The sequence below is a fragment of the Haliotis cracherodii genome, unplaced genomic scaffold (assembly GCF_022045235.1).
Source record: "Haliotis cracherodii isolate W230 unplaced genomic scaffold, xgHalCrac1.p SCAF_16, whole genome shotgun sequence".
Classification (NCBI taxonomy): Eukaryota; Metazoa; Mollusca; class Gastropoda; order Lepetellida; family Haliotidae; genus Haliotis; species Haliotis cracherodii.
The window spans coordinates 4,731,424-4,862,441 of record NW_027266271.1 but is presented as its reverse complement, the minus strand read 5'-3'; the positions used below and the strand labels follow the sequence as shown (position 1 = coordinate 4,862,441).

At 39.5% G+C, this 131,018-nt stretch overlaps 2 protein-coding genes and 1 long non-coding RNA gene across 5 annotated transcripts; 2 read left to right on the top strand and 1 right to left on the bottom strand.

The window, feature by feature from the left end:
* The first annotated feature begins 35,593 nt into the window (after positions 1 to 35,593).
* Positions 35,594 to 36,578, top strand: LOC139463741 (uncharacterized). The gene is made up of 3 exons (XR_011653061.1): positions 35,594 to 35,813; positions 35,986 to 36,070; positions 36,509 to 36,578. It is a non-coding gene; the product is annotated as an uncharacterized lncRNA (long non-coding RNA).
* Positions 36,579 to 36,660: 82 nt separating this feature from the next.
* Positions 36,661 to 77,582, top strand: LOC139463740 (protein Wnt-6-like). 2 transcript variants are annotated; one of them, XM_071244997.1, is made up of 4 exons: positions 36,661 to 37,278; positions 54,946 to 55,166; positions 75,108 to 75,385; positions 76,299 to 77,582. In XM_071244997.1, the coding sequence occupies exons 1-4, from the start codon at positions 37,205 to 37,207 to the stop codon at positions 76,758 to 76,760; spliced, it is 1,035 nt and encodes a 344-aa protein (XP_071101098.1). In that variant the 5' UTR covers positions 36,661 to 37,204; the 3' UTR covers positions 76,761 to 77,582. The 2 variants fall into 2 exon arrangements, with proteins under 2 accessions (XP_071101098.1, XP_071101099.1); XM_071244998.1 differs by lacking the exon at positions 36,661 to 37,278 and adding an exon at positions 41,513 to 41,532.
* Positions 77,583 to 80,053: 2,471 nt separating this feature from the next.
* LOC139463347 (protein Wnt-1-like) lies at positions 80,054 to 113,065 on the bottom strand. 2 transcript variants are annotated; one of them, XM_071244595.1, is made up of 6 exons: positions 112,558 to 113,065; positions 110,910 to 111,169; positions 96,218 to 96,486; positions 91,766 to 91,916; positions 86,249 to 86,275; positions 80,054 to 81,058 (listed from the first exon to the last, which is right to left on the bottom strand). In XM_071244595.1, the coding sequence occupies exons 1-6, from the start codon at positions 112,656 to 112,658 to the stop codon at positions 80,721 to 80,723; spliced, it is 1,146 nt and encodes a 381-aa protein (XP_071100696.1). In that variant the 5' UTR covers positions 112,659 to 113,065; the 3' UTR covers positions 80,054 to 80,720. The 2 variants fall into 2 exon arrangements, with proteins under 2 accessions (XP_071100696.1, XP_071100697.1); XM_071244596.1 differs by lacking the exon at positions 86,249 to 86,275.
* Between the last annotated feature and the right edge of the window lie 17,953 nt (positions 113,066 to 131,018).

The window sequence follows — 131,018 nt, the reverse complement described above, 5'->3', positions numbered from 1 at the left end:
GATAAAAGCCCCATAGGACAAAAGCCGACCCGGACGTTATCCACACAGGATAAAAGTCCCACCTCTCCATGGTGTCTACCTCTACTAGTTTGTGGTGAGTGTATTGTATTCTTTCAAGGGTGTCTACCTCTCCTAGTTTGTGGTGAGTATATTGTAACCTGTTGTTGCAAGAGTTCTAGAGTCATACAGCATTCCGTCAAGACAAATATTGGATTGCAATATAATGACACAATACACTCTTCAAAATTTAAAGGTTTTGAAACAAACAGCGTCACATTTCAAACGGAACAGGTTGCAACACACAATCAGACTCAAACATAGCATGTATCAACAAAGAGCTGAGGATCAAATGCTGAGATTGACCATTTTTTGTTAAAGTTCTTTTCGTCATCCTTTTTATAGCAATAAATTTCTCGAGTGAATATATGCTTTGAAGTAGTTTTAAAAGTATATCTTTTTTCGGTTTGATTCCTTTGATTCCAACTACCTGAATATGCATTTTTCCGAATATGATTGATTAGATTAGTTAGAACCAAACCAAATATGATATTCATATTTGTTTGTGAAAGATAGTTACTCAGCTAAAGTTCGAGACCATTCCAAAATTGTTTAGTCTCATCACATTCCCACATGGCAGGTATCCTCATTGTTGTCTACAATACTCATTGTTAACACTGTTACCCTTCTTTGTGTAGATATTTCTATTTAGAAATCTGTATTGAAAAATCTAAACGTGTCGAAAGTATGTGAACAAGTTTTGAAAATGCTAAAGTATTTATGACTAATTTCTCTAGTCTATTTACTTCTTGCAGTCTATTTATTTCCTCTAGCTTTCTTTTTGTATTGATTGTACAGAGTTCACTTAAGCATGGATTAAATATAATTCATAATACCGGTACTTCAAATTGCTTATTGTGCCATATGGCGACAATGGGTTACCTTGTCGAAAGTCTCTTTCAATTGTAAAACATTCCGATAGATGTCCATTTTGTTTTATGTTTGATGTACTATCGTAAGTATCCACCTTATCATTTCAGGTCCAAATCCATATTTTTGTAAAACTTTGTTTATAAATTGTTTTGATACCGTATCAAAATGTATCACTTTTCCATATATATCAGTAGAAGTAAACCTGGTATATTTTGTCTTTTTGTTTCAAAGATAATGTCGTATAACAATCTTGTGTTTTCTGAAATGAATCTTCTTGAAATAAATCCTGTTTGGTTATTATGAATGAGCAATTCTAATGTTACTTTTATACGGTTTGCAGTACAAGTACTAATTATTTTGTAGTGCATTCCAAAATGTCTCCAATTTTTTATCCATGTTCTGTTTTTATTTGATTTTGGTATACAAACTATAACTCCTCTTTTTATTGTTTTACTCCTTTTGTTATTAGTACAAATCTGTATATACCGAATTTGAGTTCTTTCCAGAAAAAAAACATAAATAATTCAATAGTAAAGCCAACGATACCAGGGTTTTTATTGTTTTTCGTGATTTTAACTACAAATGAAATTTCTTCTTCACGCTCGATTTCTCTTTTTAAAAGGTTTTTTCATTTGGTTGTCCAATGTTGGAATCACTAAATTTGTGAAATTTTTGTAACTTCTGTCATCATTGCCAGCAGATGTATTTAATTTTTATATAAAGTTTCTTAACTCACCCAATATACACTATCATCTTCAGTTATTATTTTGTTTATTAGTTTACTGACATAATTTCTATTTTAATGAAGGAAGAAAATGAAATCGTTTTCCCCTCTATGTCATCTATACATTTGATACCTAATTCACTTTGTTCGATGGTACTGTATTCTTTTTTAGTTTCGTCTATGTTACTGTCATAGCAAGATCTGTATAATCTTTATTTAATAGAGTGAAGAATGTAATTTCCAACATTCGCGTCCTATTTCATGATTTATTGTATCAGAGAATGATAATGTTATGACTGAGTGGTCACTTGTGTCCCGGTAAAATATTTGTTTCCAATGTCATATGTCTTATATCTTCAAACACTAAGTCCAGCCTAGCTTGTTGACTAGGTTTTTTCTCCCGCCATGTAAATTTCTTTACGTCTTGTTTTTAGTTCTCCCCATATATCTATCATATTTAACGATTCTATTTTTGACAATACTACCCGTCTTCCTTTAGGGTTATATATATTTTCAGAATTTTCTATATCAACACGATTAAGAATGAGGTTCCAGTCATCCACAATAACTAATAAATCATTTCGTAGTGGTCCATATAATTAAATAGATCTTTATAGAAATCGGGTCATCACTATTTGGTCCATAGAGATCAGTTAATGTTAGTCTTGTCTGGCACGACGGTCTATTTGTGAAGGGTAAATTATGGAACTTACTTTTCCATTGCTATACAAACAGCTGTGCTTTTATATCCTACAACGGAGAAAGATCTGATGAGTTTCCCATTAAACAAGGTGTTGGGCAAGGTCGAGTTATGTCAGCATGGTTCTTTCTCGTTTTCATAAATGACCTTATATGTGAACTAAGGAAAGCAAACGATTGCCTCTCTATTTATGGCATCTACATACCCTGTGTGCTATTGGCCGATGACGCAACGCTCTTGTCTACAACCCCACGGGGCTTACAGTCTTCCCTTGATTAAGTTCGTTTATCTGCCAACAAATGGAGACTCACCTATAATGCCTCCAAGAGTAAATCACAGAGTATTCTACAAAACACGCCAGCGTCATAATAAAGTAACCTACAAGTTTGGCGATGCAATAATTGACACCTCCGACTCCGTCAAATATGGCGGAATAATCATAAACAGTAATTTATCCTGTAAAGAAAGAATCATGACATGTTGCTCAAAAGCAAGAAAATGTGTTAATTCACTACGATCACTCGGCCTCAAAGATTCAGACCTCAATATATGGAAAAGAATAATTTTATCTACAAGCTTTTATGGATGTGAATTGTTACCAGCCCTATACGGTAAAGAATTTGAAATGATTAAATGTACACAACGTTACTTTGCTCGTCATATACAAGGTTTTGGTAAAAGACATCCAAACGATTCGTCTATTTCTTACTTGGGCATGTGGTCAATGAATGGCTACTTTGATAAATGTAGACTACAATTATTAGGAAGGCTCTGCAATAACGATTGTAACTCAATAACAAAAGACCTATTTTGTGCTCACATTGCTACCAACGCTATTGTCAATATTAGCCGTCCAGTAAGCATATGCAACATCCTTCTATATACTGCTAAAAAATACCATTTGGATAACTATATAAAGGGATATACTTATGGCGGTTCATTCCCAACTAAATCGGCTTGGCGAGCTCTAGTAATCAGACGTCTATCAGAGAATGAACAGTACATATTGAGAGAGAGACTAGCACAGAGACCAGATGTTTCACGATACCATAAAATTCATAAACGGTTACAAATGCATGTTTTTTTATAATGTAATGTATCTCTATCCACATTTAAGACAACCCCTGCAACTTTGTATTAACATCGGATCAAGAGCAAAAGTGTCGAAAGAATGTAACCATTGTAATAGACATTGCTATGACTATGATTGCCATATTATTTTGCACTGTGAAATGTTTATGCCGGACAGAAATAATTTCTTCTCATGCCTGATTGATAAACTTGTTGTAGATGTATGCGTGACAATAGGTATGCTTGACGATGATGATATGCTTTCATTCTTTCTCGGTGCAGATGTCCATGACTTGACTAACGAACTTGATTACGATACTTGGCAAAGCATCATAATGTCTTTCTGCCACTTCATATGGAATTTAAAGAAACACCTTATGTATATCTCTGTCTCTCCTAGCTGATGGTATGTGTAGTGTAGCCTTGTCTGTAGTATATATATCTCCTAGTTGATGGTCTATGTATTGTAGCCTTGTCTGTAGTATACATATCTCCTGGTTGATGGTCTATGTATTGTAGCCTTGTCTGTAGTATACATATCTCCTGGTTGATGGTCTATGTATTGTAACCTTGTTTGTAGTATATATCTCCTGGTTGTTGGTCTATGTATTGAAGCCTTGTCTATAGTATACATATCTCCTGGTTGATAGTCTATGTATTGTAGACCTGTCTGTAGTATATATATCTCCTAGTTGATGGTCTATGTAATTTGGCATTGACTGTAGTATATATCTCTCCTGGTTGATGGTCTATGTATTGTAGACTTGTCTGTAGTATATATCTCCTGGTTGTTGGTCTATGTATTGAAGCCTTGTCTGTAGTATACATATCTCCTGGTTGATGGTCTATGTATTGTAGCATTGTCTGTAGTATATATATCTCCTGGTTGTTGGTCTATGTATTGTAGACTTGTCTGTAGTATATATATCTCCTAGTTGATGGTCTATGTATTTTAGCATTGACTGTAGTATATATCTCTCCTGGTTGATGGTCTATGTATTGTAGACTTGTCTGTAGTATATATATCTCCTGGTTGATGGTCTATGTATTTTAGCATTGACTGTAGTATATATCTCTCCTGGTTGATGGTCTATGTATTGTAGACTTGTCTGTAGTATATATCCCTCCTAGTTGATGGTCTATGTATTGTAGCCTTGTCTGTAGTATATATATCTCCTAGTTGATGGTCTATGTATTGTAGCATTGGCTAAAGTATATCTCTCCTGGTTGATGGTATATGTATTGTAGACTTGTCTGTAGCATATATATCTCCTGGTATGGTCTATGTATTGTAGCCTTGTCTGTAGTATATATATCTCCTGGTTGGTGTTCTATGTTATATAACCTTGTCTGTAGTATATTTATCCCCAAGTTGATGGTCTGTATCTACAGTGATGGTATGTGTCTACTGTGTCTGTCTCTCCTAGTTGATGATCTGTGTAATGTAACCTTGTCTGTAGTATATTTATCCCCAAGTTGAAGGTCTTGTCTACTCTGTCTATCTGTCCTGGTTGATGGTCTATGTATTGTAACCTTGTATATAATATCAAAGTCTCCTGGTTGATGGCATGTGTATTGCAACCTTGTCAACGGTCTGCCTCCCTTAGTTTACAGCCTGTGTATTCTAACTTTGTCAATACTGTCTATCTCTCCTCGTGTATTGTCTGTGTACTGTAGCCTTGTCTACGGTGTCTATCTCAATTTTGTTTAGTCTGTTCTGCATAGCTGTGTTTTATGAACATAGATGCTTTTCTCGAGAATATACGGGAAATGTAGAACACAACATAAATACCGGGAATTCTTTTGTCTGGACTAAATCATTTGGTGAGAGATACAAATGTTTCTGTTTTGTACCATTCACTAATAGAATGACATAAGAAATGTCGCAAATACTTGTATTCCCTCTTTGTTTATGATTTACACGAGTCAACGTGTCCAGGCATGATGTGGTCTGTAAGCCAAACCAAGAAATAATATGGATTTGGGTCTGTTCTTTCACCTTTCGTACATTGCAAATGCTATGGTTGTCGTTTTCCCATTCTTGGCTGAAAAGGATAAAATCATTCATCATGAAATATTAGAAGCACGAACAGCTGTGGAATAAACTTTAATTTTTGCGTTTCCGTCTATTAAGATGGCCACGACTGCTCCTGACCCTGGCTAGAGGTGTGGGCGGAATTATGCGGTTAGGGTTTTAAGTCATGCTGAAATGTGTTTCGTCCAGTACGAACAAATGTATAGAATGGACGCATAAAAAGATATTTATATATTGCGTCACGAGGAACGCGTAATAAGTTTCATTGTACCAAAATATAAAGACACAAGACAACTAATATAAAGATACTGTAATTAAAGAATAATTATTTTTTACAGTACAGTTCACGACACCATTTGTTTACTTTACAGGACACTCTTATTTCCTGTAAGGACCCTTGGAATTAGTAATTGGGGGTCTACTGGAGTATAAGTGTCACATCACATTAGTTCGTTTCTTATCATATATGTTAATACATATGAATATGAATAAGGCGTCTTAAATAATCCTTGACGGGGAGACACAAAATGATTGACGTCGAAGTGACGTTATCCTGCATGTACCTGTTGTATAGTTTTGCTTAGAGCAATCGCATAAAGGCTGGGGACAGTGACAGCTAACTACTGACATCACCTCTAGGCTAAAAGCAGATGCGTTGCTGGTAAATATGGCAAAAATCGAGCAAAGATAGTAGATAAAGTATGACCATTCCGTGATTCACACCCGCGATCTGCACGGGATAGCACAATACATTTATGGCTACCTGCTTATACACGGAATCAGTGGCTGTCTGTTTACACTGTGGGAGCATGTGTAACGGATTGAGTTAATGTGATAAAAAACAATGAATTTGTTTGGAGATCCACACCATTTTGCGAATCCTGGAACAGGATGTGTAAGTAGCCCCTCGTCATGTCATCTAGACTGTGTGTCAAACTCCTCACTGGATAAACATAGTTCAGTAAGTACGTTTGTGAAGAAAAACACGTCGTAATAACGCGGTGCATTACTGGCAAAACATCAATTCCTGCCGATTCCCAATTACATGTCGGCTGGTCGCAATTTACGAGCGGTGCTTTACGAGGGGCTGGTAGTGTCTGCTGCACGACAGTTGTACCCCCGCCTGGCGGCACCCTGGCGGTACCGTGTCCAGACGTCCCAGGAAACTGGGCAACATCAAGATGCCATAGTATAGTCTCACCAATTGTTATGTCTCTACTTGATAACAAAATAGAACCAAGTAATATTACATCAAACACTAGGTTAAATGTACGTTGCTATTGTTACAGGAGCAAACAGTTTATCCAAACAGATGTCTACTAAGACTGCATACCGGCCCCGTGCATGGATCTACATGTTGACGCTTGTGATGTAATGCATGTAAATGCCAACCATCTCTATATGCAGACAGCAACCTCTAAATGCCTTGATTTAGCATTGATTACAGGAAGGTGGAATCTCTAACTTTTACAAACGACTACAAAAGGACAATACAATACATCGTAGGGTGATATATAACACTTTCACAGGTACATAATAATGTATGGTTCTTTCAGTAGCACAATTGACACGCGGACAGTGAAGAAATACTTCCTCCCTCGTAAGTATCGCAGACCTAGTATCTTTAGAGAGCTGCCAACCTCGCGCTTGAAACGTGTGCCAAATTCTTGTAACTTTTCTGCAAACCTGGAAACACATAAAGTGGCAAGATGTAAATAAATCGTGGTGTATAGACATGACCGTCAACGGTGTTTTTGTGATGTCTGTAGACACCCAGAGCTGTCAGTTATGTCGCCTTGTTACCCAAGTCACGTAATTAGCTGGAGAGGGAGGGGCAAGCATCCCTGCACGTACCTCCACCTTATCCTTTTATTTCTTTATTTTAATTAAATAAATAGCATTGAGAAACGATTATCTGGCTATTCTGTAACAACACTTTGTTTCAAATACAAGCTATAGTTTCGTAAGTATCGTTGCGAGTCAAAGTTAATGTTATATGTATGTCCTTTCAGGAGGATTTTATGCATTAAATCCTGGGCCACCTGCATAATGCCAGAGCTTATAACAAACATGGGCACAAACAGAACAAACCGGACCGGCGTGTATTCAATATGGTTTGCTCCCTAGGGAATATTTTCCGCTCGAGGATATTTCCTTTGCAAACTCATCCCACTATCTAAAGTCTGTGGACATATGATATATATATTTCATTTTCCTACTTGAAATTAGAGGCTACTTTTAAAGATATGTGGAGGTTATCACGCGAGTGTGTCTGGGGATGGCAACTATCCTGTATTAGGAATAAACATTGTGCTTAGAGAACCTTGGCCAGCTTAATACATAATGTTTTTCCTAATAAGGATATTTACAATCCCGAAACACACAAGTGTGATAATCTCTGTATCATATTACGTCATAAAAAATCTCTTCCCATCTCTCGCAAACATTACCAAAATATTGCAAGTTTTTTCTGGAATGTACGCATTAATATAAATTACGCTATAAGGTTAGTGATGTGTCCGTCGGACAGTGACAGCAGTCAATATAGTTCCAACTGAAACCTGTTACTTATACAGTGGCGTAACCAAATATAGGCAAAACAACAATTGCCGACACAAATTGTTTCTACTTGCCTTTCGCGGCACTCCATCGGTCTGTCCGTAGAGTAACTGCCCTCTATCAAAGGGAAGCTACTCTTACCAATGTCTTTGAGACTTCACGTTTCTTTAGAGTCTGCCTGTCCAGTCATAACGTTACGAAGTGCAGTCAGATGTACATACACCGACGAAACGAAACAAAGTAACAATTCCCACACGGGAGGTATACAAGCGAAGCTATGGAAACTGATCCCGCTAGGTTGGTGTCCTCGCTAAATTATTTCGCAATTCATATCTCCAAAGTTGCCAAAACTTGTAAAAATGCCATAGCTACGTCACAATTAGACACTGAATTTCGGTATATCAGACTATTCTTCTGATAATGACAGCAGTTATCCCAGTTGTTTCTCCAAATTCCAGATGGTTAATTCTGACTCGATCACCGAATGACAAGGACGACGCCAAGTTTGTTTGTGAACACTAAAAGTAGTCCCTACTTGATCTTTGATATTTTCATCTCTATCCGCATATGACCCCGACGGATGTCGTTTTCATCCGTTGGCTTTACCCTGCAGAGAAACGTACCCATTATGTGATAATTATCTATGTATGTTGGATGAAGTCTTTGATTGAGGTTAAACGGAACATGAACAAGTGAAACATTTTCCTGCTTTAATGTTTGTGACTGCGTTTCACTTCAACTTCTTGCCCCTTCATAGTGTGAAAGAAGTTGTTATCTATTCAACGTTTCATGTCTCTGTACATGTTTTCACCTGTGTTATTAGTCATGATTGCAAGTTCGCTATATGGCTTAAACAATGCCGATGAGACGAATTTTAACTCACTAGGATTACAAAGCAGTATCGAAATTGCAATGACGACATGCTTTCTCAATTACATTTGATGTACTGCTGTGCATTGCGACACATGACAATCTTATACCACTGTGGCTGGACAACGTGATGTTATACCACTGTGGCTGGGGACGTAATGTTATACCACTGAGACTGGCGACGCAATCTTGACCAATGTGCCTGGCGGCGCGATGTTATACCACTGTGGCTGGAGACGTGATGTTATACCACTGTGCCTGGAGACGTAGTGTTATACCACTGTGACTGGAGACGTGATGTTATACCACTCTGTCTGGCGACGTAATGTTCTACCACTGTGCCTAGAGACTTAATGTTAAACCACTGTGCCTAGCGACGCAATCTTACACCACTCTTTCTGGCGACGTAATGTTATACCACTGTGACTGGAGACGTAATGTTATACCACTGTGCCTGGCGACGCAATCTTATACCAATGTGCCTGGCAGGGCGATGTTATACCACTGGGGCTGGAGACGTGATGTTGTACCACTGAGTCTGGTGACGCGATGTTATACCACTGAGTCTGGTGACGTGATGTTATACCACTGTGGCTGGAGACGTAGAGCTGTACCACTGTGACTGGAGACGTGATTTTATACCACTGTGGCTGGAGACGTAATAATATACCACTGTGCCTGGCGACGCAATCTTATACCAATGTGACTGGCGGTGCGATGTTATACCACTGTGGCTGGAGACGCGATGTTAAACCACTGTGCCTGGCGACGCGATGTTATGGCACTGTGCCTGGTGACACGATGTTATGCCACTGCGGCTGGAGACGTAATGTTATACCACTGAGCCTTGCGACGCGATTTAAAACCACTGTGCCTGGCGACGCGATGTTATACCACTGTGCCTGGAGACGTAATGTTATACCACTGTGGCTGATGACGTAACGTTAAACCACTAAGCCTGGCGACGCGATGTTATACCACTGTGCGTGGAGACGTTATGTTATACCACTGTGTCTGGCGACACAATGTTATAACACTGTGCCTTGCGACCCAATTTTGTGCCACTTTGCCTGAAGACGCAATCTTATACCACTGTGCCTGAAGGTGGAATGTTATAACACTGTGCCTGGCAACGCAATCTTATACCACCGAGCCAGGCGACGAAATGTTATAACCCTGTGCCTGACGACGCAATCTTATACCCCTGTGGACGATGTTATGCCATTGTGCATGGCGACACATGACGATGTTATACCATTGTGCATGGCGACACATGACGATGTTATACCATTGTGCATGGCGACACATGACGATGTTATACCATTGTGCATGTTGACACATGACGATGTTATACCACTGTGCATGGCGACACATGACGATGTTATGACGATATTATGCCGTTGTGCATGGCGACACATGACGATGTTATATATACCACTGTGCATGGCGACACATGACGATGTTATACCATTGTGCATGTTGACACATGACGATGTTATACCACTGTGCATGGCGACACATGACGATGTTATGACGATATTATGCCGTTGTGCATGGCGACACATGACGATGTTATATATACCACTGTGCATGGCGACACATGACGATGTTATAACACTGTGCATGGCGACACAAGACGATGTTGTACCATTGTGCATGGTGACACATGACGATATTATACCATTGTGCATGGCGACACATGACGATGTTATACCATTGTGCATGGCGAAACATAACGATGTAATACCATTGCATATGGCAACACATGAAGATGTAATACCATTGTGCATGTTGACACATGACGATGTTATACCACTGTGCATGTTGACACATGACGATGTTATGACGATGTTATGCCGTTGTGCAATGCGAAAGATGACGATGTTATATATACCACTGTGCATGGCGACACATGACGATGTTATAACACTATGCATGGCGACACATGACGATGTTATACCATTGTGCATGGCGACACATGACGATGTTATACCATTGTGCATGGCGACACATGACGATGTTATATATACCACTGTGGATGGAGACACATGACGATATTATGCCATTGGGCATGGCGACAAATGACGATGTTATGCCATTGTGCATGGCGACACATGACGATGTTATATATACCACTGTGCATGGCGACACATGACGATGTCATGACGTTGTGCATGGCGAAACGTGACGATGTTATATATACCATTGTTCATGCCGACACATGACGATGTTATATATACCACTGTGCATGGCGACACATGACGATGTTATAACACTGTGCATGGCGACACAAGACGATGTTGTACCATTGTGCATGGCGACACATGACGATGTTAGTCCATTGTGCATGGCGACACATGACGATGTTATACCATTGTGCATGGCGAAACATAACGATGTTATACCATTGTGCATGTTGACAGATGACGATGTTATACAACTGTGCATGGCGACACATGACGATGTTATACCGTTGTGCATGGCGACACATGACGATGTTATATATACCACTGTGCATGGCGACATATGACGATGTTATAACACTGTACATGGCGATACATGACGATGTTATACCACTGTGCATGGCGACACATGACGATGTTATACCACTGCGCATGGCGACACATGACGATGGTATACCATTGTGCATGGCGACACATGACGATGTCATACCACTTTGTATGGCGACACATGACGATTTTATACCACTGTGTATGGTGACACATGGCGATGTTATACCATTATGCATGGCGACAAAAGATATGTATTTTTGTTGTTATCAATACGGCGGGATCAAAGATATAACATAGACAAGCGTGATGGTTATTTTGATACAACTTTCATGAAAACAAAATATATCATGTATGTACATATATGTATATATATATATATATATATATATATATATATATATATATATATATATATATATATATATATTGAGCATTCAATGGGATAAAAACAGGGCATTAAACGTTCAAAAAATGGTTGTTATCAATACGGCGGGATCAAAGATATAACATAGACAAGCGTGATGGTTATTTTGATACAACTTTCATGAAAACAAAATATATCATGTATGTACGTTTAATGCCCTGTTTTTATCCCTTTGAATGCTCATGCAAAAAATATAAGATTATGACTATGGTTCCAGCTCGTCAACGCTCTTACTCAGCATAATCATTTAGAATAATTGGCCAGAGATGGCAGCGAACGATCATCATCATCGTTATCGTCATAGTTAGACCATTTATCATCCCAAACTGGCCCCCACATTGTAGATATCCCTGCAGTGAAATTGCATCACAATGCTTTGTAGACCATTGTGACTTCATTGGTTACCATGACGTCACAATCAAATGACATCACTAATGGCCCTGCTCCTAAAGCTGTTAGAGTACTTTTTACATGTAAGACACTGCTTATTACTGTCCACAAACTGATAAAATAGTAAGAATGATGTTGTTTGATAAATAAAATATCACCCGAGTGTCTTTTGATATCAAATGTATCAACATTCATTGAAACATTTGATATCAAAAGACAATCGGGTGGGATTCTCTATATGTCAACTCAGACATCAATATCCAGACTACCGCACAATGCCTCCAATTGTTTATTTCTGATGGCCAGGTTAATGAGCAGGATACAGGGGCATCATTGACGATGCCATAAACAATGGCGCCATGTTGACACTCGGTGGACTCGATGTTATGCAGTCAGCTCGAACAACGCCTGTACAGCATGGACGTGTTCACCTAGACGGTATAACTGCTGCTCCTTATGACATCGAATATAACTTTTAAGAATTCCTCTCGTCGATAAAAGTTTCTTGTTTGACATTTTGTCAAGAATGATATATCAGTTCTTGACTTCTCGTGACCGTATCTGATTGGTTGGGATTACACAGCGGTACACTTACATACGTATTAATACCGATTTTTTTCTCATATGGTCTCAGGAAAATGACAACAATGCATACAACATTAAGATATGGAGATAGTGAATTAAAATTTATTCATTTTATTCAGAAAAGGGTTAAGCGAGGAACCAAAATGCCGACGTGGCAACCCTTGTGAAATTCAAAACATATTTCACTGAATGTCCATTTTTTATATAAGCTAAAAAACGAATTGATACACTCAATATTGTAAACTGTGAAACGTACTTCTGATGTTAATATTAATTTGATGATAATTGACAATGCAGCTTTACCTAATCATGTGAACGAAAACATGTTTAGGAATGCGCATTCATATATATATATAGAAAAGAAAACGGTTCGAGCGAGCAATATTAATGTACATACTTTTCTCTATTTTTCTTTGTTCTTTTGTGCCATGTAATTCATTAATTGTAAATAAGCATACATGAAGATCTATTGTATGGGACGTTCTATGTTGTGATGACTTGTGCTCGATCCTTTTCATAAGATTAAAATATGTTTCCCCTAAACAAGAGGTTCTATTTAGTAAAGTTTGTATGATATTAAAGTGGGGTGATTTTTAGATGAACTTGTTATTAGTAGTCGCCATAACGTTGACAGCTTGGCCCATTCCAGAAACAAATAGTTGTTTAAACGAATACGAATAGTTTCTATTAAACGGAACGAGGAAAATAACATCAATAAGCCTTTTTGATCAATATCTGTGTTATGTGCATTACATCGTTTTGCTGTATCCTGTTCGTATATGTAGGGTTGACTTTTACCTGGCCATGATATTATGTGTTCTGCAGTTAGGAATTCACTATGGCTCGAGGCGTCAGAGACAGGGGTGCGATCACATATCATAGATATACCTATGTGTTACCGGATGTATTTTCTGGGGTTGGATCTTTACACTGTCAAAAAATGTGCTTAGAATGTAAACACATACAAAACATGTTTAGGAAATTTTAAACGGAATACACATTTGGTGTGTTCTATCTCAACACGTTTAGCTTCTAAATGTATGAAAGGAGCTAACACCACCTTATCACAACACCATCTTATGCACATCATTGGGCTTGAAGTCAAATATTGATATGATGTATAACAATATGGCCAATATAGTGAAATTAGATGTGCAAATAAATTCATAGGCACTTGCATAGCATTTATGATTATATACCAGGACATAAAATGACCTTGGTACACTATTTACATAATAATGTATACAAGTAGAGTAACTGTGCTATATATACAGTGGTGTAAATGTTATGTTTTAAAAATAACAACATATTATTTGGTCAGGCCAAGAGAGGGTTGGTGTAACAACACAATGAACAATATCAATAGTGGGTCTGACCAACATTTGTGTTGATACAGGCGAGGAAGCGGCGGTGCATTGAAGGCACGAGGTGAATGAAAAACAGCCAGTTGTTCCAAATGTCAACAAAAGATTACTTTACTGGCTGGTTCTTTTCCTTTCACAGGCGTCGTTCCATCTCATCCCAGACTTGTTCTATGGGGGAAAGGTCTGGAGAAAGAGCCGGCCATGGCAGTATACTCATGTTATGCTGCCTCAAAAATATCTTTTACAAGTGATGAGTGCTGCCCTGCTGTAGATGACGTCTCCAAATGGAGGATATCGTGTTTCGATGAACACTAAAAGTTCTGGCAACTTCGCTTTTGGCCTTTCCTGTTTTATAGCATACTCACGGCGGGCAGACGTTGATTTTCAGCAAGCCGAGTCATTGCGTAATCGTTATTTACGGTAAAACAAAAGTGTTTTTATGAGCACATGAGGGCTAAACAATTATTGTGTGTTATTCACATTTAAAACAACACGTGTTTGAGTATCATGTTTCCATCCAGTTGTGCGCCGTGCTTTACTATGCACGTGCATATTGTGAATCAATGAATCTTCATGACTGTTTATTGAGAGACGCATTGTTTAAATTTATTTTTATTGAACTTTACATGAAGCACAGATATGTTTTACGTTAGTGTACAAACGAACCAAGCTGAGTAAATTGTGACTAGAAAAAAATGATATTTGTGACGTCAACAATCTCCTTAGCACAGTTGTTAGCGTAAAGGACTACAATTCAAGAGATTGCAGGTTCGTAGCCCAGCGAGGTTTAAACGTTTTGTGTTAACAAATGTGCCGTTGCTGTATAACTAATAGTTTTTCTATCATGCAGAAAACGGAAGCTGACAATGAAAAGTATGCGTGAGTTGCTACGATAGACCGGGAACATTTTAAGCTACCCCCCAGAGAGAGAGAGAGGACTTATAACGACCTTGTTACATGTTCTGTATTATAACTGCATCTCAATGTAAACCATAGTTGACGACAATGGGCGATATTTTGTAAACGATATTTTGTAAACACTGTTAGAAATAAATCACTTCACGTTCCCATAGTAACGCTATCCCACAGATTCAACGCCTGCCTAATGATGGCTGTAATTATATTCTCCTTAGTCTCGTCAACATTCAGTTTATGAACCTTTCAAACACAGGCAAAATTAATGACTTGTTTAAGGTTTGCCACTTAACTGTGAAGGCTGCATACTTTCACCTACGTGTCGTCCCAACGTGACACTCTCCTCCCAGTTACAGTTGGTTGTCTGGCATGTATGATGACATTATTAACCAAGTATGCGTGATGTGTTTGATAATGTGAAACAAGGCAATATCGACGGAGTTTTAGGGAACGTATTATCGGGTTGTTAACAGCTATGCATAACGTATTCCGATGGTATCAGCGTTCCACCAACACTCAAACATTTCACTTTGGTACATCTATTTCCGTAAAGGTAGCTGCCCGATTGAAAATCATTGGATCGCTGCATCATTGTTGAGGAGATGTAATCCCTAAACAGGTAGCCTAAGGCAAATACTTTAACTTCAAAAACACAGTTTATCCTCGCTTTCGTTGAGGGTGCGACAAGTCGCCAGATTGGTGGCGATAAGCAGACCCGGGTGTATGTATGCCTCCGGCCCGCACTCCCGCTGCCGCCGCTGACACCTCGGGCTCACTAACTCCGCTCACATGTGACGGGGGAGGCTTTATGGTCCGTGCTAAAAAGGAAGAGAAATATTTGCAATATACGTGAAGTATTCCGCCTTATAGAGGTGACGTGCCATGGACACCTGTCTGCCTCTCTCGCCGTGGGTGGGCCCGTCTTGCTTCTCTTCCACACAACACTCACAACACTTATTTAGCAGGCCTCATTTAAACGACTACTGTTTGACATAGTTCGTAATATGTTACACACGCGCGGGCACACATATTAATATGAGAACATGTAGTATGTCGACAGTCTCAATCTAAACCTAAACATGAATGAGGTATGGACACAGACAGCCTGTGTGCACTGTACTAAAACAGAAGCCATTATTTACAGGAGAGACTAGCAGTGAGGTTGAAATACGTCATTGGCGGTAGTCCAATTCACCTTCAGTTGTTTGTCAAGTTTACAAACTAAAAATCAATCTCATGTCATATTTTTCAAAATTCACTTTTATTCTTTTTGGAATTAATATATATAATATTAATATGTCTCCAGCCTGTATAGGGTCCTGTCTCTGTCTGTGTTTAGTGTCCTGTTTCCATGTGTGTATAGTGTCCTGTCCCCACCTGTGTATAGTGTCCTGTCCCCACCTGTGTATAGTGTCCTGTCTCCATCTGTATGGTGTCCTGTTTCCATGTGTGTATAGTGTCCTGTCCCCACCTGTGTATAGTGTCCTGTCCCCACCTGTGTATAGTGTCCTGTCTCCATCTGTATGGTGTCCTGTTTCCATGTGTGTATAGTGTCCTGTCCCCACCTGTGTATAGTGTCCTGTCCCCACCTGTGTATAGTGTCCTGTCTCCATCTGTATGGTGTCCTGTTTCCATGTGTGTATAGTGTCCTGTCCCCACCTGTGTATAGTGTCCTGTCCCCACCTGTGTATAGTGTCCTGTCTCCAGCTGTATGGTGTCCTGTCTACATCTGTGTATGGGGTCCTGTCTACATCTGTGTATAGTGTCCTGTCTCCATCTATTTATAGTGTCCTGTCTCCATCTGTATGGTGTCCTGTCTACATCTGTGTATGGGGTCCTGTCTACATCTGTGTATAGTGTCCTGTCTCCATCTATTTATAGTGTCCTGTCTCCATCTATTTATAGGGTCCTGTCTCTGTCTGTGTTTAGTGTCCTGTTTCCATGTGTGTATAGTGTCCTGTCTCCACCTGTGTATAGTGTCCTCTCTCCAGCTGTGTAAAGTGTCCTCTCCCCAGCCTGTGCAGTGTCCTGTCTCCATCTGTGTAAAGTGTCCTGTTTCCATCTGTGTATAGTGTCCTGTTTCCATCTGTGTATAGTGTCCTGTCTCCATCTGTGTATAGTGTCCTGTCTCGATCTATGTATAGTGTCCTGTCTCCATTTGTGTAGAGTATTTTGTCTACATCTGTGTAGAGTGTCCTGTCTCCAGCTGTGTATAGTGTCCTCTCCCCAGCCTGTTTAGTGTCCTGTCTCCATCTGTGTATAGTGTCCTGTCTCCATCTGTGTATAGTGTCCTGTCTCCATCTGTGTATAGTGTCCTGTCTCCATCTGTGTATAGTGTCTTGTCTCCATCTGTGTATAGTGTCCTGTCTCCATCTGTGTATAGTGTCCTGTCTCCATGTATGTATAGTGTCCTGCCTCCATCTATGTATAGTGTCCTGTCTCCATCTGTGTATAGTGTCCTGTCTCCATGTATGTATAGTGTCCTGTCTACATCTGTTGATTGTGTCTTCTATGTCTGGGTCAGCGACATGATAGCCACACCAGCTACATACCAGTCGACACCTGTCTATGTATCCACCGTATGATAGACACAGCTGGCTACATACCAGTAGACGATGATGTTTTAAGGTTCTTCTTTTGTTATAAAATGAATTCATTATAGAGGGTCTACATCATAAGTAGCTTGACATAGCTTTGGCCAAATCGCTGTTCTGGTCATTCATCTGTATCTCCTTATCATTGTTGCAGCTAGATTGCGTTCGTGTTTGGCATTTGCTTCGTTACATGACGAAGATATGCTATTAATATTATGCGTATTTGACCATAAAGCAAGTGTATTAAAACTTAATCACATACATAATCCTCAACGAAATCCGTTTTGGCCTATTGGCGTATTCTTAACGAAGTGCCTAGTATTCCGTGACCGTCAGATATCGGCAGAGGTCTTCTTGGTAGACTCTCTGTCTTGATTCACTTTAAATAATGTTATACTGACTTAATGTGTCACGTCGCTGCTCATCTATGAGATATAATCAACTATCTGCTCGAAGCTGGTGCTGTTCGATGCTATTTGTCTAACCAATTAATGGTGCGCTTAATTCCATAAAAAATATTACTCTAGATTGATACAAATACATGCTCGCCTTGGATCGGAGAAAATAAGGAATTGTGACTATCGAATGACACTACCCTCAATAAATTCGTAAATACACACACGGCAAACATACACATCTTCATATTAAGTTTCAGTCTTAGTCCTGAACGGGTGGGAGTCAAACTCTCATACATGTAGTGGTCATATGCCTGATAGTGACATTCATGCACATTATACTGGTAATCGTATACCTGAAATCTGGCGCCCGTGTACCTGGTTGAGACACTCGTATACCTGGAACCGGCCATCATGTACCTGGTAGTGACACTCGTATACCTGGAGTGAGTGAGTGAGTATGGTTTTACGCCGCTTTTAGCAATATTCCAGCAACATCACGGCGGGGGACACCAGAAATGGGCTTCACACATTGTACCCATGTCGGGAATCGAACCCGGGTCTTCGGCGTGGCGAGCGAACGCTTTAACCACTAGGTTACCCGACCGCCCGCGTATAACTGGAACCGGCCCAGGTGTACCTAGTAGTGACACTCATACACCTGGAACCGGCCATCATCTACCTGTTAGTGACACTCGTATACGTGGAACCGGCCATCATGTACCTGTTAGTGACACTCGTATACGTGGAACCGGCCATCATGTACCTGTTAGTGACACTCGTATACGTGGAACCGGCCATCATGTACCTAGTAGTGACACTCGTATAACTGGGACTGGCCCTGGTGTACTTAGTAGTGACACTCGTACACCTGGAACCGGCCATCATGTACCTGGTAGTGACACTCGTATACCTGGAGTGAGTGAGTGAGTGAGTATGGTTTTACTCCGCTTTTAGCAATATTCCAGCAATATCACGGCGGGGGACACCAGTAATGGGCTTCACACATTGTACCCATGTCGGGAATCGAACCCGGGTCTTCGGCGTGACGAGCTAACGCTTTAACCACTAGGATACCCGACCGCCCCTCGTATACCTGGAACCGGTCCAGGTGTACCTGGTAGTGACACTCGTATACCTGGAACCGGCCCTCATGTTCCTGGTAGTGACACTCATAATTGTGGTTCTATTTCTATTTCTTTCATATAAGAGTAAGGATAGGATATATGGACAAACAACTTCTTTATTGCAATTAAGAGCGACGTTTCGGTGTAGGTTCAAACACCGTTATCAAGCAGTCTACACCGAAACGTCGCTCCTTATTGTAATACAGATGTTGTTCATCCATGTATCTTATCCTTTCTTTGTCGTTTCATTTTTTCATTGTTGTTTACCGCCGCACTCAGTAATATTCCAGCTATATGGCGGCGGTCTGTAGATAATCGTGTCTGGACTAGACAATCCAGTGATTGATATCATGAGCATCGAACCACGCAATTGGGATACGATGACATGCATCAACCAAGTAAGCCAGCCTGACCACCCGATACCGTTAGTCCCCCCTTCCGACAAGCATAGTCACCTTTTACGTCAAGCATGGGTTGTTGAAGATCTAGTCTAACCCGGATCTTCACAGCCTTTCTTAGTACTCAAACTTCTAAATGCATACTCCAACTTCAAAAGAAGTTAAACGATTAAAGCCAGTAAAATTTCGTTTGACTATTTTCGTTTTACTGTGAGGATTACATGTCACCTAAAGTATGGGGGACAAACTTCTCATTGCACAGGTAAGAAAGCGTTTGGGTCACCTCATGTAATGAATGATCCAATAATGTCACGTGACTAACCTTTCGTTCAGTGAAGAAGGGGTATTGTGTGAATCTATTTGGGAGATGGTTATCAGGGATAAACACAGTACTGTAGTTATTTATTTTGGATATTTTGGATAAATGAAGGATTGTAATTCTTTTACCAGGGAACATTGAAGCAGTAAAATTGTACCAGGGAGATATGCAGCACTGTTGACGTTTTATTGGGTAGTAACATAGCAGTGTTGTCGTTTTATTGGGGAGTAACATAGCAGTGTTGTCGTTTTATTGGGGAGTACTATAGCACTGGTGTCGTTTAATTTGGGAGTACTATAGCACTGGTGTCGTTTTATTAGGGAGTAACATAGCAGTTTTGTTGTTTTATTGGGGAGTAACATAGCAGTTTTGTTGTTTTATTGGGGAGTAACATAGCAGTGTTGTCGTTTTATTGGGGAGTAGTAAAGCACTGTTGTCGTTTAATTGGAGAGTACTATGGCACTTGTGTTGTTTTATTGGGGAGTAACATAGCAGCGTTGTCGATTTATTGGGGAGTAGTAAAGCACTGTTGTCGTTTAATTGGAGAGTACTATGGCACTTGTGTTGTTTTATTGGGGAGTAACATAGCAGCATTGTCGATTTATTGGGGAGTAGTATAGCACTGTTGTCGTTTAATTGGAGAGTACTATAGCACTTGTGTTGTTTTATTGGGGAGTAACATAGCAGTGTTGTTTTATTGGGGAGTAACATAGCAGTGTTGTTTTATTGGGGAGTAACATAGCAGTGTTGTCGTTTTATTGGGGAGTAGCATAGCAGTGTTGTCGTTTTATTGGGGAGTAACATAGCAGTGTTGTTGGTTTATTGGGGAGTAACATAGCAGTGTTGTTGGTTTATTGGAGAGTAACATAGCAGTGTTGGTGGTTTATTGGGGAGTAACATAGCAGTGTTGGTGGTTTATTTGGGAGTAACATAGCAGTGTTGGTGGTTTATTGGGGAGTAACATAGCAGTGTTGGTGGTTTATTGGGGAGTAACATAGCAGTGTTGGTGGTTTATTGGGGAGTAACATAGCAGTGTTGGTGGTTTATTTGGGAGTAACATAGCAGTGTTGGTGGTTTATTGGGGAGTAACATAGCAGTGTTGGTGGTTTATTGGGGAGTAACATAGCAGTGTTGGTGGTTTATTGGGGAGTAACATAGCAGTGTTGTTGGTTTATCAAGGAGAACTTTATCACTGTAGCTGTTTTATCAGGGATACATGCATCAAAGTAGTAGCATGTTGGAAACATGGAGAAGTGTATTTGTTTTATCAGTGTAAAATGTAGCACTCTAGTTGGTTTATCAGAGTGAAAAGGAACACTTAACTATTTTATGACGGAGAAATGTAGTACTTGTGTAGTTGTATCATGGAGACATGTAACACTGCTGTAGATGTATCATGGAGACATGTAACACTGCTGTAGTTGTATCATGGAGAAATGTAACACTGCTGTAGTTGTATCATGGAGAAATGTAACACTGCTGTAGTTGTATCATGGAGACATGTAACACTGCTGTAGTTGTATCATGGAGACATGTAACACTGCTGTAGTGGTATCATGGAGAAATGTAACACTGCTGTAGTTGTATCATGGAGAAATGTAACACTGCTGTAGTTGTATCATGGAGAAATGTAACACTGCTGTAGTTGTATCATGGAGACATGTAACACTGCTGTAGTTGTATCATGGAGACATGTAACACTGCTGTAGTGGTATCATGGAGAAATGTAACACTGCTGTAGTTGTATCATGGAGAAATGTAACACTGCTGTAGTTGTATCATGGAGAAATGTAACACTGCTGTAGTTGTATCATGGAGACATGTAACACTGCTGTAGTGGTATCATGGAGACATGTAACACTGCTGTAGTTGTATCATGGAGAAATGTAACACTGCTGTAGTTGTATCATGGAGAAATGTAACACTGCTGTAGTTGTATCATGGAGAAATGTAACACTGCTGTAGTTGTATCATGGAGGGATGTAACACTGCTGTAGTTATATCATGGAGAAATGTAACACTGTGGTTGGTTTATCTTTCCTTTGTTTTCTAGACATAACTTATGTCATTGGTATCTAAAGGTGAAAGTGGAAACATGACTAGGCACTTACATACGCACGAAAATCAATTTTCTGTCTCAATGAATATTATCGTCTCACGGACTATTCTGTTAAGAGCATGTACAAAGCAGGTTTTTTTTGTATGTGTTAATGATATGGTGCAGCAAATCATTTATTTACAATGTGGCATTGACCGGTTCAAGTGTGTGATCACCACCATCGCAACAAATTAGAAGACCATTCAGTCAATTATAATCTTTGTTTTTGAAAGGTGTAAAAAGTGGCAACTTCAAAATAAAAAGTAACAATACAATAACATGTAGATTACAGTCCAAACTTTGTAAAGCCTTGTTGTAATTGTTGGAAAACATTCATATCATAAATGCTGATTAATATCTTGTAATCTGGCTCCATGAACATTTGAATTTACCTTTTACTACTATTGTCACATCTACTGGTAGAGCTCTTGATGAAATCAGTCATTGGATTGAATACATCTGGTACGGTCTGTTTTATCTTAGGGGTCAACTAAATGTGGATATGGACCTTTAGTTACTTATTGTATATAACAGCTGCACACAACTAAACTTGCTGGTTTAATCCTGAGACAGAACCAAAAAAACTTCACATGTTGCCGTCCCCTTTGAGGTTATTTGGTTATTTTCTACGAAACAGGAAACTTGGGATGTCAGATTGGGATACACCTCCATTTAAACTTGCTCTTTACAAAATCTGTAAAGCTTGATTAAATATAGTTTTGCACTTATTTCAGACATGACAATTTTCGTTAACTGATATGGTCCATATTTATTTGCGAGATGTTCTGGATATTTGAAGTTAACTGGATGCTAGTCATCCAAACCCCTGGTTCCATGTGCATTTGTGGTGGGGGTTGGATACCGGTCAAATACATGGAAATCATGTCAGAACATTTGGACTATGTGAAACTACATGAGACGTTACAGCCTATGCACGGACGACAGCGAATACCTCACCTTGAAGTATTTCAGAACAACTGCAGATGCAGTACACCTCCTCTTCAATATAACCTGATCGCTGTTCATTCCGGAAACTCCCTTACATAACCTTGTTTGTATATATTGTAACCATGTTAATTTGCGGATGAAACCATTTTTTCAACAACATGTTAATTTATTCTGGTTTGGTTGACATCTTAATCCACAATTTAGATGTGTTCAATTGACCAATTTAACAATGCTGGGCGATATGCTGTCAATGGTAATTTACTACATGAGTACTAGATATAATATACAGCTTGGTCAGATATCATTGAAAGTCCACTCATTTCGGTAAAGTTGTGAAAGCGTATAGAATTCTTATTCCTTATATATGTATAAAATTTCCTGAAATTTTATCGACAAAAGAAACGTATTTACTTACAATTAAAATACTATGCCGATTTTTATTCATGGAATATTTTATTAAAGGTGGAAGATGAGCCAAAACAGAAAGGTGAATTTACAACGCCTATGCAACTGGGGTTAATAATTCTAAGAATCTGGGAGCTTTATTTTCATCATCAGGTGGTTTCTCTGAATGCCAAAGACCCAAGGGAGAGAAGGGGGGAAGCTCTTATCTCACATTATACAGAGTAATACATTCTCACCACTACCTTGGTGTTGATTATTTCAGTCTTTAATATACCATCTTTATTATGTTACGGTTGTGAGCTGTGGATTTTCAGAGAAGCCAAGGCAATGGAGAGCGTTCAACTTTGAATTATGAAAAAAATGTTGTGTTTAATCCTCTACACCGCCAGTTCTTGTATGGTGAATTAGGAACCCCTGATCACTTTAAGACTATTATTAAATTTTAAAGTGTGATCCCAATAGAAATGTTAGTATTATTTACCACGTCCTGTTAAATACAGAATTAACCCATCCTTATGAAGAAAGCTGAGTCATTTTGGTAAGAGATGTATTAAATGAGTTCTGGTTATGTTTGGTTATCGGAATTTATCGTAAATAACGTTGGCTTTTTATCGGATTTTATACAGAGAATCCACAATATACATGTGCAATTGTGTAGGCAGTAATAATCCGATCTCAGTCATACCACACTGAGTATATTTATGAAAGATTCCCTGTGTTTTGAAATGTATCACAATAGCATTAACATTGCAAAATATAGGATAGCCCCCTCAACTGTTTATTATAAGCTCACACATGTTTATGATTGAAAGGAGTATATGGGCTGGACTGAAATTACAGATAAAACAGGGACTTTGTCCATTTTGTGAAAACGAAGAAGAAGACGAATTTCGTGTTCTACTGACCTGTCCGAAATACACTTATTTAAGAATGTTGTATCTGAAGTAGTATTCATATGCACATCCATGGGTGTTTAAATTTGTCGAGTTAATGCAAGACACACGTAGAAATAGTATGTCGCGACTGGCAAAATATATTTACTACATTATGCATAAAATTAGCACTGTAAGAGTTTGTTATGATAAATTGCTTTCGATAGACGTTTCATAACCTAAGGCCAATTTACCCAGGGATATATGGGGCATGTCCGATGTTAACGTTATCTCGCATCCGTCAATTGCGCTACTTGATCTTATGCAGTGTATTAAGTTTTGGGAATGTGTCTATGAATAAAATTTGCGAATAATATAATATAGTAATCTGTAGTACTGACAACGAAATGTAGAAAATGACATCGGTGAAGTGCGAAAAGAAAATATGCTGAACCCTTTACAACGTGTAGCAAAATACATTAAGTTAAATTATAAGCCTAATTCCAGAAAGCCTAATGCCAGAAATATTAAGTGTGAATTGTAAACATGAGTTGTTCAGTTAACTATTCCACTCCTAGTGCTGTAAGAAAATCCATGGAAATAATTTCGTTTAAATAACAACATATTTGAACATGTTTAAAATTTAAACATATTAAGAATTTGAAAATGTTTCGAATTTAAAACATGTTACGGGTTCAAATTCTAAACATGTATAAACATGTTTAGAATTAAATCCGTTTAAAACAAGTGCATCATTAGGTCAAATATGGATAAAATGTATAATATATGTATTGAAACTACATGTGCGAATCAGATCCACGGGCGCTTGCATAACACATATACCTCTAACCACCATACTTATGGAGCGGTCGGGTAGCCTAGTGGTTAAAGCGTTAGCTCGTCACGCCGAAGACCCGGGTTCGATTCCCGACATGGGTACAATGTGTGAAGCCCATTTCTGGTGTCCCCCGCCGTGATATTTCTGGAATATTGCTAAAAGCGGCTTAAAACCATACTCACTCACTCACCATACTTATAAAGAACTCGGTACAGTATTAACAAAATGTACAACTTCACCTAACTCGGTTAATGGTGACTAGCAAGCTTGACACCTTTGACGACAACAATCTCCGTAGCACAGGGAGTAGCATGAAGGACTACAAGGGGTTGCATCTTCGTATCCCGCTAAGGTTAAAAAATCTAAGTGTTCATAAATGTGTTGTTGTTGTATGACTAGTAGTATTCTCTCGTACAGGAAGCTGACAATATATCTGATTACTACGATAGACCCTTAACTTTTTTAGTTACCACCGCCCTCCCAACCCCTAACTATTCCATTTAAATAGATTTATCGAGTGTGAACGAGTACCACGTATGTATGCGTGTCTGCTGGGGATTTGAAATATAATACTTTGATGTAAATGAAGAACATCGTGATTATTACAATTTCTCACCATAAAGGGGGAGGAGTTGTTGAAAGAATGTTTTTCGAGGATTGAACGGTTTTCACATATTCCTTGGCAGATCTTAATAACGTATCAAAAGTCAGAGATAAGTAATGATGGAGATTGCGGACTGTTTTACCTTATGCTGACTGACATAAGCATGTTGTCAAAAATATATGGATATCGGTTGTAGTATTTGAAGTGTTAACATACGTTAAGCATATCGATGGACATACGTGAGGTAGATCGGTTGTAGCGTCTGATGTGTTGACACGTTAGGTAGATCGGTTGTAGTGTCTGACGTGTTGACACGTTAGGTAGATCGGTTGTAGTGTCTGACTTGTTGACACGTTAGGTAGATCGGTTGTAGTGCATGACATGTTGACATACGTTGGGTAGATCGGTTGTAATGCATGACGTATTAACATGCGTTAGGTGTCTAGGTTACAATCCATAGCGTGTTGTCAGGTAGATCGGTTGTAGTGTTTGACGTGTTGACACGTTAGGTGTATCGGTTGTAGTTCATGACGTGTTGACATACGTCAGGTGGGTCGGTTGTAGTGTTTGACGTGTTGACATACATTAGGTTATCGGTTGTAATGCATGACGTGTTGACATACGTCAGGTAGATCGGTTACAATGCATGACGTGTTAACATACGTCTGGTAGATCGGTTGTAGTGTTTGACGTGTTAACACACGTTAGGTGCATCGGTTGTAGTGCATGACGTGTTGACATACGTCAGGTAGATCGGCTGTAGTGTCCAAAGTGTTGACATACGTCAGGTAGATCGGTTGTAGTGTTTGACCTGTTGACATATGTGAGGTAGATCGGTTGTAGTGTCTGACGTGCTGACATGTTAAGTTGATCGGTTGTAGTGTTTGACCTGTTGACATATGTGAGGTAGATCGGTTGTAGTGTCTGACGTGCTGACATGTTAAGTTGATCGGTTGTAGTGTTTGACCTGTTGACATATGTGAGGTAGATCGGTTGTAGTGCATGACGTGTTGACATACGTCAGGGAGATTGGCTGTAGGGTCCGACGTGTTGACACGTTAGGTGTATCGGTTGTAGTGTCCGACGTGTTGACACGTTAGGTGTATCGGTTGTAGTGTCCGACGTGTTGACATGTTAAGTTGATCGGTTGTAGTGTTTGACGTGTTGACATATGTGAGGTAGATCGGTTGTAGTGTCTGACGTGCTGACATGTTAAGTTGATCGGTTGTAGTGTTTGACCTGTTGACATATGTGAGGTAGATCGGTTGTAGTGTCCGACGTGTTGACACGTTAGGTTGATCGGTTGTAGTGTTTGACCTGTTGACATATGTGAGGTAGATCGGTTGTAGTGTCCGACGTGTTGACACGTTAGGTTGATCGGTTGTAGTGTTTGACGTGTTGACATACGTTAGGCGTATCGGTTGTAGTGCATGACAAGTTGACATACGTGAGGCAGATCGGTTGTAGTGTTTGACCTGTTGACATATGTGAGGTTGATCGGTTGTAGTGTTTGATGTTTTATCTTCCATGAGGTCTGTTGGTTGTAGTGTTTGACGCATTGCCATACGTAAGATTGTCGGTTGTAGTGTTTGACGTGTTGTACGTTGGGTGTCTCGATTGCCGTATATGGTGCGTGTTGGCGAGTGATTTGATGTACGCTTTTACCGAACCAAAAAAGGAACTTTTGGAATCAAGGGAATTTAGCAGAGCAGTTTGTCTGTGCTAATGTTATTAATCATCACATGAGTGATCACGTTCCTTGTTAAAAACCATCTAATATTTGATTATGCTTATTAAATCGGTTTTAACTTTATTGTTTCTTCCAACGGAGACTAAACGCGTAAAGTTAAGAAATAAATGTAATGTAATGTGAGTGGCTTGTGACACTACTGTTTGACGCAGGGCACATTTGGGTTATAACAGTAGTACATCAAACACGGACGTACAGTAGCGATGTTCAAAACCAAACTTGATTACCACTCATCGTAGTTGTAATTGAGCAATATAAAAGTCATCTAATCGAAATCATTTTAGAAGATTTCATAAATGGACATAGTTCAGAAAATTTATGCAACAATTATGGGAATTAATTGTTCTACTAAATCGAAGCATTTCATGATTTGTGCGGGATAAAGGGATGGGTGTTTCCGGTAAAGTGGCCGTGAATATGACTTTCCCCCGGGGAGCCTTTGTGTGGCTTTAATGGCATGTCCCTCCTAACCCCTGCCAGTATGACTAAGATGAGCAGCGCACGGTTTATTGTCGGGATGGGGTCCCCCGCACGTCCTGCCTGCTTTCCTTCATGTTCGACCAGAGACCGTTGTAAAGGGCGTCATTAAAATACTTGTGACTGTTCCCTGCATCTCAACAACCCCTCTCCTTTAACCTACCACCTCCCCCAGGGCAAACTATTCCCACTGTCTGGCCTGGTCAGCCCGCTCAGATCTACCCTTCATCCCTGTTTACGCTGTAATCATCATTTATCAAATTTCAAACTGCCTGGATTGCAAAACTTGACCGAGTCGCCAAAACAACTTGCTGTTGTGCCTTGCCTAAATATGCTAGTTACCCGTGATGAAAGGCCTATGGTAGACTCCGGCGTATTCCCCTAGTCCATTGTGCCTGGCTACTACTGACTACACAAACATACAGGAGATGGCAGCACGACAACAGCCGTAACTTGTCAAACCTACACGGGAGTGATGACGATGTTTGGAGATCTCGTAGCCTGATCCAAGCCCATACATATCCCTTCTTCTCTTCCTCAGCCCCGATTAACGCTTAGCGTCTGCTCTTAATCAAGTGTCTCAGTTATTAATCCGCTGTGTTCATAAAAATGAAAATAACAGCTAGTTGAATTATTTTGTTAACCATTAACCGAGTACAATCCCCACTGATCTTACACAAACACTGTTCCACTATTTGTCTTGGATCATACAATACACGTTTAGGTATAAGGACTGTCTGATCATGTCCCACATTAGGTTATGATACTGAACCAAGTTCTGGAATAGTAGATGCTGAATTTTTATGAAAAAAACGATTTGAGACGCATTACATACTATGTTAACATAGTAGAAAGGTGAAAGTATCTATGTGATTATACTAATGCTGAAGTTGATGGAAGAAAGGTGGTAAATTTTTCTATGCGACTGTACTAATGTTAAACTTGATAATGTTAAAATGGCAGAAAGGTGAATAAGTCCATGTGACTATACTAATGCTGGACTTGATGGAAGAAAGGTGAATTTTTCTATGTGACTGTACTAATGTTAAACTTGATAATGTTATAATGGTAGAAAGGTGAATATGTCTATGTGACTATACTAATGCTGAACTTGGTGGAAGAATGGTGAATTTTTCTATGTGACTGTACTAATGTTAAACTTGATAATGTTAAAATGGTAGAAAGGTGAATATGTCTATGTGACTACTAATGTTAAACTTGATAATGTTATAATGGCAGAAAGGTGAATATGTCTATGTGACTATACTAATGCTGAACTTGATGGAAGAATGGTGAATTTGTCTATGTGACTGTACTAATGTTAAACTTGATAATGTTATAATGGCAGAAAGGTGAATATGTCTATGTGACTATACTAATGCTGAACTTGATGGAAGAATGGTGAATTTGTCTATGTGACTGTACTAATGTTAAACTTGATAATGTTATAATGGCAGAAAGGTGAATATGTCTATGTGACTATACTAATGCTGAACTTGATGGAAGAATGGTGAATTTGTCTTTGTGACTGTACTAATGTTAAACTTGATAATGTTATAATGGCAGAAAGGTGAATATGTCTATGTGACTATACTAATGCTGAACTTGATGGAAGAAAGGTGAATTTTTCTATGTGACTGTACCAATGTTAAACTTGATAATGTTAAAATGGTAGAAAGCTGAATATGTCTATGTGACTGTACTAATGTTAAACTTGATAATGTTAAAATGGTAGAAAGCTGAATATGTCTATGTGACTGTACCAATGTTAAACTTGATAATGTTGAGATGGTAGAAAGGTGAATATGTCTATGTGACTGTACTAATGTTAAACTTGATAATGTTAAAATGATAGAAAGGTGAATATGTCTATGTGACTGTACTAATGTTAAACTTGATAATGTTAAAATGGCAGAAAGCTGAATATGTCTATGTGACTGTACTAATGTTAAACTTGATAATGTTAAAATGGTAGAAAGGTGAATATGTCTATGTGACTGTACTAATGTTAAACTTGATAATGTTAAAATGGCAGAAAGCTGAATATGTCTATGTGACTGTACTAATGTTAAACTTGATAATGTTAAAATGGCAGAAAGCTGAATATGTCTATGTGACTGTACCAATGTTAAACTTGATAATGTTAAAATGGCAGAAAGCTGAATATGTCTATGTGACTGTACTAATGTTAAACTTGATAATGTTAAAATGGCAGAAAGCTGAATATGTCTATGTGACTATACTAATGCTGAACTTGATGGAAGAATGGTGAATTTGTCTATGTGACTGTACTAATGTTAAACTTGATAATGTTATAATGGCAGAAAGGTGAATATGTCTATGTGACTATACTAATGCTGAACTTGATGGAAGAAAGGTGAATTTTTCTATGTGACTGTACCAATGTTAAACTTGATAATGTTAAAATGGTAGAAAGCTGAATATGTCTATGTGACTGTACTAATGTTAAACTTGATAATGTTAAAATGGTAGAAAGCTGAATATGTCTATGTGACTGTACCAATGTTAAACTTGATAATGTTGAGATGGTAGAAAGGTGAATATGTCTATGTGACTGTACTAATGTTAAACTTGATAATGTTAAAATGATAGAAAGGTGAATATGTCTATGTGACTGTACTAATGTTAAACTTGATAATGTTAAAATGGCAGAAAGCTGAATATGTCTATGTGACTGTACTAATGTTAAACTTGATAATGTTAAAATGGTAGAAAGGTGAATATGTCTATGTGACTGTACTAATGTTAAACTTGATAATGTTAAAATGGCAGAAAGCTGAATATGTCTATGTGACTGTACTAATGTTAAACTTGATAATGCTGAGATGGTAGAAAGGTGAATATGCCTCGTGGGCTCCAGGCTTCTATGGGCATCGTCACGCCGCGTCCCTCACTCATTTGGGAGCCACTTCCTCAGAAGGTTTACCCCCATTTTCCCAACATTTGTTAAAACATCATGTTCAGCCAGGCGTAGACCAATAGAAGTATTAACTTGGGTATTCCACTTTTAGGGGTGGCTGACAGCGAGGTCAGTTCACCCTTCACATAGAGTTCACTCTCTCACTGTCTCTATCATATCAAGTATGAACTGTCTTCATCAATAATCAATGATAACTCTGTTCCCTCTGTTCACCAAGGTTCTATGTCTGATCTAAATATGCCACACTTACCATGTGGAGTAATATGCAACCTTGGCCAACGCAAGTCAATGTCGATTACGTTAAGAATGTATATGGTGGTGAACAGTTAGTTTATAACAGGTATAAGTTTAGAGTTTAGAGAAACCTCATCCCAGAGAAGGCCGCAAAACAGCAATGCAGTATACTGATGTATCCCACCTTATTTGAGTTCTGACATAATCATGATGTACTTGTAAAGACTTAAAAATGTTTATGTGTTGTAAAACATAAAAAGAACTTCATCTGTATGTTCATCATATGTGATATATAATTATGTTTATCTGTGAAATATGTGATTTATATACAATAGTACAATAGTATATATATGTTGATCTATATATTCTAAAACATTGGTAATACAACTTATGTATTTATTTCACTGCTCCAACAATTTGACCCAAGCCCACTATCAAGACCCCTAATGAGAAAGTGGGCAACACCCGCCACTTAATCCCGATGTTGTTATACCCCTACCAATGTTGGGAAAGTTGGGGGACACCCCTCAGAAATCATGGCGCCTTTCGGCAAAAATTATATTGTGTAGCCACGCGTTACCCCCTGACATAGTCTGTTATTTACACTCCTTTTATTCGTATCATAACGATTGACACTTCAACTTACGTGGCTCAAGTGAGAAACACAGACCAAATGATTAACGTCTGTATTCCCCGTCGATATAAAGTTGGGCTCAACTGGGGATGTATTTCATCTGATTTATCCTCGGGGGCGACATTAGGAAAATGATAAATATCAAACACATACATTTCTCCAAAATGCGAACTTGTTTACATGCCTACGAACAACAACATAGGCGCGTTGGCTTCCCTGCAAGGGGGAATGGTCGCTTCATAACCACTGGATAGAACAGCATTGACGACTGTGTCACAATCATTATATAGAACAGCATTGATGAGTGTGTCACAATCATTAAAAAGAACAGCATTGACGACTGCGTCACAATCATTAGCTAGAACCACATTGAGGCCTGTATCACAGTTATTAGCTAGAACCACATTGAGGACTGTATGACAGTTATTAGCTAGAACCACATTGAGGCATGTATCACATTTATTAGCTAGAACCACATTGAGGCCTGTATCGCAATTATAAGTTAGAACCACATTGAGGACTGTATCACAGTTATTAGCTAGAACAACATTCAGGCCTGTATCACATTTATTAGCTAGAACCACATTGAGGCCTGTATCGCAATTATAAGCTAGAACCACATTGAGGCCTGTATCACATTTATTAGCTAGACCCACATTGAGGACTGTACCACAGTTATAAGCTAGAACCACATTGAGGCCTGTATCACATTTATTAGCTAGAACCACATTGAGGACTGTATCGCAATTATAAGCTAGAACCACATTAAGGCCTGTATCGCAATTATAAGCTAGAACCACATTGAGGACTGTATCACAGTTATTAGCAAGAACCACATTGAGGACTATATCACAACCAGTAGATAAAACCACATTGAGGCCTGTATCACAGTTATTAGCTAGAACCACATTGAGGACTGTATCGCAATTATAAGCTAGAACCACATTGAGGCCTGTATCACATTTATTAGCTAGACCCACATTGAGGACTGTATCACAGTTATTAGCTAGAACCACATTGAGGCCTGCATCACATTTATTAGCTAGAACCACATTGAGGCCTGTATCGCAATTATAAGCTAGAACCACATTGAGGCCTGTATCGCAATTATAAGCTAGAAGCACATTGAGGACTGTATCACAGTTATTAGCAAGAACCACATTGAGGACTATATCACAACAAGTAGATAAAACCACATTGAGGCCTGTATCACAGTTATTAGCTAGAACCACATTGAGGCCTCTATCACATTTATTAGCTAGAACCACATTGAGGCCTGTATCGCAATTATAAGCTAGAAGCACATTGAGGCCTGTATCACATTTATTAGCTAGATCCACATTGAGGACTGTATCACAGTTATTAGCTAGACCCACATTGAGGCCTGTATCACATTTATTAGCTAGAACCACATTGAGGCCTGTATCGCAGTTATGAGCTGGAACCACATTGAGGACCGTATGACAGTTATTAGCTAGAACCACATTGAGGCCTGTATCACATTTATTAGCTAGAACCACATTGAGGCCTGTATCGCAATTATAAGCTAGAACCACATTGAGGCCTGTATCACAGTTATTAGCTAGACCCACATTGAGGACTGTATCACAGTTATTAGCTAGACCCACATTGAGGCCTGTATCACAGTTATTAGCTAGAACCAGATTGAGGCCTGTATCGCAATTATAAGCTAGAACCACATTGAGGCCTGTATCGCAATTATAAGCTAGAACCACATTGAGGCCTGTATCACATTTATTAGCCAGACCCACATTGAGGACTGTATCACAGTTATTAGCTAGAACCACATTGAGGCCTGTATCACATTTATTAGCTAGAACCACATTGAGGCCTGTATCGCAATTATAAGCTAGAACCACATTGAGGCCTGTATCACATTTATTAGCTAGAACCACATTGAGGCCTGTATCGCAATCTTAAACTAGAACCACATTGAGGCCTGTATCACATTTATTAGCTAGACCCACATTGAGGCCTGTATCACATTTATTAGCTAGAACCACATTGAGGCCTGTATCGCAATTATAAGCTAGAAGCACATTGAGGCCTGTATCACATTTATTAGCTAGGACCACATTGAGGCCTGTATCGCAATTATAAGCTAGAAGCACATTGAGGACTGTATCACAGTTATTAGCAAGAACCACATTGAGGCCTGTATCACAACCAGTAGATAAAACCACATTGAGGCCTGTATCACATTTATTAGCTAGAACCACATTGAGGCCTGTATCACAGTTATTAGCTAGAACCACATTGAGGCCTGTATCACAGTTATTGGCAAGAACCGCATTGAGGACTGCATCACAGTTATTAGCTAGAACCACATTGAGGACTGTATCGCAGTTATTAGCTAGAACCACATTGAGGCCTGTATCGCAGTTATGAGCTGGAACCACATTGAGGCCTGTATCACAGTTATTAGCTAGAACCACATTGAGGACTGTATCACTGTTATTAGCTAGAACCTCATTGAGTACTGTATCACATTTATTAGCTAGAACCACATTGAGGACTGTATCACATTTATTAGCTGGAACCACATTGAGGAATGTATCACGGTTATTAGCAAGAACCACATTGAGGACTATATCACAACCAGTAGATAAAACCACACTGACGACTGTGCAACTATCATTAGATAGACCCGTTCACACTTAGGGTTGTCTCATATATCAGTAGAACGAACCCCTTTAAGTATCCTTTACCAATGTTCTATGTTTGTACACAAAACTCAAAAGACGAGAACTCTTCAAGCCAATATTATTGTCGTTTATCGTACGAAAATGAACATACTTTTATAGATATTGTAATTCTTTTCTTGACAGGCGGATATCACCTTCCTTGCGGTGAGTTTAAGACAATATGATACATTTCGCCTATGCATAATTTCTCAAAGTAGTAACTATAGCATGACATAATCGTCTGTGGACATTCAGTTATGAGCATAGTTTGTAAACACTAAAGCCTATCGAACTACAGGGATATTGGTTATTAGGTAATCCATGGACTGGACTTATTGTTCGTTGTCACAAGTGTAGAACTCCTGTCATTATCATGACATGGGGAACATTCGCGTTAAACTCATGTTTATACTGCCCAAACTATATACTAAACAAAACACTAAGATTTTTTTCACTTCTAGGCAAGCTCATGACGACCACCAATTGCATATGATTTCACTAGACCCATGACAGTACATCGTGTAGAAACTTTTGGGGACAGGCCATATGACAAACTGACTTAATGGAGTCAACATGTCTTGGATAACGCGTTTGTGTTATAGATATACGAGTATATGTAGAAACATATGAGATATAAAACTTTGACATTGAACAGACAATTTTTATCTGATATCACATCACACAGAACCATATTGACCCAAATGTAGATTAAGTATCCAGGTAAAACAGGCAATAGTCAATCTTGCTGCAATAACCATTTCAAGTGATATACTGGTGTAAATGGTAAATCCAATTACACCAAGAGGTGTTTTAGGCATCAAAGGGCAAGCAACAAGCCAAAATGATGTTGCTTGATTCTTTATGTTACATGGAACGAGGGCTGATATTTGGCTAGGAACCAGCGTCAGGCACGTTTAGGGCAGGTATACACGAGTGCGCGTCCGCATCACCGCCACACGGAAGTATCGGTGCGCCAAAACATATTCCCGCTCCCACGTGTTGGCTGGGAGGAGAGAAGAGTCAATTTGAAGCCGCCTTAGGAGTGAGGGCTTGTGATATCACAGATGAAATCGCTGAGAGCTGTTAGTTGTTCATTGAACTAAGGAGGTTACAATTTAGATTACAGCCTCGCTTTAGAAGCTGACTAGTCATCTGACCTCCAACTCACGACCCGGCCCCCGTCTCTCTGCTCTCTTGCAGGTTTCTCTTTAAAGAAAGCCGAATTAAGAGCTAATACGATGTTGCCCATCCCGAAACATCGACCTTTTATTGGACTTTTGTGCCTGACTATAGTCCCTCATTTCGACTCAACACAGAAAAAGAATACGGCGCAAAATTTCATTTGTGGATTTTAAAATTAGTCTTGTTGATAGCTCCACTCGGACTCCGGAGTAGTAAGTATGATATATTTAGTAGTTATTTAATAATGACCATCGCGATAAGTGAATAAATCAGTATTTAAAACAAAACTGTAAGCTTGTTCAACAAACGTAAAATAAAACAAAGCGCATGAACATGTGCAAATAACTGTTCTGTCATACAACCATCAACATTCCTCTATCGCAGATGCGACACGAAAGGAAAGTGTACAATCTTCTCTAGACACTGGATAAACATACAGCTCCTGTGTTTAAAAGGGGGTGTTATCAAGGTAAGGACTTCATCAACGGTTATATATTCTGTCTTTCTTTCATCAATTCTCACTTGACATCTACAATTTATGGAGGTATATTAGCAATAGTAATCAAAGAGATAATCTAACAGACTCTAAACACTAAATAATAGCTGTGCACTTTAAACCTCGCAGGACAATTATCGTCCACAATTAGGAGAATGACGTGAGACTGTAGGTGACACTTTGTAGAAGGATGCTGGGGTAGGACAGGGGGCAGTGAGGTACAGCCACGGCCGGGGTGGTAAAGCAAATTGCTTCAATATTACCACTGAGCGGACGACACTCACTTGACGGCTTTGTTGAGGGATTCATATCGAGCCAATTTTAGTGGAGAGGTGATCTCTGTCTGTCTGCAATCAATGGAGCGTGTCCACTACAGAGAAAACTAGCATTTCATACTTGTTTTTTTTTCAGGTAAGATACCACTGGACGGCGGATCGTTTCGTGTCTGGAGGAATACTCTAGGTGTAGCGGAGGACTATAGTATGGCCAGTTTTTGTGTGCACACAAACTGTAGCGACAGTAAAAACTACGGGTATATATGTCTCCACAGGCAAATATACGGGTAAGCTAACTCCCTAGACATCTGACTTACCCACCCGACCTCCTCTATGGAGAACACGGCACCCCCCTAGCGACCAAATAGGTGCACAGTGCAGCCGGCTAGGAAAGTGCCATTTTTTTTATCTTTTATGATGAAAGTTTGTTCAAAGAATTGGGGCTAGTCTGTGAGGTTCTCATCTCAGACAACATCTGCGAAGTACATCGGTGTAGAAGCCAACACGGGAGTTTTATTACCTAAGTGAGAATAAGAAAAGATCCACATTCTACACATTGGTTGGTCGCCTGGACTTCGCTCTACGTCTTCAACACATTTCACAAATGATCATTTTTTGAAGGAGTTGGAATTCAGTGATTCAAGCAGGTAGTGCTGCCAAGAACTAAACAAAAGTATAGAATGCTTTGAACGACCGATTGAAAAAGTCTTGTGTGACAATGAATATGGTACAGAAGATATGTGTTGTTACTGCAATCGTTGAATAGATGTATGCGAAGTGACAGAAGGGACATCCTCCCACGTTGAAGAGGTGGCAGGAGAGCGACACGACCATGCGTATTCAAGGGATACTAATATGTCTTTATTTTTATCTTATCTTCCCGACCAATATAATTGGCCTTTGGTGGTAAGTAAATTGTATGAAATCTTCAGTTTTTGTAATACGAAAGTAGCAAGCTATAGATTCCTAAATTATTCACGTAAAACAATTATCATTAATTGATAATAATAAAGTGATATCTAACCGTGATATTGGAGATTGAATATTTGTTAATAATGTTTATTTCTTCAGTTCTGATTCTTCTGACTAAAATATAAATGTGTTGAAATGTTAAAATATGCTTAACGAACTAAATATTGAAATCGTCATTATCGCTCAGCTCAAATACATGCACATCTCAGGAAGCATTTCTGAAGAGTATCTAACACTTTTGAAATTATGCACGTGAAAAAAGAGAACTTTCGTGCACTTAGTTTGGGTACGAGTTTTATTTCAAGTACTGATGTATTTGTTGGTGCATTTGTGTACAGAAATAAGGCGACGTTGTGGATGTGGAAATTCGTTAACACTGTAATCTATAGTCCTCGCTTGTCTTCTCTTACACTCAAAAGAGTCAAACGTTTAGGACATAAGGACAAATTAGAAGGCTGGTGTACAAATTTACTGTGCGATTACTGGCTGGAAAACAAACACTGGAGATGATGGGATGTCGGAGGGGGCTGTGGGGGAGGGCGTTGTGTCAAGGGGGGTTGGGGGGGGGTGGCTGTAGGGGATACAATCACTTCATTCTTCAAACATATATTTTTTTAATATAAAAATACGTATCACAAAGACAAAAACATTATTTTCCTGGTAATAATCATTCGCCGTTAATATTTCATTAACATAAAAAACTAAACCTCTGTGTATTGTACAGTGTAATAGATACGTCACTATAGGAGAGAGCTATATGAGGGGATCTACCGAAAGTTTTCCAACAAGAGAGCGGCATATTAATAACTTGTAATAATCTGGCGCAAGTTCATTGATTTAAGATAAAACCCTGCTCATATCGTTCCAGCTGTTGGCAGATAAATGTGCGGAAGTTACTGCTTTCTACTTAAACACTGTCGAAGAAACGTTTTAACTAATGGACTTTTTCGTTCAATTAACTCTCGCTAAATTCCTTAATATAAAACTACGATTCGCATTGAGACTAGATGGAATAAGGGGTCCGCTTACAGTATAACTCTTCAAACGAGGTTTGTAAGTGTGACCAACGGCGCAACGAGAGACTGTCGGGGCAACTCACATGCGGGCTAATACACACTGCTCATACATAACGCACACTTCTCCTGTGAAAAAAATTACAAAAATATATGTTTAAAATAAATCCAATTATAAAACGACGTACAATTTGCTCTCTGCATCTCATTAGTGAATGAGTAGGTAGCATACTACCCGTGCGTGCAATATCTGTCTGCCCCTCAGTATTTGTAAGCTGACGAAAAGGAAATGAAGCTCGACCGATTCGATAGCGATCATTTTGTTTTCTGCAGTGGTACCGTGGACACACATTGGTATATCATAATTGTAATTTGCAAATAATAATGTACAGTACTTTATGTGTACATGTTTCGTGTTCTTGCGTTGCTTGGTAATAATATATTAAAACGAGATAATCGCGAAATCGCTAATTTCACAAAACTAGGTTTAGGTTAACAAATTGAGAGGATTTGTACGGTTACCACTTTATTTGTATGTTTAGCACATCTACCTATGAACGCATGTCGCCACGGAACTATAGTTACAGGAGTTGGCTGTTATAGCAGTAGTCACACGCGGCAGATGCTTACATTAAGATTCTGTAAACGCTTCAAATTAAAATATTTTGAGAAGTGCGAGGTGTGTGCAGCTTGAGGTATACAGTGGGTTTGTCGGGGAGTCGGCTAACGGACGACAGGCACACATCAAAGTTCCGCCGTGGCAAGCCGGGTCGCAAGGTCAACCCGGGGCTTCAAACACGGCCTTTACACGCCAATAGCAGCGACTTCGCAAAGCGAAAGGAATTAACTTGAACCGTTTGAAAGACACTCTCAATTCTTTATTAGACGGATAGGAATGCTTTCAAATTGGGAAAAGTAAAGAATTGTGCTCTATATTGCTGTACATTCGAATGATAGGTTATTGAAAGAGGACAAGACTCTTGCAATAATAGTTAATCAAATGCGACTTAACATGTTAGCTTTCCCGTGTGTTGAATAGCTTGTCAAGTAAGCGCTGTCGCAGGCGACTTAAAGGATCAAGTTGTAGCATGGACGGGCCCATATACCACACCGTACGGTGGTCGCTCAAGTAAATACAACACCCAAAATCTTCTAATAATCTGGTGTCTAACAACCCGAACTCGTCCCACACATAAATAACTTATAATATACTTTGCTAGATTTGGATAGTCAAGTGGCATAATTCAATCTTATCTGAAAGTAATGATGGAGATACAAATCTATTCTATTATAGATTCGAGTATGTAGATTACTCTATTCACGTAAATCATGGAAATAATTTCATGGATGATTTGAGTTGGACAATATTTCATGTTTGCTTGATTAAATGAAAGTATGTTAAATGTGAAAACAGTCTGTTTTAAGGACAGTTTTTGCCTAGAATCGTTGCGGGGAATGAACTCCGGGATCCCCACGCCTTCAAAAACAGACAGGTTCTCGGGCGAAATGCAGGAATGTTTATTATATATGATCTCAGAGGCAACAACACACAGTCAAACAGCATCTAAGTATTCCATTTCATAGTTAAGACATCATAACGAGCAATTAACTAGTAAAGTGTTTTGGCACTGTTATAAATGCAGTGTTGAAATAGCAACACTTACCAGGTAAAATACATAAAAGTGAATCACTGGCATTGATTTGCCACAAGAGCAAATGTGGTTTTGAAGGATACCAACCATCACCACAGTGTAGTGTAATGATACATTATATGTAGGCTATGTTTCGAGTTCAAGTTTTATACAGTACTGATTAAAAATCGGAAAGGAATCAAAAAGTATAATTATCACCAAATAGGTTTAACGGATGACGGTAATTTTGATCTAATCTTGCGTTATAAACGTTTCACTCGTAAATGTCACAATGTTCACCCATGTCCCCGCTGAACGACGCGTAAAAGTAAATAACTATATCAATTAGTATATAAGTGTAGATAAACATAATACTATATCAAAGATTAATTTGATGCATATTGTTTATTGATTATTCATTATTCAAGCCAATATATTATTTTGTTATTTTTCCGCTTGTAGTACATGTGTGGTAGCATGATAACTATGCAGCATATGACGGCTCTATGTGCTTGGGGTCTCTTAATGTTATGGTGTCGCCGGGGAACCCTATTTGTCTTTAAACAAAATATCGTGTATCAATGAGTTAAATACCTCGACTGGCCATATGGTATCAGCGAGTGTTTTGTAAGAACGACTTCGTTTTCTTTCATAGAATAATATGCCAGTAGAACATAAATTAACCGAGTACCTAGATCTATTCTCGAAAATGCACAATAGACAACAGGACATACGACCAAGCAGTTGGACAGCATTGTGAGACATTACTTGTCTGTTAGATGGTTGCATGGACGACTGCTTCAATTGTCCTCGGCCAAGTCAGTAGAGGAATCTAACCTACAACAACTTTCATATGAACAAGAAAATGATCGTTTGAAGATCTACATATAAAGGAAATTTGTACCTTCGAAAATAAATCCATGTCATATATGTAAGATGCTTCAGAGATGACGATATAAATAATTTCATCTGTAACATCTGTAACATTGTGAGTGGAAGTTCTTATATATTTTATATACGGTCATTTTCTTTTTCATATGAAAGGTTAGTTTCCTGTACTGACTAGGCCGTGGACAATTGAAGCATATATTGATGAGGTCTCGAGGGCAGTCTATTAGATGCCAAATTATTAATGATATAATGTTTCTACTAAACAACATGGCACTTCTGTGTGTAAATAACATGGAAACCTTCTCACCCCATCTTGGGCGGACAAGGAAGAGAACCATGCGATAGTAGAATCGTACGTTGGAGACCTGGAGCCTTTAGAAGATTAAGTATTAGAGGCTGAGAAATAATGTTTGTGACGTGATAATGAACACAAACACAGCCGAGTGAAACACCATCGGGGTTTACTTGCCGTGTCAAATGTGTTTAGATAGTCTCTAGTAATAAGACTGGGTTGACTATCTCATTGTTCTGTTGTGTGAAGACCGCGTAGAAGGATGGTAGGAACGAGGGCTGACTATCCACATGCGCTGTAGTGTGTAGACCGGGTGGAGTGATTGTAGGAACGACGGGTAACTACCTCTATGTCCTATGGTGTGAGTTGAGAACGACGTGTGGCTACCTACATGTACTGTAATTTGAAAAAAACGGGTAAGGTAGTTGCGCCATCATACATTGATGCTCATTTGACCTGTTAGATGTAATAAATTGCAAGAGCGGACATAAAATCTTCCGATTATCGGTAGCATGGGTTTTGTAATATTGTTGAAAGATTGTTAAGTGGAACACCGTTGGCTCGAGTGTAAACGTAAACCGTATCAATACACGCGTGTGTAATGGAAGTGAGAGACTGCGTGCAGGTGACACTTAATTGTTGTCTGTCAGCATGGTGCTTCACTAGCACGTGGTAGTTGATATTAACTGACTTGTTATGCAGTCAACTGAACACATATGATGCAATGAAAATAATTATGTGAACAGATGTTGTCAAATTTATTATGTGACAGGAAGAAAAAGAAATGCTGCTAAATGAAGGTTGTATCTCTTTTATACATAAACTCGTGGAACAAAAAACTAATAACTAATAACTAGCCACATGTATGTCGACACAAGGCAACGTCTGTCTACAGATAAGCACATGTCCTACACTAGTTGCATGTAGTCGACACAAAGACAGCATCTGTCTACAGATAAACACATGTCCTACACTAGTTACATGTAGTTGACACAAAGACAGCATCTGTCTACAGATAAACCTATGTCCTACACTAGTTGCATGTAGTCGACACAAAGACATCATCTGTCTACAGATAAACCTATGTCCTACACTAGTTGCATGTAGTCGACACAAAGACAGCATCTGTATACAGATAAACACATGTCCTACACTAGTTGCATGTAGTCGACACAAAGACAGCATCTGTCTACAGATAAACCTATGTCCTACACTAGTTGCATGTAGTCGACACAAAGACATCATCTGTCTACAGATAAGCACATGTCCTACACTCGTTGCATGTAGTCGACACAAAGACAGCATCTGTCTACAGATAAACCTATGTCCTACACTAGTTGCATGTAGTCGACACAAAGACAGCACCTGTTTACAGATAAACACATGTCCTACACTCGTTGCATGTAGTCGACACAAAGACAGCATCTGTTTACAAATAAACCTATGTCCTATACTCGTTGCATGTAGTTGACACAAGGACATCATCTGTCTACAGATAAACCTATGTCCTACACTAGTTGCATGTAGTCGACACAAAGACAGCACCTGTTTACAGATAAACACATGTCCTACACTCATTGCATGTAGTCGACACAAAGACAGCATCTGTCTACAGATAAACCTATGTCCTACACTAGTTGCATGTAGTTGACACAAAGACATCATCTGTCTACAGATAAACACATGTCCTACACTAGTTGCATGTAGTCGACACAAAGACAGCATCTGTTTACAAATAAACCTATGTCCTACACTAGTTGCATGTAGTTGACACAAAGACATCATCTGTCTACAGATAAACCTATGTCCTACACTAGTTGCATGTAGTCGACACAAAGACAGCATCTGTCTACAGATAAACGTATGTCCTACACTAGTTGCATGTAGTCGACACAAAGACAGCATCTGTTTACAAATAAACACATGTCCTACACTCGTTGCATGTAGTCGACACAAAGACAGCATCTGTTTACAAATAAACACATGTCCTACACTAGTTGCATGTAGTCGACACAAAGACATCATTTGTCTACAGATAAACACATGTCCTACACTAGTTGCATGTAGTCGACACAAAGACAGCATCTGTTTACAAATAAACCTATGTCCTACACTAGTTGCATGTAGTCGACACAAAGACAGCATCTGTTTACAAATAAACCTATGTCCTACACTAGTTGCATGTAGTCGACACAAAGACATCATCTGTTTACAAATAAACACATATCCTACACTCGTTGCATGTAGTCGACACAAAGACAGCATCTGTTTACAGATAAACACATGTCCTACACTCGTTGCATGTAGTCGACACAAAGACATCATCTGTTTACAAATAAACACATGTCCTACACTCATTGCATGTAGTCGACACAAAGACATCATCTGTTTACAAATAAACACATGTCCTACACTCGTTGCATGTAGTCGACACAAAGACAGCATCTGTTTACAAATAAACACATGTCCTACTCTCGTTGCATGTAGTCGACACAAAGACAGCATCTGTTTACAGATAAACACATGTCCTACACTCGTTGCATGTAGTCGACACAAAGACATCATCTGTTTACAAATAAACACATGTCCTACACTCATTGCATGTAGTCGACACAAAGACATCATCTGTTTACAAATAAACACATGTCCTACACTCATTGCATGTAGTCGACACAAAGACAGCATCTGTTTACAAATAAACCTATGTCCTACACTCGTTGCATGTAGTTGACACACAGGTAAGGTGGCTGCAGGAACGAATGGTGACTGTCTTGATGGGTTAAAGTGTAAAGACCAGGTAGGGTGGCTGCAGGAACGAATGGTAACTGTCTTGATCGGTTAAAGTGTAAAGACCAGGTAGGGTGGCCGTAGGAAGGAAAAGTGACTATCTTCATGGGTTAAAGTGTAAAGAACAGGTAGGGTGGCTGTAGGAACGAATGGTGACTGTCTTGATGGGTTGAACTGTATAGACCAGGTAAGGTGGCTGTAGGAACGAATAGTGACTGTTTTGATGAGTTAAAGTGTATAGACAAGGTAGGGTGGCTGTAGGAACGAATAGTGACTGTCTTGATGGGTTAAAGTGTATAGACCAGGTAGGGTGGATGTAGGAACGAATGTTGACCGTCGTGATTGTTTTAAGTGTAAAGACCAGGTAGGGTGGCTGTAGGAACGAATGGTGACTGTCTTGATGGGTTAAAGTGTATGGACCAGGTAGTGTGGCTGTGGGAACGAATGGTGACTGTCTTGATCGGTTAAAGTGTAAAGACCAGGTAGGGTGGCTGCAGGAACGAATGGTAACTGTCTTGATCGGTTAAAGTGTAAAGACCAGGTAGGGTGGCTGTAAGAACGAATGGTGACTGTCTTGATGGGTTAAAGTGTATAGACCAGGTAGGGTGGCTGTAGGAAGGAAAAGTGACTATCTTCATGGGTTAAAGTGTATAGACCAGGTAGGGTTGGCTGTAGGAACGAATAGTGACTGTCTTGATGGGTTAAAGTGTATAGACCAGGTAGGGTGGATGTAGGAACGAATGTTGACCGTGGTGATTGTTTTAAGTGTAAAGACCAGGTAGGGTGGCTGCAGGAACGAATGGTAACTGTCTTGATCGGTTAAAGTGTAAAGACCAGGTAGAGTGGCTGTAGGAACGAATGGTGACTGTCTTGATGGGTTAAAGTGTATAGACCAGGTAGGGTGGCTGTAGGAACGAATAGTGACTGTCTTGATGGGTTAAAGTGTATAGACCAGGTAGGGTGGCTTTTCGGACGAATGGTGACTGTCTTGATGGGTTAAAGTGTATAGACCAGGTAGGGTGACTGTAAGAACAAATGGTGACTGTCGTGATGGCCATGGGTTAAAGTGTATGGACCAGGTAGGGTGGCTGTAGGAACGAATGGTGACTGTCTTGATGGATTAAAGTGTATGGACCAGGTAGGGTGGCTGTAAGAACGAATGGTGACTGTCTTGAAGGGTTAAATTGTATAGACCAGGTAGGGTGGCTTTAGGAACGAATTGTGACTGTCCTGATGGGTTAAAGTGTATAGACCAGGTAGGATGGCTGTATCAACGAATGGTGAGTGTCTTAATGGGTTTAAGTGTATGGACAAGGTAGGGTGGCTGCAGGAACAAATGGTAACTGTCTTGATGGGTTAAAGTGTATAGACCAGGTAGGGTGGCTTTTCGGACGAATGGTGACTGTCTTGATGGGTTAAAGTGTATAGACCAGGTAGGGTGACTGTAGCAACGAATGGTGACTGTCTTAATGGGTTAAAGTGTATAGACCTGAGAGGGTGGCTGTAAGAACGAATGGTGACTGTCGTGATGGCCATGGGTTAAAGTGTATGGACCAGGTAGGGTGGCTGTAGCAACGAATGGTGACTGTCTTGATGGATTAAAGTGTATGGACCAGGTAGGGTGGCTGTAAGAACGAATGGTGACTGTCTTGAAGGGTTAAATTGTATAGACCAGGTAGGGTGGCTTTAGGAACGAATTGTGACTGTCCTGATGGGTTAAAGTGTATAGACCAGGTAGGATGGCTGTATCAACGAATGGTGAGTGTCTTAATGGGTTTAAGTGTATGGACAAGGTAGGTTGGCTGCAGGAACAAATGGTGACTATCTTGATGGGTTAAAGTGTATAGACCAGGTAGGGTGGCTTTTCGGACGAATGGTGACTGTCTTGATGGGTTAAAGTGTATAGACCAGGTAGGGTGACTGTAGCAACGAATGGTGACTGTCTTAATGGGTTAAAGTGTATAGACCTGAGAGGGTGGCTGTAAGAACGAATGGTGACTGTCGTGATGGCCATGGGTTAAAGTGTATGGACCAGGTAGGGTGGCTGTAGGAACGAATGGTGACTGACTTGATGGGTTAAACATTATAGACCAGGTAGGGTGGCTGCAGGAACAAATGGTGACTATGTTGATGGGTTAAAGTGTATAGACCAGGTAGGGTGGCTGTAAGAACGAATGGTGACTGTCTTGAAGGGTTAAATTGTATAGACCAGGTAGGGTGGCTGCAGGAACAAATGGTGACTATGTTGATGGGTTAAAGTGTATAGACCAGGTAGGGTGGCTGTGGGAAGAAATGGTGGCTGTCTTGAAGGGTTAAAGTGTAAAAACCAGGTAGGGTGGCTGTGGGAACGAATGGTGACTGTCTTGATGAGTTAAAGTGTATAGACCAGGTAGTGTGGTTGTAGGAACGAATGGTGAGTTTTTTAATGTGTTAAAGTGTATAGACCAGGTAGGGTGGCTGCAGGAACGAATGGTGACTCTCTTGATGGGTAAAAGTGTATAGACCAGGTAGGGTTCCTTTAGGAACGAATGTTGACTGTCTTGATGGATTAAAGTGTATGGACCAGGTAGGGTGGCTGTAAGAACGAATGGTGACTGTCTTGAAGGGTTAAATTGTATAGACCAGGTAGGGTGGCTTTAGGAACGAATTGTGACTGTCCTGATGGGTTAAAGTGTATAGACCAGGTAGGGTGGCTGTGGGAAGAAATGGTGGCTGTCTTGAAGGGTTAAAGTGTAAAAACCAGGTAGGGTGGCTGTGGGAACGAATGGTGACTGTCTTGATGAGTTAAAGTGTATAGACCAGGTAGTGTGGTTGTAGGAACGAATGGTGAGTTTTTTAATGTGTTAAAGTGTATAGACCAGGTAGGGTGGCTGCAGGAACGAATGGTGACTCTCTTGATGGGTAAAAGTGTATAGACCAGGTAGGGTTCCTTTAGGAACGAATGTTGACTGTCTTGATGGATTAAAGTGTATGGACCAGGTAGGGTGGCTGTAAGAACGAATGGTGACTGTCTTGAAGGGTTAAATTGTATAGACCAGGTAGGGTGGCTTTAGGAACGAATTGTGACTGTCCTGATGGGTTGAAGTGTATAGACCAGGTAGGATGGCTGTATCAACGAATGGTGAGTGTCTTAATGGGTTGAGCTGTATGGACCAGGTAGGGTGGCTGTAGGAACGAATGGTGACTGTTGTGATGGCCATGGGTTAAAGTGTATGGACCAGGTAGGGTGGCTATAGGAACAAATGGTGACTGTCTTGATGGGTTAAAGTGTAAAGACCAGGTAGGGTGGCTGTAGGAACGAATGGTGACTGTCTTGATAGGTTAAATTGTATAGACCAGGTAAGGTGGCTGAAGGAACGGATGGTGACTGTCTTGATGGGTTAAATTGTATGGACCAGGTAGGTTGGCTGTAGGAACTAATTGTGAATGTCGTGATGGCCATGGGTTAAAGTGTATAAACCAGGTAGGGTTGCTCTAGGAACGAATGGTGACTGTCTTGATGGGTTAAAGTGTAAAGACCAGGTAGGGTGGCTGTAAGAACGAATGGTGACTGTCTTGATGGGTTAAAGTATAAAGACCAGGAAGGGTGGCTGTAGGAACGAATGGTGACTGTCTTGATGGGCTAAAGTGTAAAGACCAGGTAGGGTGGATGTAGGAAAGAATGGTGACTGTCTTGATGGGTTAAAGTGTAAAAACCAGGTAGGGTGGCTGTAGGAACGAATGGTGACTCTCTTGATGCGTTAAAGTGTAAAGACCAGGTAGGGTGGCTGTAGGAACGAATGGTGACTGTCTTGATGGGTTAAAGTGTAAAAACCAGATAGGGTGGCTGTAAGAACGAATGGTGACTGTCTTGATGGGTTAAAGTGTAAAGACCAGGTAGGGTGGCTATGGGAACGAATGGTGACTGACTTGATGGGTTAAACATTATAGACCAGGTAGGGTGGCTGTAGGAACAAATGGTGACTATCTTGATGGGTTAAAGTGTAAAGACCAGGTAAGGTGGCTGTAGGAACGAATGGTGACTGTCTTGATTGGTTAAAGTGTATGGACAGTGTATAAACTGAATGTCCACAGCGTGTTAACTGAATGTCCACAATATGTAAACTGAATGCCCACAGTCTGTAAACTGAATGTCCACAGTGTGTAAACTGAACATCCAACATGTATAAACTTAATTTCCCCAGTGTGTTAACTGAATGTCCACAATCTGTAAACTGAATGTCCACACAGTTTGTAAACTAAATGTCCACAGTGTGTAAACTGAACGTCCAACATGTATCAATTGATTGTCCTGAGTTTGTTAACTGTATGTCCACAGCATGTTAGCTGAATGTCCACAGTGTGTCAGCTAAATGTCAACAGTGTGTAAACTGAATGTCCAACATGTATAAATTGCATGTCCTAAGTGTGGTAACTGAATGTCCAGTGTATAAACTGAATGTCCACAGCGTGTTAACTGAATGTCCACAATATGTAAACTGAATGCCCACATTCTGTAAACTGAATGTCCACAGTGTGTAAACTGAACATCCAACATGTATAAACTTAATGTCCACAGTGTGTTAACTGAATGTCCACAATCTGTAAACTGAATGTCCACACAGTTTGTAAACTAAATGTCCACAGTGTGTAAACTGAACGTCCAACATGTATCAATTGAATGCCCACAGTGTGTAAACTAAATGTCCAACATGTATGAATTGAATGCCCACAGTGTGTAAACTAAATGTCCACAGTGTGTAAACTGAACGCCCAACATGTATGAATTGAATGCCCACAGTGTGTTAACTAAATGTCCACAGTCTGTAAACTGTATGTCTAAAATGTATAAACTAAATGTCCACAGTGTGTTAACTGAATGTCTACAATATGTAAACTGTATGTCCACAATGTATAAACTGAATGTCTACAGTGTGTTAACTGAATGTCCAAAGTGTGTAAACTGAATGTCCACAGTGTGTAAACTGAATGTCAACAGTGTGTAAACTGAATGTCCACAGTGTGTAAACTGTATGTCCACAGTGTGTAAACTGAATGTCCAAAGTGGGTAAACTGAATGTCCAAAGTGTGTCAACTGAATGTCCACAGTGTGTTAACTGAATGTCCACAATATGTAAACTGTATGTCCACAGTGTGTAAACTGAATGTCTACAGTGTGTTAACTGAATGTCTACAGTGTGTTAACTGAATGTCCACAGTGTGTTAATTGAATGTCCACAATATGTAAACTGTATGTCCACAGTGTGTAAACTGAATGTCAACAGTGTGTAAACTGAATGTCCAAAGTGTGTCAACTGAATGTCCACAGTGTGTTAACTGAATGTCCACAATATGTAAACTGTATGTCCACAGTGTGTTAACTGAATGTCTACAGTGTGTTAACTGAATGTCTACAGTGTGTTAACTGTATGTCCACAGTGTGTTTATTGAATGTCTACAATATGTAAACTGTATGTCCATAGTGTGTAAACTGAATGTCCACAATATGTAAACTGTATGTCCACAATATGTAAACTGAATGTCCACAGTGTGTAAACTGAATGTCCATAGTGTGTATACTGAACGTCCACGGTGTGTATACTGAACGTCCACGGTGTGTATACTGAATGTCCACGCTGTGTATACTGAACGTCCACGCTGTGTATACTGAATGTCCACGGTGTGTAAACTAAGCGTCCACAGTGTGTTAACTGAATGTCCACAGTATGTAAACTAAATGTCCACAGTGTGTAAACTGAACGTCCAACATGTATAAACTGAATTTCCCCAGTGTTTAAACTGAATGTCCACAATGTGTAAATAGAACGTCCACGGTGTGTATACTAAATGTCCAAAATGTATAAACTGAATGTCTACAGTGTGTAAACTAAATGCCCAAAGTGTGTAAACTGAACGTACTGGGTGTGGAAACTGAACGCTCACGATGTGTACACTGAATGTCCACAGTGAGTAAACTGAACGGTCATAATGTATAAACTGAATGTCCACAATGTGTACACTGAACGTCAAACATGTATAAACTGAATTTCCCCAGTGTGTAAACTGAATGTCCACAATATGTAAATAGAACGTCCATTGTGTGTATACTGAATGTCCAAAATGTATAAACTGAATGTTTACAGTGTGTAAACTGAACGTACTGGGTGTGGAAACTGAACGCTCACGATGTGTACACTGAATGTCCACAGTGAGTAAACTGAACGTTCGTAGTATGCTTACTGAATGTCCACAGTGTGAAAGCTGAACGTCCATTGTGTGTTTACTGAATGCCCACAGCGTGTAAACTGAATGTCCTTAGTTTTGTATACTGAATGTCTACAGTGTGTATAAAGTAAATGCAAACAGTGTATATACTGAATGTGCTCAGTGTGTATACTTAATGTCCTTAGGGTGTATACTGAATGTCTACAGGGTGTATACTTAATGTCTACAGTGTGTAAACTGAATGTCCTTAGTGTTTATACTGAGTATTCTTAGGGTGTATACTGAATGTGTAAACAGAATGTCCACAGTGTGTAAACTGAATGTCTAAAGTGTGCACATACATATTTTTCTCAGTGTGAACATACATAATTCCCATAGTGTATGCATGTATTATGTCCATTATATGCACATACATATTTTTAATAATGTGGACATAAAGTGAACATTCATAAAGTCCACTGGTATTTTAAGAGATAGTACCCATTTTTCCCAAAGTCGAAAGTACATGTTAAGAAGGGAATGTGATATCCTTACATATTAATGACCACAAAGTGTTTATATATATTGTTCATAGTGTGTACATACAGAAAGTAGACATTGTACCCAAACTGTCTGTTGTCTGTACATACACACAAAATGACCACCGTGTTCACATACACAATGACCGCCATGATGACATACATAATAGCGCAGTGTTCACATACATAAAAACAACATGTGGCTTGTTCATATACATAATGGCTGCATATTAAATACATAATAACGAAGTGTTAACATACATAATGACCGCATGTTCACATACATAATAACACAGTGTCCTTGTGCATAATGACCGCAATGTCCACATACATAATGACCGCAATGTTCACATACATTATGACCGCATGTTAAATACATAATAAAGTAGTGTTCACATAATGACAGATGTTCACATACATAAATACGCAGGGTTCATATACAAACTGACCGCAGTGTTCGCGTACTTAAGTACCGCAATATTCACATGCATAATAAATCTTTAGGTAGGTCTTTTATATACATAACGTGGTCAATGTTTGTATACATATCGTTGACAGTGTATACAGACTTATATCAATGGTGTTCACCTTCAGAAAGTCGACTGTGTTTACATACTGTAAGCCGACAGTTTTTATGTACATAATGCAGAGAGTGTTTGCATAGATATTGTCAACACTTTACATAAAATTATGCATATCAATTGTGCTTAAAACCATACTGTCAACAGTGCTTACATTCCCATTATTGACATATCATATATATATATATATGTTTACAAATGTCGACAGTATTTACATACAGATGTGTCGACAATGTTCACAAAAAATATTCATAGTGTGTGCATAAAGTTTATGGCTTGAACATACAGAATATTAATTGCGATTTTTTCATACAATATATTGATAGTATTTACATACAAACTGTTGCCTTTTACGCCCAATGGAACCTGTTTCGTAGGATATCGAGACTTGTTATTCTGCTTTATATTTACATTCAATATGTCGGTAGTGCTGACAATAGAAAATCCAGTCTGTACATAAAGACATCATATAGTGACAACATATAGAATGTCGACAGTGTCTACAAACAGAACATCGACAGTAATTGCATACATAATTGATGTCTTATGTTGATGCAGAACGCAGTGAACAAGTAGAGCACTTTCTCAGAAGCTGCCACATCTACACGGACGGGAACATACTTGGCGCAAACTAGCATGGCGACAGGTGGTTTAGGAATAGAGGGCGGAGCACACTGTAGGTAGGGGGAAGGGTTGAGGGAGGGGGAAGGGTTGAGGGAGGGGGTGGGGTGAGGATAAGTTGGGTGTTAGAGGGTAGGGGGGAGGGGATGAGGTTTGTGATGGCGAAGCGGGCGGTGGGCGTAAGAGGCAGCAGATACTGAGACGCCGCGGGTGAATTCTCACCTGACTGTCTGACAATCATTGCTCAGACAGATGCAAAGGTCCGTTATCGTCCCAAAGGTGCTATGTATGCTGTCATTAATAAGTCATTTAAACACAGGTTTGTATCATGTGCAAGTTATAAATGTAGGTCTTGTTACTGCTATCAATGCACATCCTTAATGAACCATATTCTTAATGCGTGAACGTTTACTAATGCTTTAATGTACGCAACATGGGTATAGAAAAAGTTTAAAGTTCGATAAATGAAACGTATTGAAGGTGAAATAGTGTGTCGCTTCAGTGTGGTATGCTCCAGTTCATCATTAGAGTACGAATATGCTACACATGCGCTGATCGGTGAGCGGTTTCCTCACTCCCATGCCCACTGACGTCCTAGAAATGTCAAAATCTAGGTATACTTTCGAACATCATAATGCTTTCATGTACCACCCACGTCTATTCCGTGCATAAAGTAACATGGGTTCTCACCGTCCACAGAACAAGAAAGACATCATTATGTTCCTTGTATGTGTCATGTAAACTGAGGCAGTATTCTTAATAGTTATTACATTTGACTAAGTAATTGAGACCACTAGCCCGTTCTACTGCTTTACACATGTGCATTCAGGGTATGTGTCATAACCTCTCTAATTGGTAACCACTGTCTAAAATCATTAGACAGATATAGAATCTCTAAAACATTTATGATCTCAAATTGTAGATCAGCTTTGAAAAATGAATTCCAGTGATTTCGGGACCAAAACGTTATGCCCCAACACACCCGAAACATTGGACATGGACCATGTAGTTCCCCCGTGCATGTGAGTAGGAGACATTCAGTGAAAGGTCGTCAAACCGCTCTGAGCCATTAGTATTGTTGCTTTTCATTGTCCACAGTAACACGTACGCTCTCTACTTCTGCTGTAATGCAGTAATTGTGATCACAACGTGATGGACGCCAAAGGGCTTTTGGCATGCTTCAATCTGGTAGAACTTAGCGATTGGTAGCGAATATGTTCAATGTGTCTCGGTCTTTGACTTGCAGACTTTTGAACAGGTTTCTGCAGACACATAATGTCAATGATCGGCACCACATAGGGCTTCCTAGGTCAACAACTGAACTAGAATCGATTCATCAGAGATCCGGTTTTTCAAAGTCGAGGCAAAACAGTCAATCAACTGTTCACTTGCGCCAGGCCACCGGAGTTTGAGTTAAGAATAACGCCTGGATAACGTCGACGTGAGGTAACATGACAGAATTGGGTGTGGTTGTGTAGTGATATGGGGCGGGATCACTCTGACTGCCAGAACGCCACTGCATCTTGTCCACGGAAGGGTCACTGGACAGAACTGCCGAAACCGCTTGTTGTTTCGTTTGCGCGCCATGCTGGTCTACGTTTTGTTTTACAAGACTATAACGCTCGTGCCCAACGTGCACGTATCGTAACGGGCTACCTCCAACAGCAAAACATCACTAGAATGCAATGGCCAACCGTTAGTCATGACCTTTCCCCTGGAGGGCACGTCTGGGACATGAACGGGAGATGTGTACCCAGACATCACCCATTATCTCAAACGTTATTTTTTTTACTGAACACCCCTGTCGTCTCTCTTGTTTTTTGCACCCTAATGCACCGCCAATATGTTCTGTTGATTGTCATGTTACACCTTGTCCTTCCTTTTTGTTATCTATCCATTACCATCACTCGATACCTCTTTGTACATCAACTATTATTTTCTAATACCCCCTTCTTTGAACGTATGTATAGATTCTTTTATAATTGCTTTCAACTTTGGATATCCTTCGAACCGTATATCAAACGTGTAGTTGACTGCATTACGTACATAGTACTGTTTTACTGCATGTATACATCGTTTACTCTACCTTCCGCGCGTGTGATTGGCAAAATGTCGGTTGAATCTTTCAATATGTGCACGGTGTACGAGGATAGATATATTTTGTTTATCAATGACGAACTGAAACAGCTTAGAAATTTGAATATGAGATCAATAGCGTTCAGTCATTTGAGCATATGAAACATCTGCTCCGTTATAACGTCATTATCATCCACTGTGTACGTCTTAATGCAGTTTGTGTACTCGTAGAAAAAGATGATACGGAATAGTAACGGTGATATTTGTTGATAAGCACTATGGTTTTAATTGTTTCAGCATTTGAAGCAAGGAATTCTAACATTTCATAACTCCAGCTCACACCGTTGGTTCAAACTAAAAATAGAATACATACTAATACCCGTATATCTGAAAACATGTTAAACATACATTATTGGCTGTAATGTTTTAAACTTATTATGTACATCAAAGTGCCTTTCAGATAAATTAATATAGTCATATTGTCACTGTTCAAAACTATATTTTCTATTAAATGTAATACGTACCTGCAGTTAAGGAACTATTATTAATGTGGGTTCTATCCTTGTACGTGTCCTGTATATAGTTCGAATGCATACGTGCTGAATCACATCCTCTAAAGACATGATTTGTGATTCCACGTGTTCCTTCCTATATACGCGGTGTCACCGTATATCATTTTGCTATACAATTTCTAAATTACAAAAAATGTGTATATGTTAAATTCAATACATACACAGTTTATATTTACTTATTGATCAGGTCACACATGGCACTGATTTCATTTACATATGGTGCATGCTCCGGAATGGAATGTGTTCGGTATATGCTTTCATTACTACATACTTAAGGTATGTTTCATTACATACATGGTATGTGTTACTTTAATACATACTTAGTCTTTGTTCACTTTATCAGTACTATGGTTAATGTTTGATTCATGGCATTCACTGAATAAGTTAACTACATGCATGGCGTTGGTTTCTTCAGGGCAGTTGGTAGCCCCCTGGTGATGGACCCGAACAGCATCTGCCGCAAGACGCGGCGGCTCGCAGGTAAACAGCGCGCCATATGCAGGAAGGAGCCGGAAATTGTTGAAGAAGTCGCAAAAGGAGCAAAGATGGCTCTTATTCAATGTCAGTATCAGTTCCGTAATCGTCGATGGAATTGCACAACAGCTCGTCGGTCAATATCAAAGATTCTACGAAAGGGTAAGTAGTTTCTGTCATCTGATGATTAAAGTGGGAACTTAAAATGTTATCGGAATAATGGAAACTAACACCTATGCAGTGTAGTCTGATATACACACAGCTGCTGATGTCGCCGTCTACAGATCCGTAACTCCAGCTCACACATGGACCTGCTCCCTTCTCACACATGGACAGGACGTGATGTAACACTCACTCACTCACTCACTCACTCACTCACTCACTCACTCACTAACTCACTCACTCACTCACTCACTCACTCACTCATACAAGGTGGTTATGACTTCAACTTCGCGAGTTCTCTACATCATTGTTGTACTAGGCTAACGGTAAGCACTGTAGTATTCACAATAACTTAATTACTAGCCTAAGTGAATATGTCTTCTTACGCAGTATCCGTTGGTTGGTATCTAAACCGCACTGTTCCATGGTCGTGTGTACATGTATGTATGTGTGTATATGTGTGACGCGTGTATAAATGTGTGTATGTGTATAAGTCAGTGTGAATGTGTGTGTGTATGTATGTATGTATGTATGTATGTATGTATGTATGTATGTATGTATGTATGTATGTATGTATGTATGTATGTATATATGTATGTGTGTGTTCTTGCGTGCGTGCGTGCGTGCGTGCGTGTGTGTGTGTGCGTGTGTCTGTCTGTCTGTGCATGTATGTGAGTTTGAGGAGATGGTGAATTGACATTGACACACTATTTGAGAACGACAAACGCTACTGTGCATTGGAACGAATCTTAACAATGGTTATTGAACACTTATTGTAGTTTGCGAGTTGAGGGTTTGTAAATACTCATAAATTTACACATAAATAAATAGTTGTAATGTTTATGTCAAAAAGATAATATGGACTTACATGCTTTCAATAAAACCTCACCATATCACATGGCCCGAATGGCCAGCTATACATGCACAGGTATACTCACCACTTCAACAACTGTTTTCGTCATACGTCCTTGTTCAATGCAACGTTGCTACAAATTTGCGATCCAATATGAAATGTCTATACAATACAATATCCAATAAATGAATATTGTGATATTCAAGCATGATACGAGCAAGGTTACTACATGATATAAAGACAAGAGAAAGTGGAGGAACTCACCGACATTCTTCTTGCTGGTAGAAGTGAGCTTTACTAACTCTTGTGAGGCCAATAGAACCACTACCGTTTATTCACCACATGGCCGTATCCCTGCCTCTTTCTAATACGTAAAGAATGTTTTTTTATAGAAAAAGAGGCCATTTTTGCAGAATTCCTGTCTGCAACTAAGGGTCATTTAATTAAAAGATCAAAGGAAAGGAGTTCTGTGAAGTCTATACACATCACAGGAATGGATGTAGGGAAGCAGCGATCAGATTTCACTTCAAAGACTTCAAGAAAATATTATCTGGCTTTCAGTGCCAGCGGCTGGCAGTCCGCGGAAACCGTTATGCGCATACAGTATAATTGCTACTTTGGTAGTCGAAAGTGATCATATTTATGGCACAGCTTTTCGTTTGAAGTTGTTCTACAAGAGTAGACATATGGAAAACAAGAACATACTTTGAGAGCCTTAGCAGCTCTGCCACTGCGTAAGCGTGTAAGCAAGTTGTAGGATGTTATAGTAGAACGTAGATGTGTCTAGCTATAGGGTTCGGGAAAGCGGGTACGGCAAGGAAATGGTACGCAGAGGAATAGCTGCATATACGCCGAGGTATGTTTTAACGTGTTTACTTTACCGATGTTTTGCAGTGGTATAATGTACTTATGCAACAACGAGTTGTCACATATATATATAAAATTAAATGAGTTTTCCATGCCACACCTTGGTCATTACTGTTCATGACTAATGCATATATAAATGATATACAATGCAGGAGTCATACTGACAAGTATTATGTCCTACAAAAATTACCATTTGAAATGTTTGTGAGAGCTACGCATACTGCCAAGATATGTATGGAGAGTAATGAAAGTGTACCCCCTGTCCATCTTTGCACGTGTTCTTACCCAAGGAAATATGGTTGAACCTGGCCAGTTAAATACTAACTCCATATAAAAACGGATTTGTTTGTTGATACAAGTCAACAGTCAACCTTCTTGTAAATCACCTGAAGTACCCTAAATAGATTTTATGTCACCTGATAAATACGTTCCTATAGTAAATAGGAGGGTTACTTTGAAGTGTTGCTTATTCTTTTATATGTCCAATTAAGTCATCTTATTAATGACATCCTCAGTTAACGATTTTATCGTACCAGTAATGAATCAAATCTCGCAAACATTATCACATTGTATAAGACCAAATATAAAATATAAGATGTGAAACAGAAATGAACAAACTGAAAGTTGTTTACTGTTACTCTATCGTCAGTATTCTCATTCTAAGCATGTATGGAAGTTGTTGTGGGTGATAACCTTCTCTTACTATCACTTGGACGCCAATATTATTAGCGGAAGTACAAATATACGGTTTCTACTGTAAGTATTCGGAAGCAGTAATGGCCAACCTATCACCCTTCTCGTAGCCGACACGCTGTAGCGAGAACATGGGTTATCTGTCAACGGTGTCTTCATGGAGGGTAAAATGTTCTTAGACAAAGAAGGTTATGCGTGGGTCATAGGGTTTCTCTTCAGCTTCAAACATTGTTTATTTAGTTTAATAGAGTATAGGAAGTATGTCATGATCCCGGGAGTACCCCCTTGTTGTAGAAGTACACCATCGACAGCAGAAGTCACCTACATCGCCTAATATTACACAGATTGCGTTGTAACAACCGCAGAAGACAACACCGCCGATATAAAATGCGCCTTAATATCATTTATCTTCGACATAAGTAATACGATATTTGACGGAAGACTCAGTACTCTATAATCTCGGCAACAGTGAAATAGTTTAAGTGTAAACCATTGAAAAAGGCCCCAGCGAATCTTGTAGAAACCGTTACACGGCCCCAGTGAATCTTATGAAAACCCTTACACCGCTCCAGTGAACCTTGTGAAAACCCACACCGCCCCAGTGAACCTTTTGAAAACCCACACCGCCCCAGTGAACTTTATGAAAACCCACACCGCCCCGGTGAACCTTTTGAAAACCCACACCGCCCCAGTGAACCTTGTGAAAACCCACACCGCCCCAGTGAACCTTTTGAAACCCACACCGCCCCAGTGAACCTTTTGAAACCCACACCGCCCCAGTGAACCTTGTGAAAACCCTTACACTGCCCCAGTGAACCTTTTGAACACCCACACCGCCCCAGGGAACCTTGTGAAAACCCACACCGCCCCAGTGAACCTTTTGAAAACCTTTACACTGCCCCAGTGAACTTTGTGAAAACCCTTACACTGCCCCAGTGAACCTTGTGAAAACCCTTACACTGCCCCAGTGAACCCTAAGAAAACCGCTATATATAGTAAAAGTTGTTATATACACCGAAATATATAGTGAAAATTGTTCGATACACCTCTGAATTAGTGAATGTTGTTAAATACATCGCCGTGTGTAGTGAATATTGTTATATAAGCAATATTGACGAAGTAGTATGTAATGAATGTTTTTAATGGACGAAATGGTATGTTGTGAGTGAGTGAGTGAGTGAATGAGTTGGGTTTAACGCCGCTTTTAACATTATTCCAGTTATATCACGGCGTGTCAGCTTAATGTGGGAGGACAGCCCGAAGTGATGCAGGTCTTAGACGTTTACCACTTTGGTGAAACCCACCAGCACGGGTATGGTGCTGACAAACCTAGAAACATAATCGGGGCGAACCGGGATTCGAATACAGACGCCTCAGACGACTGGGCCAACCGTGCCCCCCGGTTATTGTGAAGGTTGCTGTAGATGAAATGTTATGTTGTGAAGGTTTCTGTAGACGAAATGGTATGTTGTGAAGGTTGCTGTAGACGAAATGGTATGTTGTGAAAGTTGCTGTCGATCAAATATTATGTTATGAAGGTTGCTGTAGTCGAAAACTTATGTTGTGAAGATTTTTGTAGACGAAATGTTATGTTGTGAAGGTTGCTGTAGGTGAAGAGGTATGTTGTGAAGGTTGCTGTAGACGAAATGGTATGTTATGAAGGTTGCTAAAGACGAAATGGTATGTTGTGAAGTTTGCTATAGACGAAATGTTATGTTATGAAGGTTGCTGTAGACGAAATGTTATGTTGTGAAGGTTGCTGTAGACGAAATGGTATTTTGTGAAGGTTGCTGTAGACGAAATGGTATGTTAAGAAGGTTTCTGTAGACGAAATGGTATGTTGTGAAGGTTGCTGTCGATCAAATGGGATGTTATGAAGGTTGCTGTGGATGAAATGGTATGTTGTGAAGGTTTCTGTAGACGAAATGGTATGTTATGATTGTTGCTGTAGACGAAATGTTATGTTATGAAGGTTGCTGTAGACGAAATGGTATGTCGTGAAGGTTGCTGTAGGCGAAATTGTATGTTATGAAGGTTGCTGTAGACGAAATGGTATGTTATGAAGGTTGCTGTAGACGAAATGGTATGTTATGACGGTGGCTGTAGACGAAATGTTTTGTTATGTTGTGAAGGTTGCTGTAGGTGAAGAGGTATGTTGTGAAGGTTGCTGTAGACGAAATGGTATGTTATGAAGGTTGCTAAAGACGAAATGGTATGTTGTGAAGTTTGCTATAGACGAAATGTTATGTTATGAAGGTTGCTGTAGACGAAATGTTATGTTGTGAAGGTTGCTGTAGACGAAATGGTATTTTGTGAAGGTTGCTGTAGACGAAATGGTATGTTAAGAAGGTTTCTGTAGACGAAATGGTATGTTGTGAAGGTTGCTGTCGATCAAATGGGATGTTATGAAGGTTGCTGTGGATGAAATGGTATGTTGTGAAGGTTTCTGTAGACGAAATGGTATGTTATGATTGTTGCTGTAGACGAAATGTTATGTTATGAAGGTTGCTGTAGACGAAATGGTATGTCGTGAAGGTTGCTGTAGGCGAAATTGTATGTTATGAAGGTTGCTGTAGACGAAATGGTATGTTATGAAGGTTGCTGTAGACGAAATGGTATGTTATGACGGTGGCTGTAGACGAAATGTTTTGTTATGTTGTGAAGGTTGCTGTAGGCGGAAAGGAATGTTGTGAAGGTTGCTGTAGACGAAATGGTATGTTGTGAAGGTTTCTGTAGACCAAATGGTATGTTGTGAAGGTTGCTGTAGGCGAAATGGTATGTCGTGAAGGTTTCTGTAGACGAAATGGTATGTTATGAAGGTTTCTGTAGACAAAATGGTATGTTGTGAAGGCTGCTGTCGATCAAATGGTATGTTATGAAGGTTGCTGTGGACGAAATGGTATGTTGTAAAGGTTTCTGTAGACGAAATGGTATATTATGATTGTTGCCGTAGACGAAATGTTATGTTATGAAGGTTGCTGTAGACGAAATGGTATGTTGTGAAGGTTGCTGTCGATCAAATGGGATGTTATGAAGGTTGCTGTAGACGAAATGGTATGTTGTGAAGGTTGCTGTAGACGAAATGGTATGTTGTAAAGGTTTCTGTAGACGAAATGGTATATTATGATTGTTGCCGTAGACGAAATGTTATGTTATGAAGGTTTCTGTAGACAAAATGGTATGTTGTGAAGGTTGCTGTCGATCAAATGGGATGTTATGAAGGTTGCTGTGGACGAAATGGTATGTTGTGAAGGTTTCTGTAGACGAAATGGTATGTTATGATTGTTGCTGTAGACGAAATGTTATGTTATGAAGGTTGCTGTAGACGAAATGGTATGTCGTGAAGGTTGCTGTAGGCGAAATTGTATGTTATGAAGGTTGCTGTAGACGAAATGGTATGTTATGAAGGTTGCTGTAGACGAAATGGTATGTTATGACGGTGGCTGTAGACGAAATGTTTTGTTATGTTGTGAAGGTTGCTGTAGGCGGAAAGGAATGTTGTGAAGGTTGCTGTAGACGAAATGGTATGTTGTGAAGGTTTCTGTAGACCAAATGGTATGTTGTGAAGGTTGCTGTAGGCGAAATGGTATGTCGTGAAGGTTTCTGTAGACGAAATGGTATGTTGTGAAGGTTTCTGTAGACAAAATGGTATGTTGTGAAGGCTGCTGTCGATCAAATGGTATGTTATGAAGGTTGCTGTGGACGAAATGGTATGTTGTAAAGGTTTCTGTAGACGAAATGGTATATTATGATTGTTGCCGTAGGCGAAATGTTATGTTATGAAGGTTGCTGTAGACGAAATGGTATGTCGTGAAGGTTGCTGTAGGCGAAATTGTATGTTATGAAGGTTGCTGTAGACGAAATGGTATGTTATGAAGGTTGCTGTAGACGAAATGGTATGTTATGACGGTGGCTGTAGACGAAATGTTTTGTTATGTTGTGAAAGTTGCTGTAGGCGGAAAGGAATGTTGTGAAGGTTGCTGTAGACGAAATGGTATGTTGTGAAGGTTGCTGTAGACGAAATGGTATGTTGTGAAGGTTGCTGTAGGCGAAATGGTATGTCGTGAAGGTTGCTGTAGACCAAATGGTATGTTGTGAAGGTTGCTGTAGACCAAATGGTATGTTGTGAAGGTTGCTGTAGACGAAATGATATGTTGTGAAGGTTGCTGTAGGCGAAATGGTATGTCATGAAGTTGCTGTAGACCAAATGGTATGTTGTGAAGCCTGCTATAGACGAAATGGTATGTTATGAAGGTTGCTGTAGACGAAATGGTATGTTGTGAAGGTTGCTGTAGATGAAATGTTTTGTTATGAAGGTTGCTGTAGACGAAATGTTATGTTTTGAAGGTTGCTGTAGGCGAAAAGGAATGTTGTGAACGAAATGGTATGTTATGAAGGTTGCTGTAGACGAAATGTTATGTTATGAAGTTTGCTGTAGGCGAAATGGTATGTTGTGAAAGTTGCTGTCGGCGAAATGGTATGTTATGGAGGTTGCTGTAGACGAAATGGTATGTTGTGAAGGTTGCTGTAGACGAAATGGTATGTTATGAATGTTGCTGTAAGCGAAAAGGTATGTTATGAAGGTTGCTGTAGACGAAATGATATGTACTGAATGGTGTTATAGATAAAACAGTATTTAGTTATTTTTGTTTTAGATGTAATTGTATCAAATGAATGTTGTTTTAGACGAAGAGTTTGTTGTGAATGTTGATATATATGAAATATTATGGAGTGAGTGTTGTTATGGACAAAATGCTATTGTCACAGAGTGACTTAATAGAACTCTGAAAACGCATTATATTTAACGATTTATAGCTTCTGAACCACGTCCCTTTTTGTACAGTGTTGAGTACATAACGTTTAGGAAATCTGGACTATTTAACATAATGTAATCCATGCGTAACAGCGGCCAGTTGTACCATTGTCTAACACAGCTTTTCACTTTGTCATTTATAGCCTGAATACATTTTCCCCTGGGCCTTGTCTGTAATCACATCCACAAATCCCATGTCCAGGGTGACGCCATTGTCTTTTCGTCTGTCCATTGCTGCCCAGTAGTGTATATATATGTTTCCATCTTTACTGTTAGTAAGTCTGGTATTCCAACAGTATCTGTATGTACAGCCGCGTGTAGGATACGCCTGCTTGCTGGACTTGACTTGCAGTAGTTGAGTTTGAATCTCCGCTCGACATATTTCTATTAGTAATTATATTTGTTTGTATCATTGCCTACTAAAGAAGTTTGGACTCAACGTATTCTTCGTTTCAATCTGAGCTAATGTACCCGTCAACATACGCGTTAACACTATCATTGTTGTCACAAACGAAGCCGTATAAAGTGCGTGCTGATATAAACGAAAGGATTATTGTTTGATTATTGAGTCTGATGTAGTGAATGTTGTAATAGAGGAAATGGTATGTAGTGAATATTCTATATGAAGTGTTATGTAGTGAATGATGTTACAGAAGATGAGGTATGTAGTAAATGTTGTTATAGACGAGGTGGTATATAGTGAATGATGTTATAGAAGATAAGGTATGTAGTGAATGTTGTTATAGACGAGGTGGTATGTAGTGAATGATGTTATAGAAGATAAGGTATGTAGTAAATGTTGTTATAGACGAAGTGGTACGTGGTGAATGATGTTATAGAAGATGAGGTATCTAGAAAAGGTTGTTATAGACGAGGTGGTATGTAGTGAATGATGTTATAGAAGATGAAGTTTGTAGTAAATGATGTTATAGACGAAGTGGTATGTAGTGAATGATGTTATAGACGAGGTGGTATGTAGTGAATGATGTTATAGACGAGGTGGTATGTAGTGACTGATGTTATAGAAGATGAGGTATGGAGTAAATGTTGTTATAGACGAAGTGGTATGTAGTGAATGATGTTATAGACGAAGTTGTATGTAGGAAATGATGCTATAGAAGATGAGGTATGTAGTAAATGTTGTTCTAGACGAGGTGGTATGTTGTCAATGGTGTTATAGAAGAAGAGTTTTGTAGTCAATATTGTTGTTGACAAGGTGGTATGTAGTGAATGTTTTTTTATGGATGAAGTGGCATGTAGTGAATGTTGTAATTGTAAAGCTGAAGTGGCATGTAGTGAATGTTGTTTATGTATAGCTGAAGCGGTAGAAGTGAGTGAGTGTTGTTATGGACGAAATGATATGTAGTGAATGTTGTTATAGACAAGAAGTAACGTGTGTAGTGTAGGTGTCTTTCATTGCCTGTTATCAATACAGCTTCAATGTTCACTGATTATGGGCGAGAAACGTATCCTTCCAGTGTAATGTACTTGCCTATAATATGGTTAATGACGGACATGTGCTAAGCTACAAATATCTATATTCTATTCCATACGTTTATAACATAAATATTTTAATACAACAAAAACACATTCTCCAAATGTTACGAACATGATTGATGGTTGAGCTATTATAAATAATTATTCAAGTTTGTACGCTTGCATATTGTTGATTAATAAATCATTCGAACAGACTTCTACGCAAATCAATCAATTTAAAAAAACACAAACACAACGCGAAATGATCGAGTTCATTATATACTCTCCTATGAGATGGCGGTTGGGCATCGTAGGGGTACTGTGCCATCATTTTTACATTGCATGTCCTTGATCAGAGCAGGTATGTTGGGTGGGCACTCTGGACAGATCTGATGAATGTGCGTGGCAGTCTTCCATGTTCTGGATTCCATATTGTTGTGATGGCACCATACTCCAAGTCGAAAACCATGAGTCCTGAACCATTATTGGAAGGCCTGCAGCACGCCGGCATTATGCGTCCTAACCGATTGGACCCGTACTAGCGGAAAAGCTGCAGCACACCGGACTCATGCGTCCTAACCGATTGGACCGGTGCTAGTGGAAGGGCTGCAGCACACCGGACTCATGCGTCCTAACCGATTGGACCCGTACTAGTGGAAGAGCTGCAGCAGAACGCCACATGCGTCCTAACCGATTGGACCCGTACTACTGGAAGAGATTTCAGCCCACCGGACTCATGCGTCCTAACCGATTCGACCCGTACTATTGGAAGAGCTGCAGCACACTACACTCATGCGTCCTAACCGATTGGACCGGTGCTAGTGGAAGAGCTGCAGCACGCCGGACTCATGCGTCCTAACCGATTGAACAAGTTCTAGTGGAAGAGCTGCAGCACACCGGACTCATGCGTCCTAACCGATTGGACCGGTGCTAGTGGAAGGGCTGCAGCACACCGGACTCATGCGTCCTAACCGATTGGACAAGTTCTAGTGGAAGATCTACAGCACACCGGACTCATGCGTCCTAACGGATTGGACCAGTTCTAGTGGAAGAGCTGCAGCACACCAGACTCATGCGTCCTAACCGATTGGACCGGTGCTAGTGGAAGGGCTGCAGCACGCCGGACTCATGCGTCCTAACGGATTGGACCCGTACTAGTGGAAGAGCTGCAGCACACCGGCATCATGCGTCCTAACCGACTGGACCCGTACTATTTGTAGAGCTGCAGCACACCGGCGCCATGCGTCCTAACCGATTGGACCCGTACTAGTGGAAGAGCTGCAGCACACCGGACTCATGCGTCCTAACCGATTGGACCCGTACTATTTGAAGAGCTGCAGCACACCGGACTCTTGCGTCCTAACCGATTGGACCGGTGCTAGTTGAAGAGCTGCAGCACGCCGGACTCATGCGTCCTAACCGATTGAACCAGTTCTAGTGGAAGAGCTGCAGCTCGCCGGACTCATGCGTCCTAACCGATTGGACCCGTACTAGTGGAATAGCTGCAGCACACCGGCATCATGCGTTCTAACCGATTGGACCGGTGCTAGTGGAAGGGCTGCAGCACACCGGCATCATGCGTCCTAACCGATTGGAACCGTACTAGTGGAAGAGCTGCAGCACACCGGACTCATGCGTCCTAACCGATTGGACCGGTGCTAGATGAAGAGCTGCAGCAAGCCGGACTCATGCGTCCTAACCGATTGAACCAGTTCTAGTGGAAGAGCTGCAGCGTGCCGGACCCATGCGTCCTAAACGATTGGACCAGTTCTAGTGGAAGATCTGCAGCCCACCGGACTCATGCGTCCTAACCGATTGGACTAGTTCTAGTGGAAGATCTGCAGCACACCGGACTCATGCGTCCTAACCGATTGAACAAGTTCTAGTGGAAGAGCTGCAGCCCACCTGACTCATGCGTCCTAACCGATTTGACCAGTTCTAGTGGAAGATCTGCAGCACACCGGACTCATGCGTCCTAACCGATTGAACAAGTTCTAGTGGAAGAGCTGCAGCCCACCGGACTCATGCGTCCTAACCGATTGGACCCGTACTAGTGGAAGAGCTGCAGCACACCGGATGCATGCGTCCTAACCGATTGGACCGGCGCTAGTGGAAGAGCTGAAGTACACCAGTAGCAGTGTCAGTTCAAGAAAATATCTCGGTAACGGCATTGTGGAGGACCTCAAGACGTAAGGTGAGGTCATTCATTACCATTACAACTTCTTTCAAATTCTGAAACAGACGCACATCGTTGGTTGTTTGCTGACAATTAGAAAGCAAACAGAACACCAAATACATTGATGACACACAACTGATCCCAGCCTGATGGGCATGAGTAATCTCCAATCTGCGTACACACAGCCCAAATGCTGAAGTCATTGAAGCCTGTCGGCAGTGGAAAAACAAGATATATTACTGTAGACGTCGATACGTACATATGATGTCACCATAGACGCCGTTGGAAATGTCAATATACAACAGACCGTTACACGCAGGGAATGCTACTGTAGACGTTGATATATACAGGGATGTTACTTTATACATGTTTTCACAGAGGGGATGTTACCGTAGATGACAGTACATACAATGAATACTATTTTTCGACGCCGGTAACCGTTGTGAAGTTGACTAAAGTCACTCTAGATCATTTTGTGGAAGGTGCTCTACATTAAATCAATTATTTTTTTACATTAATTCAGTACATCATTTTTCAAAAGTATCACTACATGTTGCAGGGAACCGTGACTTTTGGAGCTGATGATCTTTTATAAATATTTATGCTTTGGTTTGAAACTTCCCTTCTGTTTGTTAATGGAGAACACATCAATATCATTTATCAAACAGTGTATCAATAGCATTTGGTAGAGTTCCTTGTCAATTATTTTCTGCTTGCAGAACCCAAATGTGCTACAAGGCACTGATAGATTTTGTTGTTTGGATGAACCATTTACCTGCAATGAAACGTTTCAAATTCCATCTGTTAATTAGCACACTTATTTGAAAGAATGTTATGAAAACATTGTTTTCAATTAATGTATCATCAGGTTTGACATGGGTTTCAATACTGAAATCAATCAATAACCCAGATCTAATTTTCACAGCCTCCATCACACTGACATAGGGCTGTACATTTCAACGCTTCGCACCCCTTCTTGCAGCCACAACCTGCTAGCCTCAGATACTAACGTCCATAACGACCTCCAGTTTTCGGCGTGTTCTATCCAAGCCAAGTTACCAGGAGATAGCATCTCAGGAGCTGGAATTAGCAATTGTCCTCAGCAATATCTGCCTTGGTACACAGTCCTCCTCATGCAGCCATGGATGGAATTGCAGTGTCGTCTCTTCCGTGTGAACAGACTGTTCTTGTCGACTTTGTCAATATAAAGATATGAAACTTTAATGGATAACAACATTTTCTATTCTTTTTAACGACATATCATCGCAACATCTTACAAATACTGAAGAAATTGTTACCAATAAACAGTATCATGTCTTCACGTCTGAATGTGCTTCCAAACTTCTAAATATCTATCAATAACTTTGTCACTATTGTCTTTACTGCTGGTTCTGGTCACAGAAAAGGTATCGTGTCGCGTTCTTAAGGGTATGAATGTATGGTTACTGAACAACAAAAGTTCCCGTGACATTGAATAAGATTTAAGTTTGCAACAGATAAAAGACTGGTTAAATTTGCCATACTGACTTCAGAAAATGCGTGATTTCATAAAAAAAACAATGAACATGACAAAATGTCAATTTATAAATCAATAGCGTGTGTTTCCACCTCTGGTTGCGATGCAAGCAACACATTTTTGTCTCATGGAATGGACCAGGTGTCGCACAAAGTCCTGTGGGATATCTGTCCATATCTGCTGGAGCATGTTTCGAAGTTCCTGGAGTGTCTGTGGAACACGTGGTTGACGTCGAAGGCGCCGATCCATCTCATCCCACATGTGCTCGATCGGTGAGAGATCAGGGGAGCGAGCCGGCCAGGGGATGATATTCACGTTGTTTTGTTGAAGAGGATCCTGAACAAGTCGAGCAAAAAGAGGCCCGGCGTTGTCATGTTGAAAGGTAATGCCTGGGCTATGACTACGCAACAACGGTAGAACAACAGGGCCGATGATCTCGTCGCGGTAGCGCTGTCCATTGAGATTACCCTCTACCACTATCAAACGGGTCCTCAGTCTTGCTGTAATCCCACCCCATACTATAACGCCCCCGAACTGATCTTCTTCCATGACACAATGATTGACGTAACGTTCACCTCGACGTCGGTACACTCGAATCCGTCCATCGCTGCTATGGCTGAGGTGAAAACGAGACTTGTCAGTGAATAGAGCTTGTCCCCACTGCATGGCCGTCCACTGCACCACTGTAGACGTGCTTGACGGTGGTTTCCTGTCAAAATGGGACGTCTGGCGGGTCTTCTGGCGACAATCCCTGTACATCTGAGGCGACGACGTACGGTTTGTGAAGATATTCGTCGAAGGCCAGGGTCACAATTGCTGGCTGGAATCGATTTCGTAGGTGTGTTGTTCGAATCCAGTTGTCTTGTCGATTATTGGTTCCGCGTGGCCTGCCACTCCGAGGATGGTTTCTGACTGCATTCGTCTGTTGCCAGCGTTGCCATAAACACCAAATGGTGTTTCTGTGGACGTTAAATTGTTTTGCAACATCACGTTGACTCGATCCTGCTTCAAGTATACCAATGGCTCACAGACGCTCACAGACGCTCACAGGCGTGGCATTTCGTAATGTTGAATAATTGCGTAATTTATTGTTTTTCGGAGTGGTTGTTGTCAGCACGATGCTAAACAATGCATATGGAATCCCGTTAACGCACATGTTTTTATACCCATTCTTGGGTGGTGAAATGCATGGGGCTTGCATAAAAGTCAACTTTTGCATGGAATGCATGCTTTTCTGCAGCATTTGCGTTTTTGTGACTTGATTTCATACATGTACTAAAATATTGAAAACCAAACTTTACTTGTTTGAAAAATACACTAAAATATTGGTGTCACAGGAACTTTTGTTGTTGAGTTTATAACCTGAGGGACATAAGATACGAAACGTTGCAGTGACTTCATTGTGTGCCTTCCTTGTGTCACAAGCGGTCTTCTTAACAATGGTCCCAAATATTGATTCTGTATCACAGCCGATGTAAGGATGAAGTATGCTAAATGCCTTGGACTTGTGTACTACAGGTATGTACCGGAAATGCCTGCCGATTCTTCATGCTAACCACCACTCTGTGACACTGCAGGTATGGACAACAACAACAACTGTGTCTACAGTATGGAGGCTTATTTTCCTGAAACCTTGCTTCACTACATATGATGTGTTTCTGTTACCACGTTTGCAATGTGTTTTGCAAGGCCTGTAAACAGTTCAGTTTTATTTTCAAAACCTGAGAAATTGGTTCCACTTCCGAGGCAGAGCCTGTGTCTACTCTGCTCCCGAAACCATTTCCACGCCTACTTCTTGTACAGGATGTAAGGCTATCACTGTGGTACTCGTCCTATGAAATGATGTCTATTCGATTGACTTTCAGTGGATTACTTGCAATGTATGGTAAAAAGACATTGATTGCATAATCATCAACTGTCTTGATCGCAACATGTTTTATCATGTTGACAACAGCAGGTCTATTGATGATGATGGCATCAACTTTAGGGGTGTCAATATGTGTTTCTGCACAGCTGGCAAGGCAATGGTTGTAAATTTAGACTTGTTCACAATCTCATTAAAATCAGATCTTATTTCTCGCTACCTCTAAACAAAGATCTGAGAACATCCCATTGCGGGTCACGTCAGAACGACCTTTCGCAATTTTGACCGACCAATAAAATGACTGACAAGAAATCGACATTAGCTAATCAGAAGGCAGCTTACTCGAGCTTTACGACACTAGTTTCAAACTGGCGACTACGCTACGAAACATATTTTGACGTATTCTCGATTAAACAAATTAAAACTGATATGAAGAACATTCTGGAATGGCTTATAGATGGCCTAGATTGTATGGATATAATCATAAAACCCGCAACTGCCGTTCGGAATACCCCGTGTTAAATATTTCGTGGTTCCGACTGTCACTTTCATGATCTGGTAAGCGACGCTCTGATTGGTTGGATGAAAGGTCGTTCTGACGTGACCCTTAATCGGAAGTCCTCAGATCTTTGTTTAGCGATAGCGAGAACTAAGATCTGGTTTTAATGACATTGGACGTGTTCGCAAATCGTAATTGGACATGTAAAAAAACTAGTCCAAATTGCCATCTCATGTTTGAAGGCAAGGTACAATCTGGAAAACAGTATAAAGTCCCTTATCAAAGAAAGAAGACACCTATATATATATATTGATATCCAAATCAAGCCCATAAAGGGGAAACCCACAAGAAACACACAGCATGTCCTTAAAGAAAAACGTGCCATGGATTCCATGAAAACTGAAATTGAACTTGAATTGCTGCAGAAAGAATGGGACAGAGTATGTTAAATTTAAGAAGAAATATTTAACAAGCGATTAAAACAAGAAATGGCATACGATCTATGCCTCAAAAGTCAACTCAAAAGAAGAAAATCCCTTCATAAAAAATCTAAGAACTGAAGGGAAATCCTATGCTGATGTGGCAAAAATAAAACCACCTCAATCACATTCCGTGAAACTTACTCGCAGAGGTCCTCCAACACACAACGGCACATTCAAAGGAAGCACAATTTCCCGGAGACGGAGACCCACCCGAATAATCAACATCACTCAAGGCAGATCTTCAAACCAAAGGAGACAGCAAGGCCAAGGTCGCCCAAGAAGTCCAAACCGAAATCGTCGGGGCCAAGGACAAGCCCGTGATAACAGGCGAGGACATTTCCAAACTCAAGGACCTGGTCGAGATCGAAATGAAGATGGATATCCATGCTTAGATAAAAAGGAGGTGTGTGTGGGGGGGGGGGGAGTGGGGGGGGGGGGGGGGGGGGGGGGGTGAACTCAACAATAGAACCTAAAGTGATCAACTTATCTTGTGTAGATCTGACAGAGGAGGAAATTTCTATATTACTTAAAGGTATGAAGTTCACCCCTCCTCCATTAAAACAGGATTACATGAACTAGAAACAGATATGTCTGATTTTTGTAGATAATTGAGATTACTAAATCATTTTGATATTGATGCCAATAACGAAGATAATTCATTACTTAGAAACAAAAGCACCTTCACTCCAAAACCTGGTAGTAACAAAGTGTTGGACAATGTTATTAACCGACTCAAAGATTTACCCTTTACTGTAAACCCTCAAAGAGGTAAATCAAACATATAAAATATGAACGAGCAGCTCTAAACAGATTATCAAAAAACGAGTCAATTGTTATTAAAGAAGCTGATAAGGGAGGCGCTATAATAATTATGGACAATAATTATTACAAAGAACTATCATTGGATATGTTAAAAGATGAATCTTGTTACAGAAAACTTTCAGACATTTCGGAAAATCTGTATTACTTAATCTTAAAAGATTAGTATATTCACATTCTCAATGCCTTACTAAAAACGAAGAGGATTATTTAATTAATTTTGAATCGAAAGAAAGTAATTTTATGGCCTCGCTAAAGTTCATAAGAGCGCACAGATCCAAGAAAAATGTCGAACTTTGATTTCTGCTTATGTCAAAATAGCCCTCGTAAAATGATCTAAAATTACGGCCAATAATTGCGGGACCCAAATGTCCCACACACAGAATCAGTGACCTTATGGATAAAGTGTTGAAACCAATAACTAAACATGTCAAGAGCTACATAAAAGATACCAATGATTTTCTGAACCAACTTCCCGCCTCAGTAGAAAATGGTACAAAGTTGGTCGGTTTTGATGTTGTTAGTTTATATTCAAACATTCCCCATGATCTCGGCATAGAAGCTACTGAATACTGGATAAATAAACACCGTTCGGAAATCCGAGGAGACATTACCCTCGGAATTCATTATCGATAGTTTTAAATTGATTCTAAATAATAATACTTTTAATTTTGATGGCTCTCATTACAGACAAGCAATGGAGACAAAAATGGCCCCTACTTATGGACCCTTGTACTTGGTTATTTGGAGGAAAAACTGTACTCAAAAATTGAAGAAAGATTCGGCATTGAATTTGGACAGGGATTTCAAGATAAATGGAAAAGATTTTTTGATGATTGTTTTGTTCTGTGAAATCGGAATGAAAACGATCTACAGTGTTTGATAAATATTTTACAGACACTCCATCCAAGTTTAATCTTTACTTTAGAGATGACCGATAACAGTCTATCGTTTCTATATGTAATGATTACAATTTCAAACAATAACATTGAAACAGATGTATATTACAAACCAACCGATTCCAAACAATACCTCAATTACACACACATACACGTACATGCACGTCGCTATATAAGTGCAATAATCTTGGACGCGACGTTAAACCCCATTTCACCCCACCTCACCTACAATTCCTGTGTACCCCCGTCATACTAAAAACAGTGTTCCTTACTCATTGGCACGTAGAATCTGCGCGATAGCATCTAATTCAGATCGTGCACAATATAGCCTCGATGAACTGAGGGAGTCACTATTAGAGAGAAACTACCCTAGTAAAAAAGTGGAAGACGCAATAAACAAGGCTAAATCACAAAACCGTTGTGATCTTTTAGAACCTAAAGATAAACCTAACGAGAGTGTTCTCCCTTTTGTTACAACCTTTAATCCCCAAACCCGGAAATATTTGGAAGTGTTCGGGAAACACTGTATCCCTTAAATAAGTGTAAAGAACCAAAACAAAAAAATATCACAAAATAAACTTATTAAAAGTAAAAATCTGAAACAAATTCTTACTTGGGCTTCTTTCTCAAATGGAAAACAAGAATGTAAAACACTACAAAAGTGTAATAGACCAAATTGTGGTACTTGCCCTCATGTTTTACAATGTTGTTCTTTTACATTCAAAGACGGAAAAACTTTCTATGTCCGTGAAAATATGAATTGTGCTTAAAAGAACTTGATTTACGTCATACAATGTGCTGGATGCAAGGCCGAATACATCCCTAAGACCGAGAGTGAGGGTCCACCGACAACAAATAAGGGACCCCTCTCGTCGGTGTAGCCCACTCAGTCAACACATTGATCAGTGTGCCGGGAATAAAACACCAAATTTTGTGATATTCTCGTTTTACAAATGTGACAATGATGCATTGAGAAAGGTAGAATAAAGCTATTTTATTAATACTTTCAAACCAAAATTAAATGGCCTGAAATAATTGATTATTTTATACAATTACAATGTATTGTACATTTTACTGCCACTACAATACTTATTTGTGTATGTGTCGTACGCCTGCCCTAAAGCCTTACGCCTGTCTTATTGTGACGTCACAAAGTTAGATTGCACTATGACGTCATACTATGTTAGAGTGCAATATGACGTCAAAACAGCGTAACGGTAAAACTGTACTTGAAAATCACATGCGTGAAGCCGGTTGAGTAAATTATACAGCTCATCTTTGGACTTTTGTAATTTATCTCTCTCTCTCTCTCTCTCTCTCTCTCTCTCTATATATATATATATATATATATATAGAGAGAGAGAGAGAGAGAGAGCGAGAGAGAGAGAGAGAGAGATAGATAGATAGATAGATAAAATACAAAAGTATGCATATATATATATATATATATATATATATATATATATATATATATATATATATATATATATATATATATTGAGACAAATCAAGAGAATCTTTAACTGTAAGGGACAGAAAGATGGCTTCAAAAGCCGACGGAAATAGAACATGAAGTGGTTCCTTCTCTGAACCATCAATGTTGCACGTTTCATGATTTTATGACACAAGTCTCAATTTCAGTTATGTTTCACACATCTACTTCCCACATATATATTTGGGGCGCACTTGTTAGCGTTCGGGGAGCATAACGGATAGGTCAATGTTTGGCGTGCATACAATATATTTGAAGGACTCACTAGGAAGAGCAGTAGACGGTATCGAGATAATGAAAAAGTCCTATATTTGATACCGTTTGACCGTCAAAATAGTGGGGAAAAACTTCACAGGAAACTGTCAACAGACTGGATTACCAACCTAATTTCCAGTTCTTATCCTGTTGAATAATCTAGGGACAATCTACGCATCTTATTTTTGACACTGTAACGGAGAAAATGTATGTTTCAAAACATGAAAAAAACGTCGATCTATGTTGCACCCACCCAAAATATCACCTGAACTGCTAAGCCGTTACTACAAACAACTTAAACACTATTTGTGAGATATACTGCGAGCCTCAACATATGTGTGTATTATGCATACAGAGAACCTTCAACGTCATGGTGGTCCGTCTTGATTGCCCTGCTCAGCCATGGTTCAAACGACTGGATTAACGTCATCCTTAATATATCTGTATGTGTCCATTCTAGAATTTACTTTCTTTCTCATGGACAGGATTGATAGATACGTTTTAATGGCGCCTTTACGACGGCTGACATTCCCGAGAATCGAGAAATGACTTTCAAGATGCTAGCATTTTACAAAGTCAGTCAGCTATGACCTTATTGAAATTATTGTGGGTCATAAAATGGACAAAGCGACAAAGATTGACGTCGTATAAAACAAAGTGGGAGCTGGCTAGCCCTTTCATGTAGTTCGTGTGTGAGCTTGTTTTCTATCAACTCACTTACCCCCGTGGACACCGAAATCTACATTAAAACGCCCGATAGTCACATACTTTCAAACGACTTTATAGCTAACCCTTTTGGGAAAATTTCATATTGAATCTGTCCTGCTAGGTGATGCATACATAAAATTCCTCTATTGACTGTATTGTGTGAATTCAGATTGCATTCTCTTTTACTCTTGAAACTCTTGAGGCATTTTGATTATCATTAACACTATTATCAATGTTGTTGTCATCAGAATTTTTTAACATGTATTTGTATTGTTAAACGAAATGACACATACTTGATAAGATTACATGTATTGAAAGTATGCACATGAAACACGCCAGACTAACTGTAAAAAGATATTAATTTATAATTATTAAAGATGATGTGTTTGTCCGTGTCATTAGTTTTGAGAAATGATATGTGTAAAGAGAACTCCCAAATTTAGCGGTTCGTCAAGCAAGATTAACTACGCTCTTGGAAAATCGTTACCTTTTTACATGTATTGGTATTATATTATACTTACTGTTTCAGATACGAGGGAAGCTGCATTTGTCTACGCAATTACCGCTGCCGGCGTGGTGTTTGCCGTGACGGAGGCATGCAGCACTGGGCGCTTACTCCAGTGTACCTGTGATAACAACATACGGGATGTTGCTACTGATGGCGAGTGGGAATGGGGCGGATGTGGAGACAATGTGGAGTTCGGTTACCAGAAGTCAAGAGAATTCATGGATGCTAGACGTCGCAAGAAGCGACGGGGTGACGTCACAACGCTGATACAACTGCATAATAACGAAGCTGGAAGACAGGTATACAAACATTTTATATTTTTAACTAGACGAGGTAGGATAACGGCCCTTTTTGCCCTCTGGAAATGTGTAATTATAGTTTGAAACTCACCATGGTTGAAAACTAGTCGTTTTGTCTTACTCTTGCACGTTTTCTACTTCTGGCATGTTCAAGTACACAAGAGTGGTAAAAATATTCGAGAAAATATAACCACGAGGAAGGCCGTCGCCCAAAATTACTATTTCACCATATGATTGATATGTCTTCTTCATAACCTCTAAAGTCCGCTTTTTCAAATTCATTTTAGCATAACCTTTATATTATTCTTAGGCCAATGCTGGTATGTGTTAAGAGGAACAAGACCTTGTTCTCATTCATACGTCTGATAACTTTCATAACAATTTCTAAAAGATTTGCTAATTTCTTTAATTGTTTAGGTCCCGTGAGCCAAAAGTGGCCGTATGATATCTTGTCACTTAGTTGGGTATTTTTGTCTCTTAATATGAAACATCCTTAACAACCTGGTCACAGCGATTGGTTATAGCGAGTGAGTGTATACGTTACTGATCATACTATCTACATCTAAATCCTATCTTGTTTTTTTCCTAATTTTTCATATTATAATAATTAAACATACAAGGAAGCATAGAATTCCTTTTACACAGCTTTACTTAAATTTGGTATCAAACAAGTCGTTAGGACACCATTTGTTCAGGTCGTAAATACAGTGGCACATACTAAAATGGGATTGATCAGTGAAATATGTAATGAAAGTGTAATGCTACCTGACATGCGAGGTGCGCCATTCATCGACTGGCTGGAGTGACATTTGTCCTTTCGAAGTATTTCTTCCAAAAAACTCCGATATCTACGTCAGACACGTTGATTGTTTGCAAAAATCTTAAACGTAACCTTTGACGGGTTTTTTTCCAGGCCGTTACCCGCCATATGAGAAAGGAATGCAAATGTCATGGCTTGTCCGGTTCGTGCACGCTCAAAACATGCTGGCGAAAGATGCCTGTGTTCAAAACAGCCGGAGATGTTCTTAAAAAGAAATTCGATGGTGGAGCTAAGGTTATAATTACAAATGACGGTAAAGGACTAATACCCGAGGGGGACACAATAAAACCTCCAGCCAAAGACGACTTGGTCTATTCAGAAGAGTCGCCCAATTTTTGTAAAAGGAGCAAAAGATTGGGATCGTTAGGGACAAAGCATCGCGAATGTAACCCCGACTCCCAGGATGTAAGTGGGTGTGACCTGTTGTGTTGTGGTCGCGGATATACCAAAACGGAAGTGACCGTAAAGAAGAACTGCAAATGTCAGTTTATTTGGTGTTGTGAGGTTGAGTGTGAAACATGTGTGTCGGTGGAGACTGTTCATCGCTGCTCCTGACACCCGTAGCACCAAACCGCAGGTAAACTCGTCTGTGCTATGACCAGCAGTTGCGGCATTTGTAGAATATTGTCAAGTATCTACCACCAGTGCCTTTATAACAGTAGGACCAGCATGAAGCGGAGATGGACATGATACTGTGAGAACGGCACTGAGACACATGCCATATGTTGTCATGCCATGAAGACGTGCACTGTAGGCACCCTTGACAACCCGTTCCTTCCACTGTGGACATGGGACGACAATAGTTACGATATTGTGTCTGCTGTAGTGTTGTACATAGGCTGCATCTTTTAAAACATGCTTTCATCAAGCTATATAGTACGTGACTGATCATGAGAGTCAAGTGGGAATAGTGCCATTGGGAAATGATATGTGGTTTGCTAAGATTTGCATCCAGTTTGCGCTTTGCTTTCTGCTAATCGTGATGTCAATACTACTGCGAGTTTTAATGGTTTTTTTGGAGATTTGCGGTAAAGGGCTGTGAGTGTAGAAAATGTAGATGTTATTATCTATAAGCATATCAGATACATGTAATTATATTTAATTGTAGAGTATAAAATTCATGGCATTTCTGCCTCATTTTATTTCCTTTTAGTAATTTCTCTTGTTTTAGTTCTTGCCCAGTGCAGTTCTGAGTCAACGTTGCTAATTTACGCTTTGGTCAATCCGTATTGTGATCTGGAGCTTTCAACAACGCCACTAATGTTGGTGTGTTCTAATGCTTTATTGTACATATTGATTTATTACATCGATGTTAAGCTGTTAATTGATGTTCTACAGGAATCTCATTGCACAATAAAATAAATCAAATGACACATGAAAGCCAATATTTGTTTCTTTTTAATTGTAGGTTCCACTCACAACAAATAGTTTCCGTTTGATTCTCTTGTCTTTGAGATACACGTGAAACAATCACCAGCATGCTATGGAAATAAAACCCCTCAGGTCAACACATGACTATATATCCGCCGAGACAATTCAGTTGTCGCCGTTCAGTTGTGATTACCATGGAAAGTTTAAAAAAGCGCTTGAGGGTGTTTGTACCGCGTACCTGCTGTTTGCAAAGACATGCCACCCAACCAAAATACAATATGATTATTATCACAAACATTTTTTCTGCATATCGTGGGCCCATAAAAATAAATGAAATATATGCAGTGCTGAAAAATAGAAATCCTCACTGAAATTACTGGGTTCTTTTTTAAACCTTTTGCTATCGTGTTGCTTTCCCAGTCCCACCAATACTGACATTGTCAGAAGCATACTTTTACATAGTCTTTAACGTTTGCTGTTGAACGGGTACGGTTTATTATTTAAAATTTATATCTGCTCAAAAAAGTGCTTTTCTGTAATATTTCTTTACAGTTCGTGAATGGTTTTTTTTGTCATTTGATTAAATGTTTATAAGGAATATCATACACAGTTATTTGTTTAGCTTCAGAAAGAAAAGGTAGACGCATATATCTTAATGTCATCCGTTTAGTAATGAGAACTCACAATTGAACTCTTCTTTCTCTGATGTCACAAAGTATCATATATCCTAGTCGTTTTACTCATTTTCATCATGTAGTATGTAACTTGGTACCGTTGGCCAGAAAAAAATAGATATTACAAGACGAGAACACAGTTAAACGTGTATGTGTGCTTTGTTGTCACTAGAACTGAGACCAATCGCCAGCGTATAAGTTCATGTATACATTTAAACTCCAGGTAAACTATCCATAGTGTTTGTGTCCTCAGATGTTGGGCAGTTTTGAGATTATCTATGAACGGGGGGGGGGGGAATGACATCGCATTGTACATGCCGTATAAACATTGGCCGCGCAAAACGTTCTGTGGCTACACAATCAAGAAATACAAAATACAAAACTCTATTCTTTAGATAAAGTCGAAAAGGCCGAGGAGACGTGTTTTGTAGAAAATAACATGTATTATATGTCTGAACTCACGAGTGAGCTCCGGCGAGGTTCAGCATTACTTTATCTTATTCTGACCATTATCTTATTCCGGGACAAGCCGAATAGCGACTTGTGTTTCTCTCGCTGCCAGTGTTACGACTGGGCTCCGTCTATGCGCAAACGTGCATAGCTAAAAGATTTTTCAACTCACGTAATGATTCACGTAGATTTCCCCTATGTAGCATATACATTGCAGATGCTATTTAAAACACCTCGGGGCTTACGTATTATACAGTCTGACTGAACACAGTTAAATGTATCTTGGGTATTCTTTCGATGCATGACCTATGTAAAATCAAATATAATTCCTAAGGGATTCTTTGACCGAAGTACTTGAAGTCATACGTGCATTCTGATTGGTGAGTCGTATTTTGGCACATGACATTCATCGATAGGAGAGCGAGTCCTCTTGCAGCTTACGGAAAGGGGCGAGTGGTGACGAATGTATTTAATCTCTGATTCACCATGTACACCTTTCACACATTTTTAACAGCTTACGTCAATACATGTATAGATGAAATGTGGAATGTTTTCGTCCGTAATGTTCGCACGTGTTCGTGTATCTCCGATATTCTTGGAACACAATGTCAAGGACTGCAATGAAACAACAGTGGGATATGGTTGTATGAGTCATTCATCAGTCGTGGTACGGTGCAAGCCGGAACAAAATGAAAGAGATCTGTACTTTTTCACCGAGACTTCAATGCAGAGATATATTTCTAAAAGAACATTTGATATCATTAGATGTTATCCCAGATATAAAGAGACTTGGGGCTATTACACTACACGCTGCTGACGAAAACAATACCTGTGGTCTCTTCCCATGTATCGCGAAGGGGAACCGTTATGAGATGGATCAGATGAGACAAATGGCAAGGAATAATACTTTAACGCAAATGAGAATACGTGATTGTTAGTAATTAGAAAGTAAAGATCAGTTGACAGTTGAGGCATATTCGAACCTGGTTGTCAACTACCAAAATCGGATATATCATTACGATGTATACCAGGTATGTTATTGTGACTTGATTGATTATTTGTCAAAGATTGATTTCTTCTGATTAATATACACACTCTTAATACAACTTGAAATCATGAGGATGTGTGGATGCTACTGACACACGCTCCATGAACACCATACCTGGGTATCGTTTCCAACCGCACACGAACAATGAATTATGGTGTCTGTTCAGCGTTACCGTTGTTTTCATACACACAACTGAATTTCAACTCAAACTAGGACTGATTCAAACATAATTTATTCTTTTGAGTCAATATAATTTACATCTAACTCAAACGTTTGTACATTTGTTTGAATAATATGAAGGATCATGTAACTAAAACATACCATGGACACATGAATTCTTTGTCATGTAGCTTTCTCAAGGTACTACTGAACAACACAAGCACATGTTGCATCAGGATATGAGGGGTGTAATTCACTCAGTTGAACCACTTGCATAGTAATACATGTATTTAAGGCAATGCAACATATGCCACAGTGACCAGACTGCTGCATTACAAGTTGTTGAAAAATTGCTATCAGTGATTATATTGCTGTTTAACAAAAAAATTGATGGTTAATTATTCTTGACATGGCTGTGCGTAGGTTGTACAGTTCTGGATACATGTAAACTCATGTATAAATCATGTATCCACTCAACACTAAAACTAGGATAATATTCAGACACACAATGCACAGAACAACTCCTAGTAAACACACATTTGTATGATGACATGGTAGCTCGCCCATGACATACACGTCCATGACCTGGAACATGCAGCAGGCAGTTCAATCCAGTGAACACATCAGATGGAAATCCACATGGAAGTTAATATTATGTACAAAAGATACTGCCAGCATGGCACTTCAAACTTAGTTTGAAAACACAAATGTGAAATCATGAAAATGTTGCTTGAACATATTGTCAATTATCTTGGCATGGCGAACCGTTGTTGTAACTTGTTCACCGACAGCACGTTATGGAAAACAGTGACACTAGAGACAACTGTGTTTGACCTTTGTGCGTGTACAAGTCTTGCACTTCACATGACAACACCAGTGAAAAGTACAGCTACATCGTTCTGTTACTATGTACTTTTCTGTCGTATGACCACGCCCACAACACATCAGATCACAACCGTCAACTCCGATAGAAGTGGCATTGCACTCACGTCCAAGCGTGCCCTGAAATCCAATACCATTATCCTTTTCGCAAAACGATGGTGAATTCTCAAAGTAGACAAGATCGCGTCGACCTGGTTTCTTATGGTTGACGTTTACGGGATTGAAGTTGAACCGCCTTCGCCTCCGGCCACGACCACGACCTTTGTTCCCTGTAAGTGAAAATGTCAGAATAAAACACTTTGACACATACAACTGACATGTTGTAACATATTTCATCTCCAAAGAACATATTCACACTTTGTGTTTAGATCCAACTTTTTGGTCTCAGACCAGTGATAGGAGCCCAGTATTGTACGCATCTTCCCGAGGCAAGTGAGTTAACTGACTATAAAAGTCCAGTTTCCACCCTTGCCGAACTAGGCTGGTATTATGGAGTTACATTTTGGCTGGAATAACGAGTCTATACATAGTCCAATCAAAATCGCGCACCGAAATCGAAATCCGGTTCGTAGAGTGTCATGCAGATTTCGGTCGACTGCAGGATTTGCAAAGCATGTGCACCGCTAACTCGTTGTCAACAGATATTTTCTAAATCTTTTCATGTTTTTAATCAAGGTGCTCACGTGATTTGATGCACTTTGCGATGTAAGACTCGTTTTATCACAATATAGATCTTAATTATCGATCAGATCGTCTTGACTGGGCGCCACCGTTTTGTTGGAAACAAATTCAAGTGATACGAGAGGTTGAATCTGATTGGTCAATAGGAGAGGCATAGAAATGACATAACTCGTAATAGCCACTGGTGGCGCTACGATCGAGCCCAGGAATTCCAGCCAAGTTCGGCAAGGGTGGAAACTGGACTTTTAAAGTCAGTTAACTCTCTTGCCTCAGGAAGATGTATTGTACGTCGTCAAATAACACGAAGTAGTTGACATATACTAGAAGCTCGCAGCATAATAATTCATGGATAAGCGCGTGTGAGAAAGGTGCTGCTGCGTCTGCGCAGGGACACGGGAATGATTGAGGTAATTCTCTTCGATACAGAAAGGGACAACGACGGACATATGTCGTTGGTTTGTGTCTCTTCGTGCTTTCAGTTTCAGAAGCTAACACCGTCTTTTAGTGCAGTGAGTCGAGTGTGATCGCCGGGTCCTTTTAAAACACGGCTAAGCACGGAAGTAAGAGATGACGTCTGTATACTGTAGTTGTGTAACCAAATCAGTAAGTCGTCAGTGGGAACGTTGATCAAGCCACGCGACAAAGCGAATGTTATGTTGAGTGAATGTTGCTTAATAAGTCAGAAACATTCAACCTGTATCATGGTCGCTTGTAAATAACTGAATGTTAACCATATCCTTGATTGAAAGCAGTAGAAACGAGCCACGCCGAGGGAGCATGATGCCACGGTATCAGCCAAGTCACCGACCTGACCACACTATCCTCGACGAGCATGGCATACTGGGGACCTACTCTTCTCTGAACTTCACACAGCATAGACCCCCCTGTGGAACGCTACCGTGAACATAAGCAGCTCGAGAACTTCGCATAATGGCTAAGACGGTTGTTAAGAGTTTAGGAAACATCCAGTTGAGAAGTATCAACTATACGATATGTTGTAGAATTGATATGCCAATTACACGTAATTTCCAGAGAAATTTAGAATACAGAACGTATTTCAGCTGAACTGATCATGTTATTATAGAAAAGACTACAGATTACACTGATGATCAGAAAATATCATATGGGAAGTAACACACGGACAAGTCACAATACAAACACGTGGCTCTTGCCGACAATTGTAATATGTAACAATTAAGTTGCGTCACCAAGAGAGGACCCTAAACGTATACATGTAAATGCTTAGACCTGCCAGAATCCGATAAAGGTGGGTTCCAATCCCATACTGATTCTGGTTATGATCTTTGGTTTGTTAGAACCATTGCTCATGGGAAAAAAACAAAGAATACAAAATGTGTTACTCTGGTATTTGCGCCCACACAAAGATGTATTGAAATACTGTTGTGCAGCACAAAACCGAAATCATTTAGTCACAATAGTAAATAAAGACGTTGTTATCAATATTTGGAAATAAAGAAGTTGTTATCCATAAATGTAAATAATGAAGTTGTTATCTATTGTATTCCGTCAACTTCTAAGTAATGCAATGCCTATCAAACAAGTCAAAATTGTTGCAAGTAATCAACATAGAATTGTAGCACAGCATCAGCTTCATCACACATCTGACGGTTGATGTCATCATGGCCCAAATGCGTGGATCGGTGCTCATGATTTAAATCATTGGATTGTCTGGTCCAGATTCGGTTACTTACAGACCGCCGTTGTATAGCTGGAATATTGCTGAGTGCGGCGTTAAACGCCAACAAACAAATAACAAATCTGACACTACATACTTCTCTTTGAGAAACAAGATTGTTCAGCAAAGCACATAAAAATGCATAACTTTATTTTTTATGTCGAGAACAGTTTGATAAGGATATGTATTCTCGTAGACACCAAGCAAGACCTTGTTGTCCCCAAACACTGCACAGAAAGACTATTGAGAAATAAGGATACTTATATCACGATTTATTTATTATAAATTAGACTGATCGGTTCAAAGCGATGGGATACGATTTCATAGCGATCAATTTAGATAATACTCAGTGACATCGTGTGTCAAGCTGTGCAGCAGCAAGTTGGGCAATCGACTTTGACGATTGACGATTGTTATTCCTTCAATTTCACTTTTGGACTATTATATTTCTCCAAATGGATTTGGAATCTAACTGTGCTGTTTAGGGTTTCTTTGAGAAACAACTAGATTCGTTGATGTTGACTTCCATATAATGTGACATGGGACGTTTGTTGAAGACACAATATCATCACTACTTCAAAACATAAACACTTTTTTTTCAAGTAGAAACACCGTTAGTTTGACCAGAAAGATTATGATTAAACAGTCTGTGTGCATCCCTATATTTCAGTATGGTTTCTTTTATGATTAACCGCTATTTCGAATGCTACTTAAGGAATGTTTTGGTATGTGCTTGCCGTACGAAGTTTAAGATAGTGTTACACATGAAATACGTGTACTTATTTACTGCTTTTAATTTCCATGTGGAACACAATATGTTAACAATGATTATATTATATATTAGTAATGAATAACCTTAATGTTGAGCCACCTTGAACATTGAATTATTGAATGTAGAAGAACAATGTGATTCATTTACATATTTTTTGAAGACGACAGACAAAACGATGGTAATCGACGTCACACAAAGCTAGGACCCTCGGTGGTTAAAGGTTTCATATTTATCAAAGTAAAAGTATTAGTAAAATAGAACTGCAGTATTCAAGACGACTATGAAACTTCCCATATCATATTAACTGGAAACACATTAGTCTGTGATGATCCTGCCTCCTGCATGACACATGCTAAAATACATTTGACTGACACTGTCTAGTGTGGGAAGGGACTAGGGTGCAGTGATTATGGTACTACTCTATGTTGTTGTTGGAGTTATACTTGACGTTGCGCTAACACCGCTTTGTGCAAGAGGAAACTGTAGACATCTGTTCAGATATCAGAATCGAATACTTTACTCGTACGGAATGATCTGCTGGACTGCTGGACAGTGACGCTCAGGGTCCAGCCTGCCGAGGTACCCTGACTACAGGGTGCAGGGGTATGTCACGTCCCAGAACACAGGGACAACTGGCGCTACGCTATCGGTCACAACACAGAGTTGCGCTTGGCCAAATAACGTGAGCTGATAATTGTACAGTACCAAAAGTGTAAAATACATTATCAAAAGAAAATTGTTTTCGCAAAGACCATTATAAATACTCAAAGGTATTTAATAGTTATATGATAAAAAAGTAATTGAGGAACTGTAGGGATATATGATACATCATGGATGATGATGTATCGTTTAACGCATGGTTAGACTGGCCAGTAACCAGTAAGTGTTTGATCACATTTAACTTGCTTAAAGTTTCTGTCAACAAAATTGGTCCATTTTGATTGGTTTAGTAATACACATGCTCTTCATTCTGAGAAGATGTCGCACGCCTGATCACTTGGCTGTGGACATCAAGAGAGATAACTTTGGAAATGAGGAAACAATGGTTCAGGTTAGTTTAATTTGTCTCAGAAACGCTGTTTTAACGAAGAAAACATGAAATATGAATGTTTATGTTTGTATTGTTTTACACTTTGTAATCGTAATTTCATTAATAATTGATTAATCTAAAAGTGTTATCTACAGAAAAACTGTTGATAGTAAATAGTGTTTAGCAGTTCTGTATATGCAGTAATTTATTGTATTAATTGGTATGTTTAATATACTATAGGTTTCATGTACTAGCAGTTGGTGATCAGGTCAATACCTGCTCGTGAGACCATATGATTCAGCCCATAGTTCAGTTGGTAATTATAAATGTGGTATATATGTTAGTTTTTAATTCAAAATATAGTAAAGTTACAGTCACTTGTCATTTAGCTTTTGTTAATGTTGTATAATTTGTGATATTATTATGATTATAAGTGATGTTGAATGTCCTATACCAGTGTAAGCAATAGGACCAACATTCATGATTTGGGGACAACTATATGGTGGTAGGTGTAACTGGCTATGTTTACTGACTGTTATATTGGATGTAATAACATTCGAATCTATATGCGTTTCATGCGGTAAAGTTTACAGGACCACTGTATGAACGAGGTCGTGACTGGTGATTAACGAACTCAAAAACACCGGATCATCTATTTTATGGATTGATTCGTCTGTTACATACAGACGTATCACTATATAATGGTACGTTTCTAAAGTTCGGTGTCCATGAATAACATGTTTTTCTCAATCAACTCTGGATAATGCGCCAGTTAGTTCAAATCAGTTTGTTAAAATGGACAAGTTAGTATTCTATATGGCAACGTGTTCTTTCAACATTGCAATCTACGGAATGCTATGGATGAGGAACTGTAGTTGAAATTAGAAGTGAGTGCACATCTGTAGCATGGTGACTACAATGTAACTAATATGGTAGCAGGCACAAGCACAGGCACACACACACAACCACATGTTAGCACTGGGAAAGTGGGCTTTATCAGTATAAAACGATGATCGTTTAAACTCAGTACAGATTTGTAAGAAACATGCAGATTGAGAGAGTTTAGCGTCAAGCGTGCTTACTCTAACTATATATGTAGCTAACCACAAGAACTGATAAAGCCAGGAAGATTCAATTTCATCGTAGAAACAGGTCGAAGATATAAAGTTGGTAAGATAGACACATTATTGTTCCTGAAACAATGCCGTTTAAAGGTTATTTCAATGAAAACCATCCCGGCTTTATCAGAGTGTCAAACCATACATCGCCTATATACTGACCTTTCACCTGGGCCTTTCCTTCGTTATCTAGCAGAAACAAGCACCCATGAAACATGAAAAACTTCGTGTATGTTACAAGGATCAAACTGGCATTATATATTCTAATTATTCTCATACTAGTGCAGTGGAAATGTCAACCAAAACATGCACACATCAGCTCATTTTCTGCAACGATGTACATCGAAGGTATACGTATGGATAGCCTACATGTACGAAGAAGCACAATGTATGTATGTATGTATGTATGTATGTATGTATGTATGTATGTATGTATGTATGTATGTATGTATGTATGTATGTATGTATGTATGTATACGCCCTATCTTAACCCGACCTGTGGACCTTCATTTCCTAGAGGTTTAGACCGACAAATAGACAAATTAGGTACATTTATATATATTCACCTACGACACACACCATACCCCACCCGCCAACACCAATCCGCGCTACATATAACAATACAAACGAAATAGTAACATCGTGGACTAAACAGAGTTATTTGAATAATTTTATATTCCGGTCAATGACTAAAAATACAGTTACTGACGTGTGTCCATACGTGGAAGCGTGAGCTAAAGTGGCTTCATGGATGTGTGCGGTGATAGGTCCAAGAAACAATAGCATTTCATAACACATGTGTACACTTCCCTTGTAATCACTTCACAAAAAATGTATTTCCTTTCCTTATCGAGAAACTGGAAAGTGAGTAAGTGAGTTGTGTTTAACGCCGCTTCTAACAGTATTCCAGTTATATCACGGCGTGTCAGCTTAATGTGGGAGGAAAGCCCGAAGTGATGCAGATCTCAGACGTTTACCACTTCGGTGAAACCCACTGTCACTGGTATGGTGCTGACAAACCTAGAAACATAATCGGGGAGAACCGGGATTCGAACCCACAATCATAGGTTTCTGGTGTGCCCAAGGGACGCAACTCTGCACAGCCAATTGCGGCGCCTTCGACGACTGGGCCACCTGTGTCCCCGAGAAACTGGAAGGGGGCTATTTAGCATTACCAGTTATAACTACATCTTCTCCCTCGTCTATCGTTCCACACCAGTTAACACAGGGCCTCCGTCCCCAAGTGTGGTGGAAATGTACGTTGTACATGTACGTGAGATCTGTGACAGGCTCATCAGGGATGTTTGACAGACATCTCATTTGACAATGATGACATAAACCTCTCGACACTTTTCAAGGTAGAAGGTTTATAATGATGACAACATAAACCTCTCGATTTGTTCTGTTAGTGCACATCAGATCATTACTCAACGGTGTGCATTATATATAGAGGTCATCACGCGGGTTTGTATTATGATGGTAAATGTCCAAAACAAACAAGCATGGTAATATCTTTATCATATAATGTCGTTCTACAATTTTATCATTAAAAAAAGCATTTTCATCTCTCATAAACGGTATCTTAACATTGCAAATTTCCCTGGAATGTGCGCATTAATACATATTATCTCACAATGTCAATGATTAGTCAGACGGAAAGTGACACCTGGTCAATATAGTTCTGACCGAAACACTGTTTTCTAGACAGTGACTTAACTACCACATAGGTGAAAAAAACAACTGCTCATTCAGTTTGTCACAGATCGCCTTTAGCGGCAATCCATCAGTCCGTCCGCTGGAGTAACTGCCCTCTATCAACGTGACAGTAACTCTCTTGTCTCTGAGACGGCATGTTTCTTTAGATTCTGGCTGACTTGTCGTAGAGAAACGTTACGAAATGCAGTCGGTTATCCTACACAGTCACAAAATGAAACAAAGTTAGATTACGGACACATTTCGGCGAAATCGAACTGTTTTTAATTCGAGAAAAGACCCCAGGCCGCAGAGGTCTTTAAGCACAGGTATGCGAACAGATATCCCGACAGTCTTCGCAGTTCTTTTTCTCCAAAGAAGCCTACACTTGTGAAAGGCCTCAGCTACGTCCATTTCACCGATGTTAGGTATCTTATGACTATTATTAGGATAAGGATAACAACTATCCCAGTAATTTGTCCAGGTCCTCAATCATCAATGTTGACTTGAGGCAATGCATGAGTAAAAGGTTGTAACCCAATCATATGTGTATAGGACTTTAAAAAAGCAACCAACCAACCAATCACATGACGCATTGACAAAAGTGTACACACAGCTACCCATTAGTGACTCTGCCTTCAACGTGGAGATCCTTGTGGTTTAAAATACATTACATTTACCGTGTGAACGTACATGTATATTGTTGTTGAACAAAAACCCTTCATCTTTTGGCAACGGTTCAATTCCGACGATTGTATTGATTTGAATATTTCCATACCTCCCCTGTAGCGAACTTAAAACGTTGTGTACCCCAAAACCAATGCCGCGCAGAGCTGAGATGTAGTATGCATATCCCTCTGCAGATTTCCGAAGCACTACACATATCATACATGTGTGTGCAGATTTCCGAAGCACTAGACATATCATACATGTGTGTGAAGGTTTCCGAAGCCCTGACATATCATACATGTGTGTGAAGATTTCCGAAGCACAAGAAATATTCCTGCAAATTTAAGGATCACTGGAAATATCATCCCTGCAGAGGCCCGAGGCATTAGACATATGACATTACCCCTGCATCGCGCCATAACTGCATTGTAACATATCTACACACATATCTAAGATCATTGCAAACGTACAATAACACGAAAAAAGGCATGAAAAAAGTTGAATTATCTTTTTGCGGAAAATATCGTATCTTCAAAACACGCACACATGGACTGACATAAAGGGTTATTTTCATTTGATGTAAAATAAAGCCTAACATCACATCACACCATAAGGTAGGCTATATGTAGGTATAAATGCACTAGAAAATCCAAACAAACAAGACTGCATAGATCGAGCGTGGTTAGGTGACTGTCAACATGGTATGTCAACATGGTATGTCATTTTGTGTTGAATATAATCTGGCCAAATATACGTGTTAGAATGGTTTTAAGGACTGTATGTGTCTATCTTTTTTCTACATAGGTTTTATTTCTCTGTATCAGTTACGCCTGAAGTATAATTATGGTACTGATTATAGTGCGCCAGGCTCCTTTCTTGAGCGTATAAAAGTCATACGATCACAAGGCAGGTGTCTTAGTTAAATACGAATCACAAATTACAGCACAAAGAATAGATCGCGACATATAGTCCTTCTTAAAAATTATTGCCTTCCAGTCAATGCATTAACAATATTATCTAAACATCACAATGGAAATGGCAAAACATTCATCAGAAATTATACCCGTCATGCTTGTGGTGGTTGAAAAGGAGGAACAGTCACACACGTTTGTTACTTTCACTACCACAAAGGAAATAATAATAATAGTGATAATAATAGTAATACGTCTTGCCTAATATTTACATAGATGGATTGTTCATGTGACGCTTACCATATTAAATATTATTTAAATATTCATTAATGCAACTGCATGTTCACTACGAATATGCTTCTGAAGGGCTGTACACTCGACATCATGTGCGCCACCTCAGCCATTGCCTTTTCTCAGCAGACGCCCTTACGTGTCTTGTTTTGTTTTCAACATGTGACATGTTTAAACATGTTTAAAAAAGAACACTAATTCCATTGTCAATTTCAAGTCATGTGTCAAAATAATACCGAACCAATGACGACTAGAATACCTGGGCTTTTAGTTGTCGATTAATGCATCAAAAAGGTCGACATGTACACACTGGAATAAAAGGGATTGTTCACCATTTAGTAACGATGCTCCTATCATGTTATATAATGTTATAATATATGATTTACAATTAAGAGGAACAAAATAAGTAGTCACGTGACATGAAACCTTCTCATTAGTGAGACATTGAGACATTTGATGTACTTAATGAAATATATAAATAGGATGAGTGTGTCGTAAACTTTAAACTTTAAATCATATAACTGAAGCTTTTACGGTACACTGAAAGTAGTGCATGGGGTACGACAAAATCCTTTATACTATTAATAGAGATAGTAACACATTTATTTTTATTACGTCAATGAAAATACATTATTACCAACGTTAGGATGTCTGTCGCATCAGGATTAATGGTAGTATTTTTTAAGATCTGAATTACTTGAGAAGTGAAGCCTGTCGTGGCAGAATGGGCTGTGCACTGTGTGAGGTTATGTTCGCTTGGTACCAGTGTTCGTTTGATATGGCTTGAAGTTTCCCCCCTCAATCACTACGTGCTGCTGTGAAATGAACTGCGTTTGAAAGATACGGTCTACATTAACGAATATATATATATATATATATATATATATATATATATATATATATATATATATATATATATATTGTCAGCACAAAAATGAGGTAAATGTTCACTCGGTGTACATGTTATATATAATAAAATGATAAAGTCCACGTTAGTCCATCATCTTCTTTATATCAGTTTCATACATAGTACTTTCGCTGTCTCATGACAGCTCTTCAGTGTAACTGAAGGGGGACTAACGTGGACTTTATTATTTTATTATATATATATATATATATATATATGTGTGTGTGTGTGTGTGTGTGTGTGTGTGTGTGTGTGTGTGTGTGTGTGTGTGTGTGTGTGTGTGTGTGTGTGTGTGTGTGTTCGTTAATGTTCGTTAATGTTCCATGATCCGTAATTATCACTTAAAAGATTGGATTAAAAATATTTGCTTTATGAGGAGGGAGAATCCTGCCCACTGCATAATAATACATTATGTGCGTAAAAAGAAAGACTGGATGATGGATACATTTGATCCTAATTTCTTGGTTGCTACATATTAGAATGTTAGTTAGGTACTTTGAACCAGAACGTCCTGTAGCCGTCGTTAGTGAAACAACATATCGTTATCTACACATCAGCGTACATCGGTAACAGGTACATTGAGGTAGGGTACATCATGCCGGCTGAATAAATATATATTTTACTACGCGACTTTCTTCAGTATAAGATCGGCGGCGACCAAAATCGTTAATTTTGCAATAAAAGACGTGTTTAAGTGACGGTACCTTGCACTAGAGAAGCTATATACATGCACAACATAGAATGTGATGAATTCAATGATAGTAACAAACCTCGATCGTCAAAGGAAACACTAAGTAACTGCGTGTGGAATGCAAGAGTGATAACTCCGCAGTTGCATAACGTGTAGGCCACGAGAACCTTAACAGCTGCGACGGTCACCTTAAAAGCTTACCCTTGACTCATATCGAAAAAGACATCGTCTTGCAACAGTTTCAAGCCATTGCAATACGACGACGTACTGGAATCGTATTTAACCTTTTCATCACTCCTGATAAAGTATAACATGAAAGCACATGATTTGTTTAAAAAATGAACACATCAATCTGCTAACATAACATTTTATCGAAATAGTGCAGGTCACGGCGACACGAATTACTATCCTTTACAGGTGAACTGATGCAGTTGTTCAGACACATCAAATTGACACACACCCATGGCATCTCGATCGTCAGCATTTTCCCACCTGATAAGAATACAAAAGGACCTAACCTGGAAGTACTCTCGTTGCTCCATCAAACCTGTCTTTGAGGATGTCCCCAACATTCCTGAAAGCAGGGAGTCTCATCCAGCACGTCTTGATGGTGCAGCTTCCCGACATGCCGTGACATTTACATTCCTGCTTCAGTCCCGAGGTGACGTGCTAGAACATAATGGATCAACATGATCTGCTGTGTGATGTATGTTACAGGTGAACGTATAATGAATACGGTGTATCCTTGACTTACATACCACATTTTTTAGTATCATGTCATGAATATTGCTCCCGCCCCGGGATCCGCCAAACCCCTCTCTGCTCTCACCCTATGACCCCCCCACCCCCATAATATAGGAACTCAATGTATCAAATCAAAGTAGGAAACAATATGAGTATTCATGTTGGGAAAGCAATATGGGAAACCATTACAGAAAAACCAATTTAGGAAGTTAATATAGAAAAGCAAACATTGCAATCAAACCAATCCAGCAGTTAATCGAACTAAATAGCACGGTTTCCCTACGTATCAATCATTTAGCATTAGCTCAGTAATTGATGATATGAATGTTCAAGTGCTGTTTTGCATACACGGGCATGGTATTCAACTGTGCTTTGTTATCCATCCGGTTAAAGATGATGATTTTATGCGCTCTACAACTAGAATAATACACTGCATAACATCGTAGTTTAATTTTTAATTACAATTAACGACAACGACTACGAGTCGTTTATTTCTCGTATGAGATGTCATTACATTATTTACAACCTCAAAATGACAAAATGACAAAATTTACAGGCTTTAAACATCTTTACCGGTATTGAATTAATGAGAACTCCCTGAATACAATCCGATCTTGGCAATGTCGAACAAATTCACTTTATGAACAGGGGGTTATGGTATTTCCTGAATATTCTCACATTCTCACTACCTTCTCAAAAATAACGTCTATCAATTTACGACATCATCAAGTTGCGAGCGTATGTTCGAATCTCCAGAAATGGCGTTATGATAGAATAATGTTTTATCTTAAAAGATATAACACTTCGTTCTTTGTTGTTGTTGTTCTTTGCAATTTATCTATCATATATAAATAAATAATTATAGGAGAAATATTGAGGGACGTCACAATAGCAACGACGTCGTTTAACCTATTATATTCTCGACTGTAAATGTCCATGTAAAAGACGCCATTTCTTCATTTGTAAGTGTGGATATTAAAGATGGCGGTACAATCGCGTGTATTCAGCTAATTTGACGAATTTACATTTTTAGCTTTTGCTCGGGAAATTTGAAATGTCTGACAGTAGTTTTATAAGCTGTGCTAGTTCTAGGTATGTGTATCTCCTTGGTACATATTCTCACGTAAGAATCTCAAGACAGTTCCCAAACTATGTATAGTGCGTGATTGTAGGATACGAAATAGGCTTCAAGTTGCATGATACCTTGGCAACAAGAGGGAAATATGTTACAATATAACAAAAGAAGGCTAGTCAGTTGAGGGAATGGGAGTGTGAATGTTGGTATAAGAGAAGGCTAGTCAGTTGAGGGAATGGGAGTGTGAATGTTGGTATAAGAGAAGGCAGGTCAGATGAGGGAATGGGAGTGTGAATGTTGGCATAAGAGAAGGCAGGTCAGTTGAGGGAATGGGAGTGTGAATGTTGGTATAAGAGAAGGCAGGTCAGTTGAGGGAATGGGAGTGTGATTGTTGGTATAAGAGAAGGCAGGTCAGTTGAGGGAATGGGAGTGTGAATGTTGGTATAAGAGAAGGCAGGTGAGTTGAAGGAATGGGAGTGTGAATGTTGGTATAAGAGAAGGCAGGTCAGTTGAGGAAATGGGAGTGTGAATGTTGGTATAAGAGAAGGCAGGTGAGTTGAGGGAATGGGAGTGTGAATGTTGGTATAAGAGAAGGCAGGTCAGTTGAGGGAATGGGAGTGTGAATGTTAGTATAAGAGAAGGCAGGTCAGTTGAGGGAATGGGAGTGTGAATGTTGGTATAAGAGAAGGCTAGTCAGTTGAGGGAATGGGAGTGTGAATGTTAGTATAAGAGAAGGCAGGTCAGTTGAGGGAATGGGAGTGTGAATGTTGGTATAAGAGAAGGCAGGTCAGTTGAGGGAATGGGAGTGTGAATGTTAGTATAAGAGAAGGCAGGTCAGTTGAAGGAATGGGAGTGTGATTGTTGGTATAAGAGAAGGCAGGTCAGTTGAGGGAATGGGAGTGTGAATGTTAGTATAAGAGAAGGCAGGTCAGTTGAAGGAATGGGAGTGTGATTGTTGGTATAAGAGAAGGCAGGTCAGTTGAGGGAATGGGAGTGTGAATGTTGGTATAAGAGAAGGCAGGTCAGTTGAGGGAATGGGAGTGTGAATGTTGGTATAAGAGAAGGCAGGTGAGTTGAAGGAATGGGAGTGTGAATGTTGGTATAAGAGAAGGCAGGTGAGTTGAGGGAATGGGAGTGTGAATGTTGGTATAAGAGAAGGCAGGTCAGTTGAGGGAATGGGAGTGTGAATGTTAGTATAAGAGAAGGCAGGTCAGTTGAGGGAATGGGAGTGTGAATGTTAGTATAAGAGAAGGCAGGTCAGTTGAAGGAATGGGAGTGTGAATGTTGGTATAAGAGAAGGCAGGTCAGTTGAGGGAATGGGAGTGTGAATGTTAGTATAAGAGAAGGCAGGTCAGTTGAGGGAATGGGAGTGTGAATGTTAGTATAAGAGAAGGCAGGTCAGTTGAAGGAATGGGAGTGTGAATGTTAGTATAAGAGAAGGCAGGTCAGTTGAGGGAATGGGAGTGTGAATGTTAGTATAAGAGAAGGCAGGTCAGTTGAGGGAATGGGAGTGTGAATGTTAGTATAAGAGAAGGCAGGTCAGTTGAGGGAATGGGAGTGTGAATGTTAGTATAAGAGAAGGCAGGTCAGTTGAGGGAATGGGAGTGTGAATGTTAGTATAAGAGAAGGCAGGTCAGTTGAGGGAATGGGAGTGTGAATGTTAGTATAAGAGAAGGCAGGTCAGTTGAGGGAATGGGAGTGTGAATGTTAGTATAAGAGAAGGCAGGTCAGTTGAGGGAATGGGAGTGTGAATGTTAGTATAAGAGAAGGCAGGTCAGTTGAGGGAATGGGAGTGTGAATGTTAGTATAAGAGAAGGCAGGTCAGTTGAGGGAATGGGAGTGTGAATGTTAGTATAAGAGAAGGCAGGTCAGTTGAGGGAATGGGAGTGTGAATGTTAGTATAAGAGAAGGCAGGTCAGTTGAAGGAATGGGAGTGTGAATGTTAGTATAAGAGAAGGCAGGTCAGTTGAAGGAATGGGAGTGTGAATGTTAGTATAAGAGAAGGCAGGTCAGTTGAAGGAATGGGAGTGTGAATGTTAGTATAAGAGAAATCATGTCAGTTGAGGGAAAGGGAGAGTGTTATTGTTGGTATAAGAAAATGTATATCAGTTGAATGAGCGCGACGTGATGATGGTATGAGAAAGAGCATATCTTTTGAGGAATGGGGTGGATGTTGAAGTGAGAGAAGGCATCTCAGTTGAGGGAGCGTGAATGTTGGTATAAGAGAATAAATTCAATTTGCTATTGGTGCGTATGTGGACATGGCAGTTAATAAGAGCTTTTTGTGGGAGTGGTTCTTGGCGCGAGAGTGGGTGTGGCTTGTGGTTACTGAATGGATATGTTTTTGGTGTGTGACAGCGTGTCAGTGTCCGTATCCCCATGTCAATATCTCTAGCAAGTTGAAAGGGAGCACGAGGCAAGACAGGGGTGACACGTGTGTAAACAAGACTTTATCAAATGCCGCATTTGATCGGCAAATTACCTGTTATCAACACGACCATATCTCTGAAGTAGCCACTTTCCTGTCACTCGGCATTGTTTCAAGCAATTCTAACAAGACGACACTCAAATATGAACAGAGTGCGTAGACGAAGTGAGCTCGGCAACGCCAGAGCAGATTGTAGATTAAGACAAATTTATGAGCTTTAATTAATGTGAATGTGAGTATGAAGGCTTATTTCATTGTTGGGGAAATAAAATGAAGGTCTGTGTCGTGTTTCAGACAAGTCAATGGGGTCGGCTCGCACACTGGAGGTCCATCGCCTCCAGGTATAGCTATAAGATCGTTCACTTGATTGCAAGGGAGTTATACACTCCTCTCCATTAATGTACTGATGCCTATTGCCGCACTTCAGATGGCCAGTATAAGAAACGATATGTAGTCACTCATTCAAGATGCACTTACCTGTAATGTTCACCCGTTTTATACATAGCACACAGACTGGTATTTTACCCTTTTACCCTTTGGCAGGTGCTCATTATTTCTGACAGTGCACATTAAAGAGATTGTATGATCTAAGGCATACGGTCTTAACACTATTCAAATCTATGTTACTTATGACATCATGCGGGTGATGCGGTGTGACTAACCGCTGTAACAATAAAACATTGATAAGTGGGTGTGGTCGATGACAGGCCCCCGTCTACTCACCACTCGCCCAGCTTCGTTGTTGTGTAAGTTGATCATGTAACGGAAATCCCAACCTTTCTCAATAACGTCAACAAATCGCCGGGAAAATTTGTGTCCAAACTTTGCGTTGTCACTGCAACCGCTCCATTCCCAGTCCTTCCCACTTGGAATTTTATTATGTGCATAATCACATGTGCACGTGTGAACAGTTCCTTCCGAGCATGCCCTTGCTATGGAGTGAGACACTGCTGCACTTGTAAGGGCATAGATGAAGGCCGACTCCCGACAACCTACAATAATCACAATTATTGGTTATTATCAGTACAGAGTAGAACATAGCATTTGGACATATCACGGGTTTTCCATAGTATATCCACTGACTAACAATAATATTTATCTTTATTATTAGAAATCTACAAATGTTACTCGAAGTGTATACAGGTGTGTATACATTGCGTTAGGCAGTCGTGGTGGTGGGCTCAAGGGTAGAGAGCCATATCAACAAGTGAATGGCCATTGGTAGTCAGACTCAATTCAATACTCTCGACGACCCAAAACAACATTAATCAAACTAACGAGGCATAAAACTATTCAAAATAACTTCAATAATCCACCACTGATCAACATATATACTGTGGCAGTGATTTCAATCCCATCGCCTCGGTATCATGACTTTCTCAACACATTTTTTCAATAAACGTAAATGCAAAATTGTTTTCAGAATTTTATTCGTAAATACTATGATAATGCTAAAACTTTGGCATTTATTATTTATTGACATAACAAAGATTCAATGTACTAATGACGAACATATTTATATGTAATCCTCAATACTTTCTCTCAGTTAGATTAGTCGGTTCACCAACACAAGAAATTTCAATGCCATCTATTACCGCGCGAATCATAAAGGAAAAGGTATTGAACAAGAACATTGACGATTTGAGAGTTTCCAACTCCTGCATGTTCTAAAAAGTATCAAAATGGTTATATCAAACTTATGACAAACATGATATAATTAGATATATCATGTGGGATATAAAAAGGCGTATGGTATGCTTGCTAAGTAATGAACTGTAAATAAAAAAGGTAAATATGATTTTAAAGGAAAATAATGAAGCATCCTTACATATCTCATAAACAAAACACAACATACATCAACAGCATGTATATGTCTAAACATTCCGACTTCCATAATAACCTGATGTACCTATCTCAAGTTGCCATCACAGATGATTACGTTTAAAAAAACATATTTTGAAAATCTCTAAAGGTTTAAGGGGTATGTGTGTCTCCCTTATTCTTCTCTTGGTGTCAATCTTTGACCACCTTGAAGGGTTAGTTGTACGGACAACGATAAACATACCTCCTTCAGCATAGACGAATACACGATTCGGTATCATATGACACAAGATATAGACAGCCTAACTATTGTAATCTGAAAATAGCATACACGTTTTCACTGGTAAACGTATAAAACTAAGTATGGAATCGAAATCATTGATTACTTTAGTTATAAAGAAAAACACAGAATCAAGTCCTTGTGTGATATTTACCATAGTATTTCTAAGGGTAAAGCAGTGTTAAAGCTGGTGACACAGGCACTGTGTTTAAAACATAGAGCCATCATATATTTTGTCGACAGTTAACGCAGCAGACGTAGCACGAGTAACTATCACTAAATGAAGGACCGATTTTAAATAACATGTTGGCTTTTCAGTAGTGATCCAGTGAGGGCTGTGACAGCCATTTGTTGGCAATGATGTACAAAAAGAGGTCGACAACAATGCAGTGCACATGTCAGAAGCTGAGCACACAATAAAACATAAATATTTCAATTTCAATCTTGTTTCTGTATGTGAACGTTTTCACGTAGGCTGAGAGGGCCCATCGTAACTTTCCCCGAATGCAGTATTGATGATAATTGTCACTTTTACATATGTGCGTCAAATGGCATCATATTTGTATACATGAAGAAGTGTGTACGCCAATGCAGTAGGATATATACTGATGGTTTGTTTTGCGGTTTCCTGCATTTAGAGAAAAGAAACATCCTACATTCGTACGTCGATAGTTTCTCCAGCAATATAACACTCTTGCTGCTGATATATACTGGAGAAATGTGTATTTCTAAAATATGACATGGACATCTATCATGTGTTTTTGTCCCGTAGTGGTATCAAAATCGTGACAGAATATACAGTAAATGTTCACAAGAGTACCGTAAGTCTTGATAGTGTCATCATTTTGCGCCAGGATTACATCACTCGCTAATGTGTGTAGCTAATGTGTGTATATATATTTTTACATTATCCCTGCTTTGCGTTATTTCGTCTATTTAGTCTTTACTCCCCCGGGACATTTTCTTTCAGACTGTGTAGTTGTTACTGATCGTTAGTTGGCATGCATTATTGATGAGTTATCGATACCTTGCTAACTAACTAAATGTTTTACCTCCAGCTTTCTTTGTGTCCAGGAATTCATAGGTAATGGTAGACAGGTCTGCAAAACCTCCATGTGCATACTGATTTGAGTCATCATTTGAATCACTCTAAAGGAGAATACCTCGTTATACAGTCGGTATACATCTGAACAACTGGGACTATGTGTCTGAACAATATTATTCCATATAGTTACAATCTATGTGATAAGTTCTTGGAGTTGATCAAAATACTAGTATTCAAAGTTCTTTGCCAGCTGCACAAGTCTTTGATGAAAGATTCCCCACAGATACCACCATAGATACCTTGAGACTCCGAACTGGTTATGTAGACAAGTCGTGAATGCTGCATGTTTGTGTTTTGGGGTTTTGCAACAATGTTTTCAACTCTAAGTGAAACTAATCATGTTCCATACGCTTTTCTGAACGATGTTAGCAAATGTTGTCAGTGGCTACGAAATAAGTATTCTTCCACTGGCTCGTCTCAAAGTACATGCAGAGTAGAAATCGTTGTAAATGCAATTCACCACTACGAGGTAAACATTTGGAAGACTGTTTTCTTTCAGAAAAATGTCTTATTAAGGTGCTATTCCCTATTTCCACTTTTTTGGCTTGTCTTGATTCATGGAATAATGAAATCTAGTTTTAAGATAAAGATTGAACTTAAAAATAAGGTATGACGAGAGTATGTGATGTGTACATATCCCCTGTGTGTCAGTGACACGGCAGATATACATCTTTCACTGATAACGGCTGAATGGTGATACATACGTTATATCTAAACTAACCTTGCATTTACTTCAATTTGAATTGCATTGTATCTTAATAAATATAAGTGCCTCTATATTTTTCTTCTTAGGAAATCGTTCACTCGTGACAATCTGCGAAACACGTTTTAATACGTAAATAAGTTACGTGCACGTTTAACAACAAATCACCGTTTTCAGTCTCTATCAATTATTTGTATGTATTATGTAATATATGTGTCTAATGTAGGTATGGAGTCGTTCGTTCGTTTGTCAGATGAAACCCGTAAACCATTAGGCTTCGATAAGCTCAGTCAACAATTTGCAGATGACGGCCATATGTAACAACGACGGTGACTCATTAAGGCTGATATAATTTAAAAGCGTCACTGCAACGGTAGCCATTACCTATTTCTCATTATCAATGGACAAGAGACTCGGTAGCAAACCAGGGTATGGGATCTGAAGTTCGATACAGAAATCCACAAGTTCTAATTGATCGAATATGACAATCGAAAGCATAAAACTGTTCGAACTCCGATCACATTTGATACGAGTAATTTTCTACCTCAATATGTAAATTTAGAGAAGGAAATCGAAACAACAAAAAGCATTATCTAGATTGGCAAAACACAATGTCAAAAAAATACATTTATACATTTATAACGTAAAGCTAGAATCATAGTATTAACAAAGGCGTACATTATGTTTGGCAGGTATTAAGTAGTATTTATGTCTTGGGATCAAAGGAAATGTTTTTGTTCTATGTTTGAAAGTTAAGAAGAGAAAAACACGGTTGAATCAGAATTTCAGTAACGTTCTCTACAGCTAAATCAGTACTGCGATCTAATTGGGTCATTGTTTTTTATTTATTCGTACAATGAATTCTGATATCAGCAATATCTGTTTCGTCTACAATATCTTCAGTATTACATCACCAGACCCCGATTTCTACCTGCACATGGCTTGTCCAATAGGTATCATGTCGTACACATCGATGAATTAGATTATTGTTTCTAATGCAGATTTCCTGTGGTATGTGCATTGTCCCAACAGTAGGTATGTATATATACATGGTGCTGATGCTAACACACACCGGAGGATGCTTAGTGAGTAAGCCTGAAGGTGAAGGTAATAATAACTTGCTTGCTCACGCCAGACGAAATGTAGGCGTGTACCAACTACAGCCTACTGATTATGAGTATCTGACTAGTCAACCGTAGGAAGCTGGGCGTAATGTTAGGAACTGTTTCTCGAATTAAGGTAGTTGTGAAAATGAAGAACATTAAAAAGTAACTTCTCCGATATAAAAATCAGTGAAATTAATTAAGTTAGTCATAGCGGCAACACCATCCTGCCCAGGCTGACAACTTGCTTAAATCGATAACCAACCTAAACTAATAGAGTTTACAGAGCTGAGTGGTAGATGTTTTCCTAGCTACTCCCGTACTAAAGTGTTATTTTATTGACATGACATCCTGGGGAAATGGTCACCTTTAGTACACTGCATTTAAGAGTATCTTGGAGGTCTTCACTCAATAGTGATTACAGTCATGTTTATGTTCGCTCTAAAATTATATTTCACTTGCGATGTGTTTGCAGCTGTTAAGTTAAATAAGTGCTTTGATACTTCATTTGAACTGACACAGTAGGAGGTCAGTCCCGATATGGCGGCCCGGGTACAGGTACGCCAGTCCAACAGCAGCTCATTTTTTGTGCACAGATGTGATAAACTACACATAATATACAAACAACGACCATAGTTTCCAAAACCTATGCATTGGGATCTCTTGGTTTGCGTTCGCACCACCATTGCTATCAGTATAATTATAATGAGTATCAATCTAGAGAGACCTACTGTTAGGACTGTCCTTACTTCGATCAGTAATATACTGATTATCATTGCAGACAGAGTTACTGCCAGGGCTGCCAACACTACAGTCAGTAATATACTGATTATCATCCTACACAGAGCTATTGTCGAGGCTGCCAACACTACTGTCAGAATATACTGATTATCATTGTAGACAGAGTTACTGCCAGGGCTGAAAACGCTACGGTCAGTAATATACTGATTATCTTCATACAGAGAGCTACTGTCAAGACTGCCAACACTACGGTCAATAAGACACTGATACACATTGTAGACAGAGCTACTTTCGGGGCTGCCAAGCCTACTGTTAGTAATATACTGATTATCATCTTACACAGTTCTACTGTCGGAGATGTCAATACTACGGTCAGTAATATACTGATTATCATCCTACACAGAGCTACTTCAGCACTGCCAACACTACTGTCAGAATATACTGATTATCATCATACACAGAGCTATTGTCGAGGCTGCCAACACTACTGTCAGAATATACTGATTATCATCCTACACAGAGCTATTGTCGAGGCTGCCAACACTACTGTCAGTAATATACTGATTATCATCCTACACAGAGCTATTGTCGAGGCTGCCAACACTACTGTCAGAAATACTGATTATCATTGTAGACAGAGTTACTGCCAGGGCTGAAAACGCTACGGTCAGTAATATACTGATTATCTTCATACAGAGAGCTACTGTCAAGACTGCCAACACTACGGTCAATAAGACACTGATACACATTGTAGACAGAGCTACTGTCGGGGCTGCCAAGACTACTGTTAGTAATATACTGATTATCATCTTACACAGTTCTACTGTCGGAGATGTCAATACTACGGTCAGTAATATACTGATTATCATCCTACACAGAGCTACTTCAGCACTGCCAACACTACTGTCAGAATATACTGATTATCATCATACACAGAGCTATTGTCGAGGCTGCCAACACTACTGTCAGAATATACTGATTATCATCCTACACAGAGCTATTGTCGAGGCTGCCAACACTACTGTCAGTAATATACTGATTATCATCATACACAGAGCTGCTATCACTGTTGTCAAAACAACGGTCAGTAATATACTGATAATCATCCTACACAGAGATACTTGTCAGGACTGCCAACTCTAGGAGAAGTAATATACTGATTATCATCTTACACAGTTCTACTGTCGGAGATGTCAATGCTACGGTCAGTAATATACTGATTATCATCCTACACAGAGCTACTTGTCAGGACTGCCAACTCTAGGAGCAGTAATATACTGATTATCATCTTACACAGTTCTACTGTCGGAGATGTCAATACTACGGTCAGTAATATACTGATTATCATCACACACAGAGCTGCTGACAGGACTGCCATCACGATACTAATATACAGACAAATAATGAAGCTCGTCTTTTCATACCATATTGACTTCTGGTATAAGAGCACAACATACTCAATATAAGACGGAACTATACCGATTCCTAATATTTTACTGCTGTTTCATTACTTACCATTGCTCTGTCCCGTGCTATGCCAGGTTAGAAGTTGTGAAGGTGTCACAACTCACCTGCTAATGCCCCACGTATATAAATAGACATGGAGCATTAGAATATATATATTAACTTCAGTCATCTAACTATTTATATTGTAAAACATGACTATTTATTCATAAATTATATTTGATATCAAAATGGCAAATCGAAGAATTTGTCTATATTGACTCCCTCTGCCTGTAAAGTAGACATCAAATATCAAGCTATGACCGAAGTTCTACGCATTAGTATATCGGATAAAACACTGTAACAGGAAGCATAATGAATGATGAAAAAATTTAAATGGCATAAACAGCATGAGCAACATAGACTCTGCTTGTATGTTAATTTCTGTGAAGAAAACAATAGTCAGTTGTTCGCCCTTTATTTAAAGTTCATTACGTACATTACTTTGGAAACATACAGGGAAACCCAAATCCTTGTCATTATTTACACATGAACGATAGTAACGTGGCACTGTGGACACAATTATTCCTATTGTCCAGTGGTTAGACCATGATATAGCTGATGAGCGTATCATCCGCTAAGTTGCTTTCGACAAAAAATATCAAAATATGATTTTCCTTAATTAAGTTTGCGAAGACCGTATTGAAACTTTTAGATTACCTGAAGCGTATGTTGTGGGCAGAAACTTCAATGAACAATAGGATTGAAGATTGAAATTTCAGTAACAGGGGAGGAATTTGACATAGCGATGGTCCGACACTTTTGGTAGGTTTATTTTCTTCTCTTTTACCTGATGATTTAATTGTTCCAGAATTCTCTGATATTTAAAACACAGAAAATTACTTAATTCGAAACGTAAGCGGTCCATTAACACTTCAGGTTCTTCCAAGGCGCCAGGCCTTTTACTGTAATAACCCAACTCTCGTTCACAGCTGTCATTAAATGAAGACATGCAGTTCATGAAAAAAGAGGCACCTTATCGTAAGCAATTTGTTCAGTATTAGATATGTTTTCGTGTTATCACTCCATATCTTACTTTTACACAAATCGCCGAGCCTGCATGTATTCATACCATGGAACCTATGTATCCACTTCTCATGAAATGATAGTTGGAAGAGAACGGTCACATGCCCTGGTCGGTAGATCGCATGTCTGTTATCATTCAAAAATAGTCTGATTGTCACAAATGAAGAGAATAAAGCACACAGTGTATATGGCAAACAGCATCTGTGAAACTTTGGAAACCTAAAATCTGTTTTACTTTATGTTGTATTGTTGTGTCACAATAGCCGGGGTAATTTTGTAAGCGAAATATACTAATATGTCTACAAAAGGCTACACATTCCTTTTCCGAAACATCTACCCACTGACATACAACTCACAACACTTTGTCGAACACGTATTGTTAAAAGCCATTATTAAAATTATCAGACATTATACAGTAGACAAAGATCGCTAATATGTAAACATTGGTTTGGATTAATTGAAAAGGAAATATGAACTAGAAATGTCAACGTTTACCTGAATGAAAACGCTTAGAATTCTGTATAGATGAAAGCACCTACTACTTACATTACGTGAGACCTTCCGAGATTCTCGCGAAAGGTATGTTTTGCATTCGAATTATGCATACAAGATTTTGTGACGAGCCTCGGTATTGAAACATATGTGTACGGACCCATTAACTCGGGGACCTGATCGATAATGTTGACGGGACAATGAGCAAGAAGCCGGATCCTGATCAGTAACATTTAATTTGACCTGCCTCACCTTCTTTAGATATATATACGACTTTTAATTAACATGAACACATTGCCTCTTAATATTGGATCATGCCACCAATTCATATATGTAGTGTTTCCTATTCCTGTTTCGTTGGCATGTAAGATCAAACATTTATTAGATAATTTACAAGGTTGTTCATATGGCTGTCGCCAGTGTTTTGCTTTGTGAAAGATCCCAGCACTGTCAAATGGACAACTGATTGTCGTTCGTACATCCAGGTTATAGAACATGATCTGTGAAACATGTGCACCCAGACATTCCTGGATTAGATAGTGTGTGAGTCGGGTATGGGGACAGGGACACATTGTTGTCGTAATAAGCTATTTGTTTTCCAAACTGAAACCTCAATCATTGATAATCTACTTGATAAACAAAAGTGAGACAACTCTTTCCATGATGATACCATGTGTTCACGGAAAGGTGGACGTACCCTGCGTATATACGGCTTCAGGCGGAAATTTCACTGGAAGCTCATTATCTATTTGACCATTGTTCAGCTAGATCATTGTTAGAACAAAAGCTTAAGTTAAACGTTACGTGTTTTGATTTTACCAATCTGAGCATGAATTCCCGTTCATATACATAGAGCAACAGCTCAGCAAGAAGGGGAGCACTGTTGTAACACACAGCCAGGGATGCCTACTTCTTGTATAAATGTCCTGTCCCCAAATTTCACAAAGTTGCTATCGATGAGGATGTCCAGCATGTCACATATTGTTTTCTCAGTAAACTTCAGGTGACATTTGCTTTCACTTTTCACAAATTGTCCTGAACCTTTGAAGGTAGAGATGTAACTTTTACTGTGGTCACCACGTTTTTTAATGACAAATGCCCCACAGATCAAGGAAGGACGTTTTCCCCTATGTTTGTCGTGTGGGGTAGTGGCGTATAGCGTGGAAAAAGAAATGGTTTGTCAGAAAATAATTTACAGTTTTGATATTGTCTAAATTCAAGCAACTCCGTTGAATGTTTGAAAATCCACACGATATTAATTCCACTTCCACTCCGATATTTATCTGACTATAAAGAAACTCCTTCCTTGATTGCATTCAGGTTTCCACGTTTCGTGACTGGTGAACAATGACGTTTTTAACAACATCAGGATGAAATATCGAAAAGTGAGACAAAGAGAGAACAAACTTTATCATGCCCATTAACAGAGTAGCTGGGTAAATGATACAGTAGCTTAACAGCAAAACTAATAACTAGTAAGGAAACGCCATGGAAGGTACAAAGTTCTAAACTCAGTGGTTTCTCAGTTTTCTTAAGGCTGCACAATTGAGAAATGTATATTTTTTCAAATGAATGTGCCAGTGGAATGACCATTGGCTAAGATAGCAAGGGACATATTTTATACCACTATCATGTTTAGTAAATCAGATATACTGATACATCGGTTTGAAAGTTACTGATCAAGAACTAAACTAACTGTCCAGCAAGGGGGATGGGGCGAAGGGTTGGGCCCATTTGTCATGCTCAATCATGTCATGTTAATGTCGAATGTAATTATATATGTTATGTCGAACAATGCAATAACCAGAAGGGTGTAAATAATTTGAAACGACCTGTTATGAATAGTCGGGAAAACGTCGAGGGTTGTAGTATGTGACAAAATATATTCTTGCCACAATGTATATGTAATGGATGATTTGTTCATCGAACTCGAGTTCAGGAAGTATTCACACTCATTCATAGTATTTCCGTTCGAAAAAGAAAACAATTAGGAGCTAGAAGTTAAAACTGTGAGTCAGTCCACATACTTGATAGGGTGCAAACAAATTATGTGCGTATTCGCAAATTAGGCTCCCATCAAATTGTCGGACCTCATAGGCAGTGCAAGTCAAAAATAAATTACAGTTCTAGCTGCATGTCCAAGAAGGTTGTTGTAAGTAATTACACAAAACAATGTAAGTTAGGGTCTATACCATTGCGAACATACTGGGTGATGTTGCGTTAATCAAACATCAATGTACTCACTTCTTATTGTAGTAGTCATTGTAGTAACATAGTCCTACCTTCCGCACAACGCCTTTGGAACAACCATACAAAGAGTTTCAAATCAAGTTTATTCAAAAGCAACAGTGACTTTTTTAACAAGGCCGGATGCCTGTGACTACCCCCTACGTGCCTCGGGCATAAGTGTTTTGTCACCAAATCGCGCAAAGGAATCTTTGTTAATAATGTTAACATTTTCTTCCTGAGGCATTTGATGCGAATATTTCTGTTCATGGGCCACTGCTTGTTCATGTGTGCCACGTGAATTAAATATGATTCTCACCTCAGCTTCACACAAATCAAGCCTCCTTTAACTCTGACGTGTAGTGTGCCCGAGACCGGGCTACTGACAGTGTTTGGACCTCCGGGTAACATCTACTGTCAACATTTCAAATTTCAGAAGGACAGACAATTGCTGTTGTCTAGGTTTCCGCTACAACCCTACCCAATGACTGTAATCAAAATACATAATCATCCATAATTACACCAACATTGATCAAAATGATCATGGCGCGGAAACGTTATACGAGATTTTCTTTAAAACCAAAATATCTGATGTGTGTGATCGATGGTTTAACCTGACCAGGGGTACTAGGGTAATAGGAAGTACAGTGAGCAGAATTGAAAAGAAAATGAAAGTATTTGTGTTTTAAAGGAATACCTCAAATGTGCTTGAACCTATTTACAAGTCGCAAACACATTACGCTTGATATTCATCAGCTATGAACACACATGTACACGAATACTTATTGAGAGCAGAGAGCTGTCACATATTTCTTGAAAATAGTATTGGAAGTTGCTCCAGACAGATTGTTTGTTTAGGAATCCTCTTCTGCATATGGAATCGTATGGGTGTGTATGAGAAATCATGTGTCTGTGTTGAAATGGTTGAATTATGTGTGTTTTGTGTGAGGAGTCATGTGTCTGTGTTGAAATGGTGGAATTATGTGTGTTTTGTGTGAGGAATCATGTGTCTGTGTTGAAATGGTGGAATTTTGTGTGTTTTGTGTGAGGAATCATGTGTCTGTGTTGAAATGGTGGAATTATGTGTGTTTTGTGTGAGGAATCATGAGTCTGTGATGAAATGGTGGAATTATGTGTGTTTTGTGTGAGGAATCATGTGTCTGTGTTGAAATGGTGGAATTATGTGTGTTTTGTGTGAGGAATCATGTTTCTGTGTTGAAATGAAGGAATTATGTGTGTTTTGTGTGAGGAATCATGTGTCTGTGTTGAAATGGTGGAATTATGTGTGTTTTGTGTGAGGAATCATGAGTCTGTGTTGAAATGGTGGAATTATGTGTGTTTTGTGTGAGGAATCATGTGTCTGTGTTGAAATGGTGGAATTATGTGTGTTTTGTGTGAGGAATCATGAGTCTGTGATGAAATGGTGGAATTATGTGTGTTTTGTGTGAGGAATCATGTGTCTGTGATGAAATGGTGGAATTATGTGTGTTTTGTGTGAGGAATCATGAGTCTGTGATGAAATGGTGGAATTATGTGTGTTTTGTGTGAGGAATCATGTGTCTGTGTTGAAATGGTGGAATTATGTGTGTTTTGTGTGAGGAATCATGTGTCTGTGTTGAAATGGTGGAATTATGTGTGTTTTGTGTGAGGAATCATGTGTCTGTGTTGAAATGGTGGAATTATGTGTGTTTTGTGTGAGGAATCATGTGTCTGTGTTGAAATGGTGGAATTATGTGTGTTTTGTGTGAGGAATCATGAGTCTGTGTTGAAATGGTGGAAATATGTGTGTTTTGTGTGAGGAATCATGTGTCTGTGTTGAAATGGTGGAATTATGTGTGTTTTGTGTGAGGAATCATGTTTCTGTGATGAAATGGTGGAATTATGTGTGTTTTGTGTGAGGAATCATGTGTCTGTGATGAAATGGTGGAATTATGTGTGTTTTGTGTGAGGAATCATGTGTCTGTGTGGAATCGTGTGTCTTTACACATACATTTGTTGGTGGCCCAACACCTCAAGAGAGAAAAAAGAAGTTTATGAAGAAATTTATTCAACAAAATTGAACTCACCGAGTGAACTCAATCAAACAACAGGTTGTCGTGTTGACGGGTATGAAGCCTACTAGCTGTTACATTCGTTCCTTCAGAGTCCATCGGGTCGTGGACAGCATTTGTACTGAGTAAATTCTCTATCAATTACTACTGTCTGCATCCCTCCCCACCGAGTTGTCCATATGTGAGGGGAATGCATGCGATCTGTATGTTTGACGGGGATTAGGGTCTGGCTCTTGTAGCAATGTTTACACACACTGTCTGTCTCCCGACTTGCCATCAGCCAATACCCCGTACAAGCAGTCTTTTATCACGAAATAATACCTACTATACTCAATATCCAAAACAAAAGAACGTGTCTGAGACTAACCCCTAAAATTAATGAAATCCAAGCAAACGAACAACTGCTTTTATTCAAGAGAGGGCATTGTCAAGTAACAAATTATATGCCTAGAACATTAGCTCAGTTCCTGTTCGCATTGACTGACGTAGTTCTCTATCTTAAACTTAAAGAGAGACAACCAGCTCTTTCATACAGTCGAATGGCGTCTACCATACTGTCAGTGTTGCTCCATTCCAGCACATCTGTAATATGCCATAAGAAATATCGCTGCATCTCAGGACTACACATACTGATGTATTGGCCCTATACGATAACGTGTATGTAATCAAATTATGTATGTTATTCTAAAAATAACTCTCTCCAACATCTGGCGTCACCTCTTAGTTCAGTTTCTAAAGTTTCCTCCTTCTTACGTTCTCATTGAACATTTTGTTTTACTTTTATGTGCTTTTGTGCTTCCGATAATATATGAATGGATAACTAGTAAGTAGTAACTGTCATTAAAAAATAGTTCATAATTACATTATTGACACCGGGGATATTTGATTTACAAAAAAACAACTTTTACAAAGAGGTATAAATGCAGCCAACGCCGAAAACAAAACATTATTATTACAGACGAGGCACACTGAAACCACCTTAAGACAGACAGACAGACAGACAGACAGAGTTTTTTATATATTAACGGCCTCCGGCCCATAACACACCACACATTATGAATATAGGATAAATTTCATGCAAGCAAAGCCTTATTATTATCGAGGAACATCTAGATAATTTTTTACATTAGACGTTATTAGAAACATTTGATAGAAATAGGCTAATACATTTAAGAGTTCTTGTACAATCAGTGGACATCAGAGATACAAACGTCACAACTGAAACCGCCTTAATGTTACAAATGACATGTTATGTTATCAATTGCTCACTTTGCGCCCAGTGGATACTATACTAAATTTGATATGACTTGTCCTTATAATTATATAGAAACCCGAAAAGTCAAGTCAAATAAATATGAATATTAATAATTCATGTTACATTTTTAGTACCATAGGCTATAATTTACCTCGGAGTGACAAGAAAGATATTAAGCCGGTTATGACAAATACCGAAAAGTGTAAGGCACACATTACAGATGTTCCAAAGAGTATTGAAGTTTTTACAGTTACTGAATGACATTAATATCTTTGTGGAAGGTACTTTTTACAGCCATAGTTCTGATAAATCACAAGAGAAGGAATATATGAGTATATACGAGAATGTCACTGACATCCTCACTTTCCAAAAGAAGTGAATGGTATAAATATGGATATAACGAACAACCAGGTGGTCGTATATAATCTTCCGACTTTACATTTAGTTGTATCTGTAAGAGTTATATGCATACAGCAACACGCACCAATTGGACAGACATGGGGGCATTGTCAAACACCCCAATTCACTATTTCTATAAAATGTATGTTATCTGCCTGTTATATACGCGTCTGTAACCACATGAATGCATGTTACTATAATTTGAACCTCATGCAGTTATGTTAATATAAATTGTCAATGCAAGAAAACCAGTCTAGATTATCCATTAAAACAGATTTGGCGTAAAGGGCAAAATAGCGGTGATGTTTCGAGAAAATAAAGCGCCTGCGTGTTGGTCTTCGATGAATGTTTTATTACCATAATATTAATATCATCTGCATGCAGGTCATGCTAGTCTTGCATGTATATTACCAGAACATGAGTATGTAAGTATGTGCCACTGCACAGCACGGAATTATCTCGCTATAATCTCGCACATCGCACATGTTAAACGTTCTAGGGTTCCTTCTATGATAACAGACCGGCGTATATGAAAGAACAGAAAGTTTAAGTCGTAATAAAACAGGTGCATGCACCCAAGGCGAATGGTACTTTACTGAGCATAACTTTCACCGGTTTCCTGTGAGCTATGAGCATTGGCATCTACTGAAAAGCACCAATGTTCAATCCAGTATATCTTGGAACTAGTCTCAAGGTATATAATTACTCACCTTTTTGTAGGATCTTTCCAAATATTGAACCCCCATGTCCATCTGCAAATGTTGGGCAGTTCCATCGTCTATTTCTGAATTGGTACTGACATTCCTTTATGGCGAGTTTTGCCCCCTTCACGACAGCCATGATCGCCCCCGGGTTGCGGGTGACAAGGCGACGCTGGCGTTTGTTCAGGGGCAGCAGACTTGGGTTGTTGTATAACCTTGTTACAGATGACCGCAAATCATTCGATCTTTCTCCGAGCTTCGCCAAAGACCTGCAATCAGTTATATGAAACATTAACTTGACGTGTGGTGATACCTACGTCACTACACTTCCATCGGGGTCAGTCGCATACCTGTCATAGACTTTGGGCAGTGGGTAAAACAAAAATAAGAAATACTTTGTTTTCGTATACAATGTTTTCGGCACATTGGTACATACGATCAGTATGATGGCGAGGATAGAGGTCTGGCTCGTCTAGCGTACAGGTTATTATCGTATATGCGTATAACGATATTCATTTTTGGACGCGCGTATGATCCTTCATAAAGTATCTTATGTATACAATATACATGTAATGTCCACATACCATTGAGTAGTACACTTACATAACAGCATGAACTTACTCACCTTAACACGTATTAGGTGCCCGGAAAATTAAAAACAGGTACGAGGCGTAATACGACAAAATTTCTCTGGCAATATATACCTGTGTCTTGATAGAGATAATTTAAAAGCGCGACACTGCATAATTCCTGGGTGCTACAGTGTCACCAAGTACATCGCAATACAAAGCAACATGCATACATTGATTAGGCTATTCAAGTCAATATATTTATGATTATATGAAATGACTAAACATATAAACATATATTCACTCTAAGTATCCAATAAACTAACATAAGTATGGCTATGTTCATAGGGAATGCACAACGTCATACTTACTACCGACAATTTCCCCTCATCCCATACCGTAACTTAGTTGTTTTTTAATCAAATGATAAAATGCAATGTTCAAACGGACTTAATATTCTATTTAAATTTGTAAAATTAAATCTATTACAGTTAATGTGGGAATGTACTTCGTTCTATGCAGAGAAGAATTTACCAGATGCCAAAGTGAAAGGGACAACCCTTTAATGCGTCAATTACAGCAGCCATGAAAACATCAAAGGGTAGGTAAAATGTAGATTTTATGAAAATAGTCACGGATGGTTGCTTGCTTGAGAGCAGGGATAATTGGCAATAAGTGAATTGAGATTTTATAGGGACCATATTAAACAACTTGCTCTCTGAGCTGCGTCGCCGACACATATTTAGAATGTTTTCAGTTTTCTTGAGTCACAAGTATTATATAGTTTATTATTTCTGTATGAAATATACTTCGATTGATAAAAACAAAGATATTCGTTAAATGTTATTCCATAATTACAACGATGATAAATAATGGTTCAAGACACAAATGGAATGTTGATCCATTTGTCGTCGTATAATAAAAAGCCCGAGGACTGTAGTCTTACTTGCTACTGGTATCAACCATTTTTCTTTTACTTATTTCCAACTAATAACAACGTTTTTGTCATGACTAATTTGTTGAAATGAATTTATAGAGTTAAACAAGTGCGTGAACTGTGAATTATCGGATGTGTAAAGTTCACTTACCACCACTGAATTCCTTTCATTCGTCCCTTGTGTCTGCCCTTCTTACATTCCGATATTTCGTTGAATATTAACACAAGTAAGATGAACCACACAAGTCGCATTTTCTTGTACTCATGTATATGTGTCACATATGCGAGGCTACGCTGCCTCAAGCCGCAAGTCTACATCCAATATACATATATTCAAACTAAATTCTACTTGTTGTCTTCGGACGCAGAAATCCAATGTGCAAAAACAAAGAAATATTTCCAATTTAAGAAACCTTTGGAATTCGAAGGCCATATTCTTTCCGAGTGTTTGTGTAAATTACTCGGCCATGTTGCCAGAGTGTCGCCTCGTAATATAGACATAAGATTTGCTTGTAATCAAATTTCGATTGGAAACGCTCCCCAAGAGTCTTTCTCGTATTTGTCAGGTTTTGACCCAAAGTGAGACTTTTCCTAACAATTACCTCTCGGCAATATCTGTCGAGACCACTCGTCGCCTGTCATTAAACCACTGCGAGAGACAGTCCCTTCTCCGTCGTCGTGTAGACTTGGTCATTATTGAGACAGTGCTAGATGGCCCACACCATAGTCGCACCCTGTAAAACGGGTACAATAATGTTGAGTACCTAGCTCTAAAATTGATCTCAAAATTTGTTTCGCAGCGTCTGTGTTTGTGGTTGCTTTTCCGTCACAGTAGAGTGGTTGATTACAGAGGGCAGACCCGACTCTTCTTGTCTTTCTCTTGATATGCTTAGGTCGGGCGCGGCACACCTCCGGCAGCTGACACAAGGATTCCTACCAATAAGCCAAAGACACTGAACAGGGAAGTTTCCTACACCCTGTATCCAGATAGATGCATCCTATCACAACCTGTCGATGTTCGTGTGATGAGTGGTCACCGATACGAGGCTTGGTTTGGGTGAAGACGCGTCTTCAATATGTCTCATACGGGGAACGGCGCAAACTACGTTTAATTATTCCTCCGGGTGACATGTATGTTAGACAGGTCAAGAGTCGATTCTCCCCTCAGGCATGATCAAAGTGATATCAATTTTGATACAGAGATAGCTACTTAGAAAATTCGACAGACACATTACTAATTCATCAGGAGTTTTTGTCGTTAAAGTTCCCAAAAGCAGTAGAGGAATGCCTTTTGAGAGACAATACATTCGTGTGATGTAATTTGAGAAAGTTGGAACACTCACACAGCAATGTAGTCGCGATTACTGCCGTCCCATAACCCGTGTCCTCCCCCGCCTCGCTTTGTCTCCTGTGTGAGGTATGAGGAAGGCATTGTTAATTACTTCTGCAATTGACTTAAGGTACATGAAGTATGTATTGGTTGCAACTGTTACCATACACATTTAAGAGAGGGCTGGAGGGATTCGCTCGCAGCAAAATTTGCGGAGATCGTTGCTTAACGTTCAAATAAGCCGACTGTAGATGACGATATCGCGAGGAATTATCGCGAGCTGTTTGCACACAGCCACGGCAAACCGCTTTGATGTTCAAGCCTCGCACTTAAAGCCAACCCTTTATGACTCGCGTGCTATTTATTACTAAAATTCGAAATAAGGCACTTTTCCAGAAAGCCTTTGAATTGTCTTTCATATCTTGCAATTATATTCATTAAGCACGTTACCAGCAGCTTTGTAACGAATCTCCAGTTCTAGCCCGAGTTACAGTCACGACACCTACTCGGCTTCACACGGGAATTTAACATTTTTCACATAAATGGTTTTCTTTATACCCAACGATACGAATATTAGCATGCCGACTACTCAGGCGTGTGCTGTCTGTACACCTAGTATATTTTCAGGCGTGTGCTGTCTGTACACCTAGTATGTTTTCAGGCGTGTGATGCATGTACACCTAGTATGTGTTCAGGCGTGTGATGCATGTACACCTAGTATGTGTTCAGGCCTGTGATGTATGCACACCTACTATGTGTTCAGGCGTGTGATGTATGTACACCTAGTATGTGTTCAGGCGTGTGATGTATGTACACCTAGTATGTGTTCAGGCGTGTGCTGTCTGTACACCTGATATGTGTTCAGGCGTGTGATGTATGTACACCTAGTATGTGTTCAGGCGTATGTTGTCTGTACACCTAGTATGTGTTCAGGCGTGTGATGTATGTACACCTAGTATGTGTTCAGGCGTGTGCTGTCTGTACACCTGATATGTGTTCAGGCGTGTGCTGTCTGTACACCTAGTATGTGTTCAGGCGTGTGATGTATGTACACCTAGTATGTGTTCAGGAGTGTGCTGTCTGTACACCTAGTATATTTTCAGGCGTGTGCTGTCTGTACACCTAGTATGTGTTCAGGCGTGTGCTGTCTGTACACCTAGTATGTGTTCAGGAGTGTGCTGTCTGTACACCTAGTATATTTTCAGGCGTGTGCTGTCTGTACACCTAGTATGTGTTCAGGCGTGTGCTGTCTGTACACCTGATATGTGTTCAGGCGTGTGCTGTCTGTACACCTAGTATGTGTTCAGGCGTGTGCTGTCTCTACACCTAGTATGTGTTCAGGCGTGTGCTGTCTGTACACCTAGTATGTGTTCAGGCGTGTGATGTATGTACACCTAGTATGTGTTCAGGCGTGTGCTGTCTGTACACCTAGTATGTGTTCAGGCGTGTGATGTGTGTACACCTAGTATGTTTTCAGGATTGTGTTATCTGTACACCTAGTATGTGTTCAGGCATGTGCTGTCTGTACACCTGATATGTGTTCAGGAGTGTGCTGTCTATACACCTAGTATGTGTTCAGGATTGTGTTGTCTGTATATCTAGTATGACTTCAGGCGTATGCTGTCTCTACACCTAGTATGTGTTCAGGCGTGTGCTGTCTGTACAACTAGTTTGTGTTCAGGCGTGTGCTATCTGTACACCTGAAATGTGTTCAGGCGTGTGCTGTCTGTACACCTGATATGTGTTCAGGAGTGTGCTTTCTGTACACCTAGTATGTGTTCAGGCGTGTGCTGTCTGTACAACTAGTATGTGTTCAGGTGTGTGCTTTCTGTAAACCTGATATGTGTTCAGGCCTGTGATGTATGTACACCTAGTATGTGTTCAGGCGTGTGCTGTCTGTTCACCTAGTATGTGTTCAGGCGTGTGCTGTCTGTACAACTAGTATGTGTTCAGGTGTGTGCTTTCTGTAAACCTGATATGTGTTCAGGCCTGTGATGTATGTACACCTAGTATGTGTTCAGGCGTGTGCTGTCTGTTCACCTACTATGTGTTCAGGCGTGTTCTATATGTACACCTAGTATGTGTTCAAGCGTGTGATGTGTGTACACCTACTATGTTTTCAGGAGTGTGCTGTCTGTATATCTAATATGTGTTCAGGCATGTGCTGTCTGTACATCTAGTATGACTTCAGGCGTATGCTGTCTGTACACCTGATATGTGTTCAGGCGTGTGATGTATGTACACCTGATATGTGTTCAGGAGTGTGCTGTCTGTACACCTTGTATGTGTTCAGGATTGTGTTGTCTGTATATCTAGTATGTGTTCAGGCGTGTGCTGTCTCTACAACTAGTATGTGGTCAGGCGTGTGCTATCTGTACACCTGATATGTGTTCAGGCGTGTGCTGTCTGTACACCTGATATGTGTTCAGGAGTGTGCTGTCTGTACACCTAGTATGTGTTCAGGATTGTGTTCTCTGTACACCTAGTATGTGTTCAGGCATGTGCTGTCTGTACATCTAGTATGACTTCAGGCGTATGCTGTCTGTACACCTAGTATGTGTTCAGGCGTTTGCTGTCTGTACACCTGATATGTGTTCAGGCCTGTGATATATGTACACCTAGTATGTGTTCAGGCGTGTGCTGTCTGTACACCTAGTATGTGTTCAGGCGTGTGCTGTCTGTTCACCTAGTATGTGTTCAGGCGTGTGCTGTCTGTTCACCTAGTATGTGTTCAGGCGTGTGATGCATGTACACCTAGTATGTGTTCAGGAGTTTGCTGTCTGTACACCTAGTATGTGTTCAGGCGTGTAATGTATGTACACCTAGTATGTGTTCAGGCGTGTGTTGTCTATACACCTAGCATGTGTTCAGGCGTATTCTATCTGTACACCTAGTATGTGTTCAGGCGTATTCTATCTGTACACCTAGTATGTGTTCAGGCGTGTTCTATCTGTACACCTAGTATGTGTTCAGGCGTCTGTTGTCTATACACCTAGTATGTGTTCAGGCGTGTGCTGTCTGTACACCTCGTATGTGTTCAGGCGTGTGCTATCTGTACACCTTGTATGTGTTCAGGCGTGTGTTGTCTATACACCTAGTATGTGTTCAGGCGTGTGTTGTGTATACACTTAGTATGTGTTCAGGCGTGTTCTATCTGTACACCTAGTATGTGTTCAGGCGTGTGTTGTCTATACACCTAGTATGTGTTCAGGCGTGTTCTATCTGTACACTTAGTATGTGTTCAGGCGTGTGATGTCTGTACACCTAGTATGTGTTCAGGCGTGTGTTGTCTATACACCTAGTATGTGTTCAGGCGTGTTCTATCTGTACACCTAGTATGTGTTCAGGCGTGTGTTGTCTATACACCTAGTATGTGTTCAGGCGTGTGCTGTCTGTACACCTTGTATGTGTTCAGGCGTGTGCTGTCTGTACACCTAGTATGTGTCCAGGCGTGTGCTGTCTGTACACCTAGTATGTGTTCAGGCGTATGCTGTCTGTACACCTACTATGTGTTCAGGCGTGTGATGCATGTACACCTAGTATGTGTTCAGGCGTATGTTGTCTGTACACCTAGTATGTGTTCAGGCGTGTTCTATCTGTACACCTAGTATGTGTTCAGGCGTGTGTTGTCTATACACCTAGTATGTGTTCAGGCGTGTGCTGTCTGTACACCTAGTATGTGTTCAGGCGTTGGTTGTCTGTACACCTCGTATGTGTTCAGGCGTGTGCTATCTGTACACCTCGTATGTGTTCAGGCGTATGTTGTCTGTACACCTAGTATGTGTTCAGACGTGTGCTATCTGAACACCTACTATGTGTTCAGGCATGTGATGACTGTACACCTAGTATGTGTTCAGGCGTGTGCTGTCTGTACACATAGTATGTGTTCAGGCGTGTGATGACTGTACTCCTAATATGTGTTCAGGCGTGTTCTATCTGTACACCTAGTATGTGTTCAGGCGTGTTCTATCTGTACACCTAGTATGTGTTCAGGCGTGTTCTATCTGTACACCTAGTATGTGTTCAGACGTGTGCTAACTGCCTCCGTGGTCTATAGGAAGAACGTCCGCCCGGAGTGCGGAAGGTACGGGGTTCGATCCCCGACCGCGTCATACCAAAAGACGTTTAAAGATGGTACTTGTTGTTACACCTAGTATGTATTCAGACCTGTGATGTATGTACACCTAGCATGTTTTCCGTCGTGTGCTGTCTGTACTCCTATTATGTGTTCAGGCGTGTGCTGTCTGTACACCTAGTATGTGTTCAGGCGTGTGATGTATGTATGGTGGTATGTTTTGAGGTGTTTGGAATTTGTAAACTTAGTATGTGTATATGTCGTAGCTTTCTGTATGTCACCTAACATCGCAGTTTTCAAAAAGACATTTTGGAAAGCCATTTTCCTGAAGCAAAGATACACACTTGGGACACATTTGATCAACGTGTTATTTATCACAAATGACAAATGTATTCTTGAATCAAATAAAATGTACCTTCGGATAGCTCTTCTGTTGTGTAGTGAATAGTTCCCCTGTTCGGAGAGGGGAAGGTCAGTGGCTCGATTCCCTGGCCGTCTCATACCAAAAGACGTCAAAAGATGGTACTCGTTCTACCCTGCCTGACCCCCGACAATGAGGAGACAAAACAAAAACTGGTCGGCTCGGAGTCAGTAGAAAAAATGCGCCGTTGGACGTTTCCTTTCTGTGTGTTTCTTTTAGTTATACAGTGGGAAAAGTGCAATACCCGTTGAACTAAGCATTCTGCTGTAGATGTAGACAGGCTGTGCCAGACAGTGTACCACATGAGCCCTTGTAAGGGACATAACTCCAACTTAAGCAATGACTTGCCTAGTACGAAATATTTTGCGTGTGTTGCGGCTTTCAGTCTTTCACTACTTATTCTACTGTGACACTTCCCATGTTATATCACTTTACGTAAATGAAGGCGTTGAGTGACTACGTGCAGTCCAGGCAGTTTGGTTTTTTTCCTGTTTTGGTTTATTACCATTTGCTTATCAATTTAATGCATGTGAGTGAAACTAAAGGAAATGTACTTCCGCGGCTTCTGAATAGTCACCGCTTCCCTATGCCTTGCTACAATAACTCACTAGTAACACTACCTAGCGCTTCTCCAGTTGTTACACTAGGATACAGGGGAAGGAAGACGTGGAACTGTGGTTTTTGATCTTGCATTATGCATTTTGTAACATTATACATTTACACTCATATCAAACACATTTTTCGAATGTAAGTTAAATGGAATGTGGTTGTATGTACCTTAGAAACACCAATCAATATGATAATGACCATATGTGAGGCTATTCTTATCTCGTGGCCAGCTAAGAGAAATCATACACCGATATTTATTCGAAATGTATTTATGCCCAACGTATTTTATATCAAAACCAAAAAGAGTGTAAAACAGATCAGTGTTCCCATATAACTCTTATCTAAATTTGTGAGGCGTGATCAATCAGAGATAACCTTGGATAATTGAACAGATTGACACAACACCACCTTGCAACTCTAATTATTGAAATTTCATGTTTCAGGTTTGAAGAAAGAAACTATTTTTGATAGATAGGTAACTATTGAGAAAAAAAACTCGTTAAACATAGTCTCCATACAGAACGAGATTTGTAAGGTGTAAGATTTCTTCAAGAGGACTTCTAAATTGTCAGCGTTGTTAAGTCCCCCGCGCCCTGAAAACCAGAAATACGGGTAGGATATATTACAAGGGTTAAGCATATCCTCGGTAAAATATTCGTTGCAATTTCATTTTTGTTCGTTTTTACCTGTCATATTTTATGATAATGACTTTTTTTTACAAGAGTGATTTTGCTGAAATAATACAAACTGACCACAGCTACAACGACAAGAAAAGAAGCGTGGGTCAAATCTAGTGTCACACGAGAGTAGTGTTACACGAGTTGCGGCCCTTGATCTGTAGCTGGTTGGGTCGGTCATTTGTGTACATCTATTTTGTACTCTCTCATGGATGCAGGTGTAGATCTACGTGATGCGGCGATAGGCCATTTATGCTTATGCATTTTGTTGTCTTTGGTTTATATATTTGTATCTATCTATTTTGTGTTCTGTGGTGAATACAGGTGCAGATCTATATCATGAGTGAGGGGGCTTAATTGTAAATATCTATTTTGTGTTCTGTGGTGGATGAAGATATATATAATGGAGTGGTGGGTCATTTGTGTATAGTTATTTTGTGTTCTGTGGTGAATACAGTTGCGGATCTATACAATGAATGAGGGGCTCATTTGTGTGTACCTATTTTGTGTTCTATGGTGGATGCAGATATATATAATGGAGTGGTGGGTCATTTCTATTGTTATTTTGTGATCTCTGTTGGCTGTAGATGTATGTATTGGAGGGGTTCGTCATTTCTTTACATCTATTTTGTGTTCTGTGGTGAATACAGGTGCAGATCTATCTAATGAATGAAGGGACTCATCTGTGTACATCTATTTTGTGTTCTGTGGTGAATACAGGTAGCAGATCTATATAATGAATAAGGGAATCGTTTGTGTATATCTATTTTGTGTTCTGTGGTGGATGGAGATGTATATAATGGGGTCGTGGGTATTCGTTTATATCTATTTTGTGTTCTCTGTGTTGGATGAAGATATATATATATAATAAAGTGGTGGGTCATTTGTGTATATATAGTTTGCGTTCTGTGGTGGATGAAGATATATATAATGGAGTGTTGGGTCATTTGTGTATATCTATTTTGTGTTCTCTGTGTTGGATAAAGATATATATAATGGATTGGTGGGTCATTTGTGTATATCTATTTTATGATCTATGGTGGATGAAGATATATATAATAGAGTGGCGGGCCATTTGTCTATTGTTATTTTGTGTTCTCTGTTGGGTGAGGCTGTAGATGTATGTATTGGAGGGGTTCGTCATTTCTGTACATCTTTTTTGTGTTCTGTGGTGAATACAGGTGCAGATCTATATAATAAATGAGGGGGCTCATTTGTGTATATCTATTTTGTGTTCTGTGGTGAATACAGATGCATATCTATATAATGAGAGAGGGGTCTCATTTGTGTATATCTATTTTTGCGTTCTGTGGTTAATACAAGCTCCGATCTATATAATGGAGTCTTGGGTCATTCGTGTATATCTATTTTGTGTTCTCTGTGTTGGATGAAGATATATATAATGGAAGGGTGGGTCATTTGTGTATATCTATTTTATGATCTGTGGTGGATGAAGATATATATAATAGAGTAGTGGGTCATTTGTGTATTGTTATTTTGTGTTCTCTGTTGGGTGAAGCTGTAGATGTATGTATTGGAGGGGTTCGTCATTTCTGTACATCTATTTTGTGTTCTGTGGTGAATACCGGTGCAGATCTATATAATAAATGAGGGGGTTCATTTGTGTATATCTATTTTGTGTTCTGTGGTGAATACAGATGCAGATATATATAATGAGAGAGGGGTCTCATTTGTGTATATCTATTTTTGCGTTCTGTGGTGAATACAGGTGCAGATCTATCTAATGAATGAAGGGACTCATCTGTGTACATCTATTTTGTGTTCTGTGGTGAATACAGGTAGCAGATCTATATAATGAATAAGGGAATCGTTTGTGTATATCTATTTTGTGTTCTGTGGTGGATGGAGATGTATATAATGGGGTCGTGGGTATTCGTTTATATCTATTTTGTGTTCTGTGTTGGATGAAGATATATATATATATAATAAAGTGGTGGGTCATTTGTGTATATATAGTTTGCGTTCTGTGGTGGATGAAGATATATATAATGGAGTGGTGGGTCATTTGTGTATTGTTATTTTGTGTTCTCTGTTGGGTGAAGCTGTAGATGTATGTATTGGAAGGGTTCGTCATTTCTGTACATCTATTTTGTGTTCTGTTGTGAATACAGGTGCAGATCTATATAATGAACGAGGGGATCATTTGTGTTTATCTATTTTGTGTTCTCTTTGTTGCTAGGAGATATATATAATGGAGTGGTGGGTCATTTGTGTATGTCTATTTTGTGTTCTGTGGTGGATGAGTGAGTGAGTGAGTGAGATTGTACGCCGCTTTAGCAATATTCCAGCAATATTACGGCGGGGTGCACCAGAAATGGGCTTCACACATCGTACCCATGTCGGGAATCGTACCCGGGTCTTCGGCGTGATGAGCGAACGCTTTTACCACTAGGCTACCCGACCACCCCCTGTGGTGGATGAAGATATATATAATGGAGTGGTGGGTCATTTCTGTATATGTATTCTGTGCTGTATGGTGGATGAAGATGTATATAATGGAGTGGCGAGTCATTTGTACATTGTTTTTTTGTGTTCTCTGTTTGGTGAAGCTGTAGATGTTTTTATTGAAGGGGTTTGCCATTTCTGTACATCTATTTTGTGTTCTGTGGTGAATACAGGTGCAGATCTATAATGAATGAGGGGGTTCATTTGTGTATATCTATTTTGTGCTCTGTGGGAGATGAAGATGTATATAATGGGGTTGTGCGTATTTGTTTATATCTATTTTGTGTTCTCTGCTTATTATAGGTGCAGATCTATATAATAAATGAGGCGTCTCATTTATGTATATCTATTTTGTGATCTGTGGTGGATGAAGAGGTATATAATGGGGTGGTGGGTATTTGTTTATATCTATTTTGTGTTCTGTGGCGAATACAAGTGTAGATCTATATTATGAATGAGGGGGCTCATTTGTGTATATCTATTTTGTGATCTTTGGTGAATACAGATGCAGATCCATATAATGAATGAGGGGGCTCAATTGTGTATATCTATTTTGTGTTCTGTGGGGAATATAGGTGCAGATATATATAATGAACGAGGATGCTCATTTGTATATATCTATTTTGTGTTCTGTGGTGAATACAGTTGCAGATCTATATAATGAATGAGGGGCCTCATTTGTGTTTATCTATTATGTGTTCTGTGGTAGATTAAGATGTAAACAATGGGATGGTGGGTATTTGTTTATATCTATTTTGTGTTCTGTGGTGAATATTGGTGCAGATCTATATAATAAATGAGGGGGCTTATTTGTGTATATCTATTTTGTGTTCTGTGGTGGATGAAGATATATATAATGGAGTGGTGGGTCATTTGTGTATATCTATTTTATGATCTGTGGTGGATGAAGATATATATAATAGAGTGGTGGGTCATTTGTGTATTGTTATTTTGTGTTCTCTGTTGGGTGAAGCTATAGATGTATGTATTGGAGGGGTTCGTCATTTCTGTACATCTATTTTGTGTTCTGTGGTGAATATTGGTGCAGATCTATATAATGAACGAGGGGATCATTTGTGTATATCTATCTTGTGTTCTCTGTGTTGGATGAAGATATATATAATGGAGTGGTGGGTCATTTGTGTATATCTATTTTGTGTTCTGTGGTGGATGAGTGAGTGAGTGAGTGAGTGAGTGAGATTGTACGCCGCTTTAGCAATATTCCAGAAATAGTACGGCGGGGGACACCAGAAATGGGCTTTACACATCGTACCCATGTCGGGAATCGTACCCGGGTCTTCGGTGTGATGAGCGAACGCTTAAACCACTAGGCTACCCGACCGCCCCCTGTGGTGGATGAAGATATATATAATGGAGTGGTGAGTCATTTCTGTATATGTAATCTGTGCTGTATGGTGGATGAAGATGTATATTATGGAGTTGTGGGTCATTTGTACATTGTTTTTTTTGTGTTCTCTGTTTGGTGAAGCTGTAGATGTTTTTATTGGAGGGGTTTGCCATTTCTGTACATCTATTTTGTGTTCTGTGGTGAATACAGGTGCAGATCTATAATGAATGAGGGGGTTCATTTGTGTATATCTATTTTGTGCTCTGTGGGAGATGAAGATGTATATAATGGGGTTGTGCGTATTTGTTTATATCTATTTTGTGTTCTCTGCTTAATATAGGTGCAGATCTATATAATAAATGAGGCGTCTCATTTATGTATATCTATTTTGTGATCTGTGGTGGATGAAGAGGTATATAATGGGGTGGTGGGTATTTGTTTATATCTATTTTGTGTTCTGTGGCGAATACAAGTGTAGATCTATATTATGAATGAGGGGGCTCATTTGTGTATATCTATTTTGTGATCTTTGGTGAATACAGATGCAGATCCATATAATGAATGAGGGGGCTCAATTGTGTATATCTATTTTGTGTTCTGTGGGGAATATAGGTGCAGATATATATAATGAACGAGGATGCTCATTTGTATATATCTATTTTGTGTTCTGTGGTGAATACAGTTGCAGATCTATATAATGAATGAGGGGCCTCATTTGTGTTTATCTATTATGTGTTCTGTGGTAGATTAAGATGTAAACAATGGGATGGTGGGTATTTGTTTATATCTATTTTGTGTTCTGTGGTGAATATTGGTGCAGATCTATATAATAAATGAGGGGGCTTATTTGTGTATATCTATTTTGTGTTCTGTGGTGGATGAAGATATATATAATGGAGTGGTGGGTCATTTGTGTATATCTATTTTATGATCTGTGGTGGATGAAGATATATATAATAGAGTGGTGGGTCATTTGTGTATTGTTATTTTGTGTTCTCTGTTGGGTGAAGCTATAGATGTATGTATTGGAGGGGTTCGTCATTTCTGTACATCTATTTTGTGTTCTGTGGTGAATACCGGTGCAGATCTATATAATAAATGAGGGGGCTCATTTGTGTATATCTATTTTGTGTTCTGTGGTGAATACAGATGCAGATCTATATAATGAGAGAGGGGTCTCATTTGTGTATATCTATTTTTGCGTTCTGTGGTTAATACAAGCTCAGATCTATATAATGAATGAGGGGGCTCATCTGTGTATATCTATTTTGTGTTCTGTGGTGGATGAAGATATATATAATGGAGTGGTGGGTCATTTGTGTATTGTTATTTTGTGTTCTCTGTTGGGTGAAGCTGTAGATGTATGTATTGGAGGGGTGCGTCATTTCTGTACATCTATTTTGTGTTCTGTGGTGAATATTGGTGCAGATCTATATAATGAACGAGGGGATCATTTGTGTATATCTATTTTGTGTTCTCTGTGTTGGATGAAGATATATATAATGGAGTGGTGGGCCATTTGTGTATATCTATGTTGTGTTCTGTGGTGGATGAGTGAGTGAGTGAGTGAGTGAGATTGTACGCCGCTTTAGCAATATTCCAGAAATAGTACGGCGGGGGACACCAGAAATGGGCTTTACACATCGTACCCATGTCGGGAATCGTACCCGGGTCTTCGGTGTGATGAGCGAACGCTTAAACCACTAGGCTACCCGACCGCCCCCTGTGGTGGATGAAGATATATATAATGGAGTGGTGAGTCATTTCTGTATGTGTATTCTGTGCTGTATGGTGGATGAAGATGTATATTATGGAGTTGTGGGTCATTTGTACATTGTTTTTTTGTGTTCTCTGTTTGGTGAAGCTGTAGATGTTTTTATTGGAGGGGTTTGCCATTTCTGTACATCTATTTTGTGTTCTGTGGTGAATACAGGTGCAGATCTATAATGAATGAGGGGGTTCATTTGTGTATATCTATTTTGTGATCTGTGGTGGATGAAGAGGTATATAATGGGGTGGTGGGTATTTGTTTATATCTATTTTGTGCTTTGTGGTGAATACAAGTGTAGATCTATATTATGAATGAGGGGGCTCATTTGTGTATATCTATTTTGTGATCTTTGGTGAATACAGATGCAGATCCATATAATGAATGAGGGGGCTCATTTGTGTATATCTATTTTGTGTTCTGTGGGGAATATAGGTGCAGATATATATATGAACGAGGATGCTCATTTGTGTATATCTATTTTGTGTTCTGTGGTGAATACAGTTGCAGATCTATATAATGAATGAGGGGCCTCATTTGTGTTTATCTATTATGTGTTCTGTGGTAGATTAAGATGTAAACAATGGGATGGTGGGTATTTGTTAATATCTATTTTGTGTTCTGTGGTGAATATTGGTGCAGATCTATATAATAAATGAGGGGGCTCATTTGTGTATATCTATTTTGTGTTCTGTGGTGGATGAAGAGGTATATATTGGGGTGGTGGGTATTTGTTTATATCTATTTTGTGTTCTGTGGTGAATATTGGTGCAGATCTATATAATAAATGAGGGGGCTCATTTGTGTATATCTATTTTGTGTTCTGTGGTTAATACAGGTGCAGATCTATATAATGAATGAGGGGGCTCATTTGTGTATATCTATTTTGTGTTCTGTGGTTAATACAGGTGCAGATCTATATGAGAGAGGGGGCTTATCTGTGTATATCTATTTTGAGTTCTGTGGTGAATACAGGTGCAGATCTATGAAATGAATGAGGGGGCTCATTTGTGTATATTTATTTTGTGTTCGGTGGTGAATACAGGTGGAGATCTATATAATGAATGAGGGGAATCACCTGTGTATATTTATTTTGTGTTCTGTGGTGGATACAGGTGCAGATCTATATAATGAGTGAGGGGGCTTATTTGTGTATATCTATTTTGTGTTCTTTGGTGAATACAGGTGCAGATCTATAAAATGAACGATGGGGCTTATTTGTGTATATCTATTTTGTGTTCTGTGGTGTATACAGGTGCAGATCTATATAATGAATGAGGGGGGTCATTTGTGTATGTCTATTTTGTGTTCTGTGGCGAATACAGTTGCAGATCTATATAATGAATGAGGGGGCTCATTTGTGTATATCTATTATGTGTTCTGTGGTGAATGCAGGTGCAGATCTATATAATGAATGAGGGGGCTCATCTGTGTATACCTTTTTTGTGTTCTCTGTGGTGGATGAAGATATATATAATGCAGTGGTGTGTCATATGTGTATTTCTATTTTGTGTTATGTTGTGGATGAAGATGTATATAATGGAGTGGTTTGTCATATGTGTATATTTTTATTGTGTTTTGTGGTGGATGAAGATATATATAATGGAGTGGGGGGTCATTTGTGTATAGTTATTTTGTTTTCTCTGTTGGGTTGTAGATATATGTAATGGAGGGGTAGGTCATTTGTGTATATCTATTTTGTGTTCTGTGTTGAATACAGGTGCAGATCTATATAATTAATGAAGGGGCTATCAATTTTGTGTTTTATATGAATGCAGGTGTAGATCTATCTGATCCAGCAATAGGTCATTAATGCACATCTCTTTTGTGTTCTCTGTTTGATGCAGTTGTAGATTTATGTAATAGAGAGGTAATTCATTCTTGTACATCTATTTTGTGTTCTGTGATGAATGCAGGTGTAGATCTTTGTAATTTACGGGTAGGTCATCTGTGTACCTCTGTATTGTCTTCTCTGGTGGATGAAGGTATAGGTCCATATAATAGAGAGGTAATTCATTTCTGTGTATCTATACCCACACGCAAAATAAAACGCAAGTCGAGTATGCAGTATACATGTTATTTATTTTCCACACTAAAGACAAGAAATACTAATAGGGCAAGATTGCAAAACTTTGATTGAAGACAGTTTAATGGATTAAAAGGCAGATGACATAATTGTGTTTTTCAAATGTTATGGTCCTACACAGTTTCGGGTCAATACCAAAAATGTCAGTCAATACGTGGTGTGACCACCATTAGTATTAACACTATCACTCATCTCCTGTACATTGAGTGGATCAGACGATTTGGGAAGGCCCTGGCGATCCTCCTGCACACATCCAGAGCAGCTGTGCGTAGTTCATCGGCAGTTGTAGGGACAGGGCGCACATTGTGCAGACACCTTTGAACCTCATCCCACAAGTTTTCGTTGGGGTTCAGATCAGGGATGAGGGCTGGCCACGGTAGAACACGGATGTTGTGTTGTTGCAGAAAGGCCATGGTAGCTCTGGCAACATGGGAACGAGCATTGTCCTGCTGGAAAATGTGTTGTTAATGTTGTGCAAAAAAAATGAAACAACGTGGGGATCTGATCACTTGGTCGATATACCGCTGAGCAGTGACGCCGTGTCCCCGACCTTGACCATCATTCAGAAAGCACATGGTCCAAGTCTGGTATTAAGTCCAATCCCTGCCCATATCATGACGCTAGGTCCACCCCATGGATCCCTTTCCACAACGTTTCTGTCAGCGAAACGATCACCTCGACGCCGCCAAATTCTGACTCTTCCGTCTGCATGGGAGACACAAAAGCGACTTTCATCAGAGAAGATGAAACTCCCCCACTCACGATGACGCCAATTCTGGCGACCCTGTGCCCACTGAAGTCGTGCTTGTCGATGCCGTGGTTGGAGAATAGGACGACGTGCTGGTCGGCGACATCTGAGGTTGTTGGAACGGAGACGTCGGATCACAGTGTCCCGGCTAATGTGTCCATTATGTGTTCCTATGGTCTGTCGAGTACTTACACTTGCAGTTAGGAACGCATGTCGCTGGTGTTGACGGGTAATCTGCCGACCTTGTCGAGGTGTGGTGACCCTAGGACGACCGCTCCGAGGAAGGTAATCTGTGGTCTGTTTAGCATTGTATCGATGCAGGAGACGGTAAAATGAGGTATGTTAACGTTGAAATGACGGGCAACATCTTGGACAGACTCTCCAGCTTCCAAACGTCCGATAGCCTGGTTTCTTTGAATTTGAGTTAGGCGTGGCATTGTTGACCAAGGAGTGGTAGGTCCACGAATCGGCCACAGTTTTATACCAACTACTGTTCGTGATAGTTCGTGCATTTTCGATTTTTACGAGAAATGGGTGCATGATACCCACATATTCATTGAAATGGTGCGTTTTGACGATTCGTTTTTTATGTTGCGTTTTTACTCGGGGCTTCCAAAATGCAACCCAAAATATTGATAACACCATCAGGCTTCACTACATGCTAAAACTCGCATCAATTTAATGGTTCCGTGTTTGTTAACTATTTACTTAAAATCGCTTGCGTTTCTTTTGCGTTTAAGTATATTTTACGTCTTTGGTGAATGCAGTATTATATCTACGTGATCCAGCGATGGGTCATTTGTGTATTTCTATTTTGTGTTCTCTGATGGATGAAGGTGTAGATCTATGTGATCCAGCGTTGGGTCATTTGTGTATTTCTATTTTGTGTTCTCTGATGGATGAAGGTGTAGATCTATGTGATCCAGCGATGGGTCATTTGTGTATTTCTATTTTGTGTTCTCTGATGGATGAAGGTGTAGATCTATGTGATCCAGCGATGGGTCATTTGTGTATTTATATTTTGTGTCCTCTGATAGATGAATGTGTAGATCTATGTGATCGAGGGGTAGGTCATTTGTGTATATCTGTTATATGTTCTCTGGTTGATGAAGGTATATGTATGTCTCTGAGTGTGTGTTGTGTGTGTTATGTGTGTTATGTTCTCTGATAGATACTGCTGTGGATCCACGTGATGCTGTGGTAGATGTAAGTATATTTTATTCTCTTTTAAATACAGGCGTTTATTTACGTGATGCAGCGGTGGGTTATTTATGTATATTTACTCGGCTATTAGTTTCTAGTAATATATGTATGATAATAAGGAATGAATTGAGAAAACATTGCCACGGTAGTTAAGTTTGACAGAAGCTGTTATGCCCGCTAACGAACTTGAAGGATGATAGTGGTATGATAGGAACTTTCGTTGTTGACGTTTTTGGATCAGTAATGCGCAATACTGCCAAGATTTGTCAAACGTTCATTCACTCGACGAGGCATACTGCGTATGAGTTTCCCAGTCGCGATTTGAGAGAGTCTGTCCCACTCCTCTTGCAGCGTCTGGCCAGGTTTAGCCAACGTGGTCGGCGGTCTTTGGCGTTGAAACGTCTCCCTATCATGGTCCGGGCTCATAGCTGGCCATTGCATTCTTTGGATGTTATGTTGATGGAGGTGCGCACTGACAAATCGTGCACGGTGAGCACGAGCGTTGTCGTGCTGAAAGACTAAACGTCGACCCACACGCCTTGCAAAAGGAACATGAAATGGTGGCAATATGATGTCCTGATAGTATTGTCCAGTGACCCTTCCTTGAACAAACTGGAGCGGGGTTCGCTCAGTCATAGTAATGCCACCCCACACCATAACCGATCCACCGCCAAATCATTTCGTCGTCGCCAGACACGACAATGCCTACCAAGGTAATGCAAAGTGAATCGGGACTCATCTGAAAACCGTGACCAGTCATGATGACCCTAGTTTCGACGTTTACACCATTGAAGTCTGATGTTCGTCGAGAATGGAGATGAGCTGCATGTAGACGATTTCTAATCCGTAACTCGTACTCAAGTAGCCCGATGAAAGTTTCAGCAATTTGATTCGCCGTTTGAGGTTGATTTCGTAGAGCCTGGTTTCGCCCCAATCGATCCTGTACTATTGTCGTTGACCTGGGACGCATTGGACGCATTGGTCACTGACGTTCTGGCCACTTCTGCCAGTTTCCAGCATACCAATAGCCCGTAGACACTCATACGTACACAATGAATGATATCAAGTAAATCACAACTGTGAATCAGAAGCAGAATCAAAAAGGTTGACAGAAATAAGGGTCCACAGAGATAAATCGATCCTCCTTGAAAGTGTCATAATCAGATATGACACCTAATAAAGAGACCACTGGAGATAATGTTTACTATCGTTTTTGTTAATAGAGGAGCCCTTAAACGCATAACAAATACACAGGTGTCTACACAAAGGAGAACCGTTTCCGGTTCGCCTGTATAAAAATCCCAAATTGTCTTTAGATGTATACTAATGTATCTGTTTTAATAAACCACTGTGAATGTGTTGGGGTTAAGGCTATGAACGGTATTTTAGTTAAATCACAGTGTATTCGCATTTTATGAGATAAAAAGTTTAATTGAACCAGATTGAATACGTTGAGCACATTGCGCCTGGAACCACAGACCAATGATCGGGGTGATTCCAGAATTCGACCCCCAGACGCATCCCTCCACATGTATAGAAATAAATGGCGCCCGTATTTGAGAACATAACAAATGTAGTCTTGCTTTGTTAGTTTTTGCTGCATTACTTTTGGTCCCCTTTAGCGAAGGTGTCATACTACAGCGTTATCTAAAGGCTACCTTTATGCCTGCAGGCATACCCTTCCATTAAAACTGTCACCATGATCAAAACCATGCAGTAGCGACACTCTGCACAGGACAGTCTTCTAGATATGAAACTATCACAATGTCACGTCCGCGCACGCACGCATATGAGTCACAAGCTCACACAAGAATGTTAGCTGTTACTGGAACTTTAAGTAATGTTCGTATTATCGCGTGAGTTTTGTCTAGAATGTGTTCT

Coding starts and splice junctions, on each gene's coding strand:
- LOC139463740 (XM_071244997.1), top strand. CDS start 37,205: ATGCGTATTCAAGGGATACTAATATGTCTTTATTTTTATCTTATCTTC. Junction 37,279..54,945: donor AATATAATTGGCCTTTGGTG/GTAAGTAAATTG, acceptor TGGTTTCTTCAG/GGCAGTTGGTAGCCCCCTGG. Junction 75,386..76,298: donor ATAACGAAGCTGGAAGACAG/GTATACAAACAT, acceptor GTTTTTTTCCAG/GCCGTTACCCGCCATATGAG.
- LOC139463347 (XM_071244595.1), bottom strand. CDS start 112,658: ATGCGACTTGTGTGGTTCATCTTACTTGTGTTAATATTCAACGAAATA. Junction 111,170..112,557: donor ATGAAAGGAATTCAGTGGTG/GTAAGTGAACTT, acceptor AACTGATTGCAG/GTCTTTGGCGAAGCTCGGAG. Junction 96,487..110,909: donor TGGAAAGATCCTACAAAAAG/GTGAGTAATTAT, acceptor TGATTATTGTAG/GTTGTCGGGAGTCGGCCTTC.